Genomic DNA, 144179 nt, shown 5'->3' on the forward strand with positions numbered 1-144179 from the left:
TAGGTTTTTAAAAATAGATTATTGGTCTTTATTCATATTTTAAATCTTTTTCTTTTACCTTATTAAAAATACATTCTGCGCTTGAAAATTGAGATGTCTGAAACCTTTGCAGGTCTGATTGTTTCTGCTAGTTCACGTTTGTGATGCCTGTTTCCTTGTATGTTTGTTTTTTATTTGTGACAGCAAGCATATTCCTATGTAAACTTATCTATGGAAATCCTTTGAAGGCTGGGTTGAAAGTGGGTTCCTCCAAAGAGGATTTGATTTACTTCTGGAAATCCTTTGAAGGCTGGGTTGAAAGTGGGTTCCTCCAAAGAGGATTTGATTTACTTCTGCCAGGGCTTGAGAGCACTACCAATGTAAATTGAATTCTTGCTGAGGGTTTTATAGATTCTAGATAGTGTATTCAGGACCAGGTTGTGGTTCTGACTTCTCAAGGAAGATCTTCACACCAACAAAAGATTGAGATAGGCAGTTTTACTTGCAGTATTCCAGTTGCATGTTACTTTTCCCTGTTACTCTTATATTGAGAATATAACTCTTGGTGAGATTGATTTTATTCAGGAAATGGCGCTGGAAGTGTTTTTTTTTTACACTTTGATTACTGGGCTGTATGTCCTGACTGCTAAACCCCTTGTGGCCATGAAAACTGAAGAAAAATTTCACTAGGTTTGGTGAGTGACATTAAGTTAAAAAGCCAATTTCAGGGCTTCCCTTATTTTTCTTATCCCTTAGTTTTTGCTTCTGAGTGTTCCTTAATTTCTGATCAGATCTCTGCATTAAAAGAAATGTTTCTATGTAGTCTAATGTAAGTGTAATTATAGATCCATAAGGAAAAGAGAGGAAAATATTTGAAGAAATATGGCCACAAATTTTCCAACTAGAAACCACAGCTCAATGAACTCTAAGCATAATAAACCTGCAAGAACATATATGCGCAAATATGCTCACACACACCACAGAGGCATATCATAATCAAATTACTGAAAATCAGAGATAAATAGCAAATCTTAAAAGCAGCCAGAAAAAAGATACATTATACAGAGAAGAAAACGACAGCAGACTTCTCACCAAAAAAACCATGTAGGACAGAAGACAAGAAATGACATTTTTAGTGTGCTGAAAGGAGAAAAAAACCTGTCAAACTAAATTTCTATATCGAGCCAAAAGATGACCTAAATGGAAAGCCATACAGTATTCATGCATTAGAAAACAGTACTGTTTATATTTCCATTTCCTCCAAATTGATGTTTGTTCAATGTAATTCCAATAAAAGCCCGTTTTTGTTTGTGAAAACTAAGATGGTTTTAAAATTAGAAATGCAAAATTATGGACATAGAGTAGCCAAAAATTTGAGAAAAACAAACTTAGAGAACTTACACTACCTAATTTCAAGACTTCTTATAAAGCTACAGTAGTAAGTCAGATACTGATATAAGACTAGACATAAAAATTAGTGGAACAAAATGGAGATTCCATACATAGATACACACATACATGGCTTATTCATTTCCACAAAGGTGACCTGATAATTTAATAGAGGATAGTCTTTTCAACAAGTGATTCTGGCTAGATTTCTGTATGGGAAGAAAATAAATTTTGATCCTTAGACTCCGCAACATACAAAAAAAAAAACCCTCAAAATTAATGATAGACCTAAATGTAAATGCTATAAAACTATAAAAACCTCTGAAAGAAAACAGGAAGAAAAAAAAAAACCTCAATGACCTTGGCATAGGCAGATTCTTAGGATATAAAATACTAAGCATAAAAAAAAAAATAACATCTTTGAAACAAATGAAAACGCAAAGCACAGATCAGGAAAAAATATTTGCAATAACTATGTATGACAAAGATCATCCAGAATATAAAAAGTCTTACTAAATTGTTTAGGATATATTTCTAGAAATTGAATTAGTCAAAGAATATGAACTATCGTGAAAAACCTTGGTACACATTGCCAAACTACAGTTGGTACCAATTTTCATGCATCTTTTTTAGTAGAAAATGGAAGTGCTGGTGGGGAGTGGAATGGAAGGGGGCTCTTTTCAGAAACCCTTATTCTTAAATTTGAGCAAAAATTCTTTTTGAAAAGCTTTTCCATTAGTTTAAAATCGATTGTAGCTCATATCACTGAATTCAGTGCACTTTAAATTGTTTATTTTTATCACATTAATCAATGAATATGACTTACCTATTAACTGACTTGAAAAGGAATAGCTAGGTATTTATCTGCATTATATATATACTTAGTTGAAACTTTTCTGAAATACACTACAGGAATATTCCATTGTAATAATAAGCATTGACAGTTACTTGTACAATTGATTATTCATTGACTTCCATTTTTAATTCTCTTTGTAAATCTTCTTTTGAAAGATGTAGTTAACATTTGATAAAATGTACATACTAAAAACATCCTCGGATTCGGGACAATTCTCTCATTTTGCAGATAGAAAAATGAGGAATAGAGGGGGTTAAACAGCATCAGCATGTTTGTGCATCATGTTTCCAAATGTCATAGTAATACTCTCTCTTTGCTTCATTATACCATCCAAATACTGTCTGTGAAAGAATTTTCAGCTAAAGCACAAAAGTGCTCTACTGTATTAAAATGACTGCTAGTACTTATAAGAAAAAAAACTGAACTATACAATGTTATATAAGCTGAGTTTCTGAATCCTGACAATCCCTTAAAAGGTAAAGGAGTTTTTTTACATGAAAATCTAAGAATGACCACTTACCCTACCAGAAAGTTTCAAAATCACTTAAATTAAGAAATAGAAATTTCTTTGGTTAGAAAACATTACATCCTGAAATATGCCTTACTTTTCTAGCTAGTACCAGAAATTATACTCGAATACAATCGAATTCAATGATGGGACCACAAAAAAGGGTTATTAGAAATTAATCTATTGAACACCTGTATAATCAAAATTTGATAATTGGCGGAATATAAAGATCAGAAGGAGAAAAAGGGCAATCGTGATAGAATCCAAGGTAAAGTTGAAAATTATGTAATTCAAAAAGCTATTTGAAATATTTTTATAGCTTAAACCCCATTATTCTATCTATGTCTTAAACATTTTGGGGGGATGTGGAGATAGTGAGAGTGAGGGAATGGAAAGAGGAGAAAATATAAAATTGAAGATACCTAGAATGGTGGAAGTGACACTGGGACAACTCCACATCTAAGATCCACTATGAAGGCTCTTTAGATTCTGCCTCCTTAGCTAAAGTGGGGAAAATTACAAAAAGAGTATATGGCCAGGACATGTTAGAAAAGAATGTTTGTTAAGCAAAGAAACATAGAATCAAGTATGGGTTCTGGCAGATAGTGTTTAAAATTCTGCCTTAGAAATAGATTTTTAAAATGTCAGAACATTGAAAAGCAAGCAAAAGACACCTCATCACTGAGTTGTATGTTTGAGGAGAATCTTACTACTTTTTTCCCTGTGCCTTTCCTTTCTCCAACATGGATACATATATGGTGCCTTACATTTACGTAGCACTTGTCATTAAAGCATTTCCATGATCACTACTTCATTTGATAGACTAACCCATATTCCCCTTGTAGGAAAATACTGAATAGCAACTGTGAGGCAACAGGTGAAAGAGCAATAGAGATGGAAGAACTCTAAATGTCCGTGTCCAGTCTCACGTAAAGTGAGGTTTAACACAAATGGTGAATACTACTGCTGCGAATTGATATAGCACTTTGTATTTTTCAAAGCCTTTCCTGATGTCATCTGATCAACAAATGGCCTTAAAAGCGCTGCTATATTCTGGGTGATATAGTTCATTACAGGTGAGAATTTCCAGCAAACTAACAATATTGATATTATTTATTTTAAATTAGTCACATGTGGTTTGCTAGACCTATTTATCAGGGAAAACTACACATAAGTCTTAATGCAATATTATGTGAACTCTTGTACTGAAACTTTATGTTGTGATTAGTTTTCAAAATAACCAAATCAATAGCTTTCTGTAAATTGTTGGCTCAAATGTTCTGTTATGCATATTTCTGAATCTGGGCAGATCAAATGAACTGATAATTAAAAATCTTCTAATATATGAATCAAAGTCATTTGTAGGCATAGGATTCCTCTGTTCCTTAATAGGAAATGAGCCAGCCAGAGACACCAGTAATTTTGAGGAAAAAACCAGACATGAAAAGATAGCAAATGTTAAAGTAACAAAAGTTGTACAGCAAGAACAAGAAATGCTGGCTCTTCCAGGCAAGGAGACTGGGGCAACCATGTTTTACAGTGAAATAATGAAATCTAGACCCAATTATTTCTTTAACAGATGAAGAATGAGCTGTTTATATTAAAGTTGAGCAATAAGCCAGAAACATGACAGTCTAATTTTAAATATGAGGATGTTCTCTACATATTAGGTAGATACAACTAAGAAATAGTAGAACACAGCTGCACTGTAAGAAAAATGGTCTCAAGTTTAACAATCTCTGTCTAGTTATGTCATTATTTTTTATCTTTTTTTTTTAACATCTAAAATTGTCAAATAAGGCACAATTCTGGAATTCTAAAGCATAAATGAGTATGTCAATTTAATGAAAATGCAATTCAAGATCATATGCAGGATATACATTTATTAACAGCGAAAGACCATTTATCCAAAGTGAATGTTACAAAATACAAAGAATATCTGCACAGTCTGGTGAGCTCATTATTTTAGGCATTATCTCAACCTGTGTAGGGTTCTCTCTCACCTATTTTGACCTTTTCTCCCTCTCTTATCTCCAATAAAATTTTTTACTTACAAATTAAGACAAATGGAAATATTTAATGCCTAACCTTTTAGCAATAGCTTCTAGGGGAAAACATGAAAAGTTATCTGCTCTCAAGTCCTAGGTAATTTTAAAACAATTTAGCTTTAAAATATAAAACAGACATTATAGCAGCTATTAACATAAGTCAAATAAGCAAGTTTGGTAAGGTTCATAGGTACTATAGTAATAACCAGAAGTACAACTCTTTCACAGTATCAATCTTTAATATGCATGCAGAGAGAGAGTTGTAATATGTAAGGCTTGACTTGAGTACCAAAATGAGGTTTCCCCTCTTCCTGTACAATCCAGAAAACAAATATAGAACTGGAATAGACATAAAATGTAACTTATTATTTCAGTTTCCCTGAAGTCAGACTAGCTGGATAAGAATTCTTCATTCTGGAATTAAAAGTTGGAGATATATGTCACATAATTTACATGTGTAGCAATATACCTGTCCCGCGACTTACGTGGTCATTTTTTTAATGCAAGTTTTTTATATACAGTAAATATCCCCCTGTTTGCGCAGGCTTTTTATATGTGGTTTCCATTTACGTAGTCTCATTTTATGTGGTTCTTTTTCATTTCCATTATTGGTGATTACTCTTTTTTAAAAAAAAATAGCTTAACTCAGCAACATACAAAAAACTAATACTAACACAATTATTAATGATCTTCCCGTTTATTGTATGGCAAATAAAAAAGCATGGGTGACTACTGATGTTTTTCAAGATTGGTTTTACAAATGTTTTTGCTGTAGGCTGAAAATTATATGAAGGAAAAATGTCTTCCTTTTAAAATACTTTTAGATAACACACTTGGTCATCCATACAATTTAGAACATCCAAATACAAAAGTTGTATATTTGCCACCAAATACAACTTCCTTGATCCAACCTTTAGATGAAGGCATTATTTCCACCTTTAAGATTAACCTACATTAAACGGTTTAATTAATATTTTTAATAAATTTGAAGATAATGAATCACTTTACAGTTACAGAAGCCTGGAATAAACGCACAATTTTAAGTTGTATCAAGAATATTGCGTTAGCTTTGAGTGATATAAAGCCATCAACTTTAAGTGCTTGCTGGAAAACAATATGGCCAGAAGTGGTTGTACCAGGGAATATGGTTCCAACAACTGAAGTGAGATTAACTGCCATTATTAACTTACTAAATAAATTTCAAGAAGGCTCAGACAATTAGAATACAAATGATATTAACAAATCACTGGTTGATCACGAATTAACTGATAATGAATTAATTCACTTAATACCTGAGTCCAAACCTGCCAATGAATACAGTAGTGACCTTGAACCAGTTTCGTTCACTGCAGAATATATTAAAAAGCTCTTCGATTGGCCACAAAACTGGAAACTGCAATTCTAGATATTGATCCAAACATCCGACAAACAAAAAGATTTTTTTAAATGTTGCTGTGAATATTGAAGAATTTATGAAAACTTAGCAACTTAGATGGGGTTAGAAAAGACCATCTAAAAACATTAACATAAATAACAAAACCGTAGTAGTACTTCCAAATATTTGAGCAATGAAGATAGTGACTTTGCGTCAATTAAAAAGAGGTTGATTGCTTTAGATGACAGTACAGATACCAACAGCAAAAATTTATTTTGGTTTTTCTGAATTTTCATTAGCATTTTTTTGTGAAAATGTAAAATATGTTTATGACTTATACTGGCCTATTTTTTTTGCACTGGAGGACTCTTTATGTGGTTCTCTTCCACGTAAAAAAGAAGAAGATGCGTGGAATGGATGATCCACGTAAATCGAGGGATGGGTGTACAGCAGATGTCATCATAGGGAAATGCCCATATAATACTCCCTAATTGGACATTACAGTTTTACACTGAAGTATCAGACAGGTAAGAAATTTTAAAAGCATCCCAACCAAATTCTTTTCTTATAGGTATTTTGGTCAACTATTAACAAATTTAAAAGATACTTAAGATAATTCTTTATATTTTATTCAAGGAAGAATCTGAAGGTTGACTTAACTGTTAACTGGCTCTGTGAAGCCTTACTGGGCATATGTTAAGTTGGGATCTAAAGGTAAAATACCTTTTAAAAGCTGACTTAGTGATGAAGAAGTCACATAGATTTCCATTACTCAATACTTTATCTGCAAACTGCTTTCTCTCACTACATGCAAAGCAATTACTATGCTCTGGTCTTAAGCTATTATCTTTAAAGGTACATCTGTCCAAAGGCATACAGAACCTTAACGTTCTGGTACATAAATTCGGCACTATTAACCCCTACTTGAAAGAGCTCAGTTTTTCATTTAAAATTAATCACAATGTTACTTGTCTGTGCAGGAATACTCTCTAATTATATAAAACTTTTAAAATTTTTAGATGTAGGCAACAGAGATAGGAACTGAAATTCTAGAAAATATTTATCTAATAATTATGTAAGTTCTAGATACTAAGGAAATGTGTTCTAAACTTACCCAATTTGAATAGAGTATGAATATATATTCTATAATTACTTCACAGAGATCCTGAAAACCTTTAAAATCTGCCCTATTCTTGCACAGGAATAAGACTAAAAGAACATTAGACCCAACAGCAGTTAACATTGGCAAATTGTGGAAACCTGGCCTAATGCTGGGCTTTGTAATAAATAGTGTATTATTTCTCTAACTCTAGATCACCGCTCTTCTTTGAACTGCCTAATTATATAGAATTGTGACTTATGGTACAGGATTCAACATAATTCCCAAAAAAGATATTTTACAGATAAATCCAAACTTTATTTAAAACTACATTTTAAATTCAATGTTACCAAACATCACAATGGGGAAAAAAAATCGAGACCAAAAAAAGAAAAGAAAAATAACTCCACAGTGTAACAAGGCTTGAATCTGTTCAGAATTTAGTTTCTGATGTTTTAAACTGCCATGGGCAGGAATTAGCATACCTATCAAAAATGCCGTGTCAAACTAATTTACATTTTTATACAGATCAAAACGGATGTTTATTTAGAACCATTTTCAGATATGCACTGACTATGTGAAGAGAGAGTTAGATGAGCCTCTGAAGACAGCTCATGTGCTTTGGGCTCCCACTGTTTCTGAAAAACAAAATAATAATTAATGCCTTATAAATTACTTACCAGAATTTACTTTAATATTGTTGACTTCCATTAGTACTTTCACTTGTAATATAAAGTTATTACAGAAGAAATACTAATTTAGTTTCCTGCAATAATTCCCAGATAACACACCAGAGTTTAAAAAGAATAGGTGTGAGTTTGTTTTAAGACGGCGGACTGAGCAGATACTTCCTCTCGAAAATACCCCACTAGAAAAAAAAAAAGAACTATAAAAATGAAGAAATCCAGACCAACAAAAGAGTGGTTCTGAGAGAACAGAGAGGCGATATTAACAAATTCCCAAACTGCTGAAAGCAGAGGGAGGCACAGTGAGAGTGGAGGAAGCTGTAGCCTAGACACACTTTGAGATGGGTCCGCTGAGATTCTAACAAGCAGAACTGAGCTGAAGACTGGAAAATTAATTGAAGGTTTGATATTTGGTGCACCCGTCTCTTTGCTCCATTTCCAGGAAAAAACAAAATAATTTTAATCAATTAATGAATTGATAGAAAATAACAAAAAGAAAATCTTTTGACTTGGATGCAAGAAATAATCTCCTCTGAGTGGCGCAGGGGTTGTGCTATTAGACTCACAAAAAAGAAATCTGGGACTATCCCCTGGCTCTGTAATCAATCATTTATATAGAATCTTCAGAAAAATATAAATTTAATGATTATAATTACAAAAATAAAATGTGTGTTTAGTTTAATAATCTTATTAATGTTAAGACTATGACTAAAACTGAACAGAGGGAAGAGGAAGAGGGAAGGAACAGTTGGGAAAGACCCAAATGACAAAGGTAACAAATGAAAACAAAAAACATGAACACTTAAGGAGAGATAGGTCTAAATACCCACTTTTCATTTTGGAGAGAAGAAACATTATCCGAATTTTTAAGATTAAGAAAAATTATAAGTATAATTTTGAGCTATAGAGGATCTCCTCCAAAAGGAAAACCAATAATTAAAAGCAATGGGTTTTTACCAATTATTAGTAACTATTTTGTACCTTCCTTTCTTAAACCATGTGCATCTATTACTTTGCTAGACCTGAAGATTTTAAAAATAGAAAAAATCTGAAAATATCATTTTATAAATTAGGAAGCTGTACTACAGTTTTTAGGAAATTATGTCTCATTTTCAATATTTGGCTTAAATCCTCCAGGTACTACTAATGCATTTAAAAAACAAAAAATAATAGTATTATGATTAATTTTTCAATACAGTATGGTTAAAATTGATAACTTATACCAGGTTCTTTTAGTGTTTGAGAATTCCCAGCTAATTCTTCAGTCTGCATTTCACATAATATTTCACCAGATAAATGGTTTTTCTGTTCTTCTTCTACCATTTTCTTCCTTAGATCTGCCTTTGAAATGACAAAAAAATACAAAATCATTTTCATCTTAACAGTATTTATAATACAAAGGTAAGTTTAACTAAAGAGAGCCAAGTACCTCTGAATATATTGTCAGTTTAAGTGGTAAATCTTCAACTTTCACAAAGTCTTCCTCATCAGATTTTTGACTTATGTTACCAGATTCTGCTTCCTGTAAGATAAACACATTATATTTAATGAAGGCAAGCTAGTCTATCTCTGGATCTAAACCAGGTGTGGGGCATATTGTTGTGTTTTGTTTCATTTTATATAACAAAGAGCCAGTTTATACAGGTTAAAGGAAGAAATAATAGTAGTTATGCTGAGGGCTAAAATAATTAGAACAACAACTCTTGTTTCTTGATATGTTTACAGAATACAACAGAGCTGTATCCAGCAGACTGTAAGTAAACGTTTACAGACTTTCAATATCAACTCTGTGGAGGTTCAAATAGAAAGATGAGGTATGAAATTAAAACTCACTTTTGTAATCACCACACACTGTACTTTTCCGAAACTTGATTTCCTTTATTCTCCTTGTTTTTCTTTCTAATTTTTAATCGTATCATCATTCTACCAATTATCTGAGGGGAACCTTTAGGTTTTCCTTTTTCTCACAACATTTTCCACCCATCTCTCTCTCATCTGAATCATATTTTGTATTTATATGATAATGGAGCCTCTTAACATTGCTTCCTTGACAATATATCTTACACACTCATCAGATTCATATTCAAAAACCAAGACTTTGAACATTTCACTTTCTGGTGCAAAAACCTTCAGTAGCATCCCCTGTCTAAAACTCAAATCCAAGATTCTCTATAATCTATTTTCAATTCAGTGCTTCCTATTTCAACTCTATACACTCATCAAATGATAAGAATAAATCTTAACAGGTAACTTGCAGAGTTTTAAATGCATATTTTACTGGTAGTGAAGCAAACAGAACAGAGTTAAGAGTTATTCTTTCTACTAATGTTTTTAAAACATTATCAGCCCCCTTTCTGAGAAATTATGAAATCATAATATACCTTTAGGAAGAAAATCTGTATTAAAGAAATGTGAAACACATTGCCTCAGACCTAAAAGTACACTGTTATAAATCCCTTCATTTTTTTCTGATAAGACAAAATACATTAAACATATACAACCCAAGGATCCAAAAAATAAACTACTTGCTATAAAATTAAATTGATACAAAGGTCCAGAGTAAAACTAAACTTACCTACTTACATCATAAGTACAATTTGCTAGCATATTTCTTTGTTATTCACTATATAGAGATCTCTACTGCTGTCAAATTGTTTCATTTCCTATTCCAAATGTAAACTTACATTTATAATAGGTTTATCAAAGATTTACACAGTATTCTAAATAGTTGAGAAGTCATGAATGAGTAAGTTAAGAGACTAACGATTCGAGAATCATTATGCCTTCAGAGCTGAACTTTAAATGAACTCTCTCAAGGTTGCCACCTAAAAGTCATCTCTTTGGTTCTCAAAATTATAAAAAGGATAGCTTTTAGGTTTTGCGATGGTCGTCTTAATTTATTATCACCTTTCAAGTTTAAAATAAGTTCGAATAAGAAATAAAAATATTCCAACGGTTTCTAAACCTAAACACAAAGTGAGGTTGTGTTTACATGCTGAAAATATAACCTGAAAATAAAGAAATGCAAACAGAAATCAATGCAGAAATACTTAGAAATAAAAATGATACATACATAGTCATTTACTAACACTGGAGATTCAGTATCAGGACTTCCAGCCAGAGAGCTTTCAGGAGTTTCCTGAGCAGATTTAACTTCTTTGACTTTAGGCACCAAGGTTTCAATTTCAGTTAAAGGTAAAGGCAAAGTGTTAGGCTGTTCAGATGAATCAATGGTAGTAAGCAAGTCCTTTTGGACAGTACTGTTTAGAGGTTGCTCATTTTCCAAGATATTGAGGTAACACGGTTTCACAGGAGTGCTATCTTGGTTATCTGTCATCAAAAGAAAGTCTTAACATTAGTGTAATGCAATAACTGTTAAATTTTACTATTATTCCAAATAAAGACAATGTGTATGAATCTAGAGTAACCAAGACATCTAGAATAACTAGAGTAACTAAGACCCAAAAGAAGAGGCAACTACAAATTTTCCTTATCAACAGTTCTCAAATTTAGCATATTCATCTAGAGATTTTTTAAAAATTAAATTCCTGAAATCCGCCCAATTTCTAATGAAGCAAGATTTTTAGGAGTAAGGCCCATGAATGGGTATTTAAAACAAAACAAAAAACACACATTTGTATCTAAAGATGTCTTCTTCGCAGAATTTTTCTGTGCATTTAAGTATGTCAACTTTTAATGGTGTTTGCAGAAACAAAGCCCTCTTGTTTTCTACAATGTTTTTAGGGGGAGAAAAAGGACATATGTTAGGTCCAAAATACTGTCAAACTTCCATTAGCTAACGACTTAAATTTTTTTAGTTTTTAAGCACATAAAAGGTACTTTACATAATCTTAAAATTAAATACTTATTTAGATTTCTTACCTTTATTAGTAGGGGGTTCTTGTTCTGATGGGACAGTTTTGCTTTCTGCTGATTTTTCAAAGTCCTGTTGTAGAGCCTAGAAGAATAAAGAAATGTCTTAATAACAGGACCTAAAATATACCATGCCACTATACAGGAGATGCCTACTAGTATGTGGCTTTTGTCCAATATGAGACCATCACACAAAAGAATTTAAAAATACCTTCTAAAAGTGTTTCAAAGAGGCTACAGTTGCAATTTCAAGATGACTGAATAAAAAGGTTTCTTCTTCTTAACCTCAAAATAATACGGAGAATTGGAATATTATAGATTCCACTATTTTTTATTTTCAGCAGGTCTAAAAGCCAAACCTAGAATAGGGCAGGAAAGGGGAGTGCTCTAGAAAAGGACAAAACCAACAAATTGGTTCATGGAGAAAATTTCACTGAAAGGTTTATACAGCTTTTGGCAGGCATAGCAAAGACTTGGGTATATGTTCAAAGAAAATTAAGTGAATAAAAAATTGAGACAATTATTAAACTCAGGTGAAAAAATGTATAACACTAACGATAAACAGTAATATTGGTCAGTAATATTTACATATCTGGTTAAATCTAAACGTTTGATTACATATAGAATTAACCAAAAGTTATAATTAAATGAGGAGTCATGAATGACCTAAAAATCTTACCTACTATAATAGGAAATTGATAGATAACATCTAATATACAAATGAATAAATATATGCACAGATACATATTATTCAGAAATACAGAGGTAAATAAAAAAAAAAAAAAAACAACATACAAAGCAATGCCTCTGAGGCAGGATGAAGCAGAGGTAGAAAAGGGAATGATTTTATTCTGTTGCATATTATTTCCATGTAAGGCTAGGAAAAATATAAATTAAAAATCCAGATAGTCTGAAGGACTTGCTACAAAAAAAGATTACAGTGCTTTCAATTTAAACACTGCTAAATACAAAATTAAACTAGTGTTTCAGATTTCAATAAAAATATGCAAAAGGTTTGTATTCATGAAAATGAGAATAGGGAGCTGTAAATTTTTACATCTTTAAAAAGGATCTGCTTTTAGTAGTTAAAAGAAAATTGGTGGAAGGTGTGTTAGTCTACACTGGAATACCTGATCATCGTGTTCATTTTCTTCCGTAGTTTCAGTGTTAGCCTGAAGTGAAGTCTGGACATCTACCGGTCCCTCTTCAAATTCTTCTATTTCTTCATCTTCATTCTCATCTTCTCCACTTCCATAATTATTCAAAGCCTGAGTTTCCGCTTTCGACAAATCTAAGTTGATTAACACAATTTTTAGTAATTTTTCAGCAGTTAATAATAGCTACAATTTATTGAATTACTGTATTGTTCAAGCGCTTTACATGCAACATCTGAAATCTTCAAAACAGTAAATACTAGAAAAAACTGTGGTGCAGAAAGGACAAATAATTTAGTCAGGGTCACACTGGAATTCAAATTCAGAGTTGTCTGACATCTAATTTTACATTCATTATACTCCAACAAACTTTCAATAAAAGACCTATTAAGGACCTATGTATAAACCTAGCATGGAGCCTTTAAACTTACTAATGGACACTGGACATTCTTCACTTTCTTCATCTTCCTCTTGATCAGAAACATCAGATTTCACATATTTGGGACCATCACCATCATATTCCTCAGATGTTTGAGTCTGCTTAACTGTTTCAGTCTCATCTTTGTCCTAGCCACAAATAAATGAGTAACTAAAGTACACTTAAAAAAAGTATACAGTAATTCTACCACAAAAATTAATAACCATCATTACCCAATTAAAAAAAAGAATCATTTTTGACAATTTAGTTTTGTTTTTAAGAGAAAGGTCATTTGATGATATACTTTAAAGTAAGATCTGTTAAAATCATTTAATCTTCCATTTCAAAACCATTATTTTTAGGCACAAATTAACTAGCACGTACTTTGTCTTTGCAATCAATTTCTCTATCAGGTGAGCTATGATCTCCTTCAAGAATCCTTTTGGCCTATAAGCAAATCAATTAAGCAGAATTTAGGGGTAAACTTTCAGCATTACACTTAGGTATTCAGAAAGCTTTAACAAACAATGCTTTTTTTAACCATTATCCAAATAGCTGAATGCTTTCTTAGAAATGTCAATTAAACTCTTTTATTTAAATCTTTTAAATTCACAAAACCAAAGCCACTGACATCCCTTAGATATATAAGTGGTATCTCAAATTTACTAAGTCCAAAACAAAATTCTTTATTTCCTTCCTTCCAAAATGCCATCCTCCTTTAGTCTTCCCAATCTCAATTAACGGCCCTTCATTCTCCCAAATGCACAAATCAGAAAACTAGGAACCATCTTGTGCTTTATTTTTATTATCCACATCTAAATCACTAGAACACCTTATTGATTCAATCATCAAAGTGTATCTGTTGCGGCTCACTCATAGATGAGACACATCATTTCCTACCTGGACTACTGCAACAGCCTTAAAACTGATTTCTCTGCTTCTACCTCTACTCTCCTACAATTCCTGTTCAATACGGTATCCAGATAATAATTTTAAATTGTACATGAGATTACATCATTCCTCTATTTCAAACTTTCCCATGGGTTTCCATCCTGCTTAGAATAAAATAAAACAGTAGATCTTTACCATGGTTTCCAAGGCCCGTAACTTGGCTTCACCTACCTCTGTGACTTCATCTCTTATACCTGCACCTCATTTAATGTGTTCCTGCCTCCCTAGACTTCTCTCTTCTCCAAACTGCTCAATCCTGCCTTAGCGTCTTCATACTTACAATCCTCTCCTCCTGAAATGCTCTTCTTCTTCATCTTCATTATAAACTCCTAGTCTTTCATGCCTTAGCTCATATTTCACCCCTTTAAAGAACCTAGTGAGAGTGCCTATATAAAGTAGCCCTTCTATTATCCTGTTTTATTTTCTTCAAGCTGTAAGCAATGACTGACATAATCTGAAACTTAAATTTATGTCTAGAATAAACACATTATAAAAAGTGCAAAAGAGATGGCTTGACTTTACTCCAGATTTAAGGAAGGGTTATGTCTTGTTCTGGATTTTGATTCACTTTCCCTTTCATCATTAGAATCAAGAAAAAGGTTCATGTCTAGGGAAAAAGCCTTCTGGTATGGCTCAAATTGAGGGGAAAAAAAAAACATTCAATTTCACATGTGACTGAGACTAATTTAACAGAGTATATAAGTGGCTAGAGGGATGTGCAACCGAAATCCCACTGGTAAAAAAGCATGTGTGTTGGCTGAGGTGATATACATATTACGGGTTGGCTGGCAATAGATGTGGCAGTCAGCTGGTCAAGAACCAGATCCCTGTCATCCTCTCTTCTCTGGAACTCTGAATAAGGACAATAATGTGAATTGGATATCTGACAATGTACATTTAGCATCAAGTCCTCTCTGCATTCCTTTTCTGCAGTTACTGCTGTTACCACTGAGATTCAGTATAATCTGATTAACAGGTATTACTGTAAAACCACTTTTCTGAGGTCAAGTATAATTTTAGTTATTAATAATAATCAAGACCTGTACTTATGTGTTAATTATAATTACTTCTAAAATCAAAATGAATGTCATTTACCTCTTTGGCATAAGACTGTATCACTCCAGCTGCTTCCATTTTCCTTTTGCATCTCTGTTTAGCAGTCATACTATTATTATCCAAATCTTGCATGAGCTTAAAGAAAGCCAACTCATTAAACAATACTTCAGATATCTCTACAAGAAGATCTTCTCCACAGTCTTTCAATTTTCTGCCAGCAAATTTTGCCAGTGAATCCTATTCAAAGATAATCAAATCACTTTAAGATTATAGTAAACTTCAACTGTGGATAGAGCCATTCAGATGATTAATAAGTTTCAATTGTAATACCTAGTGAAAAACAATTTTATTACTCTTTACTTATTGAAATACAGCATCAAGTGAGCACTTGTCTGCTATATTTGAGCTTTTTTATAAAACTGATTTTTTTTCTTTCTTCCTAAAAACATGGACTATGCTATTTAGCAAACAGGCAAATAACTATGATGTCTGGTGTCCCCCTCCCTTCCAAAAGACTACCTTCTATAGCACAATTATGAGAAGTGCAAATGCTGGATGCCTTGTGGGAAAAAAAGTCATTAAACAGGTTTCATAGGAAAAAGAGTAGAAATAATTTAAGCTCTAGCTCATAAAAAAATTTTAATACTCTGGTCAAGATTTAACATACACAACTTTTATTCTTCATGTAGGTCCCCTTGTGGAAAAAAAATCAGGAATGGGTGAAAGAAAAGCAGTCTAATTTTCTGAGACTTAGAAAGAATCTGACTTCCAAACTAACACTTTTTGAGATTTGCCCACAATTATAACAGTAGGCAAAACCGAGGAAGAACTGCATGGCTCTTGGTAAACAAAAAGTATTTAAATTATACACAATTTCTCTTTCATCTTGATTCTAAAATGGACTTATTTCTTTCTGTAGAAATAAGCTAGATAAATTTATAAAATACATTTATCTAAAAATTATTCTAAATATTTTTTAAACAATGCACAATACCACTCATGTCTTATAGTCCTTATAAATTTTATGTTAGTTCTATTAGATTAAAAAGAATCGGGACGATTTAATGACTATATATAACTTATACGTCAGTCTTAAAATAAAATGGAAAATTATAATAATGGAAATTTGCATCAAGCATAGGTTTTTAAAAAATTAACAAAGTGATAATATTGTCTCTAAAATCAATTTAAACATAGTAATAGAAAGGAAAAGTTTTGTAGGATTTTGTAATAATGACTAAAAGCACATGTATTTTCTAGTTTAGAGTAACAATACACATTACTGAACTATCTTAATGAGAAAATATATGGGTGAATTTAACTGTAAAGATGTTTATGACATGGTTAGTAAGTAAGGTATGCTTATTTAACATAGGGTTTCTCAACCCTGGCACTATTAACATCTCACTAGACGCTAGATGCATCCCTGTGTGTTGGCAAACAAAATGTCTACAGACATTGCAAAATATCTCCTGGGAATTCCCAATTCCCAGCTGAGAATCACTACTTCGAGGTTAGTGTTACAGCCTAAGAGGTCCCCACAATCAATAGCTGCTTTCTTGCTTCTAAAACTTCTCAGATTGGTAAAAAATCATTTTATAAAATATGGCAGAATATTTTCTTAAACATTTCAACCTTGAAATGTTCTTATTAGATAGGAGAAAAATCAAAACAAAATTAGAATTGGGATAGGCCTCAGGGATGATCAAATTAAATGAAGACATAGGCCCTAGTAATTTTTTAACCAGTTAAAGAAATAACCTATAAAGTATTAAAATGTCACCCTAAATAGATGCTAGAATGGATAGCTGCTTGAATAAATGGTGTAATGCCAGAAAATGGCAGAAAAGCACATCCTAACCAGATGGCACATATTGATGTCATACAAGTATAAACTCTTACCTGTAATATACTTCCAAGTTGTTTATGAAAGAACTTTACAAACTCTTTACTCTCATCATTTTGCTGGGTCAGGGTCAACACCATGCGTCTTACTGAAGTTAGAAGCTGAGAAGAACATACTTCATCCATGTGTTCCTGAGAGAAATCCTAGCTGGTTAGGATATAAACTTACCTACTGTTCAAAAATTATTGATCTACATAATATGAGGTTTTATTTTTCTTGCATAGGTACTTCTCAACTTTCAGATATACATTTAAAATTATTCATTCATTCCTAAGAATAGCCAAACTCCTGCTCTACACACATTAAGAGGTTTGCAAACTTTGACTTACCACAGCAAATAACGGCCAGTAGAAGAAACCGACTAATTCAATATTTTTCATCACTTTCTTTCTGTACTTTAAGGAGAATTACTCATTCCACAGTTTCCAAATTATCTGTCTTCCTATTTGCAGTTCAGTTCATTTCAACTGCTCTTAGGATCATACTCAAGCTTTCTCAACATTGGCACTACTGACACCTTGGGCATTGTAGGATATTTAGCAGCACTCTGGTCTACATGCTAGATGCCAGTAGTATACTCCACCCTCCCAAGTCTTGATAACTAAAAATGCATCTAGACGTTACAAAATGTTTTCAGGGTCAAAATCACCCTCAGTTGAGAACCACTGGTCTAACCTTCTTAACAAGCCACTTGGGCAAGTCTCTTCTTAATCTTCCTAAAGAAGCATGTTCAAACTACATAATAATCTTATTCATGGTTTGCTTTCTGAGGTAAGTCCATAAAACACCCATATCAAGTAACCTCAAGGTTCTAATCTCTTTTCTGCCACTAAACTCGTTTGGGCAGGTCCACTAACCTTTAGTTGGGTAAATCTGTGGGGTTTTCTTTTTTCTGTACAAATGTATAAAATCAGGTGGCCAAACCAGATGATGTCTAAGGACCTTAAATCTAAGGATTTAAGTTCATTTAAAAAAAATTCACATGTTGTCTACAGCCATGCCACCCTGAACAAGGCTGATCCCATCTGATCTCGGAAGCTAAGCAGGGTTGGGCCTGGTTAGTACTTGGATGGGAGACCACTTAGGAAGACCAGGAGCTGTATGCATAAAAAATAAAAAATAAGGGATTGTAAGCTAAGGTCCTTGCAATCTCTGAGGTCAACCAAGGTTTGCCTCACCTAATTAAAAAAAAAAAATTCTCATGTCAAGGCAGGCAATTAAAAAAAAATGTTGACAACAGATACGTGAATCACTACAAACTATGCACTATACAGTAAACAATAATTTTTAACTGCAGGGACTATTTCTTATTTATCACCTAGCACAGTGGCTAGCTCACAGGGTACTCTAATTACTTGCTGAATAAATAAACATCATAAAAGCACAAGCTGCTATAAAGAGCTGTGGTAGCACAAGAAAAGCAACAACAAATACCTCTGATAGAGGGTAAGAGAGAGTCAAGAAATCTAGCTTACGTGACTGTGTGTAATGCTGACATAAAAAGTTTCTATAATCTTACCAAAAAAGAATGAAATGAAATAAGACATAACAAAATAGTTAAAGTCAAATCATTAGTCCTACTCATTTTGTTGCTCTCAGAAATTTTCTGAAATGTTAAATTCAGTAAGGGAATCCTTATGAAAGAATATTACTTAAATCAAAAACAAAATGGTATATGCAGTAAAATTTTCTGAGGATGGTTGTATCCCCTAAGCATAAAGCTAAATTATTATTTTTTAACCTTAGAAAATAACTACATTTCAAATAAATATTACTACCAATCAACCTAATTTAACCAAAAGACATGTTTTAAGTATTTATTGAATTACTCACAAAAAACAAAATTACAGAAAGGCAACACAGTTCTCCATGTCTAAGATGGAAGCAAGCAATAACTTAAATAGTTCAAGTCAATTCACTTGAGAGAATGGTTTCAAACTCTTAAATACTTATCTATATTTAAGAATATATGCATATTCTTATAATTTATAGGAATATAATAAGTATTCTTTTTTGGGAGGAATACATATTTTACAAATAACAAGAGATAAATTCACAGAATAACTTGTGAAACATGGAAATAACTGATATTTTGTTGTAAGTACTATGATAAAGGCATGTACCAAATATTCCAAAAGTGAAGAGAAGGAATTCTGCCTGTCAGAACATGCAAAAATATTTGGGCTGTGTCTTGAAGCAGAAAACCAACAGAGGTAGGCTGGAAGAACATTCTAGGCGAAGGAATAACATGGGCAATGTGCCTTTCTAAATGTCAAGTAGGATACAAGGTATATGGGAAGGGAAGAGTTAAGAGGCTGGAACCAAGCTGTAAAGATTCTATTAGTGATGCTCTATGGGCCAGTTGTTTTCAAACTATACTTCTTAGAGCCTAAAGAGCTTGAGAAGTTTGAAAACCACAGCTAAGGTTTGAAGGTTCCATTCATTTATTAATTCAATAAGTATTTACTGAATGCCTATTACATGGAGCTACGGATCTTGGCACTGGTGATAAGACAGCGACCATAACAGATTTACATCTCTGACTTTATGGAGCTTATGTTTTAACTGGGGGAGAGAGACAAAATAAGAAAAGATTAAATTGGTTAGAAGGTGACGAGCACTACAGACATAAAGAAAAGTAGGTAAGGAGTAGGGAGAGATCTGCTCATCAAAAAGATAATGACTGAAGACTCAAAAACTAAGACTACTTGACTAAAGTAGTTCAAGGGAAAAACCATTGCAGGTATTGAAGGCAGAGCACTTCAGGCAGAAGCACCAGCAAGTGCCCAGGCCTGATGCAGCTAACAATGCCAGCAGGAGAGTGAAAAATTAGAAGGGGAAGCAAACAGACCTCAAGACAACCCCTGAGGAGCTGTTGTAGTTACACAGGAAAAGGCTAACTGATTCAATTTTTATATACAGTAATTTGAGCCTAGCCAGATGATTCTCTCTTCTTTTGGCTATAAAATAAAGTCATCGGAGAGAGCCATTTCTAGAACTGCCTTCTCAAAGATTTCTGTTCTCTCAAAACATTCCAATGAAAGCAATACTTCCACCAACGGAATAAGTATGTGTATGGAAACAGCTCTCTGTTGTCAACATCTTACACACTGACCAGTAAAAGTAGGTTGTAAGAAAGGAGCCTAATGACAACATATTTTGTAGTTTCCCATATTTTAATGAAAAGACTGTCTTTTCATTTCTAATTTTTAAAATTTACATTTTAAATTAGAATGTAAGTATGCCATCTCAAGTAAAAGTCTTGTCTTCATGTTCCATTGCTTGCACACTTCTCTGCCCTGTTCATTATTATTAAACAGTACCACTTATCAGTCTCGTATACTCACTGTTGGTAGGAATAGAAATTGTTAAACCTTTCTGAGAGACGATTTAACATAACATCTCAAAAGCCTTAAAAATATTCACACTCTTAGAGCTAGAAATTCTACGTCTAAGAATTATGTCTAAGGAAATAAAAATAGGATATATATTTAAATTTAGCTAAACCATTTAAGATTTATTTATAATAATGAAATAGAAACCAGAATAAATAGATATTTAACAATAGGAACTGATAAAATAATTAATAGAAAATTCTATTCTATTAATACTCAACCCTCACAGTTGCAATCAACATAGCTCATTACTGGCAGTACTACTTAGTCCCAACTCTGGCTCATCTTCTTTCACACTTCTAAATGTTGGGTCCCCTGGGCCCCAGTTCTAGGGCCCTTTCTTTGATCTAGTGTCATGCTTTAAGTGCATTAATAGGACGTGTTGATTTCCAAAATATATGCCAGTTGTCTACTTCTCCTCATCTCTAGTACCACACCCTTGTTTAAGCCACTACCATTTCTCATCTGATCTCATTGCATTCCTGACTCTCTATAATCAATTATCTACAAAGAAGACTGTTTCTCTCTTGCTTAAAACCTTCTTGGAAGTTTCCCCTTGAAACTTCAAACAAAGTCCAAACTCCTAAAAATGGCCTATAATGTCCTACATAACTGACCCCTGCCCTCTCCAATTTCATTTCATACAAGTTTCCTACAACCATATGGATCTTCCTCCAGTTCCTTCAACATGCCAACCTAGTGCCTAATCTTAAGGTATTTCACTCTGTCTGGAATGATCTTGGTTTAAGCTGATTCCTTATTCACATACCTGCTTCAATATTCCCTCTTCAGAAGCCTTCCCTGACCATCCAGTCTAAAAGACACCATTGTATCACCATATTTTAATTCTCTGCATGGCACATATCACTACCTGATATACATTTCCATGTTTTATATTTACTTATTTCTCTTTTTTGATCCATAGTCTCATCCTAACATTTAAGCTCCACAACAGCAAACAAAGGCCTTGACTTGTTTCACTTCTATGTCTACAAAACTTGGCCTAAAGTAGGAATTCTATGAATATTTTTGAATGAATAATGAATATTGTGTAACCATTAAAAAATATGCAACAGAGTGATCTAGAAAGATCACATACATAGATATGCATAAAGTATTACAGAAAGGTTCACAAGATGTTGATAGGGGCTATCTCTGAGTCACCAAACATGGGTTATTTATAGTTTTTTTCTTTTGTTTATGTGTATTTTCTGAATTTATTACAATGGAGTCCTTTGTATGAATTAAAAAACAAAATAAAGTTTATTTTTAAAATTTATTGCTTACCTTCAAAAAGGGAATGACTTCTTTCATAATTGCTTTAATTTGCCGGTCCAGCTGCTGAGTATCAATTCTAGGACATGGGACAGTAGAAATTTCACTTATAGGTTGTTGTGAACTATGATTTTCAACAATAGGAGTTTCTATTAAAAAAAAAAAGACATTAGCAAAAAAAGTCTATGACATTATATATATGCATTTATGCAAAATTTTAAGTATTAAATTATGACTTATGCTAAAATAATACAAAGGAACATCTATGCAGTTTTAGCACCCCTAATAATTTCAAGTGGTTGAAAGTTCAGTTATACATCAGGTGGGGCTTTTTAATTTTTTATATATGGAACTATGGTTTTTACTATTAATTCAGGAACACACGCACCTTCTAAATTTTTAACAGCAGTTGTGGCAGCAGCAGCATCTTCATCAAGAATCCTGCAGGTACATCTTACATTTGTGTTATTTTCAGCCTCAGTCTTTATACGCTCATATTCCCTCATTCTGGCTAATGCTTGATCTAAGTGAATCACAGTGTTACCTGCATAAGGAACAGAAATATTTCTAGAATCTATAAAACCAAACTTTTTCAGGTAGTCCTCAAAATTAATTAAAAAAAATTCTGAACATAGGGAAGCAAAACTAGCTTTGTGGAGTTCCAGATACTAGTTGGGTACTTGGCAAACATTACTACATTTATTTAATCCTTAAAATAATCCTATAAAGTAAGATAACACCCTCATTTTCAGAGAGCTTAAGTAACCTGTCCAAGGTTTCATAGCCAAGTTAAATGTTAGAGCAGGGATTTGAATTCAGGTCTCCTAGATTCTGAAGTTCGTATTTATTTCAATATATTATGTTGCTTCACTTAGAGTATAACAAAAATAAATCCCAAAATGTCATGCAAATTCCTTTGCATACAATCCAACCTAACACAGTTAAGGTAAAGAGAAAATCTAAGAATGAGATTTCCCAGTCTTCCTTTGTCCACTTCAAACAAAACTAGGTGAATGATTGTGAGGAAAAAAAATCAGTAAATGAAACAGGACTCAAAGTCACTTGGCAATTCAGAAAGTGGAGACAACTAAAGGGGTAACACTGGTCACAAAGTGACTTTTCTGTTTTTGGAATGAGCTCAGACTTGAAGGGAACGGGGCTTAGGGTCAACAATAACCAAAGAAAAAGAATTTTTTCTTTGCTAAAAGGTAGATACCTAAAGATGGGGTGAGGTGTGCCCTTTTCTTTGTAGTGAAAAAATGCCTTTGAAATCATCTAAATCTTGTTCCTATGTTATTAACAAACACTAGAATAACGGGACATCAGATTACCATATGAACTAAGTGCCCTTGAGGTCTGAATGATTGAATACTCTGGTGTCTTTTGATAGGCCACAGTCTGGAAAATTAATCAGGTTCCTATATATTTTCTTTTCCCTAATCTCCTTTCCAAATTTTCATTCAGGGTGTTTTTCTCTTCCTTTGAGTTATACAACCCTCTAAGCTTTTTTGGTTTTACTGATGAAAAAATGCAATGTGCCATGCCTTAGAATTACCTGGTTTCTAACTAAAGATTATTTATGCTAAGAAATTTTAGTTCTTACTTCAAATTACAAAGTTAATATTGTTATTGAAAATGTAACTTAATGGGGCATTGCTACTTCTTAATTCTCCTCATTGATTAACTGGAATACCTGAAAGGATGACCTTCTCCCTTAAAGAAATTAATATCATCTGAACTTCTATTATGTATATTAGAAAGTTCTATGTAGTTTTCACAAGAACACAGCAAGGTAATTAAGACCTCCATTTCCTTATTCTATCCAGAGTCAGAAAGGTTAGATGCTTTTGCCCAAGGACAAAGAGTTAAAAGTCAGGAGATTCTTTAATTTAGAAGGATGGATAAACTTTTAAGTCCCTGTTCTATCACAACTTGCCTTTCTAGACTTTTGTTTCCTTATCAATTCAAAGATTATATTAAGATCGTGTTCTAAGATGATAAAAATTTCTGCTTACCTAGATCATCTGTAGCAAAAGGCTCAAAATTTGAAGATACAGACAGCACGCTAGCATTATCAGCATCATTTTGCTCACTTATTTTATGTGTTTCTCTCTCAAAGTTCTTCTCAAAAGTTTCCTAAGTTATAGTTTTAAAAACAAATAAAAATCACTAATATTTCTTTTAAAAAGTTTATGACTGTATTAAAATTTTAACAATATCTGCATAAAACTATACACTTAAAATTGTGATATAACCAGTTATAAATGTTGAATACAGAATCACAGAAAACATTAAAATATTTAGTAATCTTGCAGAACACTTGTCATTAGATAAAAATACACAGAACCAGCTACTGATTAAATTCTAACTTAGAAAAGTTAATATTTTAAATTATTTCTACACCTGGAGGGAAATTCTATCTCTAAACCCTAATATAATGCCTAGTAACCTTACTATAATATCCAGTTGTTTCATATCATAAGAAAAACATGACAGCATCATTGATATTTTTTTAAAACCAACTTTATTGAAATAATTTACATACAACAATACACCCATTAAGTGTACAATTTGATGAGTTTTGAAAAATATATGCATCATGTAACCACCTGGGAAGAATACATGGTGCATCCATCATGTAAAGACCATTTCCATCAACTCAGAATTGCTACTCCAATCATATGATTTCTATCACCACAAATTTTTTTTGGCTCTAGAATTTCATATAAATGGAACCATTCAGTATATACTCTTCAGAGTCTGGCTTCTTTTGCTCGTAATATTTCTGAAATTAAGCCATGTGTTTTTTAATGGCTGAATAGTATTCCATCGTACAAATATACCAATTTGTTTATCCATTTATATGTTGATGTTCCAATTTGAAGTTAACATAACTAAAGTTGCTATGAACATTAGTGTAAAGTATTTTGTGGAGATGTTTTCATTTCTCTTGGATGAATACCTAAAAGAGAAATTGCTGGGTCACATGCCACTTTATGTTTAACTTTATAAGAAACTGCCAAACTACATTCTAAAGTGGTTGTACAATTTTACAATCTCACCAGCAGCGAGAGTTCCAATTGCTCCAATATTCACACTAACACTTACTATGAAGCTTTAATTTCAGCCTTTCTGGTGGACTCTGGTGAGGTTTTAATTTGCATACTGGCCATTTATATATCTTTTTCCATGAAGCATCTGTCCAAATCTCTTGCCCATTTTTTCACTAAATTGTTAGCCCTACAAATGACTTATAAAAGTTCTTCATATAGTCTGGATTTGTCATTTATATAGTTATTTGTCAGATATATGTACTGAAATTATTTTCTTCTAATGGTTATCTTTTGAAAAGCAGAATGTATCAATTTTTTCTTTTACAGCTAGGTATTTCTGTGTCTTAAGAAATCTTTGCTATGTCAAATCATGAAGATTTTGTTTTCTTCTAGAAGTTTTATAGTTTTAGCTTTTTCAGGACTTTAAGTAATTTCATATTAATTTTTGTATGTAGTGTGACTGGGGGACAGAGGGGGAGTCTCACTTGTATTTTGACTGAAACTCATTTCCAATTCTTTCTCCTAGCTATTGATCTTTAAACATTTTCTCTTAAATTATGAAATGAAAGGCTTGTCCCTGATTAAAGTAAATTCAGACATTAGGGAACATGTTTTAGGAAATAAACCAATTTTGTTGCTCCTTCAAGTAACACTTGCCAGTAAATGCCCTTTTACCATTTTTATAAGACCCAGAGTAGAAATAGCAATATGTTTTCTTCCTCTTCTTAAATCTCAACTACTCATCCTCCTTCACTTATAACTCCCAGATGCCTACTTTTACTTCTTTTTCCTGGGCATGACGACTCCTTTACATGCTCTGAAATGTCTATGTAAAAGCTCCAAAAATTAAGCTCAAAGGACCTTGACGTAGAAACATAGGAATGAGACTATCTGTCCAACACAGTAACAACTAGCCGTGTAGCTATTCGAATTAAATAAAATTTTAAATTCAGTTCCTCAATCCCACAAGCCATATCTCAAGAGTGCTCAACAGCCACATGAAGCTAATGGCTACTATATTAGATGATGCTGCTATAAAATATTTCCATCACTGTAGAAAGTTCTACTGGATAGCACTGATCTAGACCTATGGGTAAGAACACTAGACATTGTGCTGCTGATGATAATTAAATGGCATTAAAAAAGGGTAGAATTTAACATGAATGCTGTCGATAACATGAAGATGTGGACAATGAATTTAAGTTTTGGATAAAAAATTAAAGAACTGACTTAGTCATTTAAAAGTATAGTTATTTATGCCAAGTCCCCACAATTATGGACTGAATCTTTGTGAACAACCCTCCATCTCAAATTTATATGTTGAAACCTTAACTCCCAATGTGATAAGTATTAGGAGGTGGGACATTTGGGAGGTAATCAGGTTTAGATGAGGTCATGACGGCATTAGTGCCCTTACAAAAAGAGGAATAGACATTAAAGCTTCCTCTTACATCCATGTAAGGACACAGAGAGAAGGTGACCATCTGTAGGCCAAGAAGAGAGACCTCACCAAGAAGCAAATCTGCTGACACCAAGACCCTGGACTTCCTAGACTCTAGAACCATGAGAATTAAATGTCTGTTTTCTAGGCCACCTACAATATTTTGTTTACCACCCTTATTAAGAAGTACAGTATCTTTAAACTTTGAAACCTTGTCAGGTTAACTTTATCAAATTATATCTCAATTTTCAAAATATGCTTTTGATGGTATAAACCCACTGATCAGATCTTTTAGAAGAACTGGAAGTAATGTTACCTATATAAAATATGGATAAAAAGGGAGGCACTGGAATTAAGAATATAAAATTACTAAAAAAGGTTTCTAAGAACACAAACTCTTTATGCTCTCAGTTATTTTGATGCCTAATAGACTTTAATATAACCCAATGTCTCCTATTTTTTATATATACACCTGGACCACTTTTCATTTCCCCTGAAAAGGAGTACACAGTTTTCAATCAGTCATAATAACAACTAATCCCAAGTAGCATTTACTTAATTTATATCTGATATTATAAAGTCAATTAAAACCATGTTGCTTTTAGACACAGGTTTATGTTCATAGTAGTACAGGAGTTGGAGCCTGGTGAAGAAAGGTTTTAAGCAAAAGAGATGACTTGGAGAAGTATGGTTTTCAATATGAGTATAAGTTAAAAAGCAAAAATCCAGAAAAAGTCTTCAAGAGTTGTAAAAAAATTACTACAGATGAAGAGACAACACGATCTTTTGAAAAAATACTATCTTTTCAGGAAAAATTACCATTTAACATATCAACAATGGGCAGAAACACAGTACTATGCTTTCAACCCTATAGCAGGTATTTGTTAATCAATTATGGTATTCTTATTCATGGATATCCAAGTGCTACAGCAGGCATAAGATAGAACATATTTGCTATCCCAAGACCATATATATTATCTTTTATAACAGAATTAGAGTCTGAACTTTTAAATAAGTGATTTCTAAATATCTAGCATGTTATCTCCTCAGTACCCTAGTCGTTTGCCATTTAGTCATTTAATAGCACCTACCTAGTGCATGGGTCCTGCATGCTAGATTCGAGCTATCTGGAGGACACAGTTTATTGAAAATATACCATTTTCTTCACAACTCTTTTCCATTTCTAGGTCCTTTTTACTTTATTCAAAATTTTCTTCATCAATTTTACTACGTTAAATTACATTTTTGCCCTGGATGATTTTTTTGTCTAGGCTTTTCTTCTACCCCAAAGACCCAACTTATCTTGTATTTATTTATACAAGGGTTCTTACTGTGATCTGACTGCTGTCTGGTTTAGTGAATGTCTTGATTAAATGCAAGCAATTTTACTCAATGTCTGTTATGAATCAACTCCTATACTGGCAACGAGATATAAATATGGTTATTTTAGACCTTATAATCTATCATTATACATAACATTTGTTGTTTGCTGCCACATTTTGATCAAGTTTTATACCTCACCTCAAAATAAAGTCATGGATTACACCCAGCTTTTTTAAAAAGCTGAAAACCAAATATATTAGGTATACTCACAATTTATAATAACCTATTTTAACTTTTGTTTACTGCATAGTGAAATTACGTCTAGGTTTCATTAATCATTATCAGCTTACATCATCAGTAGTAACAAGGCTTTCGCTGGGAGTAAGTTCTGAGTTTGATGCTATCCAAGTACCAGAATTCACTGACTTTACATTTTCCCCTTCTTTTTCATGGTTCTCAGAAATATGTCTGGATACTATGTCCTAAATAAGGAAATAGATATTTATGTAAAGCATGTATGTTTAATCACAATTTAAAAGCAGAAACAGACAGAAGAATAAATGTTAACACTCCTCACTTCACAGGTTAACTGTGAGAAAGAAATAACACGAAAGATAAAACACTGAAAAACTGTTCAGTAAAAGACTATCTAAAAGCTTCTTGAACTATAGAAGAAGTTTTAAAATGGTAAGAAAGCACATAGTAAACAGATCAAAATACATATGAAACAGGGGCAAATGCATCAGTCTAAGAAAGCAACCAGATAAAATTGTGAAGAACAGTGATACCAGAGAGGATAAGCAAAAGAGATTAGGTACCAGATACCTGCAATGCATATAAAGCCCTCTGTCTTAAGTAGTCTGTATTAAGTAGCTGAAGCTCGTGGAAAAGTTCAATAAGAAAATGTGGACGAGATTCATTTTGAGAAATTAACATAGCTACTTCAGAATAAATAGTATCCCGCAAAGCTTCGAACATGGAAAAATCACTCCCAGTTTCTGGAAGACATAAAAAAGCAGGAAATTAAATCTGATAAAATACTTTCCTCATAATTTCTATTAACTTGTATATTATACTCAGCTTTAAATTACTTAAAAATCAGAGCATACTTAATTCTACTTCAGGGCTTTTAAAGAAGATTATTTTTACTAAGATAAAAATAATCTTAAAAATATCAAGATATATACTGTATATTAGAGAAATATTTAAATGTATCAATAACATTACGTAGCATTACTTAGACCATACTTCTCAGTAATAAACATCTGGAAGATGTTATACATTTACAGGAATAATCAGTGGAAATCTTTCAGCACTTGAATGATATTAGCTAAGTGCAAATAATTTTCTTTTTCTGCTCATATGAACTTGTTATAAAAAAGGAAATTTGTTAATACTGACAATAAACTGAATGCCGCCCATGAGCGCTACCATTTTAAAGGCTTTCTAGGTATGTCTACTAATTCTCAAATCTCAGTGATCATAACTGTAGTGATGAAAATCTGAATTTGTAACTATAACATAAACATAAAAGGTTACTCTTACTACATAGTGTATTACTGACATACTCAGTTGGAGCAGGCAGTGCAAGTTCTCAGTTTCATAGAACCTAGGCAAGTTCTGTTTCATAGAACCTCATTATTTAGCAACAATTCTGCTATATGTATTTGTTAATACAGAATTATCACCTTGACAGGTATACAGTCATACCTTTTTTTAAGAGTACAAATTAGGAACTATTCCTATTTTGAGTTCTCTATGGAAAAAAAAAAATCTAAGTGGCTCTTCTAGTTAAGAAATTCTGTAAACTTTCTAGAGTAATAGGAGATCCACAAGTAGATAAGGATTCAAATTCTACAAAAATCAATATTAACTTTGTAAGAAAGAAAATTTGAAATGTTGAGTTTTTTAATACATTGTTTTCAAATAAATATGCAAAGATAAAGATTGAATTCACTTTTTGCAAGAGAAGGATAACAAAATGCAAAGCAAATAGAGTTTAATGAAAAAACTTTGCACTAATTTCCTAAGTTAACATATTCAGGTCTTGATTTCCACAAGTATAATATAATAATGATAAACTGAAATTTCCCTATCTTGCCTCAAACATTTATGAGTATAAAATGAAAAAGATCTTTTAGTTTTAAAATGTCCAAATGTGATATATTACTACAAAAACAATATTTATTGTAAGAAGGAACCAAAACTATCTCTGTAGGAAATATCTACTTATAGGAAAAATAATCCAGAAAAGATATAATTTAATATGCAAACTTTCAATTTATATATTATAGTTTGACATAACTGTTTAACTTAAAAAATATTTACTATTTCAAAGATATAACAAGCATATTTAATATTTTTATGCCTCTGTGTGATAAAATTATCACTCTAAATTATATATCATTAAAGATTAAATTATTCTTAAACAACAACTATGTCAAACACATGATTCATCCCTCCTGCCTGCAACAGAGAGGTGAAAGTTTTTGTATTCCTCCTCCTGGACTAAAATGCATTAGTTTAGGCTAGAAAAATCCTTAATCTCAGCCAGGTGTCTCTGATTCTATTTTGTTTTTATCCTATTTTAAAAAAGATTCTTTCTTTACAAAGTGACACATATTTAACTCTGTGCTAAGTCCTTGTTTTTCTTCCTTAGATCTCCCTAAAGGTTTATAACAGGCTTTTATTTTTGAGCCATGTGTAGTACAATAGGTATTAAAGAATATTTAGAATTCTAAATCACATGTAACTATACTTAATGAAAATACATACTTTAAAGACAAAACCAACACTTTGGAATCCATAATTTTCCATGATCTTTATTTATCATGGTCTTTGCATTTCGCAGTTGTTTTTATTTAATGGTTTATTCTTTATAGGTGTTGATGGGTAATGAAAAATAAGCAACTACAACAGAAGTCATATATAATACTTAACACCGCAAATCAGAGCTAGGAATGAAAATAACTGCATTTATGTTTTCAAAAAATACTAATGCGCGTAAGCATTTAAGAAATACAATATAAATAACTTCACTAAAACACTAAATTATAAAAAGGTTTCATATTACCCATATGAATGTGTTGGTTATGTTACATACACTAACAGAAAATGAAAATAAGAAAAGCAGCCAATTTTACCAAGTAAAGAATTATAAAAAAAAAAAGCTTTGGAATTTTATGAGTATGAATTTCATTTCACTTTTATAAGCTAAATAACATATATACATTAAGCTAAATCTTAAAAAAAAAAAAAACAGAGCAATAAAACTAAAGAATTTTAGGACCAATGGAAAAAAAATTAACGAAAAGAACAAAAAGTGGACACCAAAACTAAACATACTGTTACCTGGCGCTTCATTGCATGCATTTCTGTTAGACTGCTGTAGTATTCTCCTAGCATGTGCTGTAGGAAAGGGCAGACATAAGGATGAACATAAAATGTGTATGAATAGTAATGACAGGGTCTATAATATGTGAATGAAAAAAAGAAAGAAGTAAATTTCTTTAAAATTGTTTGCCTGAACTGAAATGTTATCACAAGGTATGGTTTATGTTCTATCTAAAAATAATCTCATTTAAAAAAATACCAAAAAATTTGCTATAAACTTATATTGTGACTGATAATAACTGTCATAATAAAACATAAACCATTCACTCTTAGAACCATATGCAGCAAGGTGAACCTCTCAGAACTCTTGAAGCAGAAGTGGACTGTATAATTCAATAATAGCAGTCACATATGTTACATTCTAATAATCATATAACAAAAACTAGTATTACAGGCTATAAAAAATGTTTAGGTTAGTGGTTAAAACTAAGTCTTTTTAGAAAGTATGTAAATACAAAGGTATATTTTCCAGTACATTTTTCAGTTCACCAAAATTCAATCATTTTATTATTCTAAGTGACAGTAATAAGGTCTGAAGTATCAAAACCAACTATCAATTACTTAGGTCATTATTTACTGCCTTTCCCCAACCTCCAGCCAAATGTTTACTCTTTCAAGACATCACTATTTGATAAAGATAGTGAAATGAGATGAAAATTATAGTAAAATGTCAGGGTCAAGACAATAAAACTGATATATTTGCCAAAAGGATCCTAGACTTAACAAGAGATCATGATTCAAACTTAAACTCTACACTTCCCAACAATATGACCTTCAGGAAGACATTTCAAAATACCAAGGGAAAAAAAAAAAAGATTATTTTTCTGATTACAAAATACTCACTATAAAAATTTTAGAAAACATAAAAGAGTTTAAAGATGATAACAGCACTATTAACATTTTGATGCATTTTCTTCCAGTCTTTTTTCATTCAGACTTTTATTTAAACATAGTTGGAATCAGATGGTTCAGAAAACACTAAATCTCAATTTTTTTTTTCACTTTTGTTTTCCTAGGATGAATGCCTACAGCAAAAGTTATTAAAGGCATTACTTTTGAAAAAGCTTTCCAGAAAAATTGTACCAGTTTATAATATTACTGGCCCTTCATGAGTGCCGTAAAAAATCAGGTACCCTCTCTGACCACGTATCCTCATGTGTAAATGGAAATAAAACCAGTTCACAGGATAATGAAGCTCAAGTGAGATGAGTAATTTGTTTAATTTGAAAACAATGAAGTATAATACAAATGGTCATTGCTATTATCACCAAGGATCTTACTGACTACTGAGAACTGAGTCTATATATTTCTTCGAAATGTACTTATTCTTTAAAAATTAAGAAAGTACTAGTACTTATTTAAATTAAAACAATGGCAAATACCTATGACTCCATTTAATAACACTGAGTAACTATCACATGTCAGGTATCATGCTAACATTTAAGATACAAATATGAAAAGGTATTATCTGCTGCCAAGGGACTCAAAAAGGTGATATAAGACACTTAGTAGGTAAATACTATAAAAGGTGATACAGGCAATGAAAGAGGCTACAGCAAAACAAAAACATGGGGAAAGAGAAACCTATCCCAACTCGGATTTGGATGTAATTTCAGAGTTGCAGAATTAAGACTTTATTTGAGTCTAGCAGAGAAAAGGGCTTAAAAGAGCACAAAGGACTTGAGGCAAAAAAAGATAACTGCTGAGGCGAGAAACAGAGTGAAAGCTATGAGAAAAATTCAGTTCAATGCCACTATAAGAGTAAAGTTCAAGGCAGAGGGCGATAAGAAATGAGTCTGAAGAGGCAGGAAGGAACCAAATCTCTGCTGCTCAGATAAGTCATTACATTAAGTCATTTGGACTTTCTCCTATAGGCACAGTGAAAGCCAAAGGTTTTAAGCAAGAGAATGATATGACTGTTTACTGAATCCTTATGCGGAAAGGATTTTCAGAATTTTAAATTATATGTTCCAAGTTAATGTTAATTATACTTTTTTGTTTAGAATTTTATCAAAATGTGCTAAAAGCTTTATCACAATAAAAATATTTCCAGTTTACATTTCTTGATATAAATGTGTACTGTTATCTCTACGAAATCTTGCACGTTAATAGAAAAGTATGATAGACCAATTTTAAAACTTCTTTTAATATAGCTTTAGCTTTTCAAATCTAAGATGAAGTTCTTAAATTAAAGCAAACCAAAAAGGAACATACCTGAAGATATTTCTGTAGACCTACTACATTTTATTATTTTTTCCAGCTGCTCATGATTCTTTCTGCTGAATACTTTTGCTTGAACAGGCTCTTCAGTTTGGGCTGAATGTCTGTTCCTACTTTTGCAAGGTTCACATGTGCTAGACAAACTGGCACTTTCATACCCTTGAGTAAAAAAAGTGACAACTATTATCAGTTGTAACTAACTCAAAATGAAAGGGAAATTGATTCTCATACTGAAATAGGAGAGGTAACTCAATTTAGAATGAAGGCCTGGTATAAACAGACTACATAACAGTAAATGGTATGTCTTGGAGATATCATTGCAATAGCCTTTGAAAGAATAGGGTAACTAATAAATTCTATCGCTTCATTGTCTTTTGATATCTGTCATAATGAGCATATCCCAATTCAAATTATATGGCAGACTTTACATGATCCGAATTCTCTACTAGACTCCAAGTTAACAATTTTTCAATATTAGGAAACATGAGAAAAAAATCACATCCAATCTATATAAGATGTCCATAAAGAGAGAAGAGTAATGGGCATTAGTCAAATGTCTCCCTTCTTATTACACCTTTTATGTAATATGATTTGGTTAAAAAGGTCTTACCCACCCACAGGTTATATAAATATATATATTTAGCAGAATATATGTATATATACATATATATTCTACTAAACTTTTCTTCTAAATTTCATTTTTTAATATTTATTTTGGTATGAAGCACAGTAAGAATTCAATTTTATTTTGTTCCAAATGGGTAGCTGGTTATACTTACTCTTTTTCCCATTAATTTAAAACACAAACTTGGTCAATATATTAAATCTCCATTTTTATTGAATTTTATTTCTGGGCCTTCTGTTTAACTTATCTATCTCAATGCCATTTTCATTATTTTAGCCACATAAGTTTTATAGTATGTTTTAACACCTGGTAAGCCAAGTCCTACCACCTAGCTTTTCTTGGTTATTCTTGACTATTTCTCCTTCCAGGTAAACTGTAAGATATTTTTCCCAATTTCAATAACCATCAATGGGGATTTGATATTTAATAATTTTATGCATTCTCATCTAAGAACATGGTTATGTTTTTTACATTTGTTCATTTTTGTTTCATGTTCTCCAAAAATATTTTATAGTGTTTTTACAGAACTAGGACTTTCCTTGTTAAATTTAAATTTATTCCTAAGGGCTTCCCCCGCCCCCAAAAGGTTTGGATACTACTATGAGAATATTTCCTCCCACTTCCGTTTCTATAATAAACCCTATTGACATGTCTAATATTCTTTTTGACATGTTACAGATTAAATTTCCTATTTTACTTTAAATTTTGAATTTGTATTAACTGATTGAGCTACTATTTACTTTACTGAACTGTTAACCTCCCCTTTTCACCTTCCCCTATATAAAGATCTAAATTCTGATTCAAATGTTGTTTCTGTAGTTTTCCTCAAATAGAATACATCAATATCTTTTCACCTTGACAGGTGAAGGGTCTCTAATTTGAGTACAGGATTCTTCAGTTGCAGTCCTTTTTCGTCTGCATATGAATGTTATTCCATTTTCTTCTATTTCTAAGATTGTCTGATTTTAATTTGGTTCTTTTTCATTGTATATAACTTGTTCTTTCAGTCTGTAACCTTAGATTTTTACTATTTTCTTAGAATTCTGGAATTTTATCAGAATATCATAGGGTGTGTGTGTGTGCACAGGAGCTTTCCCTCCTTGCCTCCTGGCTAGACAGCCGCTAACTGTTTTGATCCTCAGCCCTCAGTCTCTCTTCATTAAAGAGTCCTCTTTATTATTTAATTATTGTCTCTCCACCTATTTTTTCTCTCCTTTAGAACTCCTCGCCTATCAGATCTCCAAGATTTGTCCTTAAGCCTCTAATCATTTTTCTCTTGATCCTATCTCTGAGTACCTTTTGCTCTGTGTAATAATGTAAGTCTTCCTCTCAACTTTCTAGGCTACTAGTTGGGACTTAATAATATTCATCCCCTTTTCCAAATAATCTAAACATTGTATGTGAAAATAATTCTTTCTAGTTCTAAATTTGTTATAATTCAATCCGCTAAAGTGTTATTATTTTGTTCACGGAGTATTTCCTTCAATAATTCTGTATTCACTAGATTTTGCCTGTTCTAGTGGTCTGTTTCAATGTCTTCTCTCTGGTTGCTGGTCTCTTTTATATGCATTGTTATATTCACTAGGCTAATCACAACTCTTACCTACCACTGAGGCTGGAATCCACTGCTAGGTAGCTTTAATGGCAGCAGCTGACAGTGCTTAGAAGTCTCACTTCTACAGTGAAGCAATATTCTGGCTAGCAAGTTGTTGGTCTCCCATTGAGACAATAAAAAGAAGTCTGTCTCCTCAGCTGCAAAGGTAAATGCTAGCCGAGGTTCAGGGTAGGGAGGATGCCACATACTTGTTTCACAACATCCTTGCCCATTAGTACCTTGAAGTGGCAAAAGACTGCTACTCTTGGAAGGGAGGGGGATGCCAAGAATAGAAGGGGTGTGATCTCCTCAACCAAGTTAAGTGTGGTTCTCCAGAACCACAGAGATCTGATCCTTGTCCCAGACACTCTCTGAAAGAGCCAGTGGATATGAAACCTTGCTGCTTACATACTTCATATCATAGCAACTACTCTGCTAATAACATATTCTCAATATACTATCAGTTTATTCTCTGTGATAGAATATCTGGAGTTAACTTTCCCTTTCTATTTCTAAAGCCATCATTCAAGTCAGGATTTCATTATCTCACTTTAGGTTCCCGGTTTCTTCATTGATCTCTCAGACTAAACTCTAGCCACTCTCATTTACTCTGCACAAACTTTACTGAAAAAAAGAGTTCTCTTGGTTATTTTTGACCTTCATATAAAACAGGTCCAGCAATAAAGAGTATGATTGCTAAAATATGAAATATGAAATTGGTAGTACTATTGTTCATTTACTAGCAAACAAAGCTCTGATGAAAAGTATGTTATTCTCACAAAAATTAAGCTTGTTATTGAATCATGTGAAAAATACTGAATGAATTCTAATCAAAATTAAAACACAGATTTTGTGGCATACACAAAATTCTCTTTGAGAAGCACCAACAGGAACTTCAGAGATAAACATACCCTCCAAAACAGCTGAAACTGTGAAAAAAACCATGCTACAATCATTTAATGCTACAAAAAAGTTTTAAAAACTATGGTTTTATGAGTTCCAAATTAAAAACATCAAGGGCTAGATTTCCAAAGATAAGGTGCTAGTGTGTGACTGAATTATTTCTCTTTGGAGCACTTTAATAGTAATCCTCCAGGGAGAGTAGGAGACTTAATGAGGTTAATAATAACTCAAGAGTAACACTTGCTGGGCCAGCCAGAACAACAACACATGACATTCATTATTGTAAAGGTGTTATCCTCTATCCCATTTCATCACATCTTGCCTTATCCTCATCATTTTCCTCAGAATGAGTGGCTGACATAGCTAGAAGAAACAGGTCTTCTAGTCGTGTCTCCATTATAGGGAAACAGCTCAACCACGGCACCCTGCATGTATCCACATATGGCACACAGGCAAGTACTAAACTGTAGCTCAATCTAAGCCTTTACAGAAGGCCTTATGATGAACCTCCTGGAACATGGAACACAAGAACATGGGAGGTTTGTGAAGAGTTGCTATGTGGTCATGTTTACTTGCCTCCCCATCTCCCCTGGAAAGCTGTCATGAAGTTTTTCATTTCTCTGGTTCTAATGACATGAGACCTTTCTGTCTCATCCTGAGGACACATCTCTATTCTAAAAAGTGGCTTAGCTATAGCACAGTATTGGTTCCTCAGCAACAGATGTCCCACCACTCATGTTACAACTGCCATCTGGCCCCTTTTGTTTGTGTTGCCCTTACGATGTATAGAATAAGAGATACAGGAAGCTGGCACCTTTAGGTACTCTTCCTTTCTCTCCCTATGTAAGTAATAAACTCTGGATCTAAAAAGGGCTGTTTTTTTACTGTCCACATTCTTTAGAACTTCCTTGCCTAATGCTTAGCATCTATTTAATCTCAATCTCCATTAGTGAGCAACAGGAAGTGGAAAAGAAATGAAAAGATTTAGGGATGGGAAGAATCCCGAAGTCAGTACATTAATAATTCTAGGCAAGTTTCCAAGAAAAAAATGAGGAAGATCTAGACTATATGCTCCTACTCCTCTTAATAATATCAAGAAGGAATGGACCTGGTAGCTTGTGGCTAAATTATGCATCTGGTAACCAAATTATAGGCAAAAAATCATATTCACATCAGAATAAAATGAAGTTTAAAAGATGACTATCACATAATTTGTAAAATCTAACTTCGCATACAATAACATGTATCTTTACATGAGACTTTCTAAAGATTAAAATACATTACTATCATGGGAAAAAATGCTAAATGAAGATTTAGCATGCCACTTCTGAAACACTGTCAATAGTGTAATGCACACAGTTCAGTCTAGTAAGTTTTGGACACTATACCTGGCTGTGCACTAAGTCTCTCAAGACAGCAACCTAAGTCGCTCTATGCTGGTGTATTTGTCATAACCTATTTCCTTCCCTAGTTCCTCTCATTTTTCCTTCCTGCCTTGTCCTGACTCCATATTTTTTTGTTACTACAATTTGGAATGCTCCATACACCTCCATTACCACTTCCTTTACAACAAAGTATACATCTTTTCTTCTAAGAAATCAGGGCTATTTCTATGCCATAAAGAGAACGAAAGCAACATAAATTAGTGGTTTGGCTTAGTGTTGCTCAGACTTTAATGTGCACCTATTCATATTAAAACACCTGGAATCTTGTTAAAATGTATGTTTAAAAACAATGGAAAGACATTCAAGTAGATTGGGCCCCAAAATGTACATTTCTAATAAGCTCCCAGATGATGTCAATGCTGCCTGTTCATGGCTCACATTTTGAAAAGCAAGGATTTAAGCTGACTAATTTGACTTTGCTACATATTAGTTTGTGCTATCAAGTCTTTTTTGTGTGTATGTGTGTGCCCTACAGATGGTTTCAAATGCCTACTGATCAAATGTGAAATATATGTTTTGGGCAGGTATTTTTATATTCAAGTATAAGAGAACACATAGATCAGAATGTCAGTCTTTGCCTTGAATACAGCTGCTTTGTACATATATAGAAAAGTAACTCCTCAAAATAAAGGGGTTTCAAAAATACAAATATACCAGTATTTCTAGGTTTAGGTAGACATGACCATAACTTGACTAAGAGCCCTCTCAGACCCTGCTCCTCAAAGTATAGCCCACAGACCAATACCGGCAATACATGGGAGCTTGTTAGAAACACAGACTCTAAGGTCCCTCCCCAGACTGCCTGAATCAGAATCTGCCATTAAACAAAATTCCCAAGGAGATTTGTATGAAACATTAAAATTTAAGAAGCATGGCCCTAGCACACTCAAATTAACTAAGTGAATAAAAGAATGCTGGGATAACAAATGTTAGTTTTTCTTCATTTACTCATGACAGAAAGCATTTGGGCAGGGCAGGAGGGGAAGTATTAGCGAATAAAAAGTTCAATGAGTTAACTCAAAAGGCCTCTCTCAAAATGGCTATTATCTACTTAAATGTTCTCTGGTGGCACCAAGAGTAATCTTGGAGAAAGCATAGTAGTTGTATTTTCATTTGAATGGTTTCAGATCATTGACTAATTTACTAATAAATCAGCTCCTCCCAAACCCATTAACTGAAAAATTATTTAGAATATGACAATGTGTAGAAATGTTAGAAAATGTTACCTCTGTTCAAATTTGTTTAACCATCTTCACGTGGGGTAGGAGTAGGAGCCAAGGACTTCAATGGTACATTAAACATCAAAATGAAAAAAAATGTACATATCCTTGTGTACACCTATAGTTTGTCAGATTTTTCAAGGATTCCATTACTAAAAAATGATGAATGCTGCCAGAGTTTACAAGTGGATTTTTTACTACAGGATTTCTCAGGACCTTTACTTACATATATGGTGAGCTTCCAAGAGAGGGAGCTTGCAATATGCAGTGATTTTTCAAACTTTTCTGATTATAAGCCTAGAATACTTTGTCCTTAAGCATAAAATACTATCTCCTTGAATTCAGAACAAGCACTCAAAGACACAGCCAAAAAGTAATCTATGCAAACTTGAAAAGGCATCCTTTAGCTAATATTCTAGATTTCAGTTAGTAAAACTATTTTTAACATATGGTTAACACTGCAGAGAAATTTGATATGATGTTCAACAGCAAGATTCAAAAAAATATGGGTTAATATCATACCTTATTAACTAAGATTCAGTTCCTGCAGGGCTAAGAGCAAACTTGTTTTAAAAGTGGTTTCATCTATATAATATTCAAAGACTGCAATATAAAGGCCCACATTTCTTCAAATTAATCAGTCAAGAATCTAACCAGAAGTCATGACTAAAATGTTGCATGTAGGACAAGATATAATACTAAAAGTGAGAGAATAGTAAAACTTGGGCATTCTAGCAATTTTTTAAGTAACTTACAAGATTTGCAAAAAAACTTGACTTCACAAGTAGCCACATATACAGGAAATACAAGAAGCTCTAAGACTCACAAAAAAGAATAAATGCCATGTTTAAAAATATCTACAATATCAAACTCTATTTGATAAATTTCATAAAAAAATAAAATGTGTAATGGTAACTAAAAATGACTTTGTTCAAGTAGGTGTAGAACAGTGTCCACCCATCTAGCCATACTGAAATTAAATATGTCAATATGCCAGAGTAAGGTTAATCAACATTTATAACCAATAGATATTCAACACCTTCAATACTTACCAATATTTTTAACTCTGCTTTTCAGCTGAGAAGAATGCCTCTTCTTACTCTTTGATTTAGGAGTTTTATCTTTAGATGCCAGGCTGGCCTGTGCAGATGCTTTTCTTGTCTTGAATGTTTTAGTTACTGTTGTTGGATCTACTGGATCAGGCATACTGCTAAAGCTTTCTAATGACTCGTCATCAAAATGGCGTCTTCTGTTGGTATCTAACTGATTTTTGCGATTACTATTTGTAGTTTTCTCTACAGACACTGTAAATCCAGTCTTGATAAATGGTTTTTCTACTTCACCTTCTTGGGCATATAACCATGGTGTCCTACTGTTTTCCACTTCCTCTTCAGACTGTTTCTGATTCCTTACCAATGAAAATAAGTTTTTATATAGATTACAATGATAGATTTCTGTTTACTGAAAACTCCAGATATAGTGCTTAATTTATATTTACTAGTAGATTTAGGTAAATAAAATCGTCAACATGCTAAATATTTTCACAAAAATATGCATTAAATATGTAAATATTATATAGACTAGTGTACTAAATTATCTTAAATTTTAATACTGAACTCTTCTCACTAGATCATTTCATTGGCAAAAGTCCCAAACCAAAGATCTAGCATTCTTAATAGAAGAGTAGGAAAGAAAAATCAAGGAAGAATGGGACATACAAGGAAAACACAACAACAAAACAACTTGAAGAAAGAGCTAAGATCTGTAGCAGAGGGTCTGAAACATACATGGATTTGTATCCCCTGAAGCAGTTCAACTAGAATCAAAATTTGGTGAAAACAATGGCCATGCAACTAGTAATTTATTTCTCTTGGTGTTTTCTAGTTTAGTTCTGTTGGTAGTGTCATTTTCCAAATTTTATCTGCTAAACATTGGCATCCCTTAATACCTTAAAAGATATATTTACTGGTTATCTAAATTTGGGAAAAACAGTCAAAACAAAGTTAAACAGGTCTGTAGAATTTCTCAGAACTTTTAATATGCCAATGTACTTTACAAAATGTCTTAGAAGGAAACATAGAAAGATGTCCAAAACCTTTTATCACAGAACTTGACATAGGCAACAGTGCACTTAAGAACATAATTTGGAAGACAATGAACTACAGAGTTTAACTTAAGACAAAGATTAGCAAATTTACACTTTGCAGGCCAAAACTCAGCCTGCTGCCTGTTTTTGTACGGCCTGACAGTGAAAATAATGTTTATATTCTTACATGGTTGGGGGGCGGGAGGGAAGGAGTGGAGGGGAATCGAAGGAAAAAAATATGTGACACAATTATATGAAACTCAATTTCAGCCAATAAATAAGGCATTATTGAAACACAAACACTCATTTGTTTACATATTGTTTATGGTTGCTTTTGTACAAAAATGGCAGACATAAAAGGGAATGACAGGCACTGTAGGGCCAGCAATATTTACTATCTAAGCCCTTCACAGGAAAAGTTTTCTGACCCTGGCTCAAGACAACACTGTTCATCTGACCTCTCATCTCCATCCTAAATCAGGGAACCTATACTAGTTGAGATTTTCTGGAAGGGCTGAGGTCTAATTTAAAGTAGGTCAAATATCTGAAACAATATTAGATACCTATAGCTATCCTTTCTTACTATCAATTATGTATAAAATAGAGATAATAATGAAGTAGGGACCTTCCAGTAGGAAGGCTATTCATTAAAACTTTGAAAAATGTTTATTGCTTATGATAGAGATTCATTCAACCATCATTTCTGAATGGCAACTATACACTATAAACACTGTTGGTTCTGACAATATAATACTTTTATAAAGTAATATGAGATTTAGTAGGGAAAAATGGTTAGTACAGCTTAGAAAAACTCAGGGAGGTCAATCATAGGACTCCTAGAGGCAAATACAAAGTTGAAGTCTACAAGTTTTTGGTTAATCACATAAAAAAAATTCATGATTTAACAATTAAATAGTGTCAAATTGCTAATTTAATCCCATAATTAAAGATAAAAATATGAATTATATATTTGTAAAAGGCTAGGAAAGATAAAATCACAGAGATACTTCTGACAAACAAATATTAAGCTCAACTGACCTCTAATCTTCATCCTCCTAAAAAGATTTTTCTGAAGCAAGAATAAAAAGACTAATATTTTCACCAGCTTGCTAACAAAATCATTTTCTGGATTAAGACAATCATTAAAAACATTATTTTCCAGCTATAAAAATGCTTACAGAATGATCAATCTGACCTGCTATAACTAGTGTTTAACACTATTTGAGTCAAAATTATATTTAGGAAGATTATTATATTAAAAAAATAATATATGATGAGAAACAGAGAAAAAGAAATCTATGATTGGTACCATATATCACTAAAACTTCCTTGGCTAAAGTTGTTTTTATAATCTAACAGTACTCGACATTACATTTGGATAAGTGTTACAAACTCATTCTGATCAGGAGCTCTCAATCAAATAAGGGAGACATCGCTTTGTAACAACTGACCTCTGGTAGTTAATATTAGTTCTTAGTCCTAAATCAGTGAACTTAAAGACGGATATCACATTAAAGCCAAAACACAGTCAATGGATCATGTCTTACCCTTCTAAAATAAATCTCACAGGACACCCTGATCAAAACTCTGAACTGCTATATAGGGTTGATAGTAGGTTTGGCAGCAGGTGTATGCCTGAGCAACATCTAGTGTGATGTCCAAGTTTCATATTCCCAACACCACCAGGCCAAACAATCACAAACACCCTCCTTGTGTTTTCAAATTACATGTAATTAGATGTAATCACAAAAGTGATGTTTAAGCAAATTCTAGATTATGTTTGCAATCGAGTACCTTTGTTTTTCTGGTCCAATAGAAGAACTGCTTTCAAAAGGTTTTGGAAAAGCCATATATTCTGTTTTTCCTGAAGAATGCTGGGCTAATGGTTGCTGCTGTTCAGTGGGTGTAGAAATATTCTGAGAAAAATCTCCAAAGTTAGAAGGAAATAAAGGGCTGAAATTCATACCTAATAAAGTAATGGATAAGACAATAGAGCTTCTTTAGCCTTACTATGAAATTAAAAGACAGTTCTAATTAAATGTGGCATTCATATGCACCAAAACAAAAATCTGTTAATTAAATGAACACTCATTTATTAAATCACTGTTTACAGCTCAGCCCACTATGTTTTCAGCATTTGTGACACGAAGATAAATAAAGATTTTATCCACTTAAAAGCTGAGTTAGAAATAATAGTACCTAACATCAAATTATTATGGGATGCCAGACTCTACTGTAGGCACTATACATATTATTTCATTTAATGCTCAAAATGACGCTATGAAGTAGGTGTTCTATTCGTTTTACCAGAAATGAATAGGCTTAGAGATGAAACGTCTAGTAAATGGAAGAGCAGATGAGATGTTGGGTCTGCATGGCTCCAAAGCTTAACATGCTTTAAGCTCTACTTTAATTGAAAAAGTAAAATATAATTAAATACTTGCCATACAGTGCCATAGTGCCATATCAGAAGTATTTGCAAGGGGCTACTAACAAACAACCTGGGGGATAAAGGGTTCTGGGATGACGTCACAAAATTTGAAGTGGTTTGTGAAGAATGAACAGTCTTTGTACAAGGCTGGCACTGGTATGAAGCACACTGCAGTGAAAAGGAACTGCATGTGCAATTTCTTATATTATTTGTTACTTAAAAGCCTACTCAAAAAAAGGTTTGCTGCCAATGCTAATTGATACCCAAGAGCTAAAAAGCTTGTTAAATTTTTCTAACACCATTGTTTCTATAATCCTATTAAGAAAATACACTGTGGTATTTTTATTCATTTATATTTATATTCACAAAGCCCTTCCAAATCTCTTTCTCCCTGGAAAACACCTTCTTGAGTCACTTCATCTAACTGCTCACTTAACTTATTCCACCTCTAGAATGTCTTTTGAATTATTACTTTTCCTTTACACCTACCACCAATGCCTTAAGTGAGCTCTAATTTTTTCCCCTGCTATTAAGGCAACAGTTTTCTATTTTCTTTACGCCAGCTATATTCTTGGCTCCTTCTCTCCTATCTAACCTCAACACTATCACCAGTGTAAACTTTCTTAAATATATATCTCATGCTATCTCCGTGCTCAGAATCCTTCAAGGGCCCCTCTCATTTGCAACAGAAAGTCTCAGTTGCTCTGCAAAGCACAAAAGGCCTCTGCTGCTCTCCAGCCACATCAATTATTCTTAACCTGCCATGTCCCTAAAAACTAGCCACACTTATGACCTTCAAATTCTCTATGTGATATACTGTTTCATTGCTTTGTAACTCTGAGTGGTTCCATTGATTAGAAAGCCCTTTCCCTTATAATCTCCCTGGAAATAAATTCTATTCATTTTTTGCTTAAATAACACTTTTTCTGGAGAAAATTTGTAGATGATCTCTTGCCCCAAAGAAGAACAGGCCACTACCTCCCTTTGCACTCATGGCACTGCACTAAGCATTTATTAACATTCTTAGCTTTCTCACTAGACTCTAAATTCCTTAAAGCATTGGTCTTACCTTTGAATCCTGTCATTTATATAGTGTCTAGCACATAATGGGTGCAGGAAAAAAGTCTGAATAAAAGCCTAAGTACACACCTTTAGTCTAGTAACAAATCTCCCTACCAAGACATGAAGCTTCTCTAGAAGAACATTATCTTATTCATCCTTATTCTCCTAATATTTACATAATGCATGGTGTACAGGAGGCTTTGGATAGGTTACTTCCCTTTCTCCTTAATAAAGCTGCTAAATAATTCAAAGGTATAAGATTTAGCAATCATTCATAAATAGTTTAATTAATTCCATTACCAACCATATTAAGGTTAAGTTTTCACTATAAACACAGAAAAGTTTGTAACTTTCCTTACAAACATTTCCTACCACTCCAAAGAGACTGATAAAAATCCATGCAATAGACATTTAATATTCTCAAATACTTTATACTTGTTTATTTTCCCTTTCAGTTTTCAGTCACTTACCTGGTGCAAATGATGAAAAATTAGTAAACCCAGGTAGGTTAAATAGATTTACAGGCTGTGTTGGAAAGGTGAAAGGACAAAATAAACTGGGAGAAGAAGGATGTGATGCGTTACTGCCTCTTTCCTTGCTTCCAGGTTTTTCTGGATGCTGATTTTGTTGGCGTGTAAGTTCACTTAGCATTTGTTTCAACCTATAAAAATTTAAGAAGTCAGTAATCTAAGAATCAGTTATATTACCATCTATTTAAAGTTCATTCAACCTCAAAGGCAAGGGAAGTAAAAGCAAAAGTAAATGAATGGGACTATATCAAACTAAAAAGCTTCTGCTCAGCAAAAGAAATCGTCAACAAGGTAAAGAGACAATCATCCAAATGGGAAAATATATTTGCAAGCAACACCTCCAATAAGGGCCTAATATCCAAAATATACAAAGAACTCATACGACTCAACAACAACAACAAAAATGACCCAATAAAAAAATGAGCAGAGGACCTGAACAGACACTTCTCCCTAGAGGACATACACATGGCCAACGAACATATGAAAAGTTGCTCAACATTGCTAGCTATTAGGGAAATGCAAATCAAAACCACAATGAGATACTATCTTACACCTGTTAGAATGGCTATAATCAACAGGACAAGCAATAACAAATGTTAGAGAGGATGTGGAGAAATAGGAACATTCATACACTGCTGGTGGGACTGTAAACTGGTACAGCCAGTGTGGAAAACAGTATGGAGGTTCCTCAAAAAACTAAGAATTGATCTACCATATGAGCCAGCAATCCCTACACTGGGTATTTACCCCAAAGACTTGAAAACTCATATCCGAAAAGATATTTGCACACCAATGTTCATAGCAGCATTATTCACCATGGCCAGGATATGTAAGCAACCAAAGTGCCCTACGATAGATGACTGGCTAAAGAAGCTGTGGTACACATATACAATGGAATATTATTCAGCCATAAGAAGAGATGAAATACTGCCATTTGCGACAACATGGATGGAACTTGAGATAATCATGCTAAACGAAATAAGCCAGACAGAAAAAGTTAAAAATCACATGATATCACTTATATGTGGGAAATAAACCTAAAAGCAACAAATGAGCAGGACAAACAAACAGAGACTCATAAACATGGACTATAGGCTAGTGGTTACCAGAGGACTATAGATTAGTGGTTACTAGTGGGATAGGGGAAGAGGGGGAAATAGACAGGGTAAAGGGGGTCAAATATGGGGGGGGTAGGGGAGGGTGAAGTGGGTAAACGTGATCAAATATATAGTAGCTGAAGGAAACTGGACTTTGGGTGGTGAACACACAATATACAGATGCCAAATGATAATATACATCTGAAAATTATATGACTGTATTAATCAATGTTACCAATAAACTTAATTAAAAAAATAAATAAAATAAAGTACATTCAGAAAGAATATATGCAAGAAGTGATTCAAAAGCATGCAAAACAGGCTGACTGCTCTGATATTTACTACAACAAATATGTGCTTGTCCTGCAGGCTTAATTCAGTAACTTAGCCTTTTGAACAAGAACTGCTCTTTGCACGTCTATCAGATAGTTAAGTATAACTGTATGAAGCTCATTTTTTTGTGTGTGCAGCTTTACTGAAATAAGTTACACACCATATAATCCACCTAATGTAAGTGTGTAGTTGAATACTATAAATTTTTAAAAACAAAGGTCAAGTCCACAATATTAAAGAACACTGGGCAAATCATGGCTTATAAAATTCTCAGGTGACAGAAGACTTAAACATGCAATTTGGCTCTGTCCTTTTGCCCCAGAAGATAACTGTAAAATCCCCTGCTCAGTTTTTGCCCTTATTATATAGTCTCACTACTTCTAAGAAACAGATTACCTCTGTACATTATTCTGTTGCCATGTTAGCTGTGCATAGCACTGATTCAACTGGTGCATTATAAGGTGTACTTGAGGAGAGCCAACATTGCTGGGCATAACACTGTAAGGACCCGTGAGAAGAGTTTGGAGCAGACAAGATAGAGTCTATGGAAAGAAAAAAATTCATAATAGTTACTGATAACTTGAGAAAAATGTAGGACACTTCAACAACAAGATTTAAAAAATTTACTTTCATAGTAAACTTTACCTGCTGGTCTTGCATCAAAGTCTGACAAATACTGACACTGAAATCAAGTTGTTTCTTTAGTTGACTGATTTGTTCTTGCCATTGCTCTTTCTCTTCTACATAAGAGAGTTCTGATACCCAGCGAAGGTTTTCCTGACGTTGCATGCTGATATTCTGTTGTCTTGTCTTGGCTAAAGGACGATAATTTCCATCTGCTGAAAAAGGGCGACTATTCTTCCACCTAATGAAAGATTTAAAGCATTAAGTCATCATATATAATTGTTCGGTTTTTAAAATCTAGCAGTAAACCCTGACATCCTGGTGCATAGAGCAGTATTCTCTTTTTAAGTTTGAAAGACCCAAAAAATACAGAAAACAAAGGGGAACAAACATTCCAGGCTTTTAACCTTATACAATTATCATTTTTTACTCTTTTCCAGTGTTTTTCATTTATGTCTTAAAAACAGAAGTATACACACAATTCTGTATTCTGCAAAATAAAAATATTTATTATATCACGAGCATTTTTTTCATTCTTCATGCTTTAAGCTTAGCCATATTACATCATCAACTGGAATTACTTAGCCATTTTTTAATCGTGAAACATTTTTCACTCTTAGAACAATGTAATGAATATCTTTAAAAAAGCTTTTTCACTATTTACGATTTTTTAATTTTTGCTAAACTCCCCAAAACAGAAGCAAAGATCAAAGCTTATAAATCCTGATCCTGTCTAGCTGGGATGTATCTCAGCAACACTTGTGATATAATACAAAATTTATTTGGTCTTTGTCCCAGATTTCAAACAGTGCTCCTCCAACTCTTGGCATCCCTGAGTATCTTTTGTTATTCATAATAAGCCCCTTTAAACCACACAAGTGTTTATGTTAATAACTCTTGGCAGGCCCCAGACAGCTTCATTTTAGGGGCTGGTCACCAAAAAAACCAACCAGGTGATTATAAAGGAGTTGGCACGTTCAGCTCCATTCCTCTAACTCCAAGGAGCGTAGTAGGGTAGGGAATGGAGATTATTTAATCACTTATAGCCAGTGATTTAATCAACTGTGTGTATGTAATGGAACTGCCACCAAACTGCTGAACTAGGCAGTGGTTAGGAGAGCTTCTGGGTTGATGAACACACTTGGGAGAGTAGTATGCCCAGAGAGAGCATCAAAGTTCTGTTCCCCTTCTTCTACCCAAACCTATACATCTCTTCCATTTGGCTGTTCCTTTATAATAAACCAGTAAACACAAGCATTTTCCTGCATTCTGTGAATTGTTTTAGCAAATTATGGGACCTGAAGAGGTGTTGTGGGAACCCCCAAATTTATAGCCATGTCAGACAAAAGTGTGGGGACCCTGGGGACTGGGGACTTATGACTGGCATCTGAAGTGAGGGCAGCTTTGTGGGACTGAGCCCTTAACTTGTGAGGTCTGCCCTAACGCCAAGTATTCATCTAAATTGTAGGACACCCAGTTGGTTCGGAGAATCAAAGAAATGCTTGGTGTTAGAAAGACCAGAGACTCTTTAAATCAAGCAAAAATTTAAACCAGTGAAACTAACCTATTTTTAGTTTCCTTTAAACGGTAAGAGTTATGATTCATGCTGTTAGGAGGATACATAGAAAAGTTATCATTTGAACTGGCATCTTGCTCCTCTTCTTCCTCCTCTTCATCTGTCCGAACGACTCCTTCAGAAAGGTAACCATCTTCATCTCCTTCTTCATCTAGTGCACACTGGGTAGAACCTCCCCAAGTTGCCATTGTTCTAAAGGGTAAAAGACAAAAACCAAGTGATCATTCTGGAGATGAGCTAAATACTTTACCACCTACTATGTGCCAGACATATGTATATCAAATATATACATATATGTGCATGTACGTGTATATAAATTTTCACTGAATCATAGTAACTACAAGATGAGTAGTACTTTCCCCACTGTTGTTATAGAGAATATGTTTACTCTGCCTTCCACAAAACAATTCTTCAAATAAGCTAAAATTTTTTTCCTAAACCCCCTTCGACTTTTAACTTTTCCTTGAGTAACAGTTTTATAGATCACAGCTGTCCATAGAACTTTCCACAATAGCAGTGATGATCTATATCTGTATTGTGCAATATAGTAGCTGCTAGGTATGTATGACTAACGAGCACTTAAAATGTGGCTAGTGTGACCGAGAAAATGAATTTTTAGCTTTAACTTAGTCACCTGTATCTAGTGGCTACCATATTGGAAAGCACAATTCTATACCCACGGTTCTCAAACCTAGATGCTTATCAAAATTATCCAAAAAACTTTGTTAAAGTACAACTGTGTGGTACTCAGAAAAGAACAAAATACTATAGATGTACTTTAATAAATGCATACGGGGACACCAAGAATGGGAAAAGTTCTTCTACGAGGAAGAAAAAGAGTGAAGCTTGGTGCAGTGTTCCAGAAATGCCATCTGAGAATATCAAAATATAAAGTCACGAGAAATATGGATTCAAATTTTTAGACCTGAATACTACTATATCGATAATAAACAATCTCACAGATTACTAACTCTTACAGAAATATTCTTGATATGAAAATTTCAAAATTAAATCTTAAAAACTAAATGTCTTAAATAATAAAATATTTTAAGGTTGTTAGAAACTTTACGAACAGCAGATGTTCAATTTAAGTGAAAAAAGTGCTTATTTCTGGCCTGATGAAAAGCACCACAAAGTATCAAGCATTTCTCCTTTTTACAAGTTTAAACCTTAAGAAAATAAGGTTTATCTATTCAAGAAAATCTATACTACCATTTGATAAAGTGCCTTAGTAATTAAAAAAGAGAAAGTTGATACTAGGGAAATTGTGAACAGAAAGTAGCTCAATTTAGTGAAACTGAGTCACAAAGGTGATGCTTAAACATGACCCTCACTGAAAGAGATTTGTGCTGTGATGTAGAGGCAACAAGGCTGTCTATCCTACAGGCCTCAAGTAGATGATGTTAACAAAAATGACTGAAACAATTCTTACTTTTCTGTTCTACTTTGTTGAGGAGTACACAGGTTTTCAGATCCCTCACTTCTCAGTGAAACAGCCACTGGAGATGCAGTTTCAGCTAGACCTTGCCTCCTCTGATGTTCAGCCATCAGAGCTTCAAGCTGCTTTCTTCTCTGGCGCAGCTCTTCCCTTAACATTTCATGTCTTTGCATTTCTGACCACAGCTATTTAAAAATCAGAGTCAAGTTAGTGTAAACATCCGGATTTGTTTTCGTCTTAAAGAATAACAGGCTAATACTACTGTCAATACCAACAAAGATTTATATTCTCATTCTATCCTTTTTATACTGAGATATCCAAGTAGGCTAAAATATTTTAGTGATAAATAATAAAAAGTTAGGCAATCATTAATTCTTGATAAAAACAATACATTTCATCAACTATTAAGAGAAAGTTAATAATGTTTCCTATAAATCACAAATAAAATGCCAAAAAATAGGTTTTTCTAACTGAAATGATTACTATTTGTTGCAACTATCCTTTACATATAATTCTACCAAATATTTGCTAATAAAAGTCAATCAAGACTATTTTGAAATGACCCTAATTACTTTTTGGAAAAAAATTATTTTTTCCGCCAACTAAAAGACACAGAACAGGCTACATTTAAAAACATGTTTCACAGATATTTCTTACAACATGACATATATAGCATAAGGAATATGGTTAATATTGTATTAACATTGTATGGCATCAGAGAGGTATTATTAGACTTATCAGGTAATCACTTTGAAAGGAGTATAAATGTCTAATCACTATGTTGTACATCTTCAACTATTAAAATATTGTATGTCAACTGTAATTAAAAAATAAATTTTAAAAAATTTATAACTTAAGACTTAAGAACTTAAGACTCAAGGGTACAATATACAGTACCTCGTTATCTACTATTGAAGGATCTTCCGGCTCAAAAACAGATTTGCTTGCATTGGTTACATTTTCATTAACAGTTGGGGTTGAAGTAACAGCTGGCATATATATTTTTGTGGGACAATTACCCGCACTAGTGGCTGACAGCTAAAAAAGGATTTGTGAAAATTATTATGAGGAATTAAAGCAATATTGTTAATTCCATAAAAGCAGTTATTGTACTACTTTTCTAGGGTTCTAGTAACATATTTAATGTTATTAGAAGACCTCAATTGCCATCATAATCCAAAGAAAATCTGACATAATAAAGATGAGAACACAGGCTAAAGTTGATGAGTAGTAATCAACTTTCAGGAACAACAGAGAAAACAGGAATAAAATGTTATTGTAAAAAATTTCATATATTCAACCCAACTCTAGCATATATTCCTCTGGACATTGTATAGACTGGGAATAAGAAAAAAGGATTAGATAAAGTAGAAAAGGTAAGAGTCTAGAAAATAAAGTTATATTAAAAATATTGATGTATTTTCCATTCCTTGAAAACAAAACCCGACTAAAGAATAAAGCTCACCCGTAAAGTTCAGGAAAAAAAATCTCAAAAAGAATTCCCTTTCCATATCAACTCCACTCCTGATTACCTGACATGGTCAAAGACTGTTCATTCTCTGTTCAAAGACTATGTATAGGGTACTATTAATAAGCAAAGGTATATACAGTTAATATTCAAATTACAAATAAAATATTTCAATTAATCTCCCTAGATAACCCATGATGGTTTAAAAGCTTTATTATATAATCTTAGTCCCTTAATTGCTATGTTCAAACCAGAGTATTTTAATAGTTATAAATACCCATGTTCTGAATCTACAGCTAGCTACAGATTTCTAACAACTAAAAGAATGGAAATAATCAGTCAATTCCTATGTGCTAGCTTTCACAGTATAAATATATATCCCTAACCCATTTCATTACTTCATCCGTTTCATTAATCATAAAATTAGCAGGTATGTCTGTTGTCTCAGTACTAGAAAAAGAGTACTTTCAGTTGACATTGAGTTTTAAACATCTTTTCAAAGAAAGAAATTTCCTAATTACCTGTAGGTCAGGACATGCCTTTTGCAATGCTTGAATTTTCTCTTGAATCTTAATCAGTTTCTTTCTTTCTTCCTGCAATTGTTTGAGCTCTCTCTGTTGCTGCTGTAGTTTAGCCTCATAAAATTTCTCTCTATAATTAAATTAACATATTTGTGGGCTCTAGTAAATCTGATAGCATTAAGCATGATATAATACAGTACACTTAGCCAAGTAGTTTCTCTATTACAGACACTAAATTTTTATTAAATGAAGGCTATGAGCTTAACATACCTTGCCTTTTCATTTACTCCAGCATCTTTCTGTATTTTATTGGCATTTCCTCTAGTGTTATTTGCATTTTGTTTAGTGTCTTCTTCTGCTGGGTAGAAATCATCCACATTTGAAGTACTGGCAGAAATAACTCCTTGATCTGCTACATCATCATCCTAAAACCACATCATTATGTTAAAATAATCTTGATATATCCATTTTATATCTTAGTAAATACCATTAATCCATCAAATTTACATAGAATAAAAATTAAAGAAGCAGAGAAAGTACATTTTTTGAGAACACTGAAGTTACTCCTTTACCAATGGCAGAAAATGAGTATTAAAACTAAACAGTACATTTAAAACTTGAGCTGCCTATTACACAGCAATGACAAATATTAAGTTGCTTTTTTTTATCTTGACCAGATACTGAGCTATTAAAGAAAGCTTTCTAGAAAATATAAAGATTAAAAAAACATACTATTGGAGCTGGGAACTCTTAAGATTTAACTATGATATTAACGATTTCATAGAATCAATGTCCATTGTCGCTTACTTAAAATGTTCCATTTCCTCACTTTGTCTTTAGTTTGCCAAACAAGTGCCAATGGCTCACAATAGAAAAACTAATGAGAATTTACCACATCAAATCTATAATAAGTACTGTAAAAACAACTAAAGTTCCTATCTTCCTAACGGTAGATCCACATCTTCTCTTGAAATCAATATACCTATTAAAATGGGAGTTTGGAGTGAACTACTACACTTTCTTAAAAACATTTAATTCTACATATTTTACACTTATTTACTTATGCTTTCTCTGAGGTCCTCAACTGAAACGTTAACCTTTGGAAATATCATTCTAATAAAACCTTAAAGAGTTAGAGCTGACTGTTAATTATAAAACTATCTAATTGATTTTAAGTTTGTAGACAGTGTTATTTTGGTCTGCAATCTAAAAACCAACCTAATTCCTTATTAGTATGGATAGGATTACAAAGTAACTAGGTTGGGACTCAAGAAAAAAGCTAGATCATGAGGTATTTTCACATAATAAAAAGTAGAAAAAATATGATACAAGATATATAAAACAACAGTGCATGACATTTCAGAGGGCAATATGAATAAACAAGTGAAATGACATAATCTCCAACACTAAATACTAAGTAATTGACTAAAGAATTATTGTACTGATACGTGTTGCATAACAGACTAAGGAACTAAGAGATGGCCATCTGGAGACTTCTAAGACACATAAAGTTTCATAAGGACAATGTAAGTTGTCCAAGCTAATCTAATCATTAAGAGTAATAACAGCTTTATATAATCATGATAACTATACATATGTCTAGACATTCTCCTGAGTCTCTTGGCAAAGGATATATGCAAAGATACAATAAAAAAAGACTACCCTTAGTAAAATGAGTAAAACTCATTGATCATTTTTTCAATAGCTCTCTTTCAGGAGGAGACCCCTTAATTAATCCCTCTAGGTTGCAGTTTCCTCATTTCTCACATATATTTCAGGTCTTAGAACACTCTCTAAAGCAAAAGATCTCCACTCAATACAGGCCTAATATTAAGCTGATTCATCTGTAAACTACCAAGTTATTCATCATTTCTGATTATTAATACTTTGGGTAATAAATGTGAAGAAAGGAATCTTTTAAAAAATGGGGAAGTCACAAGATAGCACAAGCTATTATTGTTTTAGAAGCTGTCTTAATATTCTCAAAAGGTTATACTATTATGATCAAAGTTCAAAAAGTAAAAAAGACATTTAAAAAGTAAGTCTTCTTTCCATCCCTGTCCCCTAGATCATTTCATTCTCCATAGGTAACCAATGTTATTGGTTTATATATTTATAGATATACTTTGAATATATGAGCAAAAACACGTATATATTACATACACAACTATGTGTGTTTGTATTCATGTGTTTATACAAAAGCCCTTGCTATAAGAGAGAAAACCTGGAAAAAGCCAAAAGCCAATTCCAGTACTGGTTAAACAAGCTGTAGTATATCAATATAATAAAATGCAATCAAGGGTATAGGAAAATGGACTCATATACCACTGAGATACCAATTAATAGAGTCATTCTGGAGAGCAATTAAGCAGTGTCCATTAAAATTAAAATGTGCATAAACTCTGACATAGCAATTCCACTTCTTTTCTGCTCTTGAAAAATACAAATGCAAAGAGGCTTGTACAAGAATGTTCACTGGAGCATTCAATAGGATCACAAATTAACTAAAGCCCAGTGACACTACAGAAAACTATGCTGCAGCTAAAAAGACTTGTATTTAATACATACGCACACGTGCATATGCACTATTATTTATATCCTATAGTTACTTTTTATATAATATTTCATAATTATTCATCTATAAAATTATACAGAGCTACATATACTGATATAAAAACTTCTCTAAGACATTGTGGAGTGGGGAAAAATAGCAAGCTGTGTAATAATATATAATTTTTAAAATCAAAACTTCTATGTATTTTTTAATAAGTGTATACTGATGTACATAAAAGCACAGAAAAAGGGTCTGAGAAAATAGAATTTATAACTTCTGTGAAGGATAATGGGATTATAAATGGAGGTCCAGAGGGAGTTTACAAGCCACGTTTCCCTTTTCTAACAATGGGAGCATTCATCTGTTACTTGAGTTATTCAAAATTAAGTAGCATTTTAAAGAAGTTTTGAATAAAATTTGAAATTTTTTTCATGCATGATAAAAACTGTTTTTCTATAATTTATTAATGTGCTTAATTTTAATGTTTTACACTTCATTTTTTCCAACTATAACATCTACTGATATTATCTATGTTATAGTCCTCTAAATGAAGTTTTTTGGCTTCCAAAAATGATACAAATTTCAATACTTTAGGGTCCCAACGTTATTTGGCACCAGGGATCTGTGTGTTTCTATGAAATCTAATGCCTGACGATCTGAGGTGGAGCTGAGGCGGTGATGCTAGCACTGGGGAGCGGCTGCAAATAAAAATGAAGTCTCACTAGCTTGCCCACTGCTCACCTCCTGCTGTGCAGCCCGGTTCCTAACAGGCCACGGGCTGGTACCAGGCTGTGGCCCAGGAGTTAGAAACTCCTGCTTTAGAAAGTCACTCTAAAAAATATTTCTAGTGATTACATTACTGAGAAGTAGCAACACCTAATAGATGAAAAAGAATGAATAAAAGTTCAATTATTTTTGTTGCTTTAGAAAGATTACAACTAGTCTAACAAACTGCAAAAAGCTAAATAAGTTAGTCAATACAGAAATGTTAATAGTTATGTAACTTCATACTTATGTACAATGGCTTTTTAAAATTTATGACTAATAGTTCCAACTTTACTAATTTGGTCTTACTGAACAAGACAATATGTATATGGTTAATAGTCTCAATTCTGACTCTGATTACAATATAACCTTGGTCAATTAATCTGTTTAATATCTACCTCACTGACATTTTACAAGTAACTGATACAAAACTGGTGATTTTGCTTATATGTAGAATCCAAAACACAAAATAAATGGGCAAACAGAACAGAAACAAACTTATAGATACAGAGAACAAATTGGTCACCAGATGGAAGAGAGGTTGCAGGGATAGGTAAAAAATGGTGAAAGGGATTAAAAAGTACAAATTTCCAGTTACGAAAATAGTCACGGAAATATAAAGTACAGCATAGGAAATATAATTAATGATAACAATGTATGGTGTTAGATGGGTACTAGACTTATCAAGGGGATCACTCTGTAAGGTATATAAATGTTTAATCACTATGTTGTATACCTGAGACCAATATAATATTGTATGTCAATTGTAACTGAAAAACAAATTTTAAAAAATAAAATAAAGACTAGGGTCTCCTGCAAAAAAAACAAACACATCTGTTTTTGTAATAAAGTTATTATGTTGGAACCCAGCCATATACATTTGTTTGCATCTCAAATATGGCTGCTTCTGCACTGAGTAGTGACTGTACAATCCACAAAGCCTACAATATTTACTATCTCACCCTTAATAAAAAAGTATGCTCATCTCTGATATATGGCATGTAAAGTGCTCAGCACTTAAACCTCACATACAGTAAGAACTCAATAAACAAATATTAGTATAATTATACCAACAAAATTATCAAACAAATTTTACCATTAGAGTATACTATTTGACAGTTTTTTAAAAAATCAAGCAGTTATCTACCTGTACCATAGCAACAAGATCTTGTAACTGTCTAAGTTTCTGTTTTGCAGCCATAAGTCTATTGATCTTCTGTTCAAATTCAGCATCTTCTGGAGCCTCGTCAACCACACTGCTCCTATGACTAGATAATGAAGCTCCACTGACTCCCTCATCTTCTGCTTCTTCCTCCTCTTCCTCCTCATCTTCACCTTGTGCAACATGAATCCCCTGTTCTCCTTCTCTATTATATCGACAATCTGCTGGAAACATGTATTATTAAAACAGTAATTTAATAAACTTAAGAGTACTAATCAAAGAAAATCCAATTCCCAAGACTATAACAAAAATTTCTGTGAATAGTCATATTCATATTATCATACCTAAAGGAGGTACATTTAAAGCCCTTATGTTGGCAGCAGATCTGTTGTTAATTTCACAATTAGAATTAACTGATCTGCCATCTCTATTATTAGAAACACACTGTGCATTAGAATTACTATTGACTTCATTCCAGGTGGCAGCTACTTGTGGATTTCTAAAAGAAAGAAAACAGCCTGAAGTTATTTAAGGTAAAAAAATAAAAACAACATTAAAAATCAAAATTTTAGAACTGTTGATAAAATAATTCCATAAGAACATCATTGGCTACTTCCCCATTTATATTCATACTATGAATAAATGGCTTGTGCTTTTCATTAACTTCTGCTATTTGGAAATTTAATAAGAAAAACATCTGAAAAATCAAAATTATATCTAAAAATAGAGAGGTAAGAAAATGCTAAGTTAGATACTTCTTGTGATTTACTTGCACTTGATCTAACAAACAGCAAATTTACTAAACTACTTTTATCAATACTTTTCTATTTTTTTCCTTTACAGAGCAAGTAAGATTACACGGAACAAAACAGCAGACTTAACAGGAGAAAAGTTTAACTAAAAGGCAAATAGCATTCAATTGAAGTTTCTTTGATTCTATATTAAAAGTATTAAGTTAGAATAAATATGTTCGAAAAACAAAGAAAGTTCTTACCGAATGTTAGTAACAGGTTCAGAATTTTCATGCTCAGAGTCATATTCTGACTCTTCAGTTTCTTCATCTTTTGTATTCTCATTTACAGCATCTGTCATCATATCTGATGTTTGCTCATAATAATGAACTAATTCTCTTAGTTCATTCAATCTTTTTCGAACTTCATTTAACTTCCTGAAAAACAATATATATATATATGTATATATTAATATCCATTTCAGCAAAGTAAAGCATGCATTGTTTTCATGATAGCAGCCAGCACAAAATTTAAACCTAGTTAAATATCTAGGCAGTGTGACTATAGAGATTTAATTTCAAGTCCAGCTTACTCAAAATCTCATCGCTTTATTTTATGTTGTTAGGGACAAAAGCCTAAGAAAACCAGTTTCAAGTGCTCACTTTAAGCAGATAGCTTAAAATTCAATGTCAAAATATATTTGATAGCTTAGAATTCAATGTCAAAAATATTTCTAGGTTTCTTAATACATATCAAAAATGAGAAGTACAAAAATACTCAATTTGAGTACCAGCTCTCAGACAAGTCAGGTATGCGGGCATTATTGAGCATTTACAGGTTCCTGATTTGTCTGTAACAGAGATCTTGATTTGTCTGTAACATACAGAGATCTATAACACAGAGTGTTTACCAAAAATAACAAGTCTGTTGAGTTTTTAGTTAAGTGCCAAGAGTTATGCCAATGTTTTTAAATCCTTAAAATACCTTTATGAACAGGTATATTATTATCCCTATTTTACAGAGGCTAAGTGAGGGTAAGTTATAAGCCCACAGTCACACAGCCTTGAGAGCTATAATTTCAGAGTTATCTGACTCTATAAAGCCTGGCTGAGATCTAAACTATTTGAATATAGAAATCTTATAACTTTAGTCCAGCTATTTCTAATCTTTTATTTGAAAATGGAAATACATTACCTAACAGAAATTACCTGTATTACAAAGTCACATATCACTTGGACAACTCAAAGATTGGCCATATAACACACACACATTTCTATCACCATATCACTTAAGAATGTTTATATTATAGTTTTTCCAGTATTAGCGATAATCAAAAAAAAAGAAAAATCCCAGAATTTATTCCCACTATTCAATTCTGATCTTTGTAACAATATTTGTAAAAGTGTTTTACTGGAGTTTTTCAGTTGGATTTAGATGGCCTTCATTTTCACTCTCATTCTGAGAAACTAGAGAAGCAGCAGGATAAGGAACCGATGATGTGAGGCCACTGGATTCTCCATTGACAACTGGTGCTAAGCCTACAGAAGCCGAGGGAGCTGAAGTAATACTTCTTTGATCCATACTCCTTTGTGGAGAGGCTGAAGAAGGCACAACTACCAACAAACAAACAAACAAAACAAAACAAAAAAAACACAAGTTACCATAAACAAATATGGCATTAAACAATGATTATTCATAGTCTGCTTAGATGTAGGAAAAAAAAAAGTAATCATTAACATCTTAAATTCTGCAGATTTAAATTTCAGAAACTTAAGGATATAACATTCAGGTCACTTATTAACATGTCCCTCAACCAAACGCAGAGTTAAAACAGAAAAGAAAGAACACACACAAGATGGAAATTGGTAAGAATTATGATATTTTACCTTTAAAAAGTAACTAGAGTATTCTTTGATAAACTTGGTTCTAGGTTCAGTTAAACAAGGCCACTGTGAATGATGTGCAGTACACCAATCTACAGATCCTTACAGGGCAGCCTTACCATGTTATATCTCTAAGTGCTCATAGGAAATTATATTTGGGCTCCAAGATGAAACTTTTCCTTGTTCCAAAAAAAAAAATCCATACCATGAAATACTGCTCAGCAATAAAATGTACTAATTAGATGATGGCTAATCCTCTTTAGACCTTGAACTACATTTTAATTACTTTTCTGTCCACACAGATCATACAAAGAATATCTTATGCTTTCAAGAGTAACAGAGATTAAGAATCTTTGCACTTCTCTCTTACGACTTTAAAACTAGTCATTTATCTCTTTCTCATAGCAACAACCATAATTTTTTGTTGCCAACAATATCAATTGCTACAGATGGTTTCCAGTAGTCTCTTCACTCTATTCCTTGACTGTTCTACTTTTTGCTGCTTCTTTCACAGTTTCCCAGTGGGAAGAAAATGACTTTTTGGCATCATCGACAGGCAGAGTGCTGCTTTCTTTATATGTATAAAACTGATCACAAGGCCTTGAGTACAACTTTCGAATTTTAAGGTTTTCTTAGTTGTCTTAATCTGTTTAGGAAGGATAAGCACTGGGATTAGATTATATTCTAGATCAGGAAGAGATTAGCAGAGGTCAGGGAAAAGAAGAGAGCATGTTTCAGGGCCAAATCTTTTGGAGGTAGCAGAGAAATAAGAGATGAGTGAAGGATAAGGAACAGGGACTCCAGAAATGCTTCTACCCCTTGTTTTTTCTTTAATAAGATAGCAGCTGGCTGTTGGAGAATAATGACCAGTTGGGGCTGATCCTACTGACTCCGTTTCCAATGCTTTAGCTCCTACTACTAACTGTTTGGGTAAGAGGCAAGAACCAGTCGTGAGAAGGTATAAGGACAACAAATGAGAACCAGCAACTAGATATGAATTAGAGGCAAATAAAACATCTGTGGAACAGAAAAGATAGTTCCTATAGTATAAGTAGGATGACTACTGACTTTCCTATTTAACTAGTATAACCATATAACTAGTATAACTAGGATGACTATGCCTTTCCTATTCCCACCTGAGATGACTATTTATATATTTTTAAAAAGGATGTAAGTTATAGAATTTCTGAGCTAGACTATTTATACTATATAAGTATCTCATAACTTTTTTATAAGTACTTTCTAAATCTAATAGTTTTTAAATCAAAGTACTAATTTGAGTTATATTTAAGGAAAAATTTTGAAAATTCTAAAAAATGCAGTATTATTATGTCTAAGCAACTAAAAGCTACCACCTTCTCTTCTACTTTTCCCTTATTAAATAAAATCCTACCAATTTTCAAGGCTCAACTTTATTCTTTCCCTTTTCTGAATTATGAAACAGATCCACCATCTATTTGGCTTTTATCATACACTGCCTTGTTATTTAAAAACTTCACATGCAGGTCCTATTTCTCCACAAAACTTATAATTTTCTTGAAAACCTGTTCATTCATTCACCAAGTATTCACTAATTATCATGTGCCACCATAATACTATGTGTCCTACATCTTACATGGCTAAGCCAGATTTACTTACATGATGAATTGTTCAGATGCTGATCTCGAAGTGTATGAAGTTCCCCAAGCAGTTTGTCCATTTTTTGTTTCTTTTCTTGTAACACTCTCATTTTGCTAAAAAGTTGGACTTTCTCATCAGGTAAATGTTCTGAAACTGATGAATTCCTGCTCTGAGAAACCTCCCTAGTTAATGAAAGACTTTCTGCTTGTCTCCTATTATCTGGAACAGCTGGAGACTATTATAAAAAAAAAAGGAAAAGAAAAATAACGACTAAGGAATTAAAGGTTGCATTCTCATTTTGAAAGTGCATAAAAATTCTTAATAAAAAGCGATAAATAATTTGCCGAAGTTGTATTGGTGGGTAAATGTATGTCTTTCCTATTCCTAAATTGCATAGTGCTTCCTGGTGTGCCACTATAACACACATATACATATGCTTTTACAGACACACATTAACTACACGGTGGTCTTGGATTCACTGGATATTATTATCTGGATATAAATCAAGTAATTCTAAATTAATCCAGAAATGCCACACTTCATACAAAATAAACCTTCAAAGATATTTTCTTTTACTATCTTCTTAGAACTACCACCATAAACTCTAACTTCTTAGCCTACCAGTTTTTCCTACCACTCCTTTCTTATGTTCTTCTATTTAAAATATATATATATGTGGAACATTTAGAAAATTCACTAAGGCTTTAGGGAATCATATAATGAATAAAAAGCACTGATCTCAGTCCAATTTTAACATTTTGCTACATTTGCATCAATTTTTTTTAAGAGAAATGTAACATTAAAGATATAGCTAAAGCTCTAAATGTACCAGTCCCCAATCCTATTACTCTATCCAGAGGTAATCATAATATAAAATTAGATATCTACCATTCTTATATATGCTTTTATTTCATAATGCCTATTATGTATGTTCTTTATATATTTTAAATATAAACTAAGTGGTATTCTTCTTAAACTTGCATTTTTTGTTCATTAGCTCTGGTTCGGTTACTGCAACTGGTTACAGGATTTCACCCTAAAGTATATCATAATTTATTAGTCCATTTCCCTGTTCATGGACATTTGTTTCTGACTTTTTGCTATTATCACAATGCTGCCATGAACATTCTTGCACATATCTCTTTGTGAACATGAGTGTTTCTCTAAGGTGGGCCGCTGTATGGTTACTAGGAAAAATTTACTATATATTGTTAAATAACTCCCTAAAGTGGTTGGGCTATATTCTTATTTTCATTTGGTTGGCAGATAGGAGAGTGAGTCTTCAATCATACTTATTTCCAGTGGAGAGGTATCAATTCACCCTTTATTACTCTAGGCCCACAACAGACTGAAAATTTTGCATTTGTATCATTATTTTAAAAGGTTAACAAATTATAAACTTATTAACTCCAAAATTAAACTTAAGAGTTTTCTTAAAATTGTTAGTAAAATAATGCAAGATGATGATAGATTCAAACACAACTTAAAAGTTGTAACCATTAATCTTTGAGAGGAAAAAAGAACACGTCATCTAGTAGCATACAAAGGGAAAATTTCACTATTCAATTCAAAGTAGATTTTCCTCTAATTTAGTGTTTCTCAACATACAGTCCCAGCACAGACTACCAGCACTGGAATCACACAGGGAAGCCCATCCCAAATGTATGAATCATAATTTTTGAAAGAAGGGAGATTCTACTAACCAGAAATTTACATTTTTTTTAACAATCATGCCAGGTGATACTTATGCTCAGTAAAGTTTGAGCACCACTGTTACAATTAATGTGATTTTAAACTCGACTATATTAAATTGTTACCTGAGAATCACGAAGCTGATTATGAAAACGTTGAATTAAATCATTCAATTCTTCATTTAATTCAGATGTGATACTGACTCCAGATAGGCTACCTGAAGTTTCTGCTACAGCTGAAAAAAATTAACAACCATTCATTAAAGCAAACAAATAAGTACAATATCTTTTCAATTTCTAAGAAGATAAAATTAAATTTTGGGGGAGGGGGGGAAGGAACTAAAAAAAAAAAACCTCACCTAATTTGAAACTAGTTAACCCTCAGATTTATCTGCCAACCTATCATTTAAGTTTCCATCTAACCTGAAAATAAAGGGAAACTCAGAAATCATCTTTCTCTGTTCCACCATTCGAGGGACACATATGACCCAATTAAGAAGTAAATGAATGGAGTGAAGGTGGGGGTGGGTATTTCAGGCTGCGTTAGGGGAAAGGCAGGAAAAGTGGTTAGCCTGAAAAATAGCAGCTGATTCTGACAGGTCTCAATCCCCACCTCTCCCAACATGAACGAGAGAATCAATGCTCTCGTTAAGGAGCTGGCAAATTTTACTTAAAGATTCAGATAATAAATATGCTGGGTTTTGTGGAAATATAATTTTTGTCTCAACTACCCAACCTTGCCACTACAAGGCAAAAGCAACAGACAGTACATAAACAAATGAGCAGGGCTGTGTTCCAGAAAACTTTATTAGAGGCAGTGGGCCAAATCCAGCTGGCCGTAGTTTGCTGACCCCTGCAATAGAACAGATAATTTATTGAACTGCTTGTGACACAAGTCATACTAAAAGACCGTAGTTTTTATCCTAAGGCAGTATTCTGATGGAAATTTTGATAACAGTTACTGGTCTGCTACCCAACCACCCCGTGCTTATCCTCTCCAGCTCTGAAAGAGGCACTGGCTATAAACTGCTTGTTTTAAAGGAAAATACTAGATTTCCCCACTGAGAAATTAGAATTTTGGGGCTAGAAAGAATTCCTCATATCTAGTTCAAATCTGTTTTGAAAAGAAAGAAACTACCGTCTCGATAACTAATACAACTTTCTAGTTAAATGATGAAAGGAGTACTTGCTCCCATGACAATTTATGTTGCCTCTCATACACCAGAAGATTATTCGGCTTTTCATCAGTATTCCCGTTAAATCTCATAAATACAAAAATCTATTTTAAAATTGCTAACCTAAAATTCTTTGAAATAGATAAATTTAAACTTATTCATTCTACCAGTGGCAATACTACACATTAAAAAAAAGGAGACTACCTGCTTACTTAAAAATAAAAGTTCATATTCATAAATAAAGACCATTGACCTAGACTCAAGAAATCTGATTCTATTAAAATTCCGTAGAAGCGTAGGTAGGCAAGCCACAAATTCTATATTAGAGTTCCTTCTCTATAAAATAAGAATAAGAAAAAAAGCTCCAGCAACTAACAGTTTTCTTATGATCCAAGGAGATCATGTAAATGTAATTACATGAAATAACATAACTATCACAGCAAAGTCTTACATCTGATACTCCAAACATTAAAAATATTTAAAAATATTTAGTACTGGTCACTGGTAAAATGTTTTTTCCCCCAGATATATCTGTAATAGCTAATGATACTTTTGGATTTTATAAGGAAAAAGTGGAGATAAAAATCTGTATAATTATTAATATATATCATGCTATATACAAAACTATATAATTATTACAAGAGTAAGGTACATGCATGTCATAAAGTTCCTCATGAAAATGCAAAATTAAGTTATCCATAACAGTGATCAGAGGGCTGAGACAGTGGGGCTAGGTGCAGACTGCATAATAAACTGAGTAACAACAAGCTAACCTCAGTGAGGACTGAAAGTAGAGAGCCTACAAGAGATAAATTATTATTAGACTGGGATGATGGACTAGAAAATATACCTTCATTTTACTGAGTTTAAGTAAGTAATCATTTGTTTTCAACTTAATGAGAAATTAAACACGTTGAAGGTGGTGAGTCAAACTATAAAATTGTACTCAATATTAAAGAATTCAATAAAATTTCCACCTAAATGATACATGGCTATGCAAGAAGGAAGAAGAAAGAATATTTCTGAGTCTCAGGAAGATTGTACAGGATATATAGTTCAAAAAAACTAGTGTACCTAACTGGATACCTAATTAGAACTACTACTAACCTTAGAAGCTAAAGAAGCTCTATAAATTTAATCGCTGTCTCACTTAAGGTTTTAACCCTTAGGAGGCAAGCAAACTATGGCAATCCTTATTGAATAAAGTACTAAAGGTGGAAATAAAAGCATCAAGAGCTCTATCAGTCTGAGGTACAAAAATAGAACTACAGCCTATCCCTTTTACCTCTTAAGGGTACTCTCTGATGAAAAGGAGAGCGAGCTGGCTGTCTGCACGGTACAGTATGATGGCCAGGAGTTGTCCCTGCAATCTTTTCTGCATAACCAGAGAAAAGCACATGATAGGGTAAGCCTCACATGTAAGTTTCTAAGCTAGTCAACAATCAAGATCTAACTATACAATAACCAGAATCCACCTTGCAATTCCATTATTTATTGAGCCTTGCTTATAAAAGCAACATTCTAAGTCTGTGGCATACCTGAATCATCCATCACAGCAATAGCTTGCTCTGCTTTATGTTGCAGAGCCAGAAGAGCAGCCTGTCGTCCCTGCAGAGCTCGCAGTTGCTCCTGCTGCTGTAACATCCTTTTTAATAAATCGTGTTGTTTCTTCAAATTTTCTATCTCTTCCATAGGCTCCTGCTGAGGATCTCTGGCCTGGAAAATAAAACCAACAATACTTATATCTAATAAAATTCATGTTCCTGTTTCAACTAGCAATGGCAAAGTACATACGCAGGTAATAAAAGAGTATTAAATATACCATCCTAGATATAGTTTTAGTAGACTGAAAGGAAAAGAAAAAAATGATAATACAGAGATAGCTTGTCATATTAAGGATTAGGCAGTTAGACAATTTCACAGTGAAAAATCATAAACAATGGCATGGCTTAGCACAGAAAGGAATTAATAAAAGGAAAGTAAAGAAAAGGCAGACAAAAAAAAAAAAAAAAAAAAAAAAATAGGGAGGCCAAGAGGGCAAAAGGAGCCCCTACCCTCCCGCTCCCACACACCAGGGATCCAGGCCTTACAGAAAAGAAGGAATAGATCACACCAGGCTAATGCCTAAAAGTATCCTTGAAAAAGACCAGACTAAAAAACATTCTGCCTTACTCCTATAAGTGATGTTTAAAAAATCAACAAAACAAAAACAAACCCACTATTTTCTAACCAAGGACAGAAATTTTAAAAATACATTTTTATTTGACAGTTTGACGTGTATTTAACAGTTTGATGTGAAAGGCTTTAATTTACTTGCATCACCTTATACAAGCAAATGATAAAGCAAAAATTTTATATTTTTTCTTTTAAAATATGTTCATTTAGCTGATCTTGAAGACATTAAGTGCTTTGAAATTCCCTCCAAAATCTAGCATTTTGCTTAAAAGTAGCAGATCAGATTATTTTAAAAACTAAGTTTTAAAAAACTACTCAAATGTAACAACTAGAAAAAGTAAGTTGCTTAAGCAAAAAAAAATTTAAATATAACAATAAATTAGCCAAATTATGCACAAAATGTTTACCATAATGGTATTTTTCATCATTGATTTGCCTTATTAAAAATCCTATTTTAAAAGTTTAATGATTTTACCTACTATTTACAAAAAATACTTCTATTAACTTAGACGTGAATATTATATTCTTTCTTATCCTAACTCATCTTCTTAGTTCTGGCTTTTCAAGACTGTTTATATCTTGGGGAGGGAGGGGGGGAAACAATTAGAAGGGGAGAAGGATAACTATCAATAGCTCACTTCTCAGATTTGATTCAAAATAATTCCATCAAAGTCATTTGTAAAATGTTAAACCAGATCCAAATAAGTACAGATCTCAACATAGTAAGAGAAATCTCTCCAGATTGATATTAAATACTTCCGCAAAGTATCAATGGTAATTAATTAGGAGAAGAAACATTACACAAATAAGGCAAAAAAAACCATCTAGGAAAAAAGAAAACCTTCAAGAATGTTTATCGCCATCTAATTTATAATCTTCCCATCTATCAAAAATAATTTAGACCTCAAAGTAACCTGAAAGCTATCTAATTTTAAAAATTTAATATTATGGACTTTTACACTTCAAACAAATTAACTTTTAAAAAGAACTTTAATTCTCATTAGTCAAAGAATTTAAAGAAACAGTTCATTAGTCAATGAACTATTTATTATAGTAAATACAATTACCTTCAGATTTTTCACTAATCCAAAAAGGAATTCTCAACAATTTCTGAAATTAGTGAGACTTTATTACTGCAATAACTTTTGCATCCATAAAATATTTCAAAATAATATTTTTAAAAACAGCTGAAGGAGATGGGTGGGGACTATTATCAAACATAAAAAAAGCAAAGATGAGAAAATGAAAATAAAAATATTTAAGAACAAGAAGATGGTGCATGGAACAGAAATCCAAAATGGAAGCTAGAACTATGTAAACCATACAAACACTTATTTTTATTTAAACTTTTTGAGTCACTTTTAACAAGCACCTTTTTAGTTTATAGATTAAAAAAATAATAACTTGGGCATGAAATCCTGAGTTACATATAGGTAACAGGTCCAATTTCAGAAAACCCTTATTCCTCCTTTTGCTCTACTCAACTGAGGTTCTTCCAGTAATTCTTCATGGATCAAATATATTTTCATAGCTAAAAGGTACTACAGATAATATGTACTCCCATTTTTTTTTTCATGTGAAAGGTGAGGATTTATAAGCCCAGAGATAAAGCTGTGATTTATCTAATATCACAAGTAGGGGAAGCCAGAATCCTAGGTTCTGATTTAGTGTTTTTCACATCATGCTGTCTGCCCCAAAATTATGCACTTAGATAACTCTATATACAGAAGTCTAAGACACGATCACTGAAGCAGCATAGTGTGATTTGGAAGACAAGGCTAGCCCACATGAAATTAAGTGGAAAATGATAATAGAGTGTAGACAGTATTTAAAAAAGAAGCTTATAAATTCTGTAAGAGCTAAGATTAAGTGAAGGGGGTAAGATGAGTATGGAAAAACAAAAAACCATGGCTATTTGTGGAAGGTTTCTTTTTAAAAATTATGTGAAATATCGTTTATAAAATAGGCTCTGCCCTTGTAGGAAGCTTGAGAAAACTGATCATTGCCTATTCAGCTGAAACTTACAAGACTGATTTAAGCTCTGAATCTCAGTTAAGACCTTAACCTTTTTTCCCACTCCTCTAACAGAATACATTTTATAAGGATGTTAAGGGGGGATGGAGGTGAGGTAGGGAGAATGACAGATTCTACACAGCAGAGAAAGAATGAAGTCAGTCAGTGGGAATTAGGAATTTTTTTCTAAGAAATTAAAATCATTTTATGAACAGAGTACTGATAGAACTACCCTAGGATGGCCCTAAGAATCAAAAAATTAAAGAGATTCGAATTAGAATAAACTCCAAGAAGCAAGTTCAAGAGAGAATATTCACTTTTAAGGATGTTATTTAAAGTAACTTAAAAGCAGAGAAGTAGTTTTCAAAAGTAAATAAAAAAAGTAAAGCTGGCAGATACTATGAGACTGTGCTGTAGTAACTGTCAACTCTTAGGTTCTGTCTGTCACTATTCAGAAGACTTAAAGAGAATAGTAAGTTCCAAAGGATATCTACTGTGCTTCACATTCACTTTTTCTTCTCCAAAGAAAATAGTTTTAAAAATAATCAGGAACTTTATTTCCTCTTCCGCTGAAGAGGGGTACCTTTGCTTAATACTTCACAGTAACATCACCAGAGGTGATTTCAAACTGTATCCTCAAACTCTTAGCCAGGAAAAACAAAAAAGCCAAAATGCCTAGAAGTTAAGTTTTGTCATTTTTAAATAGACACAAAAAAAGTACAAAATATGTACATCACAGAAAAGAAAGACTAATCCTAGGTATTAAGCTAGTAATAAAACATGAAATTAGTCTTATCTATACTTGATTATTAAAATAGTACTTTATTCTTGCCAAATGGAAATGAGAACTTTATAAATGCTAGTTAAACTGTTTAAGTAGAACTACACAAATAGCTAGCTGTCTTTAAACCTTTCCAGAGTGCATTCATGCAAATCATAAAAAATTAAAAGACTATCTAGAGTAAACAATGGAGGAAAAATCAGCAAAAACATTAGCAAAGAAGTCACTGGATAATTAAGAATTTTTTTTTAAAAAGAATGACAGGGGTTTCCAACAGGAGCAAAAACATAATCCAAAAAAACGCTATAAAAAATTTCATTCTTACAAACACAGGAAAGCTACTAGCTTGCTCTATTTTTTTTTTTTCTTTAATGAATAACTACAGGAAATAAGACAAAACTTAAAAGTACCTTCATCTTAAAAAAAGCACATTTGGAACTTAATCCATGAACACGACTATCAAAAACAAAAGGCAACTAACAGTCAAGGCAAATATTTTATTATATTGAGTTCTCAATAGCAAAAAAAAAAAAGGGATTAAGTTTCAAGTCCTTTGTTAAAGCAAATTAAAAACAGCTGCCAAATGTAATCTATGGAGAAGAGTAAAAGAAAGCAGAAAAGAAAAAAAACACTAAAGGAGAGCATTTTACTAATGCAAATTACAGTACAATTAACCATGTTAATAACTTAAATATTTAAGAGCAATAACAACAACAGAAAAACAAATAAGGAAGAGGAAATATGAACAAAAGAGTTGCTCATTTAGAGACTTCCCAAGTTAATATCATGAAGTATACCTTTGAGGGAAATCCACGTTTTCGGCTATATTTCCTATTAGGCCTCAGTTCCCTGTCATTCTGAGGAGGTCTGTCAACTTTCCCTTTTGGACTTGTAGTAACGTCAATGTCTGAAACCTGTTCTTGTGAAGCTGAATTCCCTAGTTTGTCCTCAATGCACGGCCGAATTCTCAGACTAAAAGATGCCTCCTTTATTAAATAGTGTAGCATATTAATTTCTTAACACAAACTCCTGTTTAACATACAAGCCAGCCTTGTAAATAAATACAAAAAATATACCAAAGTCCATTTTTTAAAAAAAATCAATCCACCCTCCCCCGCAAGTGGAAATAAACTTAAGACTTTTAAATTTCTATACACTAGACTACTGCTTATTGTAATTAAGTATCTTATCCTAGGCAATTTCTAAGCTATATAACAACTGCTAAATCATATTTTAGGTTATTTTGCTATTATTTATCAACTTTCATATAATTGTTATGAAAAAATTCTCTTCATGAACACTATATATGCTAGTACATAAATTTTAATAAACAACTATATCATTTCCCACCCCTCCCCAACAAAATTCCTTTACCACACACCCCCAACCCTTCCATTTCTGCTGAAATTAAATGAGGAAGAAATTATTCCCAACACCACTATAAATAGAAAACCAATTTCCCCACAGTAGAATCCTTTTCTCCAGCAACTGTTTGGGACAAGCCCTCTTTGAGTATCTCCTGGTGAAAATAATGTAGAGAAGAAAAATTCAAATTTCCTCTTCAAATTAAGAAGGGCAGGGAAGAGAAAAGAGGCAGGTAAGAAACAATGCAGGTCATTACTAAAAGGAAACAAATCCTCAAATTCCTAATGCTGAATAGTATTTGGAAAATATCTTAGTAACAAAAGAAATATGCATCATTATCCTTCCATAAGAAAAGCTTTACTGCTAACAGGTTTTCAAGTATACAAGCTTACTATAGTGCACAGTTATAGGTGCATCTGTTAAAATAAAAATATTTAAAAGCAAACTTGTTTCAAAGCGACTACTTTCTATGAACTAAGTTTATTTTAAAATTTCTTCAAAATTCTGTAAATTCCTAATATTTCAAAAGACATATTTTTAAAATAAATTTTATTTTGCAATCAGAAATTATAGTGTTCTTCTCTGTGAATAAATCACAAAGAAAATGCTACCTTGTCCCATTTTCATCTCAATTTTTCAGTCACCTGATCTGTTAGTTCAAGGCTAGCCTGGGAAATGAAAAATCCTAAAAGCCTTAACATGAGTCCTCAATGGCAAATGAACTTTTCCAACAGACAATATGCTAAGTAATGATACTCTACTCTTACAGCTCTCATATCCACAATGAATCTGAATTTTCTCAGTGCTCCTTAAAATGAGTAAAGCTGTGCTTAATGAAACCAACTAGAAAAACCATATTTCTGTAAGCTGAAGATCAGAAATTACACTTTAAATCACTCATTAAAACAATTTTTAATGTTAATAAACTTTTAAACTTCCAAGTTTAAAAAGAATATCTCAGCATTAACAATTTGAGGGTTTCTTCCCTGAAATACAATTTGCATTAAGGAATGCCTATAAAAATATCATCTTGAAAAATGGGGGGAAAGTTTAAATCTTCATTCTAGCACTTTAATTACCAAAAAGCCGCTTACCGTGGTATCTGAAGCTTCAGACTGCACATCTATGTTTAGCGATGTGCTCTCAGCTACAGAACCAGATCCCACAGCTGAATCTATAGTCCGAACATCCTCCTCCTCATTTTCTCTAGCCTGAAATATTTTAGTGGTATAAATCATACAACTATTAAAAAGGGCAATAAAATGTTATCATGGATGGCACGATTTTCTGAAAATATATCAACTCCTCTGAGGTGGTATCAGAATGTCATCAGTACACGTACACTGATATACTACAAAAAATAGTACATTATTCAAAAGTTCTAAAACTTACAAGAATTTTTTGGAGAAATTTCATATACGACTTTTCTTGTTCTTTAAGGTGATCTATTAGATGAGTAAGACGCTCAACATTAGCGGATCTTTCATTTTTCTCTACAAGATCTTCCCTCATGGAACTAGCTTTAGTAATATAGTCACGAATCTGAACAAGCCTGCTTACAATCTGCAGGGGAAATATTTTTTAAAAAAAGGCATGATAGTAAACAATATGTAAAAGTGACCATAATTCATGCAACAGCAACAATTTTGCAGATTTTTAATTTCGGATATAACAAAATACTTCTAATTTTTGTGTAAATTCAAATATGCAAAAGATCTGAATCATATTAAGAATTTAATCAAAAGATAATTGATAATACTAACTTCTCCAATTACTGTTAATTTTAAAATTTCAAAATTAGTCTTAATCTATATTACCTGAAAAATTATATTTACAGAACTGCATACCAAGATATTTACATAGATACTTCTAATGTTTATATTTACTTATAAATCAATTTCAAGTAGTATAAATATTTTCAAAAGCAGTTTTCAAAATAATTTTACCACCATTTAAAAAAACTCTTACAACAATCTATTAATCACTTTGCTCCCAACCAATCCCTCTTCACTAAAAGTGAACAATATAGCACTTGTCAGATAAACAGAAGCCTTGATTTACTCATATGTGCCATTTCTACAATCATCTTGAATAAAAAAAAAAATTTACATTATTTTGAATAAATCTGATGGAATAAGGAGTGTCAGGGAAGTACTTAAATTCTACCTAACTAAAATTCTTATGTGCATAACCTAATTTTTTTTTAATGTTAATGTTTATACTTTGAAGTTTGTGAAAGCAAAGAGCAAAAGAAACAAATTTTATCACCTGGCTGCTTTCCATTGCAGGCTCTCCTCTCCCATCTTCTTCAGAGACTTGACAGTTTTGCAAAAGGTCATTACTTAAAGCAGAAGCAAACAACTCTTTACATTGTGCTGATCCAATGACTCCTCTCTTTTGAGGACCTGCAGCAGCATCTTTGCTCTTGTTAGTATTAATCTGCATAGGCAAAAAGTTGAAGGACTTTCGGTTCTCACTAAGCTGACGTTTGTTGTTAGCAGCTGTTGCTCTACCTTGAGAATCACTGCCAATGCTTCTCTGTATATGAAAAAGAAACCAAATCCACAAACATTAATCGTTCAACAACTTTTTAAAAAATTCCAATGTTCTTAGATTCACCATCAGATATTGATTCAGGTGTGCATTAAAAGCTTGCAGTCAGATTTGAAACGGCTTCAGATCTATGAAGTTCTACTAAAATATCAAAATTTGATTAGCGCTTTCTACTAATTTTGTCAGACAATTCAACTGATGAATATGAGCAAGATTAGTCTAAATGAAGTACTAGGACTATGGACCATATTTTAACCCATAGTGCTAGTCTTACTTGTTCACAGAATTTTACATAGGCTTTGGTCCCGATGAATCAATGTTAATTAATATGAACATCAGCATATAAAGATGTGTCTTTGTGAAGTACTGTCTGAAAAAGTACTCAATTCAGTGCCTGGCACACAGTCAGTATTCAATAATTAGTAAATAGATGACTAAATGATGTATGATCATCACCATCACCATACAAGACTTGACCTTTATGCATATTTGGAAAACTGTTTATCTCTGTGAAATCCAGATGTGATAATAAATTATGTTAAGAGTTTATTATCATTTCTACTTCCTCTTAGTTCTAAACTTTCTTTCAGTGATTATAAATACAAACCATAGTTTTATTCTGAATTTGAGGTTATCCAGCACGTTCTACACTGAGCCAATAAATATTCTACACTGGATCTTCCCTTTTCCTTAATAACAATCTTATTCAGTACTAATATGCAAAAATTAGATTCATAATGGAATCATTTAAATTATTAGTCACAGTATGGCAACAAAGCACAGAAAGACTGTCCTTAGCAAGTGTAGAAATATGACTTTGTTGACCTTCAAAGAACATAGCACCATCACCACTGATTAAAATTCTTTCCATATGCACAGAAACTAAGAAAAAGGAAATAAACAGCTCAATTTTTTAAGATAAATTATTTAAGCATTTCAAATATTTCCCATTGTCATAACTTGATTTTTAAAAATAATTCACAAACCTGATCTAAATCACTGAAGTTTATCCGTTGTTTAAGTTTCTCTAATTCTGCCTGCTCTGGAACAGACATCTGAGTCATATATCTACTATGTGGAAACGTATGTGGAGTCTTTGTCCTTCGCCTTCCAACTCCTGGTGATGACTCCGGAGAAATGTCATTAGTTACTCTCTTATCACTTTCTACACCAAACTTTTTCTTATTCTTTTCTGATGATCTGTTTGCCTTCTTCTGCTGGCCACCCCAATCCTTTAAAAAAGTAAAGGTAAGAGTTAACATAGCCTCTATCAAACCAGGAAAATATTTTGACATGCTGAAAAAACGTTCATCAATCTTAAAAATGATAAAACACTTTTCACATATAGTCTTAGAGACAATTATTTACTTCTACTAAGCTATTTCCCCCACATTATGTCTAGTCTAAATTTCATAGATTATCCTTTAAAAAATATATTACTTTCCTTTTCACAGATCATTAACAAATGTAAATCCCAAAACTCCAACCTTAGAGTCAGTCTAAATATTTTCAAAAGCATTTTTAAAAATGGCTCTTTACTCCTTGTAAATTAAATAATGAAGTAAATTATAGATACCTTTACTGGCCTCCTCTAAAACCAGTATGTATGATAAAACAACAGATCTGGAATCAACCTGGGTTCTAAAGTAATTTCTGTTTTCTGAAAAAAATGCTCCACTACATGACCCTAGGCAATTTGTTTAACTTCCCATAGTCTGTTTCATAATCTCTAAAATAGCATTGCATTTAAAACACGATTAAAAACGACATACATAAAATATCTAGCATAGTGCCTAGTATATAATAAACATCTTATTATTTTTTATAGGTAACAATATACTACATAAGATCTGATATGACAAAAATCTTTATGTTTTAACCAGAATACATTTTTTCTTACTTAGTTATAGCCATATAACCTAACTTATCCAACAAAAAAGTCTATAAATCCCACCATATCCAGATTAGCAGAATCTTTTTGTTTTTGATAGTAAAACCTCTGGGATAGTTTCCTCATTTATAACAAAACTCCTTTCTCTACAAACTGTTCCACCACCCCAATCCATGTGTGGGTGTTTCTGTCAACCATCTGTTCTATTACCCACCCGATCCTGGCCACAGATGACTGAAAAAGAGATGCATATCTAATCCAAATTGCGATAATCATATTTTAAAATTTCAAATTGTAAGTAAAAGATAACTAGTATGTATATAATTGCAGCCATAGCTGAACATTTTAGAATAAAAGGGCAGCTATAGTACACCATGTGGACCAGAGAAAAGAGAAAGCTGATCTGTGAAGAAAAAGTGTTAAGCAGAGACACTCAGAAGCAGAGTTAGGGTATTAAAAAGTAATTTTTGACAACTTTCTAGTTCCTTTTCCTAGTCCCTTCCAAAATCTAGCTTTATTTCTTTAAGTTGTTTTCCACAAAACATCTTTCTATCCTTACAAAAAAAATTTTTTGGCTTAAGCTAATTCAAGTTGATATTCATTACCTGCAAACAAAAATGTCTTCAACTAATACAGCAAATAGCCCAGCGTCATTTAATATTTTGGCCAGCAAAAAAAAAAGTGTTTACTTCACAAAGAGTTTTAGTGAAATGACTGGCTAAGTCAAAGGAAAGTTAAATTTTAATACTAACGGTCAACAACACACTATCAATAAGATAGCATACCATATTGTTGAGTCGGTCATCAACACTCTCATTGCTCCAGTTTGGTAAATCCTGATCATTCATGCCTTCTTCAAAAGGACCTCCTCCCGTGGCCATACTGGCTTTAACAATAACTTTCTGTAAAACAAGTGAAAACTAACCTTTTAAAAACATGTAGAAACAATTTTTAAATCATTCCATGAAGCTTAGCAATATAAAGGAACCTTGGAAAAGTTTATTTTATAAGTTAAAAAGAGGTACTGGCAACCACTCAACACAAATTGATTTATCTGTTGTAGGCATATTATGACTAACATGAATTAAGCAGCTAGAGTGATGGAGAGGGGAAGAAAAAAAGTCTCAGATATCTACTATGTGTACTGGCCTGCAAGCTTTAAGGTTATTTAATTTATTCAACACAGTCCTAAAAGGTAATGAGGTAGGAAAAAGTTATTAATAGCTAAAGCCAAAGTACTCTCAGAAAAGAAACTAAATACCCTCCAAAGACCTGGGCATTAGTTTGTCAAAGATTCAGAGGGCAGAACTGCTCTGCATGAAACATGGAGAAAGGTTTGATTTTAGTAAATAAGGTAATGGTAAACAAGATGAGAAGGCAGGAAGAAAGAAGCAGGACTAGGTAAGTGAATGGCCAGTAAAAGGCAAAAAATACAATGGCTAAAAACACTTTAAAAATATTGGTGCCTACAGCCCTATTTTAAATTGTATTGCTGGGCATTTTGTGAAAATCAAGGGAGGGACTGAATTTCATACCTGGGTCAGAGAGATGAGACTCAGAAGCAGCAGTGGTAGAAGCAGAGTTTCAGAAGCAGAGATGATCGTGAGAAAATAAGATTTCTACATATCTCATGGAAGATGGGATTTCCACTGGGTGTGGAACTGCGCAGGTTGGAGGACTGAGTGAAAGAGGAGATGGTGAGATAACTTTATCTATAATTCAAGGGGGAAGGGAAGGCCATTAGACATCAGGGTTACAGTAGGTTTCTCATTTTACAAACAATAGTAACATTATTCAAAAAAGTTATATCATTTTGCCAAGGTCATTCAGCTAAAAATGCCAAAGAATACAAATCCCAGGTGCTTTGATTCTAAGATCCTAATTTATCCTATTCACTAGAACATAATATTAAAGGGATTGTCATCCATGAAAAAGTAGTATTTATCCCATGGCTAGGACATCTATTAGATTATATAAGAAGCTAAATTTTATCATCTCAAAATAAAAAGTAATGTGATAAAATTCAACACTTCAAATATGAAAAAAATCTTAAAAAGTACAAATTCATTGACACTCATAGTTTACATGTATCTTTATACCGTTTGTTTTTTTCAAGGAGCATATTACTTCGATAAATTTCTATAGTTGAAAGAAGTATGTTTTAAACCAATACCCAATAATTTTAAAATAAAACATGAAGAACATCTGTATTAAAATAAAGACCAAAACAAGAATGCCACTTATCAGTATTTAGCCTTTGAAAGCTTTAGTTTTAGTTTTGAAAGTTCTAAAAAACAGAAAAATATAAAACAAATATTTATAAAGAGAAAAGATAGTTTTCTTAAAGATGCATTAAAAACCTAAAGAACTTCAAAATGTCACCAATAGTCTTTAGAAAATTATTGGAGGAAAATAATGACACTTATAATAGTAACAAAAACTTAAAATATCTGGGAATAATAAATATAATTTTGCCCTATGTGAAGCACTATTAAACTCTATAAAACAATATAAGAGAAAATTTTAATAAGTAAAAAAACAACTTTTCCTGGTGGGAAGACAAATATTATAAACATAGCATTTTTTCTAAATGTATTTGCTTAATGAAATTCCAAGAAGAATCCTTGTGATATTCTTCTTGAAATTTGACAAAACAAGTCAAAATAAACATTTTAATATCTGAAAAAATAAAACAAAAAGTAGCAATAGAGGTTGGGGAAGTGGAAAATTAGTCCCAAGATATTCAACCACATTGAATGCCTATATGGTTCAATTAGTATCAGCACCCCCACCTCCCAAAATCCTCAAATATACCCAATTAGAAAAAAGTAATGAGAAAAATCAATTATAGTACCACGTATATCTTGGTGTTTACTATATATATGCCGAGCACCGTGCTAAATATTTTATGTGCATTTTATCATTTAATCTTTACAACAACTCTGTAATGTAGGATTATTCAATCGATGGGACAATTTGCTAACAATTTTGAAAAAGATTTATTTAGAGGTTTAATAGCCTTTCTTTAACTAGGGTTCTTTTTCTGGAACACGGAAAAGTGATTTAAGTGACTATTTTCTCAACTCTTCCAAAAGTGGTATGTATCCAAGACCACTCCAGAAACAAGAGGAATTAAACAATGGATGCCTGAGAGCATTACAGTTTAATTCTCTCCAGTTGAAAAAGGCTGCCTTATAACATCAAGATAATTAGATTAAAAATAGATAAACAAGATTTAAAAAATCAGTCAGACAAATAAGAAAACAGAATGTACTTTAAAGAGATCTTACTAATTTGGAATACAAAGTAAGAAAAATTTCGACACATTTTATTCACATGAAAAGTGAATCCTAAGTATGCTGACAATAAACAGTAAATGACAAATTGAGGAAAAAACTGAAAGATTTTTAGGTATACAGTTAATATCTTTACTATATGAAGAATTTGCCAAAAAAACACAAAACACAAACAAAACCACTAAAAAACAAAAAAGAAATCAGTATATCAGGCAATTTACAAATAAGTAAATATAAAATGATAAAAAAAATAATAAAGTCCAGCTGAAAATTAAAAGGGACTATTAAATATGCTTAATTACATAAATTACCTAATCCTAATGGCAGCAAAGCAAAACCAAACTCTCAGTCAGTATGGTGAGACTAAAGACTTGTTTAACCTTTCCGGAAGGCATTTTGGCAATGCTGTATCAAGAACTAAAGTTGAGTTTTGATCCAGTAATTCTTCTACCTCACCACAGTTCATCTAAGAAAACAATCTTCAATATGGTGGAGGACATGATAATGAAAGGAAATTATTATACCATAATTGTGATAAATTAAACTAAATATCAAATGACAGGCTCAATGCTATTAGGCAAGAGTATCCTTTAAAACATATAATTATGGAGTCTGAGCAATACTGCCTGTGTTTATAATATCATATACTATAAGAGAGGAAAAAATTAATATGCAAATTATATACAGATTTCAAGAAAATATACTAAAATGCTTGCATGAAAGCAACTTTTCGTTACACAGGTAAGACTGTGATGGTTTTTCCTCTTTGTCTTAATCAATTTTCAGCAATACTTTACATTGTTTTTTTATACTAAAAATATACTTAAGACCTTTACAAAATTGATACCCATAGAGAAGTTTGTCCAGTGAACTGAAATGGCCCACTTAAACTAAACATTTTGCAACTATTATTTTCTAGATATACTGATATGATTTGTAAGTATTAAAGACTAGGAGCTCAAAAAAATACATATAGAGAGGCAATACCATATTTAAAAGTACTAAAAGCAAATTGTCTAAATACAAATTAGAATGAAAAATGAATCCCAGATTTGTAGCTTGAACGATACAATGATACATTCAAAGTGATCTAAAATGGGGTTTTTGTTGTAAAGACAAGAAATGTTGAGTTTGAGATGCCTATGGTACACTCAATTAAATGTGTCTAGTAGACAAACATCAATCTCTCAGAAGTGAGACTGATTAGCTATAGACAGGCAGAGAAACATCTCTTCATTGAAACAAAAGTGTGGAATTGGATAAGGCTAGTTAGCTGATTTTGTGGTAGGGAGGGAGTTCAGGGAGTTTGTAAGTGATGTGAAGTAGAAAGAACTTTTCATTAAATGTAAGAAGGTGAGATGGTAGTGTCTGAAAGATTTGAGATGAGTAGGAAACAGAAGAATGACTGGGCAACACTAAGAATCCAGTTAAGAGCAGAGAACATTCACTGATATCACTAATCTTCAGTGCGAATTTTTTTCCCCAGCTATGCTCATCATCAGCCTTGGTATAAACACTCCATTGAATCCATCAAAGGTTGGGACTTTGGCAGGCAGGTTTAAAAGAGAGACAATGAGATAGACAAGCTGAAGCCATTGGAAAACAATTGGTGCAAGTGATGGATGTTGGTATGCGAAGCTTAATGGAGATAAAAGAAAAATTATATTTTAAACGAGCACTTCTAAGCATTCTGTAACCTACTGAACTATGTTGAAAATATTACTTATAAGTATCATTTAGCTATTTTTGCAGCTTTATTTGGTTCTCTTGCAAAGAAATGAAAGGTAAAAATACTAAGACAATTTATAAGCTACTTTCACAAACTGGACTTGAAGAAAATCCTGTTGCACAATTCACTATAGAGAAGTATACATATCTAAGTAGACTATCACGGCATTAACTACCACAAAATATCTATAACTAAAGTTTACTTTTAAAATAAGAATACAAAAAAAAAATACAGAAAATTCAAAGAAATTAAATAATCAAAGAAAAAAGATTATTTTCCTAAAATCTTTAAAGTTCAGATATTATTTCTCAAATGGCACTAAATTATTCATAACCATCTCTGGAAATACCTTACTTGTCAACTGATCACAGTAAATCAAGGTTTTGGAAATATTCATCCAAATAAAATAAAGTATAAAGTAGTTTTTTTCTAAACATTTACTTCTAGTCAAACAAAGCTGGCATTTTATACATCGGTAACGAATTTTTTAAAGGTTGCATTTTTGAGGGTATTTCTTGTACTAACCATAAAAAGGAAATACTGCATACACTGTTTTGAAAGTTTTAATACAGTGTATAACCAAGTGCTTTTAATGGAAACTGAGAAGAAAATGCATTATTTGATATTATATACACTCTCCACCTGTTCCCAAACATTCCTCCCATTCTTTGGCTTCAATAAAATTCCAAATCCCTCTGAAAGCACTATTTCCTCGGAAATCCTTTCTAAAAGATGTTACTCTTCTAGTCTTCCAGATTCACGGGGAAAGGATACCATTTGCAGACCCTTCTTAACTAATGCTTAACCTTCTTCTTTTGAACAAATTAGTCATCAAAAATGACTGAATGGTACCCTATCTCTCCAAGAGATTTTGCACTTTTTGTGATAACGACTGGTTCATGGTTTCACTCTCCACTTTATTCCTGCTTGCATGACCTGAATATCTGCAATTTTTCTAAAACTCGGCCTCAATTCCAACATCTTCATCATGTGTAGTTCAATACTGTTTTCACTTTGAACTGGTAATTTGTTCAAGATCCTGAACTTCTAAAGTCCCTCCTTCTGGTAAGTTCTTACATTCTAGCTCTTACTTTCTCATTCCTACTGACCCTGCTGAATACTTCTAGTCCAGGTCATTTCTCTCTCCAGGAATCCATTAATTCCTTGTTTCCTTATTCAACCCTAAACATAAACCCAAGTAAACTATTCCAAAAATGTTGTTAGTATCCCCTGACTCCCTACCTATTTGCCTATTCTGTCAACTCAATCAATCCTGGATAAACCCCACTACCAGCTTTCTCTACTTCTACTCTCAAACTGTCAAGCAGTGGGGAAAGTTATAAAATGGCATTGACTGTGTCCACTATTAAGGTATATTATGCTACACTGTATGCACACACGAACATTTTCAAAATATAAGTTTACTCCATGAGGTTAAGCACCCAGTCTGTTTTGCTCACTGCCCATATCTACAGTACTTTACAGTCATTAAGTACCACATGCAGGCACTCAATTAAATTTGTAAGATGAATGTACTGCTATGTATCCTTTGTTGGCTTCTTACTTAATTTCCTAGCATTAAAATTCCAAACCCTTTATATTTTTTTCTAAGTCTCAAATACACTTGTCTCCTTTACAAATGGCCAACTCTCCTATTGAGAAAACCAAGATCTTCTAATATGAGTTAACTCAATAGCACTGTTTTTGTGTCATCTTAACCATCTTCCCTCACATGTTAAAAGAAATTATTTTAAAAATCATTTTATAATTCATCTTATTTTACCAAATGCCTACTTAATACTCTAGTGTTAAGAACTCTAATGTACACACTCACATTTGACCTTTCCCGAGTTCCATTTTTCTTATCTTATTGTATTACAGTTTTCCAATTAAAATACTACTGATAATTATAATTAAGACATAAATCAACTGTCAATCTCTACTTTCTCATGAGGATGAGTTTATTTCATAAAGGAGCTGAAGATCTGCTTTCCTAGAAAGCAAAAACATTCAAAAATTTTTGAAAATAGACCATCTTAAAATTTTAACAATTAAATTCAAACTCATTCTGAGATTTTCTTTAAAGATCAATTATTTCTAAAATACTTTTAACAAAAATTTCTTCTAATCCTCATCCTTTAGTCATTTAATTTCTAAAATGTCCTTAGCAAATCTAAGTTTTTCTGTATGAACTTACATTGACTTTTTTCTGTTGCTCAGAGAATCTTTATATAACCAGCATTTGATAATGCACTATGCATAGAAACTACTGTTTAATTTTAGACAGCTAAAAGAAAAAAACTTCAGTCAATAGTATACATAACAAGCTCAAAAAATGAAGTTTGTGAATAAAAAATAAGAACAGCTAAGTAATAGAAAAGTTGTAGAAGATGACTTAAGATCAAACTGATTTAGCTATCCAAATAGCTGTTACAGGACAAATCCAAATAGGCTAAAGAAGTTCTATGAAGACAAAGACATTTCAGAAGGTAATACATAAACTATTCATGGCTCTTTTCTAATAAAAGTATAAAAGCAGACCAAAAACCAGGGCAGCAAACCAGAAGGTTTGTTTACTAAGTGGAGAGGGCCCTCAACCATGCACTGATATTTTGAAAGTCTCCATCATAAAGTCTTCTTCAACTATAATATGAAGGACAATACATATATAAAGACGTCAAATTACCTGTTTAGAAACCAGTTTTTGCAGCTCAGAATCAGCTCTTTTCCTGCTTCACACGTCAAAGCTGTTGCCTGCTTTTGATTAAAAAAAAAAAAAACCTTCAGGAAATTACACTATGAAGTATAGAATAACAAATACTATATGTATAACCTAAAAAGTTTATAAAAATCAACAGAAAAGAAAAAACCCAATTTATCAACATTTTAAACTCAAGTTTCTTTAATTCTTTTGGAAAACAATGTGATACACGTAAATGTTTAAATCCTTCAAACTTTTAAGATCCTACCAAACAACGTGACACCTTCTTTGAAATATAAGGCCAATGGTTAACCCCAATTATCATAAAGATCCATGCCGAAGTTTACTCTTCAGGTTGATCAAGTCATTAACTTCCCATCATTCAAACTGTTCAAGAACTTTGTCTATCCAAAGGGGGTGGATGGGTTAAGGGGGTAAGGTTTATTTATTTAAAAGCTAAGCACTTCAAAAGAAAATAACCTGGTCACTACATAAACCTAGGTTTACCTTCAATTCATTAACTCGATTTTAGCGGTTTCCAAGGGCTCTCACTAGGAAGGTGATAGGGAAAGAAAGGAGCAGGTGCACCCAGAGCTCTACAACACCCACTCCGGTAACTAGAGAATACCAGTAGGCGGAGTCTGGAAAGCAGTTATGGGGCGGGGGGTAGATGGGGCGCCCAGAAAGCCCGCTTCTTTCAGCGCGAAAACACGATCCGTCATCCGTAAGAAATACGACACAGACCTCAAACTAGTCCAAAAAAAAAAAAATTTTTCGCAGACAAGAATAGGTCCCGGGGAGTGGACCGCCGGATGAAAAAGTTTGGAGGGCCCGCCTCCCTAGCGGGGCCTATACCTAATCCCCAAACACCAGTTTCTGCAAAGCAAACAACGTTTCCCAAATTCCATTTGGCGTTTTGTTTTCCCTATGTAGGCCCATTCCAACTGGACGTGCAGTAAAGGATGGAGAAGGGGAGCAAAGGGAGCGGGGAGCTGAGAGGTATTAAATTAACATTCCACTCGCAAAATATAAAGCACCTCTTAGCCAAAGTCAGGAACGCCTTCCGCGGCCCTTCTGCTCTAAGAATACCCGAGACAGCAGATATCCTGGTGCTTACAGCCCAGCCCGAAAAGTCGCGTCGCTCCTCACCCGCCCTTCTCCACCCGAAATTCTGGACGGGAGCCTCACAGAGTGGAATCTGGGGTGGGGAGAAGGGGCGCCATGACGGAGACTATGACCACTAAGGCCCCTTGCTATGGGAAACTAAACCCCCGCCTCCGGCAACCAAACCACAGCCCCCGCTCCGCTTCCTCCACTCACAAGGGACATTCCTGGAGCACCCGGGATGCAGGGCGGCCTCCTCCTCGGGGCCAGAAAAAAGGAGGGGAGGCAAGAAGGGGGATCTGCAGTCGCTGACGGGTCCCTAGATGCTCACCCGGAAACCACGTCGGTCAGTCCGCGGGAGGGGGCGGACTGTCTGCCTCGCAGACGTGAAGCGGACAGCAAGAAGACCCAAGGGCCCACAGAGAGGCGCGGGCCGGAGGCCAGGCCCTCCACGGTCAAGTGTCCCAGAGCCGTTGCTCTCCCGCCCCTGCGCACCGCGCTGCCCTCGGTTGCCAAGGGCTGAGGACGCGCAGGAATTACCTGTAAACGAAGCAGCCGCTCCTCCAAGGGCGGAGTAGCGGTCAGCCCCCACAACCAGACACCGACAGCAGCCTTCCTTAGAGACCGCAGCAGGGAGCGTCCACAAGTTCCCTGGCTGCCTAGGGCCCAATGGCCGCCTTCTCTACCTTGGCTAGTCAGCCCCAACCGCCGCAGCCACCGCCATCTTAGGATCTCATTGTGGTGGGAGAGGAGGGGCGGGGGGAACTGCAGAGGGGGCAACGCGCGGGGAGACGTGCGCCGTCTCCTCAGCAACGGCGGCGCGCAAGCGAGAACTCTCCCGGGCGGGAGCCGCAGTGCGATCGAGGATCTAGACTGGAATCATGTGACTCGTCGAAGTCTGTGGTATCACCTCTGGCTCTTCAGCCGGAGGCCGATTACACCAACGAATGACCAGAGACTACATATCCCAGAATTCCAACTCCCTTCCCCCCCCCACCCCAACCCCGCGACAAGGGGAATGAATACAAATCCCAGCATGCTGTGCACTGTCCGGCGCTGCTCGTGGGAGGCTTGAGGCCTGTGCGGAAGTGGGTTGACATTCCTGTCCCCCAACCTTGGCGGCTACTAAAACTGCGGAGGCGCGTTCTTTTATTCTGTGGGGGTGTCGGCTTCGGAGGATGCCGGAAGGAGGAGAGTTAACCTAAGCCAGGGATCACTCTTCGAGTCACTCCTCACCCACATCTCCTGGTCACGAAGGGATGGAAACAAAGGGCCTTTAAAATCTAGCTATAGGTTTGCACGTGAGGAGATAAATCCACGTGATTTAATTGGCCGAAAGTTATATAGTTAGTGGGAGAATGATAAATGTCATCTTGGATTCATGTCCTACTTTTTCCTTAGAAGAACCAGGTGATTTACCTCAGAATTTAATATCAAGAAATTTTCTCTAAAACTGTTCTTTACGCTCTTCTCAGCAGCAGTTTTTCAAGTTTACTAAATTGACAGGGTGGTAAAACAAACCAAAGAAAAAAATGCGACAAAAAGATAATGCTTTCAGTGTGCCTACCTGAAAAGTGAAAACATCGGTCAATTTTACTTCCGTGCAAGGGCATTCTATTTTTAGACAGTTTGTAGTTGTGGCTACAAAATTTGTTTTAAGTATAATAAGGTAGGGGAAATGACATCTGAGTTCCAACAACAAATTGTTCTCAATCACCAACATTGTTCATGAAACCAATTAATAGAACTCATGTCTACGTAATTTAGATAAATTAAGCTCTTCCAGTCTACTGTAATTTGCAACTATATCCAGATTCAGTCAATGCAATGATCTTTGACACTTTTTTTGTCATACATTTTTTAGTACTTTGTGTTTAGTATTGCTAATTATTTAGGTAACAAAATCATACTCCCTGCTATTGAAGAGATCATATTTAGTGAATGGAGAAATAGTGTGTTTTGTAAGAAAGTGCTACGAGAATTCAGAGCACTAAAGATTAGGTGTTTATTGTAGTCCAGAATGCCCTAGACCCCATTTTAATCTCACCACTCAGTAGCTCTTAATATCTTGGGCGAGTTATTTAACCTTTTCAAGCCTCAATTGCACCATCTATAAAATGGGAGAGGGATAATAAGATTGCCTACCTTGGAGGGATTTTTTTTTTTTAGTAGTATATATTTTGTACAAGGCACCAGCTTAAGCATTTCATCTGTTGTGGTTTTCTCAATTCTCTATCCTGAAGAAATTGATTCTGCATTACAAATGGCGGTTAAATAAATCAACGAAGCTCTGACTCCAAGTAGTAGAGCCTAGGATAAACTGAGGTCTACTAACTCTGTGGAGGAATTTTTTTATAATTAAATAAGTATGAGCATATGATAAGGCCCCAAAATATTATCATCATTATCACCATTTTGTTTTATATATGGGAATGCAAAAAATAATTTCTCCCACCTTCTAAGTTCTTCTAGCTGGGATAATAATCATGTTAACGTGTGATGAATTAACAGGAGATAATGTCCAAAATTTATTACAGATGTATATGCGGGGAGGTATCATAATGAGAGTATCATAATATAAAACCCAAGGAAGCATTGGGCAATTGAGACTCACAAGCCATTCAGGACAAAGAAGGAGGAGGCAGAGGTCTGGTATTTCAAAAGGAAAGCAAGAAGTGTATGGGCAGATAGAGCAAATATGTGATAAATTATTTTGGAGCCACACAGAATGGTACACGGAAGGAAGTTCAGTATACAGGCTTTGCTAGTTTTCTTCCAGTCTGCCACATTTAGTTTATATTATGATGCTAAGTTGAGCCTCCCTTCCTTTAAGCAGCTTTTTCAATCTGAATTCCTTTAGGCAGCTAAGGGGGAGGATCAAAGGTTCTTTCTGAGTCTTTTGTTTCTTAATAACCTAAAATCAATATCACAAAAGGCAATTTGAGTGTGGTAAAACTTTGGTTCCTTTCATATACATATATAAAATTATTTTGAAGTATGTAGAAGCTATTGTCATTAAAACCGTTCAGATTAATTCAAAAGCATTACTGAAATCAATATGGTTATTATGTTTTTTGAATTTATGGACCATGAAAAATGTCAATACTATTGTCTCTTTGGTGGAGGGAGGAGTCAGAAATTTTTACATAAAAAAGCAGTCCTCAAACTCAAATATGGGCATTACCCATCTTAGCAGGAGACAGAGGAAAGGGAAAAAAACCAAAATTACAAAATTATCCTGGACTTCCAAAAACAACATCTAGTTTAGAAAACAAACTTAGAACCAGTTTAGTATCAGTAGTGTATGAAAATGGCAAATAAATGATACAGACCATAAGTGCTTTAGGAATTCAGGGAAAGAGTATTGCTAAATTGTCTCAAAAGATAATGATGGTTTCGGGATTCTATGTAAGATGAAATTGGGGGCAATTGGTGGAAATGCAGATGGAGAACATTAGTGGCCCCTAAGAGATACACATTGAAACTACATCTGTTTTCCACATTTAAGAACAACACATATATTAAAGATGGAGGAGGAAGCCTAAATGAAAAAATAATGTTCAAGGAAAATGTGCACACCTTGAACACAGATAATACATTCAGAATAAGCAACGGATAATGAAGAAACCAGACAGGGTGAAGTAGAGGATCCATATAGGGTGGGGAGTGGGAAGGCAGGAGAAGAAAGCAAGATCGATGAACAAGTTGGGGCCAAATTGTAGAAAATCTTAAAGACTGATTTGAAGAGTTTGGGTTTTGTTCTGTAGATAGTGTGAAACCAATTGAGGTTTGGGAGGTGGCAATGATATAGTGAAGGAGCTATTTTAAGACTCTAATCTAAAAAAAAAAAAGCTAATCCAGCAGCAATGTTTAGAACAAACTAGGGATAACAGAAGAGATGGAAAAAACAAGGAAAACGGGTGGTAACTGGTGTGAAGTAACTAAGGCCTGGCCTAAGGTAGTGGCAGAATGAATGAAGGAGTTGGATTCTGATGGTAAACTAAATCAGTTTGTCATGCTGTGTAAAAATATCATTTGTGTCTGTTATTTAATATTAAGTATGACACTGACACAAGGCACTTAAGATACAAAATTTTCTGCTATATTATTTATCTCTTTTATGTGTTCCATGTGTACTCTATCCACAGATGGACTTTAATTTAAGCATGGCTAGAGCAGAAACCCTGCCTTTTGTACTTCTTTATATCCAGAATGTTTTGCAGAGTTCGTTTATCTTGATGTTCATTAATTTGCTCTTTAAGAAAATAGTTTTTGCACTACCTAATTTTAACCTGCAGGTGGTGATAGGATTCAAAGGAAAAATCTTCAGTAACCACTATTCTTAGTTGAATTTTATGATTTTTTTATTATGTGATTTTTGATACACCAAAAGAATATGACATTTATGTAAATTATAAAGTACAATAATTTTACTCAAAACCCTACTACCTAACGAAAACAAAATATAATCAATAAATTTAAGAGCCTCTGTGCTTTTCTCCAAATCCATTCTCCTTCTTTGCAAACATAAATACAATCCTGAATGATATCAATTTTACTATTCTTTAATTTTCCTCATTAACTATATGTATAGATCCCTAAATAATATATTGTTTATTTTTGCTTGTTTTCCAATGTTATATAAACTAAATATATTCCTGCTTGACTTGCTTTTTCATTCAACATTATGTTTCTGAGATTCATCCATGTTGATGGTTAGAAATACAAAGTCTATTAAGAGCAGAATGTAAAATTAATTTTGGATTATTACTATAATTGAACACAACTGATTATATCTTTACTCTTCATATTAGCTTTGTGGGTAATTTAATGAAAGAAGAGATTGATCATGTCAAACAAGGGACTAGTTAGAGACCTCTGACTTAGTTCTTAGACGTTTTGCTTAAATTTAAGCACTTCTCTGCCCTAAGCTAGCTCAGAATTTCTCAGTCTTGGTGCAATTGGCATTTGGGGCTGGATGGTTCTTTATTGTAGAGGGCTGTCCTGTGCAATGCAGGATGAGTGGCCTCATCCCACTACATATTTGTAGCACACTGTCTCCCCAGTTGTGACATCCAAAAATGTCTCCTAATATTGTGAAATATCCCCCAGAGTGGGGGTAAGGGCAAAATCACTCCCAATTTGAGAAACACTGATCTAGTCTTTTCATTGAAAAAAACCATATTATGATTTTCCTTATATACCTCTTTTGCTCAAAAACCTAAACTTATAATTAAATAATTAATTACTATATATAATTACATCAACTAATTATATCAAATCCACATGCATAAGTAATGTTCCAATGCTCTTCTTACCTTCCTGTTTGCCCCATATCTAATACTGTGACATCTCTCATTACTACCTAGTTCAGACTTTTTATTACAAGATTCCAAAATTGCTGCTCTTAACATACAACACTAATGTTTATAACAGTTTAAACTTCCTTTTCCTTCATGACCAAAATGTGTCCTTTTTTCAAAAATCACTCTTTCAATAAATATAACTCTGAAATTCTGACAATTCTATTCATATTTGCATTTCATCGGTTTTTATATAGTTTTATATCTGTAGAGTGGTAATTACTATATACTTATTCCTATATTTCCTTGTATATATTCTTGCAGAGTCTATGTTTTTACCCCACCTTTTCTATTCATTGAAAACCTGATGAGAGCTGCAATAGTGTAGTCCTGTATGGATGCTTGCTTCCAGGACATATTGAGTTGGAGGGTTTAAACAAAAGAATGGTATAACAATAAAAAACTACAAAGAAAAAAATCTATATCTTTTTCCTAGCATTCCACCACCACTACAGCAGAAAAGTATTAAATATAGGTAGATGTAGGTTGTTAATTAAGCAGCAAAATCAGATAATTAGGTGAGAGGGTTCCAAAAATATGGAAAACCTCCATATATAGATTTTCATTAATATGAAAAATAATAGAAATGTATGAAAATTAATCTTCAGCTTTTATTTTAAAAACTCTGTCATCAAAAATAAATTTATATGCAACGAGGACTCAATGATTACCACAGTTATAGGGGAGTAATCTGGAGCGACTTTATAAAAGACAAACTCTGAGCCAGAAAAGTGTCTTTTCTCAAATAAGGAGATCTGCTGGTGACACTTAGATTTGGTATATGCATGGCCTAGTGAAGGAGTGTTCATCATGATTGGGATTATATTGGTCTGTATTAAATCCATGACATTATGTAGAGAAGCTACAGCTGTATCTGCTGTATTTTTTACTCTTTTACCATAAAAAGACTTCCCACACTACAACTCTCCTTCCATAGGAAAGATTCTCAGGTTAGGGGAAAACCGACAAAACATGTATAAACTCAGATTATCCAAGTTAGAGAAGTTAGAATGTTCTTTCTCTACCAGACGAGTACTAAATTGTTTTCAAGGTTAGAAACTGGGGGATATTGGATGGCAGGATGGACTATCTAATCTACGTAAGGAAAAAAGTAAATCCCTGAGAATAGATGCAACAGAATGGTGTAGGACAGGGGTTCACAAACTTCTTCTGTAAAATGTCATTTATTAAATATTTTAGGTATTATGGGCCATACAGTCTCTGTCCCAGCTATTCAACTGTAAAATTGTAGAGTGAAAGTAGACAATACGTAATGAATGAACATGGCTGTGTCCCAATAAAATACTATTATTGGAACAAATTTAAATTTTATATAATTTTCATATGTCACAAAATATTAATCATCTTCAAAATATTAATCATCTTCGACCAGTTAGAAATATTAAAAGTCACTTTGTACCATTTTCTTATATTTGTTTTCACCCATTCAAACTAGTTGTAGACATACATTGCCTCCATGAGGGATTGTCACAGCCTATAATACTAGAAACAAAAGTTTAAAAAATTCAAGACTTAAAAGATTAAAATCAGTCAGAGCAGTTCCCACCCTTCACAATTTGCCTGGGTGGAAAGGGGAAGAATTGGTGAAAAGTCAACAGAACCTGATGCTTTTCCCTGCATCTCTGAAAAAGAAGAGGAGGGAGGTGCCATCTGTGTAGATTGATGACTGAGGAGAACTTAGAGAGCTCAGTAATTACAGCAGGAATAGATGAGTATAGGGGCACTATGCAAACCTCGCCCACCGCAAGCCCTGAAAGTCAAATGCAATTGCAGGATGGAGAGAGACTACAAATTGTCTGATATAATAATGAACTGAGTAAGATTAGATTTCTCCAAGCCTGTAAAATATAGTCTTGAAATCCAGTTAGAAAAACAAGAGTACATTACCTTTCACATGTAAGTTTGTGGCATAAGAAACTTTATATACATAGTTCAAATATCAGCAGCTACCTGAATGTTCCCAAGCCCTTGAAGCTGTTGGTAACCAGATCTCCATCATGTGTACAGCGGGAAACCTAATCTCACTTGCAGGAGTCTTCTAGGATTCTTAGATTTCATGTTTTCCTATAATTTTTTGCTTTTGCAAAATTCTTGATTTCTTCCAAATCTGGCCTCTTTTTGCTGTTCTTTTTCTCTGTCCGACATTATTCTCAAGGCAGAACACAGCCTCTTCTCCTTTATTGGACACAAGGTACCTCTGTGTAGTAGTTTTAGGGTTAACAATAAAAGATAGGAAGAGGAGGAATTTACATTGCAACAAACATCTTAAAACTGAATATTTGACACCCTGTTTTTAAAAGATCTTTGGCCATAGCCTGGAACTGACTGCCTCTTCTCCACTCCCTGTCATCATGAAGGATTCTTTCTTTACATTCTTCTCATTCCTTTCTCATTCACCCCTACCTATTCACCCTCTTCCTCTTGGTTTACCCGTGGAAACTCGAAATTCTTTAACAGAACAATTTTTCCCCCTTGTTCTCTCTTCCAGGCTATCCTAGCTACAGCCACTATTTAAATAAACAATGTTCTTTCTCTGCTCCACTAATTAGTTTGACCCATTTACTGAGCATGGAGGTTTAAGAAAGTTATGTCTTCTTTGATTACTAAAATTAATTGCATAAGACTCTTTACTATCCCGAATAACAGATATTGTAAGAAAAAAACATTTCCTTTTCCCTGATGTCTCTGCCCTGGTTATTTAGGAATGGGGGCGGGGAGGGCGGGATGGCTAACTCAGTTCTTAGGGGCCAGTCTTTAGTCCAAACTCATAGAAGAGAGAGGAATAGAGCCTATCTAGTTTTCTAGATAGGTCTCTCTTTTTGTTCTTTGTTATATTCCCACACATGTCATTTTAAAAATATTTTTATGTGCTCTGGGATGATCATTATCCTCTGTAGCAATGATTCCACTTCTAGCCTCTCAGAAGATTCTCATGGAGTGTGTGTGTGGTGGGTGGGCGGGGGGACTAGGGGAGGCAGATGGAGAGGGAAGTTGTAGGGCACTGGGAAGATATAAAAGCAAGGATTCTCCTTATAATGTTATGCTCCAGCTTTAGGCTGCCCTTAGCCACCACTGGCTCAGGCTTCTACTCTTTGCCTCTGATTAGTGTACATCCTGCACAGGCTGTAATCATGTTCTAACGCTGAGCAACCCCACTGCTTCTGCTTACAGCTAGCGAAGCACTACAGCAATTGAATAAGAACATGCTTCTGGAGCAGACTACTTCAAGTCAAATCCTGGCATATGTGACCTTGAGCAAGTTACTTGCCCTCTTTATGTCTCAGTTACCTCACTGACAAAATAGAGATAAAAATAACTATATATATTTTAAAGGGCTTCTATGAGGATTAATACACAGAAAGTGTTTCAATATTACGTGGCTCATGGTATGTGTTGTATAAATTTTTACACTTATCAAGCATACAAATAAAGCTCTGTGATGATATTGACTCGGGTCTCCAAGTTTTCAGTATCCATTCCCACACTCACATTTTAACATAGATTTCAAAGCATTGACACCATACCAGGATGGCTGGGTCACGATGGCTTTAACTATAGGGACTACGGGACTAACTCTGGATACTAACACTGAAGCTAGATCACCACATGAAAGAAATTGGATTTTATATTGTTGATTATGGAGCACCACCAAATGTTTTTAAGTAGAGGACTGATGTGGTCACATTTGTTTTTATAAAGATAACTTTTGTTTTTCTGCCTAGGAGATGGTCTGCATGGGAAAGAAACTCAAAGTAGATTGAGTAAGAGGTACCAATGGATTATGCTAAGATGGCGAGGACATAAATTAAGGTGGCAGTAGCACTGAGGTTGTGGCAATGGGTCTGATGAAGAGAGTGACATTTAGGAGGTAGAATCCATAGGACTTACTCACTAAAGAAATGAAGGATGAGGGAGAGAAATGATGTGTGATAATGCTAAGATTTTGAACTGGATAAGTGAATAAATAGTGGTCTTACCTGCTTATATGTTCTCTCTTTTGTCAGATAGCTAACAACTCTGGGGATTCTGTTTTTAGATGTGGTTATGAAAGTATGAATCATCATTTTTTTTTTCCGATTAGTTAAATAACATTTAAAAACAAGATAATATTTTTTAGAATCTAAAAACTGGAGAGAAAAAAGCACACATATAGATTAAGTTTAGGTATCTGAATGAAAAAGATTTATAACAAATTTATCAAAGAAAGCAGAGAATACTGAGGTCTAGAATGAAAGCAGATATCTTACGTTATCGCCCATCTTCCTTATATCTAAAGTCATATTTTAAAATGTGGTTTTACTTAAAATGAGCTCTTGTTTTCTTTTTCTCCACATATTTTTACACAATATAGCCAAATTTCTTCTTCATATGTTTAATGTAAAAATCTGTTCTCCATTAGTATTTAATATTTATTTGCTTGAAATTATTTTTTTTAATGACATGAACTTATGGGGACATTATTCCTTAACAAGAAAGATGTTATTGTTCGGAAGCATAAAATATATGCAATTCTGAAGTCCTTGCATAGACATAGAAAGAAACACAAACATTATTTGACCAGAGTTCTTTTTATTTTTTGCAGGGAAAAAATTTGAATAAGAAAATATCTAGTGGTCTGGAAAATATATGTCAGGTGGCCTGGATAATGGATGTCAGGTAGTCTGAACATGTGAACATTCTTTCCTATTCTTCATTCTTCAGAGGGTTATCTATAGAATATGTATATATACGTATCTTCAAGCACTAATTCACAACAGAAAAGTTCAAAAGTTTAAGTCAAGCTAGTGCAAGTAAAATAAAATCTATTTCTCATGCTTTAGCCCATTTGGTCTGAGCCAGCTTTGTCAGCTTGACTACACAGACTCCATTTTAAGTTTTATCTTTATCTTGTTTTTTTCACTCATTCCTCAGTGAGAAACCTCTAAAAAGAAGAATAGTGAATAAGAATTTTATCTAACTGGGATACAAGGGAAGATACTGGTATGTAAGGGAAGAAGGCTTTGTGGAACTTGAAGCTCTACATTTTGGAGGATCTGACAAATGTCTGTCAATATTACATTTTACATGCTTCATGTAGCAGGCCAAGTTGGGAAGTGGTCCAGATTTGAGCGAAAGAACAGAGGACTCTGGTAGGGAGGCCTCCAAGAAACAATAGCACATTTGAAAAATTCTTTCTCAGGCATTCAACTTTCCTGTTTGGGCTCCTGTTTGTAAAAGAGTTCAATCAGAGAAGCAGAGCCTTTAGAATAAATAAGGGATGAACTTATGAAATTGTGGGAGCTGATTAAGCAGTCTCTGAAAGGCTTTTCTTCACATATGATGCTGGAGCTACAAGTATGCAGGACAGATAAGTGAAAATGGTAGATGACTGCAATGGAAGCAGGAGCTGGAGACCATGAGGATAAACTGAAACCCGTGGCAGTTCTTACTGCTACTGACCTTGGTGATGTAGATGTCCTAGTAGGAGTCAAACCCTTTGTCATGTGGTGAAGGAAGATCCAGGTGAGACTGGGCAGTGGCAGGCCTGGTCACTATCTTAGGCCAAGATTAGTCAACAGAAAGACAACAACATGTGAGAGCTACAAAGGCTGCCTCTTCATTTCTGCCCTCTAAATCCTATAAGAATGCAACCTGTGGTAGAACATAACAGAAACAAAGGAAAGAGAATTCTGGGAAATGTAGTTTAGCATAGCCAAATTGCCATATGACTAAGCCCCCACTTTTTCTTGTTTCTTTTTCCTTGTGTTCCTCTTTATTGATCTTCACCCTTATTTTTTTAGATTGCATTGTCAGACTTTTTCTTAGAAAAACAAGTTGAACATAGATTGTTTTGCTGTCGTTCTTGCATATCTAAAATGTCTTTATTCTATCTTCACACTTAATTGCTAGTTTGGCTATGTAGAGTCTTGATTTGTAAAATATAAATTCTCTCAGAATTTAAGACATTCTTTCTGTGGAGAAGCAGAATGCCATTCTGAGTCTCAGTCCTTTTTATGTGATTTCACTCATTCTGCAAGCTTTTTGCAACTTTTCACTATCACTGTTCAAAATTTCATCATGATATGCCCAAGGGGTTGGTGTTTTTTGTCTTGTTTTGAAATTTCTTTGTGCTGGGCACTAAATAACCTCTTTCGACTTCATCTCCTTCAGTATTGGGAATTATTTTTCTACTGTTTCTTTGATAATATGCTCTCCACTGTTTCCTGTGTCCTTTTTGAAAGTTCTATTAGGTGCATTCTTGACTTCCTATGTTAAAACTCAAATTTTCTTATCTTTTCTCTCTTATTTTTCACATCAGGTATTTGTATTCTGTTTTCTGGGAGGTTTTCTTGAATATATATTCTGATCCATTCAGTGAAGATTTTTAAAAAATGACTTCAACTATTTTATTTAATTTCTTTGAATTCTTTCTGCTTTGGGCTAATGTACCTTTATAAAAAATAATAACAGAATTCTATTATTGTTTCCTATTTCTCTGATGATATTAAATATATTTGGGGGAGAGTTTTCTTCTGCAAAGTTATTCCATCTTAATAAAACAAAACAAAATCTTTTCTTTACCCCACTTTCCCTTTTAGCAATGGTATCCCTATTGTTCAGTCTCTCTTTTTTAGCTATTTTCAATTTTTCTCTTCTTGTTTTCTTTTAAATCCACTCGAATCACATTTTCACCCCACTATACCACTGAAACTGACCTCGTCATTCTCCAATGAACTTCGCATTGCATAATTCAAGAATCAGTGATCCTATTACCTTACCTCCTAGATACAAAAATTACTTCCTTCTCCTTGAAACATCTTCTCTTCTAGTTTCTAGGATATCACTCACTCCTGGTTTTCCTCCTACCTCATTGACCACTCCTTTCTACTTTCCTTTGCTCTTTGTTCCTCATCTCCCCAACTTCTTAACATTGGATTATCCCAGGACTCAGATTTTGTATCCTTCCTCTTCTGAATCTACACTCACTTCCTTGGTATCCTTGTCCATCTTTATGGTATTGATGTCAAAATATGTATTTTCCTCTGAACTCTGGGATGTAAACCAACTTCTTTTGTTTTGATATTTTTTTCTTGCATGTTTAATAGCCATCTCAAACTTGCCATTTCCAAATACAGTTCTCGATCTCCCCTTCCTTCATTTTTCCCCATCTCAGTTTAATAGCATATCCATTCTTCTAATTGCTAAGACCAAAAACTTTGAAGACATTTTTCTCTCATAACTCATATTCAGTTTGCCGGGAAATCATCCTCCATTTTCAAATTATATCCAGAATCTAACATCTCTCTTCATCTCTATTTTTATATCCTGTTCTCAGCTGCCAGTATTTCTTGCCTGAAGTATTCCTCTAGTGCCTTAACTGGCCTCTCTACTTTCACGTTTGTGCCCCCGAAATATGTCTTTTCTTTTAAATGTACATTACATCATATTCTTCCTTGGTTCAAAAATACCTCAGTGGCTTATCCCATCACTCTTCTAATTTATTTTTTTCTTCACATTATATAGCTCACATCACTTTCTAATATATTGTATAATCTATTTATTTATTTATTTTGTTAATGTTTACTTCCCCATCTGTGCTAGAATGTAAGGCTATGAGGCCAGAGACTTTTGTCTGTTTTCTTCATTGCAATTTCCTCAGTATCTAGAACACTGTATGGCACTCAGTACTCCGTGTTCCCTGGGTTCTTTGCTTTCTCTTTCCCTTTTTTTCATCTTTGTTTTTCACCCTGGAGACATTCTTCAAATGTCTGGTGATCCTTGATTATCTCTACATGAGGCACCAATGTACTGAAAGCTAGCTTTTTGTGTGTGGGTGGAGTGTGTGGATTGGTGAGCTTCAGTGTGATTAAGTGATGAACTGGTATATCTGTGGAGGAACCACTATATTTTAGTATCATTAATTTTTCTTCTATGGGGCCATTCCACTTCTTCCAAGAAGAATCCTCATCTCCTGCCAGGAAATATAAGCCTACCTAACAGCAATCTGGTTGAAAGAGGTATCTGTTGCACTCTTTCTATGCATATTTTCACTTAATTTCTCTCTTTATGACTCTTATCTTCCAATATTCCTGATATCCCCAAATGAAAATACTTTCCAGATCAAATTCTCTCAGTAATAAAAGATAGGCAAGAGGTAGTGGTATATGAATAAGGAGGGTAGGAGTTACATGGGGACGGGGAGGGGCTATAGGATCCAGCTATATTTTATATGTCGTTTCGCCAGTCCCTCTATTTTCAGCCTTGAAAGTCACTCTTGAATTTTGTGGTGTTTCCAGAAACTTTTCCAATAATTTGTTTTTATCTCTTATCTCCTTATGTGTCACTCTTGTTTGCTTTGACATTACAGGTTTATGCCTTTTTATTTATTTGCTGTCATTTTAAAAGGGTTTGAGGAGGGAGCACAGATAAAAGTATGTGCTCATTTCACCATATTTAACAAGAAGATTTTGATAATGATTTTCTGTTTAGGTAGGGGCAGAACCATATTCATCTGTGGGAAAAACTTTTCTTTTTCTTGGTGGGTGACAATTTAATGAACTTTTATAATACCAAAGTACAGCCCAGATTATATTCTGAAATGGAAACTTTGTGGCAATAAAAGCAAAGTTTTTCTGCGTAATGGTTCATTCTATTGAAGGCATAGCTATATTATTAGTGCTTATTACTTTGTTCACTGGGGAGATAGAAATTTCTTTTTCCTTTATGAAGCAAGAGAGGAGTTAGGGATAGGACATGATTAAGGACATTTTTTTTTTTCAGGACTTTGCCTACGATGATATCCAAACCAACACTTTAGGAAGTTTATTACCTCTACCTGAAGAGACTCTGTTAGTTGCCCAGAATGAAGATTATTCTTAATGACCTATTTCCTTGATATTTACAATATATTTCATTCTAAATATTTTAATAAAAGGCACATTTTAAGTTAAAATATTATCATCACATTCAGAGCACAGAATTTTATAAGTCCTGTAACTGGGAGTCAAGGCTAGTAGAATATACTGTAGGATGTAAAATCAGTTGTCTGAGTCTAGTTCATGATGGGGCTCAGAACAGACATGTTCACCGCTGCAGCCATGAGTGGACTGGAGATGGAGAAACCTGGAATTGAACCTTCCCACTGAAACTGGGTCAGGTATCAGATAATGGGCAGGTGTTCAATCTAGCAGACACAATACAGAGTCCAGAGGGTTTGGATGACAATTGTGCTATAACTGATGTATTAATTGAGAGAGTCCTTTGAATAAGGTCTTCCAAAAGAAGAAGAAAAGGACTTGTCAGTTCTCATCTGATCCTGTCAGATGACAGGAGTCAGCGTGACCTGATCCTGCTGCAACTGAACCTGTTGTCCAACAGAAATATTCTCAGGCTAGAGAAAAGTATATTTAATTGTATTACTTTGAGGGAAAAAAAGCCTCTAAGACTACCTAATACCCTTTATTCACATTCTTTGTTCATCAAAACTCCTTTTACTTGATTTGCTCTCTGGGCTGATTTTGCCCACCATGAGGAAGTCTTCTGATAAATAACTAAATGGGTTATTTTACCAAGCAATTTTCTAAATTAATGTGTTAGCTTTTCTGTTTTATATATCCTTTGAGAAACTGTTAGGTGTAAGTTAGTTCCCCCAGAAACTAATCATTCTTAGAGTAATTGCATAAAATCCAACTTCTAGGCAAGCTAATCTAAGATGTAATCTAAGCCTTAATGAGCTCACTATTCTGTTCTATGAAGCCTCTTTAAGAAGTTGTGCCTTAAAAGTATACATCCCAACCCTCCTGTTTCTGGTCTACCTCCTCAAACACCAGATCCAACCTGCTCCTCTTATATCATTCTTTTTTCAGGCTTCTTTCCAGCAGTGATCTCAGGTCTCATTCTCATTTCATAGCTCTGGTACAATCATACAAGGTCACAAATTTGACCTTTCCTGACAACAGTTCTTCCACCGTGTTCTGACAGTGCATCCATGGACTAAAGGAAGAACACTCTTCCCAGCAAGTTCGGTCTTGGGCATGCCTTCCCAGAACACCAACCTTGATTCTGTCCTTCTATTAGCTTTTTTCAGGTTTCTCCTGAGGCAATGATGCTGGCCAAGTCCTTAATAGAGAGCATTGTTTATCTTTAATGGTGAAGAACACAGATTCTGGCCACCTCTTGCTAGCTGTGTGACCTTGGGCAAGCTACTTAAACCTCTGTGCCTCAATTTCTTCATTTGTAAAATGGAAGTAGTAGCAACACCTGTTCATAGAGCTATTGTGGCTGAATCGTTTAATATATTTACCATGACTGGCACATATGTTAGCTACTGTTATATTATTGTCCCTCCTTGGAAGAAGTGAGCATAGTACTTATTAAATGCTTGAATAGGGAGAAGACAAAAGCAACACGAGGAGGAAAAATAGTTTGTATTTCAAAATATTTCTTTTTACCACAAAGGTAATTATCAAATCAACCAAATAATTCCATACCTCTGTTTCTGAAATGTAAGGTCAGCAGCAGCTTGAATTCACTATAATTATGAATGTATAATTTCTAACATCTCCTGTGGATATAAATCACTACAACCTAACTGACTTTTTTCTTTCCAGTAAATCATCAGAATCACCTTTACCTTAATAAACTTCAAAATTTCTGCGTGAATGACGGGAAAATGTTTAATGGGAAGGCTGAACACCAGCAGTACTTGAGTCCAGAAAACAACAGAGAACAGGAAAAAAAACATCACTTCAGTGTTTTACTGGAATCCAAGTTAAGAAATAGGAATCACAGGACAAATAGCAAACAAGAACTTGAGTTACATCAGAATGAAAAAAGAAATGATGAACCTGGATTCACAGTCTGAAACTATTATGCAATATGATTAATGGAGCTAACAAGTCATATCTTACACATTAGAAAATCCTCTACAGTTTAAAATAAAAGGAATAACTCATTCAGAGGATAATTGATGCTTACAGATAAATTTCACAATTTTATACCTCGGGGAATCCTGCTTTTCTTAAAGATCAAATAAACTGTTTCATCTTGGAAATTAATGACTGGCCCCATTATTTTATAACTAAGAAAAGTTTAGTTTTCTTCCACATTGTAGTTTGAAACGATATTTCAATTTACATCTTATAGGTAAAATTTTATTAGTAGTACTATATAGCAAAGCTTCAACTGATCTTTGTTTAATCTTTAAGTGACTATGACTAAAGTTAATCAATGTACAAAAATTCTTTGAATGAGCACAATAATAATAAGTTAAAAATCAGAGATGTATTTTTGTAAAGCTATATTATTAGATCTTTCATAAAGATCCATACAAATAGAGGAAAAAACAAAAATATCAGGGTATTGGGATTTCTCCCTGAATCGTCTCTTTTAATTTTCCTTCCAGTTAAACTGATTTGCTCACATATTTGTTTTTGGATTAAAGCCAGAATCAACACTGTTTCTATTTCTAATCAAATAATGGAGAAACCACTGTAAATTCTAAGTGCAGTTTAAAGGATCCTGGCAGGCCGAGTGGCTGGACCAAGCCTGAGCTGTGTCTCTCTCTGACTTGTTTCTGACTTTAGGCAAGGTATTTAACATCTTTGCACTTTTGACATAATTTTAAGAATGCTAATTTATTTCATAGGGTTGATAGCAAAATTCAATAAATAACCATTGACTATCAAGGAAGGTCAGGTTGGTAAGAGAGAAGGCTTCTTTTGCAGCTTGTAAAAGAGATTTAGAATTACAATTCTTTTCCATTCCTGGTATAGTTTGAAAACATTGGATGGGAATTTGATGTAAATAATAGGATTTGCAGTTTCATTATACAAAGTGGAAAATAAAATGGGCCATGTTATAATTTCCACTTCTAAAGTAAAACTTCAGAAATATTTTTCTGTATTTTTGTCTTTGGGGATCAAATTCATTTAGTACATATTTTTGAGATAAATAACAAAGATACTGTTAATTTCCATTTTCAGAAATAGGAAAAATGTCAACAGAAAATAGCATAAAAAGAGTCTCTAAGTTTGTGTTCATGGGTAAATTTTTAACTAACCGTCCTACATTAAGGGTATAGTCCATTTGTGAATGCTAACTTACTAACATGCTTTCTTCAATAACTTTTTCTTCCTTTTTTATTTCTTTTATCTTGTATTCTTTCATCATGGCTCACTTAAAACTTTGAAATTTTATATGCTACTAATGTATTTTTGTTTTGTAATTGTATTTTTAAAAATTATGTATCAGCTGTAGAACTTTTTAAGTTCCAAACTTAATATTTTTGTCTTTAAATTTAATTCACTATAATCAACTAAAAAATTTTTAGTGGGGAAGAAATTAAACTTTATAGTCTTAGAATAATTTATATTAAATAATATAGTACATGGAAAACTATTTTAATTTTACAATAACTAAAAGTTTCGAAACCGCCCAAAGCAAAAACATTGTAAAAGAAATACAACTACTTGTATAGTGAGGAACTAAATAACCTGATATAACTTTACCACAAGCAAGATTTGCAGAATAATAACAGTTTACTCTGATGAATGATGGAGACCAGATTTCCAAAGCAAGTTTCTTAACGCGTAAACATTTCTTTAATACTGTAGAAGATGATTAGAATTACAAATGAGGGCACTAGGGAATTTTAGAGGACTTGAGATAGTGTTGTAGCCGCTAGCCCCCGTAAACACATGAACCACCAGAAACTAGTGGAAACACACTCTTTATTCAGCCAGCTGGGTCTGCCAGGGGTACGCAGACCCCAAATTAAGCAGCCCCGAAATGTAGAGGTACAGGGTTTTTAAGCCCTAAACCCCATTCCTCATCCTGTTTGAACACACAAGTCTATTTTTCTTCTTTTAACTAACTGTCAACCCACAGGTCGGTTGTGCAAGTGAGGGGTACAGAAGCAGAAAGCTTATTGTTAGAGCGTTATGTTCCCATGGGCAATAGCCAAACAGTAATTTTCCAGCCAGTACATTCCCCACTGGCCTTAGCGGAAAATCAAATCCTTGATTCTTTATGTGAAATTAATTCTTTTCCTTATATATCTAAACAAGAGATTGAGGAAACATAGGCCAAAAGTTAATAAGAGGAAGAGGATTAAAGGTCCAGCTATAGCAAATAGGAGGGTTGTTAGAACATCCTATGAAACCAGTTATCTGATTCTAATCTTTGTTTTTCCCTGGCATCTAAATTTCTCTGTACTAGTGGTAAACTTTCTCTAATTATTCCAGAGTTATTGGCATAGAAGCAACAGATTTCACCTAGAGCCATACATAATCCGTCTTATTCTAAAAACAATAAATCTAAACCTCTTCTATTTTGGAGGACTACTTCTGCTAGTGAATCGACTTGAAGTTCTAGCCTGCTGAGCTCAGTTAAGTTTAGGGGAGTTCCTACCCCGACATAGTAAGGGGGTTTTGGGTTTAGGCACAACTAGCAATCTTGTCCTATGTCTGGGGTGGTCTTATTTAAGACCTTGTGTATTGTCATTAGCAAAGTTATTAATGCTCCTTCTGGTTTTGGTTGTGGCTGGTCGAATGCTTAGGCTAAAGAGGGAAAAAGGAAGAAACAGAGGGTTAGATTTTACATATATGCTTGAGTTTTAGTCTTAGGGGCCTGTCTTCCTGAGCTGTCCACTCTCGTGCTGCCTTCATGTGGGAGTAATGAATCCATGATGGGATGTCGTCTACTTTAACTGCAGTGGGCATCGTCAGGTAGACAGTGAAGGGTCCTTTCCATTTGGTTTCTAGTCCCTTGGAAGTGAACTTCCGGATCCACATAGAGTCCCCAGGCTGAAACTGATGGCGAAGTCCGTCCCCTGGGGCTGAGTGGGCAGCACGAACCCAGGACTAAATCTCCTTCTGTACACTTTGAAGGGCCTGTAAAGACTTACCTAAGACAAGGTTACATAGTTCTGCCTTTTTCTCATCTTCTATTCTAGGTATTAAAGGTGGGGGTTTTCCAAAGAAAATTTCCAGTGGGGTGAAAAACCTGGCTCAGAGAAGAGCAAAGGAGAGAAGTTCTACCCAGGTCCCGCCAGTTTCTAATCCTAATTTGACTAATGTTTCTTTTAGGGTCCGATTCATTCGTTCTACTTGGCCTGAACTTTGGTGCCAGTAGGCGCAGTGGAGTTTCTGTCACAAATTTAGGTAGCTAGTCAATTGTTATGACACCTTTGCTACGAAGGCTGGCCTGCTATCCGACCCTAAAGTTCTAGGGAGAACAAATCAAGGGAGGATTTCTTGTAGTAGTTTCTTAGTAACTACTAAGGCAGTCTCTTTCCTAGTAGGGAAGACCTCTACCAATCCTGGAAAGGTGTCTATAAAGACAAGTAAATATTCGTAACCCCCCACAGTTGGAGTTACCTCAGGGAAATCTACTTCCTAGTGGTCCCCCGGATAAGTTCCTCTTTCTCTATGCCTAGGTTCTTCTATCTTCCCCTTCTTTGGATTAACTTGGGCACAAGCCGGGCATCGTTCTTCTCCCTTTTAACAAGTGAAAGTAAGGGTCTAAAGCTTGGAGCATCTTAGTTCACCTTAGGTGTGTGGTCTGGTGTAGTTGGTGGAGGAGACTCCTTCCAAGGGCTGTGAGAGCCCGATTTTTCCATCTGGGGTCGTCCGCTACCCCTGTTGGTTCCTAGTGGCTCCCTTATCTTGAAAATATATGTTCTCTTCCGCCGTATAGGTTGGAGACGGAGGCAGTTCTGGATAAGGGACAGCAGTCAGTAGATGTGGTGGGGCCGCTGTTCTTGTCTCTGCATTGGCTCATCGGGTTTCCCTCAGCCTCAGGACTATTCCCTTTTTGATGCCCTTTACAAAGAACAATAGCAAGAGCCTTAGGCATCTATATGACTTCAAGTAAGGCTAGGATCTCCCCCTTGTTCTTGATGTCCTTCCCAGATGAAGTCAGAAGCCCTCTTTCCTTGTAGATGGCTCCGTGTACATGTGCAGTGGCAAAGGTGTATCGGCTGTCAGTGTATATTGTGACTGCCTTATCCTTTCCCCATCTTAGTGCCTCAGTGAGGGTGATGAGTTCTGCCTTTTGAGGAGAAGTCCTTGTGACCAGATGGTGCCAGTTAGAGTTACGACCGCTGCCCCAGCATACCTCCTTCCTTCCTGCATGCAGCTGCTCCCGTCCGTGAACAGAACTTCATTGGCCTCAGGCAGAGGGGAGTCTTTGAGGTCTGGCCGCGAGGAACACACAGCATCAGTGAAATCTATGCAGTCATGAAAAGGGGTCTTGGGGTCTGTGTCTGGCAACAGATTGGCTAGGTCGATGACAGTAGCTTTGGATTTTAGCCATACGTTTGGGGTCATCTGGTGCCTCCCTGTTGTTGAACACCTTCTGGGCTATCTCAACAAGTTGGAACAGGTTCATTCCTGCAAAACCTTCTGATTTTTGCAATTTATGCCGGATATCAGGGGCTGCCTGAGTAGCAAAGGCTATATTAATTGCCCGCTGGTTCTCAGGGGCCTCAGGATCAATGGGGGTGTATACCCCATATGCCTTGTTCAAGAAACGCTCCAGGGGATTCCTGAGGTCCCTGTTACCTTAGAAAGGTTAGGTGGCTGACGAGCAGCCATCCTAATTCCCCCAATTAGAATCTGGTGGTACCGATCTAATGCTGTTCTCCCTGCCTGAGAATTGTGTCCCCAGTCTGGGCGGGTGGAGGGAAATTCCTCCTCAATCTGTTCTCCTGCTTCTTCAACTCTCCTCCCTCCCACAGCTATCTTTTGTGTTTCAGTACAAATGCGTCCACGTTCTTCCTCGGTGAAGGGGGTAATTAAAAGCTGTTGGCAATCGTCCCAGGTGGGGCAGTGAGTCTGAAAGACACGTTCTAAGAGTCCCATTAATGCCTGGGGTTTCTCAGAGAAAGGCGGATTCTGTGCCTTCCAATTGTACAGGTCGCTAGTCAAGAAAGGCACATAAACCATAAAGGGCCTGTCTGTGAGATGTCCCTGGGGTGGTGCTTCTCGCAAGGGGAGAATGGCCGGGGTGGTGGTACCGGCTGGTGCCCCATCCGGAGCGGGAGCAGGAGGCCCATAGGGGTTACCTGCTTGCGTCCAAGGAGGTGAGGTGGTGCTGTTTGGCCTCTGTTGTCCTGGATTATAGGGTGGGGGACTGTCACTGTCCTCTGGTGGAGATCGGAGGACTGAGGGACTGGGCTGTCTTGGAGATTCAGTTGCTGTATGTTTCAGGGTGCCCACAACTAAGACTTGTGCCCCTAGAGAAAGGGCACACCGGCGGAGCCAAGGAGGGGGGTTCTGAACAAGGTTTAACCATTGATCAATGTAGGGAAACTGATCGAGATGTCCCGGGTCTCCCGTGACAATCTTCCAAACATTCCTCACTAAACCCCTGTCAAAAGAACCCTCCGGAGACCAGTTTACATCAAAAGACAGCCACTCAACTTCACACAATGTTCTTAGTCTGCCTGGAGAAAACTTTATGCCATAGTCAACTCCCTCTACAAACCCTTCTTTGAAATGTTGCAGAAGACACAAGTGTGTCTTCTGTGAACTTGGGCCTCCTCTCATCGCTTGCATGGAAAACACAAGACAGACACTCAGACAAGAACAATTACTGGGGTGTAGGTGGACCTGGAGAGGTCCGCCACCTACAAACTAGACAATAGACAGAACCCGATAACAGGGCACAGGAGGTGGCGTCCCATGGCCTGGCCACGGTCAGGGAGATATGACTGCATCCAGTCTCTCCATGGACCCCCAATGACCGGTCAACAGAAGCAGAAAGGTACCTTTTTATCCAGACGTCGAGGCCACGGAGATTCCCGTGGAACCAGGAACAAAGAGTGTGTACTCAAGGTTGAGTCCTTGACGATTGCATTGACCCCGTTACGGCATTCAAGGGCCCTGGAACGTCTTAGGTTGGCCACCCCTTTGAGTCCGTAACCGGGACAGCAACAGCTTCGGAGGCAGTTCTGGTCTTAGATCTCAGGGCCACTCTCTAAGATGTCGCTGGGGCCTCCAAATGTTGTAGCCGCCAGCCTCCGATAGATACATAGACCACCAGAAACTAGTGAGTTATAGGAAACACACTCTTTATTCAGCCAGCTGGGTCTGCCAGAGGTACCAGACCCCAAATTAAGCAGCCCCGAAATGTAGAGGTACAGGGTTTTTAAGCTCTAAACCCCATTCTTCATCCTGTTTGAACAGACAAGTTTATTTTTTTTCTTTTAACTAACTGTCAACCCACAGGTCGGTTGTGCAAGCAGGGAGTACAGAAGCAGAAAGCTTATTGTTAGAGCGTTATGTTCCCATGGGCGATAGCCAAACAGTAATTTTCCAGCCAGCACAATAGTCTCAAGAATTATTCTAAAGATGATCAAATTAATATAATGACTTTCAAAATATGTATAATGACATTTTGAAATGCTTTATTGTTTAAGGATCAGACTAGAGGCTGTCTCCTTTCTCTGGGAAAGATCAGATTTGATTATTTTAATGGAAATGAGATAGACACTAAGATAGAGACTTCTATCAAAGCACTTTTTTGGCCCTTTATTTTATACCAAATCTAATATAGAGTAATATGTATATATATTATATAATTTCCCAGCATCTCCCAGAGCACTTTCAACATACACTGTCACTTATGCAAGAGCCAGAATCAGACATAGATATAGAAACATAATTTTTTAAAAGAGCATAATTCTTTAAGTTAATTCATTTATTTTTTAACTAAAGTACTTGACCTCACAAGTAGATAAGGGAACTTGATTAACCAAACAAAAATATACAAAAATATTTCAACAGACAACATTAAAGCAAAGTCTGGAACACACAAAAATTTCATGAGTTTAAATTCTTGACTCCTGAATGAATATTTTATTTGATAGCTGGAAGTGGATTAAAATAATAAAGATCTGTTTGCTATCACATAAGAAAAATGAGATTATTTTTACCACTTGAAAGAAAAAAGAGAAATCTCAATCAATAACCATTAAAATAAGTTGCTTCTTTTTAATTAGAATAATTTAAATTAGAGTCACAAATAAATAGTATTATATCAAATTTTATACTAATCTCCCAGACTAATGTGTATATACCTAGTAAAAGTCGTCTATTTTATTTCTTAGCAAATTATTATTTTCCCTCTCTGAGCTTTGTTTCCTCAAGTGTTGATAATGTTTGGATGATCTCACTTCCTCTAATTATATTTTGACCCTGTGTTCTACCCTTTGAGATAACACTTTCTACTTCTAAAATCTCTTCTTATGTTTTTAAAAAGTATTTTGTATTTTTCACCTTTGTTTTCTTTCGCTTGTTTATAATAAAACAATTATTCTTGCTTCTTATTTTCTGTAACATTAAAACAGTTTATTATTTATCTTTATGACTAATTGATTACATTTTAGGAAATCTCCATTGTATGAAGGATTTTGTTTTGTTTTGTTTTTTACTTTTTACTACAAGAACTCCATGATAAATTTTAAAATTAAATAACAAATGACCATTATGGTACAAATGAGATTTTTTAAAAAATAGCAGCATAACTGTTGTAATTTTGCTCAAGAAATATATTTATTTCTTGAATATATTCAATGAAAACATGAGTCAAATTAATAATTTATTATGAGATAGTTATGATAATGGCTTTAGCTCATTAAGACAGCCAAATTTTAAATATTTTAGGAATTATGTTTTCAGTTATTTATTTTCTTTTGAGATTTTATGAATCCAAATATCTCTTTTTTATTTTTAAAACCAATATAAGCTATCACATACCACAATGTCAGATTTGCAAATCAATAAAAACTTTACAAATGGTATGGTTTATCAAGTATTCTTAGTCATTGCCGGGAGAGGGGAGATAATAAAAGGAATCTGATAGGGACATCTAATAAATTCAGCAGACACAAAAGAATTTGGTCTCTAGTAAACAATTATAAAATTGCAACAACAGATGCTGGGAAGTTCTAAAATTCTAACTTAGGTTTAAGGGTTTTTTTCCCTCATCAATTCAACAAATATTTTGTTGAGTACCTGTACTGGGTTGAATTGTGCCCCCCAAAATAATATGTTTAATTCTAACTTCTGTTACCTGTGAGCATAACTTTATTTGGAAATGGGGTCTTTGTAGATATAATCACGTTAAAATAAGGCAAGGAAGGATTCTTCCTTAGAGCCTTTCGGAGGGTATATGGCCCTGCTGACACCTTGATTTCAGATTTCTATCCCTCAGAAATGTGAGACAATAAATTTCTGTTGTTTAAGCCACCCAGTTTATGGTAATTTGTTACAGCAGCACTATGAAACTAATACAGTACCTAACTATCTACCAAGTACTGGTATACAGCAGTAACTAAAATAGGTTAAGTCCCTCACCTCATGGAACTTACATTATAGATGGTAGTGAAGATGGGTAGACAATAAATACATATATAATATTTTGTTATATTTTAATATATTATATGAATATATAACATATTCATAATTAATCCATTGCAATAGAGGTATGAGCATGCGGGAGATGGTTGCTTTTTATATACGGTAGCCAGAAAAGTGTCTGTCTTTGGGAAGATAATATTTAAACAGACCTGAAGGATATAAGGGAGCAAGCCATGGAGATTTTCAAAAGAAGAGAATTCCAGGTAGGGGAATCAGCAAGTGTAATTGTCCTCGAAAGTAAATGTGTTTTGTTGTGTTCAAGGAATATCGAAGAGGCCAATGTGGCCAGAGAAAAGGAGATGGAGATAGTGGAGGGAGAGGAGTTGTGGGGCAGTGGGATTTTGCAGATTATGTAATGCCTTATAGGTAGGTGACCACATACCCTGGTTCGCCCTGGTAAGGCTCAGTTTGTCCCAGTGTCATTCTCAAAAATGTTCTGGTTTGGAACATTGGAATTTCCAGTGGTGGCTTAGAGCAGATGGTAGCAACAAAGGTGATAAGAGGTGGTTAAATGTTGTATAAATTTTGAATGTAGAGCCTTTCCTTGGAAAAGTTATTTTGCTTTCCTATTCCAATTTCTTTTAGTTAAAAGTGACTATTGTAACTTCTCTTCATATTGGCTTATGACAGAACCACAAGATAAGTAAATTTTTTTTTACATATTTTGATTAGCGTTAATGTATATTAATGTATTAACATTGGAGGCAGCATTTACATAAAAACAGGTCATTGCTAAATTGTCTTCTTTCTTATTAAATAAGCTACAAATATTTTATTTTTAACCTTTGTCTTTTGGCTCTCCATTTAGTATAAAAGGTTACAATAATTTCAAGTATGTTCTTTCTATCTAACCAGTATTTATTATTTTGAATCCTATGAAATTGCCTATTTTGTAGGTCAAAAATGTTCAAACATATGCCATTTCTTATATTTCAACCTAATGTATTAAGAAATAAACATCTAGACACTAAAGAAAGAGGCTCAGGAGACATATGGAGGCCCTGAATAGGGGGTTTTGTGAGAAAGGAAAAATAAATTCACGTGTTCAATCCAACCGAAAATTTCTAACTCCTTCTTAACACTTATTTTCAAAAATGCACTTAGTCCATTGTTCTCCCCTTGACCAGAATAAGCATAGAGAAGGAAGTAGTTTTATGGCAAGGAAATCACATTTTCCCCTCTGAGGAAGATTTTCCCTCCTGGGGAATATTTCTGCAGAGGCAACAACTCAACTTTTAGCAGGGTCACCAGAGTAAGTTAGATGCTGGAGATGCAACAATTAGCAAGGTGTGGCTTTTGCCTTCACAAATCTTATTCTAAGCAAATTAGCATGGGTAAAGAGAAAGAAAGAAAATAAAAAACTGACTAAATGATAATTCCAGCACCTGGCGCAGTGCCCAGAACATAGCAGGAGTGCATACAATGTTTATTGAGTGAATAATTGCTATATTGGTCTATAAACATAATGTGGAATCACACTGGAGAAAGTCATTAATTTTGTCTTGAGGGGTGGTCTGGGAGAGTTTTGTTTTTATATTTAATTACACATGGTTTCATGTATACTTAATTTATATTGTCTTTAATTTCCACTTTAATATTTATTTTCATTTCTTCCTCTTAACATTGCCTTGCTGAGGCAGCTATGTTTTATTCTCTCCCAGTGTTTAGCATAGATAGCATTGAGCAGATTGAGCAGATAACTGATGATCAATAAATGCTTGCCTATGCTACCATTCTCTAGGACTGCTTCTGCGTTGGTGCAGCTGTCTCCTCTCCTGCCGAGTTAACATAATGTTCCTTTGGAGAAGCAAGTAACTCAAGGAGTGAGAGTGATGTTCAGTGGAGAAGGCCAAGAAGGAGAGTCTCTAGACTTCTCTACAACCAGTTTCCCTGTAGATAGCAGGGATATGTATATATAGAGAGGAAGGCCATGTAAGCACAGGTTGGGGGACATGAGCCGGCAAGGTGAAAATCTCTGTTATTTGGTCTTCCATACACCAGTTGTGTGATTTTAGGGAGGTGACTTAACCTCTCTGATCTCTTATTCATTTGTATTATGAGAATAATAGTACTTGCCTTGTATAGTTATCTGAGGATTAAATAAGATACTTATAAAATACATAGCACAGTTCTGGGTATGTAGTTATAAAAATGTCAGCCAGAAGTAAAAATGCGTGAAGTAACATTATACAGTTATATCTAGCAGATTCTTTACTACTCTCTGTAATGCACAAATTTCACATATTCTACAAATTCACATTATATGTTACAAGCTTCCCAAGGTAGCCAGGCATGTTCTTTGTCATTGAATTTAAGGAATGTGTCTCCTATTTTGTAACTGTTTTTCTTGGCCCCAGGACTGAGAACTACCTACTTTATTAACATAAACTAAAAACATTTTGTCTGTTAAGTTCTTAAATCAGTCATTGTTTCCCAATCTTTGCTGAACATTGGAATCAGCTGGGAGCCTAACAAATCGCTAGGCCTGGCTGCCACCTTTAGACATTTGATTCAATCTCTGGGTCTGGAGATTTTTTAAAAGCTTCTCAAGAGATACTAATAGACAGCAAAATTTGGGAACCATTTTTCTAATTACATAATAATTGAAAAAGAGACATACGAAAAGGACCTAGTGATCATAGGTTCTAAAATAATAAAAATAGACTAACAAATTAATAATTCAGTTGATTCTAGTCTTTTTTTTCTTTTTAGCAGAAACCATAGGTATAAAATTTGTTTGAAGATTATGCAGATATTTCTGTCCTTCTAGGCTCTGTAGCTTCTAAAATTTATGAAAATTCACTACTGGCAGTGCACAGATTTTTGAGGATGAGCAAAACTTTTCATCAAGACTAATGACTTAAAGATTGATTTTTAAAAGTAAAAGGAATTTTTCTTCACATCTTTAAATAGGACTTAAAGTTTTTATATTATCTTGGTAGCTTGCCTATACATTAAGATATTAATAAAAGCCGTCTTTCATATACAAAAGGAGTTACTATTCATTTAGCACTTATATTACATCAAAATTGCTACAGTCCTATAAGGTAGGAATTAACATTTCCATTTCACCAATTGGGAGCATTTTAGTAAGTTGCCTATGGCCACACAACTAGGAAGTGGCTCAGCTAAAATACGACCCCAGGTCTTGGTTTATATAGAGTCTGTGCCTTTGCCACACCTAAGTACAAGCAGCACATTCAGGCCACCCGAAGATCCAGAGTCTCTCCTTTATTTTTGCAACTGAACAGGTTCAATTGTGCTGAAGGTAACAGTGGGCATTCTGTGTAGGGGAAGCCTGGGAAAGTCTCAGAGAATTTCCCAGTGACTCTCAGCCCGGAACTGCATTTGACCTCCTGGATTGCCTTGAGTCTGAACATAACTAACCTCATGAAAAATTCACCATAAATAAGTGTATGAAATTGTTTTTTTTTTTTTTTTTTTGTCCTTGCAGTTCTTTCAATGGGAAAAATGGTGAAGATGTTCAGTTTCGTCCTTGTCACCACTGCTCTGCTAACAGGAAGGGAAAGCTGGGTAAGCTCATTACAAAAACTGTTGTATTCGTAATGCCTGCTTTGACCTAAACTTTCTTTTGTTTTGCAGCAAACCTATAGCAAATTGTCACTGAAAAAAATTCAACTAAGGGGGGGAAATGAAAAAGTTTTGTGGAACACCTGACACAAAATAAGAACTTACCAAGTGCTTTAAAATTTTTTAAAAGTAAAAATCAGTATTCACAAAAAATAAGTAAAAAAAACTTTTTTAATTTGCTGGGGTAATTTGAGTGGTTACATAATATTAGGAGTTCAAAATTATCCATTAAAATTGACCTCGGGCTTTCCAATATTGGACACTATTAGTGTAAACGTAACAGATTATTTGAAAGTAATTACAATGAACTTGTGCCTTCTTCCACTCATGAGTAAAAAGGTAAAAATACTCATTTATTTAGTTCTCAGAGAAAGAAAAATCTTAGGTTTTAAATAAGCTTACTAACACAGTATATCGTGTCTCATAAATTTTGAACATACTTGCCTTGTAATTCCTTCAGTTATTTTTAAATTGCATAGTCCACTGTGTTTAATGATATCATAATCAATTTCCCACTATTGGAAAGCAACACAGGATTCCAGACACAGTAAAATATATTTGCTGTTCATTTTTTAGACAGTTGTGACTCAGGGTGCTAAGCAAAGAACTCATTCAGGGAGGATAAATCAAAGGGTGATGAGGAGAGAATGCCAAGAGCAAATAAAAAATAGTTAGAAATAGCTGGGAGAGATTCAGTGACTTGTACGAGAATATGGGAGGAAGGAGGCCTCTTATCACCACTCTCCATTCTCTTGCTATATGACTTTCAGTTTTGAGGATATTTACATTGTAGTCCTTTATAAGAAAGGAGTGTGCCTCTTTCCTTTGTCCCAAATTGGTTATCTAATTGTGCTGTTCTAACTGCATAGCAGAGTGCCTAGAAGGCAGTAGGTCCTTGTATCTATGGAATGAGTACAAGGTAATACATTAAGATAGGAACAGAAAGTTATACAAATACAAATTGAGAAACATATCTGCCTATAATCAAATGCCTTTTTAGAAAATAATGTATGTAAAAGTAGTGTGAGGCACTTACACATTAAAATTGATAATTTCTCTGAAGTGAACATTTATATTTATAGATAACAGGAGATCATGGCATGGGCTGCAAATAGAGATGACAAGGTAAAATAGATAAATGGCAAAAATTTGTTCTCTGTCCTTGTGTTTCACCACCCCTAGTAATTCTCCCAACACTGAGCATTCGAAAGCTTTTATTTAAGCTTCTTGGCCTCAGGACCTCTTCCCAGAAGACCCACCTCTGCAACTCTCCTTCTCAATTCACCAGTCACATTTGCTTTTTCTTTGGAGGGCTCTGCTCTGCTCAGTCAGATACCACTTTAAAGAGGAGCTGATAAACTCTCTCATGTGCAATATTCTTGGGTTATTTGCCCCTTTTAGAGAAGATAAATGACTTAACTGGAAGACTCAGTTTCCTCCCATCTGTTTTTAAAGTGATTGAGGAAGAAACAATAAATAAGCAAAACGTTAAAATGACTCAAGAAGAATTTTCAGCAACATGTAAATGGGTGAGGTATTCAGGGATATGAGGGCCTAAGCTAGCATCCCTTATAAAGGTGACCACATGTCATCAGATTATAAGCATTCAATCATATTTTTTAAAACATGTTAATACCAAAAAGTCATTCAAAAGCTTCATTTATTTTACTGTTAAGAAAGCACTTAGGCAGTGTCATGTAGAGATTGAGAACAGAAACCTTGAAGTCAGTGTAAATCCTGACTCCTTTTGCCCACTGGCAATTCTTGAGCAAGTTTCCTCATCAGGACTGAGCCCTTTCCTACCTCATGGAATCATTATGAAGATCAATTGAGACAACAACTCTAAACTTCTAAGTGTAGTCATTCAGATTATTTAATACTATATCTTTTTTTTTTTTTAGTTTAAGCAATTTAGCATAAGCCATAATTTCTTATCCTTCAAATAATAAATAAAATTAGAACTTTCAAACTACTTTCCAGTTGGAAAAATGTTCTGAAATGGGAGTCAGGGGCAAATTTGTATTATTAATTTATTCAACTTACTAGGAGCATTTACTTTCCATGAAAATAAGATGCATGTTACTCTGTAGGCTCTCGAGAACTGTCTCCAGGAGCAGGCGCGTCTCAGAGCCCAGGTACACCTGCTTGAGATCCGGGTCAAACGGCAACAGGTCAAGATCGCGCAGCTTTTACAAGAGAAGGAAATCCAGTTTCTGGATAAAGGAGAGGAGGATAGTGTCATTGACCTTGGAGGCAAGAGGCAATATGCAGGTCAGGATCTATTTTTTTAAAGTGTTTCAATAATATATATCCATGTGCAATGATGGTGCTAGCTTTTTGATGAGTTCACATTTTGCTAAAAAGCTTTTTCTATTTTAGTAACAAGCAACATGAAGCATTATAGCAAATTTAAATTTCTTTAATCATATTTTATCTTTTTCTTCTATTATCATGTACAGGGGACATTTTCTGTCAGTGTTCAATATCTGATAATTTCTATAGTTTAATAAGAGATTAAGAAACTAGATTGTTTAAATATCGGTATGCAAATGGCAGATTACGTTTGTGAAATTTTAAAGTTGAGCTTTGTTATATTTGTATTTTATTTCTTGTTACATTTATACAGCTTTTCCTTCTGAAAATCTAATATGCCTTAGGGTAATAAATAAGGTAATCGAATAAAAGTTTAGAGAAGGAAAAAAATGAGAATTATTTAGGAAAATTAAAGTTATTTTTAAGTGTATATTTCCCGATTTGATAATTTTCCTTTTCATTAGATCAGTACTTTTCCCCAGAAACTAAATGATCTTCAACTACCAACACATGTACATATCATTACATATATCATTATTCCCTATAGAAAACTACATATATCATTATTTCCTATTCACCTGACTTCCTCTAGACATATTTTAAAGTAGACAAACGATAGTTATCAGAAACAATGAGAATGCCACCTAGAGCATTCCATTGATATGTCTACTCCATCCACTGCTATGATATGTTATTTCTCTGTTTATGAGCTTATCTGGGTCAATTAGCTGGGCACTTTGTAAGGTCTGAGATGACATTTAACGCAGTCTTCCCTCCTTATTGCCTATCAGAGTGCCTACAACATTTGATCCTCATATTTATGAATTAAAGCAAGGTAATATATAGAGATAGGAACAGCAAGATAAGCAAATATAAATTGGGAAATATATTTGACTATAAATGAAAACCTGTAAAGGCTAAAGAGGTGCCAAGCTAATGAGAACAAACACATTTTTATTTTGTGTTTCCAAATATACTCACCAGTATTGACATGAGTTGTTGGGATCTTAGAACCTATGCTTCAATAAAATTCTCCCTTTTTCTCTCTTTATCAAGATCCTAATCTCTTTTTGCTCAGACCTGCTGTTGTCCAGCAGCTTGATCCTTTATCCTCCATCCTCGAAGTTAAACTGCCCTTCCCCACATTAGGGATCAGAAAGAAGCCAGAGCCACTGGGAATGAATATGAGGTGAAGATGGCCTGCGGCTCTGGAGCACACATCAAAGAGGAACCAAAGACAGTTCCACTAACAGGCTTGGAGAACAAAGACTGTCTGAATCAGTCACAGGGCAAAGAATCAGAAATTGACACCTAAAAAGAGAACTAGTACAATGAAGATTAGGCAAGACTATGAAAGGAGACTCAGGAAAGGAATCGAACCAAAGCAGAATCAGTAGTGATTCCTTTAAAACAATGATTCTCGGCCATTAGTATCACCTGGTAACCTTTTAAAATGCTGATGCCTATAAAGAACTGTAAGGGGTGGGCCAACAAGTTAGCCCACCATGGTTTCAGGAACCCTGGCAGAAGATAAGAGACTTCTGGGTCACAGATGTGACCTTTATGTTTGCACCAATATTCCTTGCCACAAATACTAAGGAAGCAGTGTGGGATAATTCAGATGGAAAATGTGCAGGCAGTGGGCTTTGTTACAGCTGAGGAGCCCTGAGCTTAGGAAACTTCAGTCTTTTATAATGGGTGATAAATCTGCCCAAACTTTGCCCCAGCGGGAGATGTTATCTTTATGATAGTGGACAGCAAACAAGCCTGCCATCTCCACTAGGGGGAGATACCATCTCTATCATCCAAGGCTGTTCACTATACAAACATCCTTGAAAAACTATTCTAGAACATAAGCCCTGCTTGAAAAATGTGCAGAAATGCAAGTGACCCATGGGAAATTGTTCATAAACAGTGCCCACTTTCCACTCCAGACCAATTAAATGAGAACCCCTACAGGGTTGAAAAGGATTCGTGCTTTCACAGTTGGCTGTGGATTAGGTTGTTCAAGACCAGAACCAGGTCAGGCTTGTCATCAAATTCCCACAGGCTGAGAAGTGCCAAAGTTTCCTGGAGTCACCTAGTAGAAGGCTTTTACTTCTTTTTGGTAAGGAGATAGTGTCCTGTGGCAGTTCGGTACCCTTTTCATTGGATGAAGTTTGAGGCCTTGTTGTAATATAGTCAGGTATCCACCCACTAGTCTTTAGCTACCTATTCAGAGACTGTGGGAAATTACAAAAGCACACAGGTTGGAGGGTAAGATCTCACTGAGTTAATTGGGTCAATCATTGTGGATGATAGAAATGATTCACGGAGGAAGGGGTCTTCAGAATCATCAGAAGGCCATTTGATTGATGACCCTGCCTGATGGGCTGAATTCTGTCCTCCACTCCTTCCCCCATAACATATGTTGAAGACCTACAAAACCTGCTGACACCTTAATCTTGGACTTCTATGCTCCAGAAGTGTGAGAAAATAAATTTCTGTTGTTTGAGCTACCCTACCTAGGGTATTTTATTATGACAGCCCAAGCAAGCTAATACACTTTGCATTGCCTTAGGTATCAGCTTCTGGCCAGGAAGGTAGTACTTTTATAAAGAAAGGTAAATAAAAGTGTCCTTCGGTCAGGGCTCTCCAGAGCTCAGGGAGTGTGAAACCCAACAGGCAACCCATAAAAATAAAACGTTTTTACATCATCGACTCTAATGAAGAAAGTTTAGAAGGATCTTTGTGGCCAGTGAATTTTTCTGGAGGAACAGCAGAGGCTGTGATAGTGACAGTGAAGAGAATACACACTGACTCTGGGCTCGCAATGGCCTGGATCTGCCCCTCTCTGGATGTCTCTTCTCTTAGTCACCCAAATACATATTAACAATATTTTTAAACTAAGATTGTCTTGCCTATTGTTTTGAGAATGGATCTCAGCATTACTAGCAGTGTTTCCTCAAGCAAGCTATTTATCTTTTGTATGCTTTAATTTTCTCAATTGTAAAATGTGGATTATAATGGTATCTAGTTAATAAGATTGTTGTGACGATTAAATGAATGAATACATGTAAAGCGTTTAGAACTGTGCCTGGAGCACAGTAAGTACTTGTTAGTATAGCTATCACTTTTTTTTAATGTTTCTAAGATAAATTGTGTTACGCAAGAGACTGGATACAAAACTGGAAGTGATCCAGACAAAAATGAACAGATTTATCTATCATATCTATTTTGCTCCCACTCCAATTTCCTTGGGGAATATGGTTATAAAGTCATTGCCATTTAAATTTGACACAACTTCCCACATGACCTTGGATTTGCTTCTGTCACCCTGAACCTTTGTTGCTCTGTCTTTAGCCCCCTAGGTCAGAAAGAGGGTCAGGGCTGGGAGAGGGAAGATCAGAGGAAGCAAAGATGAAAACCCCTAAGTGCATGATTAATGCTAGAGAAAAGAGAAAAGTTGGGGTCGTACAAGAAAAGGCGAGAGAAGAGAATGTAAGAAAAGCATGAAGGAGAGCCTGATCCCAAGGATGGGCCCCTCTTCTAGACCAAAGAGGCTCAAAGTGGAACCATAAGGAGGTGAAAGTGTGTTTGGTGATGGAGGCAACTGCTCTGGCAGAGAGGTTGCTAATATTATGTATGTATTGGCTTTGTGGAGGCAGCACAGATATGGTGTCAGTAATATATGGCAGAACCAGAGTTTGGACATTGTCAGTTGTCATGTGTCTCCTTTGCATGTTACATTCTGAGTAAAATAAATTAGTTTCATTTTCTCAACAACACCCTTCTCTCTTGAGCCCTCAGAACTTTGCATTAGCCCCTTTCTCTCTCTAGAATGTCTTCTCTATTCAACCCTGTCCTCCTGGACTGACTTCTGCTATTCGCTGTCAGATCCCAGTTTATCTCTTCAAGAAACTTTTCCTGACCCTGAAGTTTGAATTAGGCACCACTTCTCTGCACTCCAAAAGCACCCTCTACTCTTCTATCTTAATATTTATCCTAGAGTATTGTCACTGTATGCTTAATCATCTATCTCCCCTGCTAAACCGTCTAATTGCTTATATTTTCAGTACCTAACCTGGTGACTCGCATATAATAAATGTTCAACACATATTTTTAAAATTTAATTGGTGGAACAGATCAGGTAAAAGAAAGTGAGGGCAAACACTTCAAACAGACCCTTGGGGTAAAACAAGATAGTTATTTGAATAACAGCTTGAGAGGGAGGCAACAGGTTGGTTATTCAAGGGATGAGCATACAGATATGTGAATCCAAAGCTGGGTACAAAACTGACTTCAAGGGTAAGGAATTTATATATGCAGTAGAAGTACCATTATTCCAAATTCCAAACCAAGCTCATGATCCAGGGTATCTATTCAGACACAATGTGAGAAGGTTGTCAATACAGATTCTAGTATCCGATAATGGCAGGAGGAAGGCATTTGGATTTTTGTTACTGGATTTGTGCCACCAGTCACAAGAAAACTGAAGTTTAAGAGCTAAAAATCCGATGCCTGTGTTGAGAGTGCTGGGAGCAGACCTTAGGAAACAAGAGGTCACCAAGAAGTAAAGCAAGAAATCAGTTACTAAGAAATTAAACTATCAAGGTCAGAGCAAAACTGACTGTATAAGCAGGAATTGGTTAGAAGAGTCATATGAACAGGATCTAGATAAACTACTATATTGTGTGTGTGTTTCTTATAACATAACACATGTAATGATAGAAGATAGACATTCTAGATGACTGTTTCTGGATATAACAGCTAAAAAAAAAAATCCAGAAGTCAGCAGATCTGTGTTTAATATTCTTTGTATATGGTGTAAACATGAAGGAAGAGAAGGAAGAATAAACTATAAAATATAAATACAGTTCAATTGAACTTTATTTTTCAACATATAGGCAATAGTACTAGAGAGCCTACCAAGGGCAATCACTCATTAAATAAAATTTATAATAACACATAAATTCTAATAAAATATATAATATGTTATAGCATATATGTTGTATATAATTGTATATAATATATATTATATATAATATGTAAGAACTTGTTCACATCAAAATTTATGGTTTTGGTGTCCTTAAATTTAAAAAATTAAATATTCATGTATGTGCTCTATAAAAACATAAATTTCTTTGCTCTTATTTACAAGTTACTATATTATTATGAAATTATTTTCTGACTTCTAATTCATCTTACGGTAGAAAACACCTAATTACATACAACCTAGCAATTTATGCAAATAATGCACAAATCGCATGATTTTTATGGAACATATAATTAAATGCATTTTTTAAGCTTTTGGGTGCTATTGACTTATGTGCCTAAAATAAAAGGTTATAGTACCAAATTTGCATTATTGGTGACAATCACAGCAGCCTGTGGCATTACAACATCTATTCAGTGAATAAGACTGTTGGCTTAACCATGTCCGCTTCTGCAGGAGCCCCAATCTTTATGGGACAGTCTCCTGAGGCAGTCTGTGTTATGGTGAAGGAGTGGACTCTGAAGCCTGGTTTCAAAGTCCATCTGCTCATCTTGCCAGCTTTTGGAAAATTATTTACCTCTATGTACCTCATTCCTCATCTGTATAATAGGAATGATAAGAATACCTGTTGCTTTGTTATAAAGATTAAATGAGTTATTGTACATATACGTGACTACAAAAGCATTTAGCATTTAGCTCAATGAAGGTCAGCTATCTATCTATGTTATCACAGTAGTCCCTCCTTATCCACAGCAAATACGTTCCAAGACCCCCAGTGGATGCCAAACCATATATATCATATGTTTTTTTTCCCTATACATACATAGCTTTTCACTTTAAGGAAGCAGTTTATGGCTTCTCTTTGGCATATCTGAATGGCTAGGAACACTATTTGAGCTTTGGGGCCATTATTAAGTAAAACAAGGGTGACGTGAACACAAGTACAACACTACTAAGACAGTCCATCTGATCACTGAGAAGGCTCCTAAGTGACTAACGGGTGAGTATCTACAGGGTGCGGATGCTGGACAAAGGGATGATTCATGTCAGAGTGGGAAGGAGAGGGACTTGCAAGATTTCATCACACCACTCAGAAAAGAGCACAACTTAAAACTTACAAATTCTTTATTTCTGTAATTTTCCATTTTCAGATTGCAGTTAACCACATGGTAAATCAGTGTAAAGCAAACCACGGATTAGGAGGGCTACTGTATATCCTCTCTCCCTGGTTTTCAAAGAAGAGAGCCACTCACCCCACCCTACAAGAATACTGCTCTCTCCAAAAAACCAACTTCTTTTCTCCTCTTATGTTTCCTTCTTATGTCTTCTAGAGGTTGAGAATGGTGGCAGGGCCAGTGCTGGCATTTCCCAACATGCTCTCTGGAGGGGTGGCTGACTTCTTGCTGGTCTTTCTCTGAGTTTAGAGTGTGGGGTGATTAGAGTCTTTAGTTCTCAACTTTGAGCTCAGCCACCATTCTGGGACAAGAAAGGAAAAAGCCCATTTGGCAGGTTGTCATGTTACTTTATGAAGCTTAAACATTCAGCCTTCCAACATGGCTTGTTTTCTGCATGATCAGAGAAAGTATTCAACTCACAATTTAACACAATGTTTGTCAAACCGGGCATGAAGCCCTGACCTCACTCTGGTATTATGTAAGTATCTAAAAATCTTTTTCTTTTAAGTCTCATGAACACAGAGCTCTTTAACCTTTTTCCTCTCTTGCCTATTTTCCAGGGGGTTGAGGGTGTCAGAACATTTTGAAAATTATTGTTTTAAGTATCTAGTTAATATTTAAAACCCTACATTGTTTCAACTTCCTGCTCTTACAGTATAAGTTACATTTTTCCAAGGCAGACTCCTTAACTATTCGCTATAAGCAGTTTTGCTACAGGCGCTTATTTGATTTTTATTTATTTGTTGGTTTTTTTCCAGTTGAAAGCTTTCTTCTGAATTTTAAGTTGTGTTTGACACAACTTTCTTCTGGGAAGAAAAAAATGTTTAAAAAACACAAACTCATATTTGGCATAAAATAAAAAAAAAAATAGAAAATGTTGGCTGAAAACTCCATATTCACGAAGTTTTCCAGAAGCAAACATTATAGCTAATTATTTCCATATTTGCCTGGGAAATAGTCTGAACCTTATGAGCCTTTACTATTCAGCATTTTGGTAGGAGTTTAAATATAAATAAAGTGAACTCCTTTCATAACAAGGAAAGTTAAAATCTGCCTACTTTAATGAAAAGTGGCATACAACATACTTGACCACAAGATGTAAGCTTTTGAATAACCCTGAACTAATTTTAGGTAAATCATTTCTCATTTTTTTCTTCATGTTTAATTGCCACAACTGAATCTTTTTTTTTTTTAATTCAGCATATATGAAGAACACTTTGGCTTCTGCATTGCAAAAATAATATATGAATAAAACTTAAATCATTACAAAGACGAACCTCTCACTAAAGTAGTAGTGTATGATGATCTCAACCTGGGGAAGACTTTAGAAAGTGACTAAGATTCTTTCTTTGCTTTTCTCTCCTGATTCTTATTGCCTACTCAATCTATTTAATGTAGAGTATACTTTACTTGTAATAAAACAGAGTGGTAGACAATTTGGCATCAAAACAATGAAAATTAGGAAAGATCGTAAAAATATGCCGAAAGAATGGAATTATTCAGTCAGGAAGAAAAAACATTTAAAAAAGATAGAAAATTAACAAAATGATAAAGGTAAAATTTGAAAGTTAGGGATGCATATTATAGTATTTTTATTCAATACTGTGACTGGGTAGCCTTGAAAATATCTCTGTATAGTGGCCACTACTTCAACCACCTGAAAACACAGCTTCCTGGGCATCTAAATAATAGCGAAGTTCCTACTTGCCATATTCTCTAAGTCGTACAGATCAGTCTAGATGAGACCCAATGATATTAATTTATCTCACCCTCAAGTGGTTTAAGAAATAGATTTTACTTTTTGGCAACAAATTGGTGGCTATGTTTGCTTCAATAAGAAATATCATGGCAAAAAAGAATGCTGGATTAAAAGGAGTAGTAGAAACTTGCAGTTTTAGCAGAAATATCTAAGATTGTTACATGGACTGTTAGAAATTTCAGTTGGTTAGTAAAAAATCTGGTGAGAGCGAGAGGTTGTAAGAATCTAACAAGATGATTACTATTTTGAGTTCATTTCCAGATGTTCTAAATGATTTATAATGCTCTAAGTCAAGATAACCCATATTAAATTATTTGTTGTTATATTTCTACTTTCATTTTAGCTTTATAAAAGAAATAATTTCCACTATTCTGTCTGATAAAGCTGTAAGTTCCATTTATATATACTGTTATTAACTGAAAGCATATAATTTAAAAAATTGTTTTCCACAGAAATTATAAATGAGAAGCCACATTCCTAGTTCACTTTTTCCATGATCATAGCAAGGAGTCAGATGATAATTAAATACTAGGAAAAGAAATAAGACTTTCTTACTATGCATTGGAAGATGTACAAGATGTAATTCTAAAACGCTGATTATCTACATCATGTGTTTATCTGTCTCCATTAGTACTAAGTAATCTAATTCAGAGGCTCCCTTTATTTAAAAAGAAGGCACATAACAAATGTTACATTACTTTGTTTTGCAAACAGATTGTTCAGAGATTTTTAATGATGGGTATAAGCAGAGTGGATTTTACAAAATCAAACCTCTCCAGAGCCCAGCAGAATTCTCTGTCTATTGTGACATGTCTGATGGAGGAGGATGGACTGTAATTCAGAGACGAACTGATGGCAGTGAGAACTTTAGCAGGTGTGCTAATTACGACATAAGATTTTATTTGGAGTAGCAAATGTGAGATTTATAATAAGTAAACCTTTTTGTTCTATCCTGAAATCTATTAGTTAGACAGAATTTCACTCTCTCTAAATAAGAATACTGAAAGTACATTAACTAAATATTGGAGGAAAATATTGGGGTTGGGAGCCAGGCACAGCAGCAGGGGATTGTGGGCATCTTGGGTACTCTAAAGGTCTATTTGAATTTTGTTAAAATCAGCTTTTGCTTTAATTTTTTAGGGGCTGGAATGACTATGAAAATGGCTTTGGAAATTTTGTCCATAAAAATGGTGAATATTGGCTGGGTAATAAAAATCTTCACTTATTAACCATACAAGGTAAGATTTGCCTAATATTAAATTCATTTGAAATGCAATGAAAATAACTAAAATGTTTTTCACTAAATGATAGGCAATAGAACTAATTAGTAACTACAATGATTTACAGATTACAATGATCCCTTTTGGGCAATAATCCCTTTTCTGAATGCGACTGCTTAAAACTAAGAATAGAGGAAAAGAAATGACCTGGATTGGGGGTGGGGAATTTCTCATATATTTTCTATTTCTGGGAAAGAAATGTAATGTCATCATCATTCTTTTATTAAAACCTTTAGTCCCTCAAAATATATTAATGCGCAGTTATCTATTGCCACGATAATACTGTAAAGCGAGCCACTTCAAAATTTAGTGGCTTAAAACCACAACCATTTCTTATTTCTCACAGATCTACAAGTTGGCTGGGTGGTTTTGTTGATGAGGGCTGTACTCTACTGATCTTGGCTGGATTTACTCAAGGTTCTGTGATCAACTTTCTGGTCAACTGGAGGCTGGCTCTTCTAGGTTGGCCTCAGATGGGACAATTCAGCTCTGCTCCACACAGTCTTTTGTCTTCCAGCTAGCTAGCCTGGACTTGTAGCAAAGGCAGAGTTCCAAGGGAGAGTGGAAGTCTCATAAGTCTCTTGAGTCCTAAACTCAGACTGGCACACTGCTTCTATTGGTGAAAGCAAGTCACAGGACCAGCTCAAATGTAAAGGGAAAGAAAACAGACTTAATAGGAGGCGTTACAAAGTAGTATTGCTAAGGGAGAGGCGAAGAATTGGGGGAATTGAGGTTGTTTTTGCACTGAAATACCATAATATACTAAATGTTCTCGTTTCCATCCCCTTCCAAATTTTATTTTGAAAATTTCAAAGATACAACAAAGCTGACAGATGTTTTAACCTATCACTTAGATTCTACACTGACATTTTATGATGCTTGTTCTTATCCCGTATCTCTCCATCTATCTCTCCATCAATTCATTTTATTTTTTTGACACATTTCAAAATAAACTGCAGACATCTATAAAATTTCCCGTATATACTTTTACATGGATACCTTTAACTAAGAGTTCAATATCTGTCTAAAATGCCAATAGTTTGATAACAAATCATCCACACTTCTCTTTCCCATGTTCTATCGCTTCAATCCATTGCTTTCCTTACCTCATCTGCGGTCTGAGATTGCAGTCAGTTCCAATCAGGTCTGATTCTGAATGTCTCATAAAAGGCAACACAATTGCTCAAGAACACATGTTAAGTTACACTGACAATACATGAAATATAAAAGCAAGGGTTTAGTTGTTACATCTAAGTTAAGGAAAATGGTTGATGTTTCTATAGTCATAATAGTAGGAATATAATTATAGGGATCTTTGAGACACCAGAATAATAGTTTAGAGAATATGGATAATCCTAGAAGTCTAATACTTTCTTTGTTTGTCCTTCCTGTGCCCAATGCTGTCTAAATTTCAATGTACTTATTATCCTACTTTTAGGTGTTTTATGATAGATATATAATGTTTATCATACCAGCTCTGTTTCTTTCACACATTAATATATATCTGGTTTCTTATTGAAACTATGAAAACCCGAAAAAGTAATCCTTGGCTCCTTCTAAGTACACAAATTCGTACTTGTTATTTTTCAAATTATTATTCAGTGCTTATTTGCCCAGATGTACATTGCCAACATATTTGCTTCCCCTCATGATTTGATTAGTGTTCAGTCTGGCTACTCTCATGGCAGCAAAAATGTATTTATCAGTTCCAGGCTTCACAACTACATATCACATCATCCCAAGGAAAAATAGTTCCTCTGTTCCTGCGTTCTTCAATTACATGAGCACTTATGGCTAAGCAATTGCCTCTGAAAATTGCTTTATCTTCATTGCACAAATTTTGATTGGAAGTATTTGCAATAAAGTTAATTTAGAAATGATCTATATAATTGCATTTTTATTTACTTAATGGCCAAAGAGTTATTTACTGAAAGGTCAATGAGATATTTAGATGGCTACCCAAAAAATTAAAACTGACTTTGTATCTCTTCTACAACACAAAATATTTTCTAGGAGAGTTAACAGCCTGCCTTACTGCTCCCGTCCACCTCACAGTCCTGGTTCACATCGCCTTTACTGCCTTTTGATCAGGTTAGAAAGGCTTTTCCTTAAAACCCCATTTTAGAGAGCTCTATGGGACAAGCAATCTGTGGGACCAAAGTGCCAAGGCCAAGAGAAGTCCACACCCCTCCTAGATTCACTCCTCTCGTGGGGAATCCAGCATTCCGAACATCCAGGACCCATTCAGGCCTCTTCATCTGTCCTCCTGTAGGAAGGGTGTGCCGCTGGCGTGTGTACGCCTGAGCCCGAGGAGATGTGAAAGAGCAGCTTTTATTGTGGATGTAAACAGAGCTTGAATGTTCAGTTGGAAAAGTACACAAGTGTGAATAAGGCCCTTTCTTGTGTCTGATGGAGATAGTGATGGAAAGAGAAGGGAGGCAGACCAAAGATCAGGTCTGTGTAATGTGGCCTGGGGGCTCTCTCTCCTGGGCCTCCATGTTCTGGCTTGGAACTCTGAGGACTCTAAGACTCTAAATTCAAACCTGGTCTTGCAGGTCATTATGAAATTTTGTCAAAGTAGAAGGATAGAACATGCACTATTTAACATTTAGTTTGATTTATAACTTTCAAATGTTCCTGACAGTAGTTCTATTTCTGAAAAAGTAAGTCTTTGTTATCGCAAATGATGGGACAATGAGGAAAAGATAATTACTTGAACATACAAACTATTCGGTCATTATTTATATTTAAGATCAACATTCTTATAAAAATTAAGAAAAAGAGGGTAAATATTTAAACTTATAAAAATTTCCCTTCTATTGTTAGATATCTTAACCTATTAACTGAATAATGACTTATTTTCCGTTGTTCTTTGCCAAGCAAATTGCACTAGCTTTTACCTATGATAGATCTAATAGAAATTTTCTACCTCTAATAATGTGTCCTTTTTTCAAGTCAAATACACAATAAAACTTTCATGTTGTAAACATAATGGAGTCACTGTTTATTCTTTGGAAAACTGACTCATATCAGAAGGAAATAGTCTAAGTAAAATAGAGCCATGAATTTTTTTAAACCCCAGTAAGCCAATGTCATCTTGCACATTAAAAAAAAATTCATTGTTGTTGTTATTTTCTTTTCCAGGAGACTATGCTTTAAAAATTGACCTTGCAGATTTTGGAAAAAACAGCCGTTATGCCCACTATAAAAATTTCAAAGTTGGCGATGAAAAGGTACTGACATTTTCAAATAAGTACCACAAATTATGCGTAAACCATACAATATAAGCCCTGAAGTCAGTGGAAACAAAAACATACAATAGAACTTATTCTTTTGTTTATTAAATAAGCCGATAATTTAAAGAGTGACAACTGAGTGAAAGTTGCCTCCGTTCTTTTAGAATTTCTACGAGTTGGATATTGGAGAATATTCTGGAACAGCTGGAGACGCCCTTGCGGTGAATTTTCATCCTGAAGTACAATGGTGGGGTAGTCACCAAAGAATGAAATTCAGCACATGGGACAGAGATAATGACAACTATGAAGGGAATTGTGCGGAAGAAGAGCAGTCTGGCTGGTGGTTTAACAGGTTTGATGTTTTATAAACGTAGTTGTAATGGCGTTGATGATATATCACTGATGGGCATTAATTATAATACGCATATGAGGAAACATTGGTCTTCTTTGTAATACTGGTATTATTAAGCAATCACCCTTATTAGAATTCTTCAGTGATGAAGTGTGTTTTTGAAGATTTGTTCATTGTGTACATTAGTAAAGCTTGAAAGGTATGTCACAGAAATAAATCATATTACTACTTTTACAAAGATTGTTTACAAACTGAATTATGAGTGAGTTATCATAAAGATAGGCCACAAATTAATATGAAAAAATACAGAGCATTTACATATAGGAAAAATATTTTCAGCATTCTAATAATCAAGTAGTTCTTCACCTTCTCCTATCATACAAAATGGCCATGTTTTTGTTGTAAATTTTTCAATGTAATACTTTTCAATTACTACGATTTTCATTAAATCATTGAATCCAAGTTCCCTCCGATGCAGAAATTTCCTCTACAATATTCCTGAAACCTCTTTCCACCCTCTGATTGAATATTTCTTTTTTTATTGAATATTTCAATGCTACTTTATCAGCAAGCCCATTCTACTGTTGATTATACTAAGATTTTTCTTTCATTAACCTGAAATCTGCCGCCAGTTTTTTCCTCAGTAGCTATGGAGGAATTGTAATTCCTTTTCAATCTACGTCTTTGGGTCCTGGATGAGAAGATATTTATTGTATTTCTCAATAGTTTCCCTTCTCTAGGCCAGATATTTCTGATTTCTCTAACTTTCCTTCACCCATTGGTTTTCATATGGCTCCCATTGTTGTAATTACAAATTTAAGGCAGGACTGGAAGCTTCATATAATCTTCTTAAAAATAACCTGATGGGCCCGCTGTGTCTGCAAAGCAGATGTGTTCAAGCTGTACGTGAGCTTTGAACAACTTTTCTCTTTAGAAGACAGGGGCCACTTCAAAATATCTAGACAGGTAAACTTTCCTTTCCAGAATTTTTAGTAAGTGAATATTTCTGAAATGTCGGGTTTTCCATATAATTGAAGACTATCTGTTTAAGTTCTACGATCCAAATTTTAACATTTTGTGTTATGTAAGCAGTTTTAAAGCATTTAAGAATCCTCTATCTTATTAAGTGAAGGTGTACCAGACATATGTTAATTTTCCCTAAAATAATGAGAGTCTTCATTATGAACATCAGTAATTGCGAAGTGTTGATTTTAGAATTGTAGATTCCATGGAGATACAACTAGTTGTAGGTAGTGTCAAATCGAATCTAAGTAGTTGTAAAAACAGTATTTTCTCTGGATTTTGCTTTTCTAAAAGTTTGAGTCCATTTAATTTTTGGTCATTTGTAAGGCAATTGGAGCACATACAGCAGTGAGAGGGGACAGAGAAACGAAGTTATCTTTCCCACTTAGCAAATCAAGAGTAATGATAGTCTTTCCCCCACTGGTGTTCTTATTCTTTTAGAAACCATCTTTGTCACCTTCTCTTTCTCTTCCTTTTTCTTCCTCTGTTCTTCTAAGTTAGCATTATGTAAAAATTATCAGTATTATGTAAGACTTGCCTATAATTCACAAAGTTGGCAAGTATCCCTTAATGTTTGATTTTGAACAGAGTTCCATATGCAGAAATAACAATCACATCAGTTAATATTACCATAAGATCAAAATCATATACCTGCTCAGTTGATCATCTTGTATAATGCCTGAATGACAACTGGATACATATTAACCTCGGAAAATCAATGATTTACTTGACTTTAAAGATAGAGGTGCAGAGAGGACAAAGGCAATTCAGTAGCTGGAGCCACCTGAGGAGACTGCATTATCCTTGGAGTCAGAGGAGATGATAAAGCTGTGTAGGTGGCAAATCAGAAGAGCTGGAGAAAACGTCTGTTGTTCCAGAAGCATGGTGTTACTTCTATCATGCCTGCTACTACTATAGTTTAACTTTATCATCCTCTTCCTCCTTAATAGTTTTCCTGTCCCATAGTTTTCCTAATTTACATGAAACATTGACACTTAATTATTACCCACTTACAAGGCAATCTTTCTCCAAATAGCAAACCAATCATTGAGGGTTGATGTCTTGTCTGCTTTACAAAGCATCTCATGTGAGTGCTCACAGCTACTTCTTTGCCAAAGGAGCTCCAACCATCTCCCAATCTAGTTTCAGGTCCAGGCTGTTTTAGAAACAGAAAGATGATAGAAATTGGTCTCAGAATAGCTAAAGTTTCGTATGTTCAAATAAAGTCAATTGCTAATGATATTCAAATCTCAAAACAAATAAAAAAATATGTGTAGTAGATATCTCTAGGAAGTCAGAGATACCAAAATATATATTCCGGAGGCTCAATTCAGAGTATTTTCTTTTTTGACATTACTTTCCATGTAGTTTTAAAAACACAGTATGCTCTTGACACTTGCAGATTTAGCATACATGGTTTCAGTTAGTTACATTTAAGTTAGAAGGACCGTCAGGATGGTTAGCAGTCTCTTAGCTGGTAAGAGATCCAAGCCAACCACTCCTCTTTTATGGGTAAATTATATGTTTTTTTGATTTAATAATTTGGTACTTTCCATAGATTTTCAGAATTATCCTTTGTGAAGGTTCTCTGTGAAGGTTCTAATGCCTTACATCTTTTTATTGGTTATATCAATAAAGAAATATGTAGCAATTCATTTCATAACAAAGCACAGAAAAGGATCATATACTGTTAGTTTATCAATATCTGGGACAAAATTTACAGATTTTAAAGGAGGAAGAGAGACATTTTAAAATTTATGATAACCTAACTTATCTTGATTGGAGCAATATATTAAAGTAAAAAATTAACTCAGCAACTCAGACAAATGATTACTGGTTCATGGCTGAGAAAACTTTAAATGATAGGTTTAAGCTTTGTTTCTTACCTTTGAAGTTAAAATAATTGATATGCTAATCATTTTAAAAAGGGAAAGAGGAAAGTTTGAATTACAAAAGCTAAGTTTTGGCAGCAGATGGATGAATGTATAAGTGCAAATTGTTCAGAAAAGCTGGCAGTAAAGCACCATGACACACCTTGCTTTGTTAATCCATAGAGCTCTTTTTAAGGCTAAGCATTGCAAGATTATGTTTTTATGTGTGTGTGTTTTTCACTTGTTTATTTAAAAGCTATTAAGAACAGAGATGCTTCTTTATCAATAAGCTGCAAATGGCCTGCTTGTATCCTCAGATTTGTTATGGCACTAAAATTCACCAGTTAAAAGCAAAACAAAACAAAACAGAAAAAACTTATCTGTCATAGAAATAGCTTGGCTTCTGAAAACTAATAAATATTTCCTTATCTGAAAAATGGCAGAATTCATAGTTAAAATGTTTTTTATCATTTGCTAGCAAAATAAAAGAGTATCAGAAGGTTATTTTTCTGGTCTGATTGTTCTGTGTTTATTTTTTCTCCCACTAGATGTCACTCTGCAAACCTGAATGGTTTATACTACCCTGGTTCCTACAGTGCTAAAACCGACAATGGGATTGTCTGGCACACCTGGCATGGATGGTGGTATTCTTTGAAATCCGTGGTTATGAAAATTAGGCCAAATGATTTTATTCCAAATATTGTTTAATTGTCCTTCTTGGGCTTTTATTGCTGCAGTTCATCTTGGTTTAAAGCAATTTGAAAAATAGCAATTCTGAACATACACATATATAATAATGGTAATTGTTATATGTAGTACTTTTCATTCTTGCTTGCCTTTATTACTTAATGTAGTTTCAGTATAGCATATATAATATTCACCAAATAAATGTTAATTATGTTAATATTGATTGAATTCCTATGTTCAGAGTGCTATGATAAGAGCTTATGTTGAACAAAAAATAAAAAGCATAGAATATATACCACAACTTGGGAGACAACACAAGCACAGATGCATAATAAATTAAGTATGAATGCAGTTAAAAAAAAAACACAGGAAAAATTCCAGCAAATAATGGATTGCCAAATCAACTGCATGGACAATAAATATTATAAATAGTGATTTGAACTCAGGTCTCTAACTATGGAGCTAAAAGTTTTTTAAACCAGCATTTCAATCACTATAAAATACTATCTCATATTTTTTAGGATGTTTATGTAGGTTATACTCTTTTTTCTGAAGCCTCATTTATACCAATCTTATAAAGAATTATTGTCCCCATTTAACAGAGCTTAGAATTTATGGATCTGAGATTTTGTGACTGCTCAAAGTTACCAAGCTAATAAGTAGGGGAACAAGGACTAAAATCTAAGTCTTCTGATGCTAAATGAAATGTTTTGCCACCATGCTACCGATTCTTCTAGATAGAACTTTGATAGGTGAGATAGAGAGAAAACCTCTCAAGTGAGAGTAAAATTCTGACTAAAGGCAAGATATTCCTCCAAACATTTGCATGCCAACAAATGTCAGGCACAAAGGCCACAGTTCAAGCCCACGTGAAGCTCATTTTTTTTTTTTTAAATAAAGACATACACTAATCATAGAGTCAAAAAATTGAAATAAATTTGAAATCTGATAAGTATGAAGAAAAATACATGCCTGAGGAATGTATTGTGGGGTACCTGACCTGGGTTGGTGGTGAATAGAGGATCAGAAAACCTTCCTGGAAGAACTAATGTTTTGAGCTGAGATCATTAGATGTATATGAGAGATTGTTACAGGCAGAGGGAAACCCTTGTTAAAGTACACAAAGCAGGAAAAGTATATGGGAACCAAAAAAAGGTTAGAGAGGCATTATCACTTAGTGGTCCTTATATCCTTAAACCAAGGATTCTGTTACTTAATAGCTGTGTGACCTCAGGTAGACTACTTAACTTCTCTGAACTTCATCTATCTCATTTGTAGGATGAAGATTGAAATAGTACCTGCCTCATAGGACTAGGTGAGAATTGCACGAGTAAAGTACTTAGAATAATGCTCTGCACAAAGTAAGCAGTCCATAAGAACTAGCTGTGATTATTAGCGAGGTAGACATTAGGGGACAATAATAATAGATGTCTTAAAATAATGGATCACATAAAGATGTTAAGATTAGTTGCACTTTATTCTTTAACCAATATTTCCCAAAGCAGTGCTTCTCAAACTTTAATGTCATGCGAATCACCTGGGTATCTTGTTTAAATGTAGATTCCAAGTCTGGACTGGAGCCTAAGAGTCTGGTTTTTTAACAAGTTTCCAGATGATGCAGATGTTGCTGCTCTAAAGATCACACTTTGAAAAACACGGATGTAGGAAACTGTACTTCTGTGGGATCCTGGATCAAATACATTTAGGAGATGATATATTAAACAAAATTCTACAGATTTCTTCTCTTGAACATTTTTCAGTTCCTTTAATATCCTAATGCGCGTTCTGAGGTTCCAAGAGGGACGTATAGTGTGTTGCATTTTTATATCTATTTAGAAGTGTGTTCAGCTGCAAGGTATAAGTCACCTGATTTTGAAAGTTAAAGCAAATAGGAATTTGTTCATCTTGTGTAACAAGAACTCGGGAGGCAGCTTTCTGGCCTAGGCTCAATGGTCTGCAGTGTGCAAGCTGCTATCTCTGCAATTCACTTTGCCCTTCCTTCAAAACCACAAGTTGTCTACTGCAGTTCCTGCTTCCAGGCCATGTTAAAAGCAGGAAGAAGGGTGAAGGGTCGACAGACCTCAATTTCTGTCTTATTGGCCAGAATTGTGTCATCTGGTCACTCCATCTAGAAGTAAGATTGTGAAAGAGAATATTTAGTTTTACAGTCTCTAGAACGTGGAAGGCAAGAGAAGTGTTTGCCATGGTTCCTGAACATTCATTTTTTTTTAGTGCAGTCTTGTGGGAATAATGTTTCATAGATCACACTTTGGGAAGGTATAAATAATGCACACCAATGACAATTTTAAATACAGATATTATTTGCTCAAGTAGTAGCCTGAAGAACTCATACAATTAGAAGATCAAAAGAAGAAAATTAAAGGTAAAAAACTGTGATTCCGTAGAGAAGAGGGAGGGGAGCTAAGTAAGTGTAGTGTTACATAAATCTCAGTATAATAGTTTTTCAATGCAGAAAGAATGATAAAAAATATATAATTGCCATAAAAAGATGGAAGAGAATGGATTCTAATGAAAGATCATCGGATTTAACAATAATGTCATTTATGTCTTTAAGTCCATTTCAATGGACTAGTGGAGAGAATAGCCAGAGGCCAGGAAATAAAAGCAGTTGGCAAAAATAGATAGGTCATTTGAGAAGTCTAGGTGTAAAAGAGGGAAATCAACTACTTTACCTGAAGCGAAAATATTAGGAAGACTTCAGACTAAAATAATTTCCTCTGAAATTTCATCATTAGAGAATTACTTGTTAGGCTTTATCATTTTTTAAAATGCAAATATACTTTTAATCTATAACAGTTGATTACACATTAGGACCAACAAGTTCATGAGTGGTTTTTTGTTTTTGTTTTTCAATAGAGTTAAGTATAGAGAAAATGTAAGAATGCTGATTGCTTGACATGGACAGAGGGGTTTCCATGAAGAGACAAAAAAGAAAAGGGGAGGTGTTTCTGAAAGTGCCAACTTCACAAATTTGCCCAAGACTTACAGTTTCAAAAAGGCTGTGAATCATAAAATCATAATTTATTGTTTGGCCAATATAAAATTAGTGAGAGAGAAAGGCAAATCAACATATATAGGCAGTTACTCTACACTGAGTGATGAACAAGATGGTTTAGTTTTTAGCTATTACCCAAGGTTACAGTCACACTGTTTGGGGGTTAGATTTTATCCTTGCCATTTTTTAGGTGGCAAATTACATCTCTGTGCTGAGTGTTCTCATCTCTAAAATATAAATAATAATATAGCTATCCCACAGTAGTGTTACAAGGATTAAATGAGAGAATGTGGCAACAATGAATTACAGTGCTATGTGACCTTCACCAAGAGCTGAAGGTGAAAAGAGAGATGTTCAGACAAGACAGCATATAAGATGAATTGTGAGTGGGTAAACTAATCTTCCTTAAGGGCTCAGCAGTTCAGGTTCTTAATATTAGTGGAATTTTAAGTACTCAAAAATTAGAAGTTGAAATCTGGCTTAGAGATTATCTGGTCCAATGGTCTCTAAATCGGGCTCAGGGGAGCCTTGATTTGACATGCTCTAGGGTCACTGCAGGAAACAGGAAGACATTCCCCCTTTTCCTTTCATTCTACATAGCCCAGTTCTTATTTATTTTATGCATTTAGATTCCATACAACACTTCATGATTTTTAAAAATTTGTTTGTTTGGAAATTAAAAGGAAAGTTTTTCTTCTTTAAAAGATGGTTTAGGATCTACGTCCATGCCACCCTGAATAAGCCTGATCCCATCTGATCTTGGAAGCTAAGCAGGGTTGGGCCTGGTTAGTACTTGGATGGGAGACCACTTAGGAAGACCAGGTGCTATAGGTATACAAAATAAAAAACTAAGGGATTGTAAGCTGACAAGGTTCTTGCAATCTGTGAGGTCAACCAAGGGTCGCCTCGCCTAAAACAAACAAACAAACAAACAAACAAACAAACAAATAAATAAATAAAATAAAAGAAGGCTTAGACCTCTCCCTTCATTTCACAGATAAAGAAATTTTCTGCGTTTTTCAGATGACAGCTATTTCTGGTGAAGGACTTATTCCCTTGACTCAGATGAATTAACAAGCATCGTAAACTCAAGACTGTACCCTGTGTACCCTGTGTTCTAATGAATATCGGCATTTCATTTAGAACACTGCCTTAAAAGCAGCTATACCTAGTAAAAACTATGCTTCATGATGGGCAAGTCCAAGACAAGCTGCAACCTCTCAGAGAGGATAAAAGAGGGAATTAGGCATTCAGTCATAACAAGCCGACTTCTTCTCAGGGAGAAAAATGACACAGGGTATTGTCTCCTTAACTTGACTCCTGGGGCGTTGGCACCATTTGTAGTTTCTAGGCCTTTCTAATTATAGATGTGTGTATAACATTGCCTCCACCTGCACCTATAACAAAAACAATATTCAGGACTTAATATTATCAAAGACCTTTCCAGCTTGAACTAATTAATTCATACAGTTCCAACCATCTGGGACAGATAGTATTATTAACCAGGTTTTATAGACACAGAAAACTTCAAAAAAGTTTTCTCCAAGGTCATATAGCAATTAGAATGGGGCCAAGAGTATACCTTAAAAGTACTAGATTTCTAAGTTTATCAGAAGACGGCAACCTTACGCAGTTTTGATTTAGAGATCATTTGACTTTTTTCTTCAGGATGCTATACAGATACCCCTTTGTTGGACGGTAGCTCATTCGTTGGTTTCTGCTGTGGCCTCTTTCCCAGAAGAAATGATTATACCCTTTGGAATTATCACGCACACCACAATTCTTTGGAATACCAGGTAGTTCGGGAGCTCTTAAAGGTGGCTAACATATATGCTAGCTGTTTCATCTCTTTGACTCTCCTGCTTTGGACACCTACAGTGTCTCTTTTCAGTTGAGTGATATTAGAACACAGGGCTCTTGAAATGTAAAATGAAACCTCAGAAAAGTCAGCTGGTTATAAAAGCTTCTCTGTCCTTTTCTGGTGACCAACTAACTAATTGAGATTCTTAGGACTCACTCCTCAAAGAAGGTCCTTTTGAGATAATACTAGCTTTTTAACCACTAGTTTAAAAGAAAAAGTTTAAAAATAGCTCGTGTTTCTCTAGTATGAAAAAGTTAAATGTGAAGTGATACTAAGTAGCTCATTGGTGGAAAATAACCATTTCTCCTGAAATTTGTGTCCTATTCTAATAGTTGGGGTGAAAGAATATTATACCCTTGTGTATTTACTCATGCTGAAGAGGCAGTAAATCGTATATTTTAAAAAAAATATATCTTTTTAAAAGTCAAAAGCTGATAGATTTTTATATACACAATGATTGTGCAAAATAAAGCAGCATTAAGTTAAAATAAAATCTTAACAAGAATTCCATGTTCACTCAGAGACCCGTAGGGCCAGAGAAAGAATAATTCTGAAAACTTTCAGAATATGTAAGGAATTTGGTGAAAACGATTAAGAACTTTTTATAAATAGGGATTTTCTGAAACCTAGGTTCAAAGAACATCTGCATATTGTTTACATGTGAGTCAGCATGTAGTAGGATGTGTAACTCAGAGGAGCTAGGAATTTGGAAGGACAATGCATTTTACTCTCAAAGCTGTTTTTAATATCAAGTTGTAGCCTGGGCCGCTTAAGTTTTAACAAGTTCTGTAAATATATCTGATTCAGCCCAAAGTTTAAAGATACTTGGCGTCATTCCTCAACACTCTTCTCATTTGAAGAAGCTGAGCAGTTTGACATATTTGTTTAAGTTCAAGGACAATCTTCCAGGATGAACTTAAATGTCATAAAATTCAGTGTGGAAAGTTCAGATTTACATTCTCATATATTTTTTAGAAACAGAGCAAAAGAAAAGCAATTCAACGATGATTACAGCATGCAGATGGCTGTCGGGTGTGCTCCCCAAATTCTTCAGCAATACCTTGAGGATCAGATACCTGAGCCAGAATGCTTAGACAGCTGGTGAGCTCTCTACACTCATTCCTTCAGTCAGGAAGCCTGGCTGGTACTACCTGCCGAGGCAGCATGCATGCCAGCTGTCCTGCTCCTTGTTTCATAATTTAATAAAAGACTAATTTCTGGGGTTCATTGATCACTTTAGATTTTCACAGGACAGTATTCATCGAAGCTAAACTGGTAGGGTGACTAACTCTCTTTATAGCATCTTCATCATCATCCAAAACTTCCTCAAAGAGTCTGTTTAGAGACTAAAACTTTTCCATGCTGGAAACAGGCCCAGAGGAAAAAAGAGGTTTTTTGTTTTTTGTTTTTTGGTTTTTTTTGTAAAGTGTGGGGTAGTCTACTTAGCCATTTTCATTTACTCCTTTTTTCCTATAACCATAAATAAAATCTGCCAAAACAGTCTTCCACTCCAAGATGTGACTGACTAGTCTTTAACAAAGAATATCTTCTGAGACAGAGAGTGCTTTAACATATAAATATTTAAACAGCTTAAAATCAATGTTTGTATATTTTACCTGAAAAAGATTTTGTTCAAATTTCCTAAATTAAAAAAAAAAGAGAGAGAGAGATTTTCTTCTGCCTTAGGAGGGGATTTTGTGGTAGATGGAAAGAAATTCCAGCAGTGGTGGGATACGAAGACACTCTTGTTAGTTTTTCCTAGCACGGGTATTTATGAGTTTGGCAGGAAAGGGAGTACCAGACCTGAGGCTCTTCACTGAGTGCCTTTGACTTGGGTTATGTCATCTCAGTAAGACACTGTGACCACTGTTTGCAGAATCAGCTGCAGTTTAGGCCTTGTCTATTTCCCCGCCTGCACAATGTGGGTTCTAACAGAGCAACAGCCTCCCTCTATCTGTTGCTTACAAGCAGCTTTGTGGGTCTGCTCCTGCTGCTTTCCAGGTGGAATTGTGCTGTGAATTCATAATGCGACGTTGCTCACTCTACAGAGTTATAGTGGCAAAGGACAACTTTGTCACTGCTCAAATTTTAGATAAATCTGGGCTTTTCCCTTTCCTGTTTTTAGTCCCTCCTCCTTAAGAGGCTGGCCCAGTGAACTCCCTAGACATTGGCCTGAGGCCGTCATGCCTCATGACTGTTTGGTATTCTCTGTCTCAGGCTGCTCAGGAGCTTCTTGACCCTCAGAGACCTCATGTCTGGACCTGGGGACAAGGTCAGTCCCTGGGAATTGACTGTTAGGGAATTGGTCCCTCAGGTACATTCTCTCTTGTACCTTCTCAGATGTTGATTCATTGATGCCTCCTAAGGTGCTAAGAAGGGGCTGGAATGTCTCCCCTTCCTTCTTAGGTAATGGAAAAGCATAAGCTCTATTCGTTTTGGTTCTGACTTTACTGATGGGAATTTCTGGACAGAAAGGAAGGGAGCTGTGACCAGATGCACCCTATAAACCAGATCAATGACATGGACACCTACTTGTTCAGTGTTCCCAATCTCCTCAGTGCACACAGGACGTCATTGTCAGGAGAACTTGTTTCAACATTTTCTATTTATTATGACTCGAAAGTATTCAAAGCTAACTTGGAAATTGAATATCAAGTTTGCAAAATCCAGTAGAATTTAGAATTTAACGTCTTGAGGTAGCTATTCCTCTGTGTTCAATATAGCAACTATTACCAAAGAATATTTATTAACCAAAAAGAAATTAAGAAAGGATACCTAGTACATGTAAAAATACAAACGATGTAAATAGAACCATAATCTTCTAGGCCTCTCATGTTTAGTTTAAGTCAGATTCATTGCAGTCTCCTGAAAGGCATGCTTGTTCTCTAAATAAGTTTTTTTTTGGTCCAGACCTTTGGAGGACATGTAACTGCCAAGGCAGCAGAATTCACTGAAAGTTTCCAGCATCAGGTTTCCTTGGAACAGGTTTGCATATGCTTTCAGTTCTTCTACAGCTGATTGCTTTGCCATGCTGGGTGCCAAATCTGCACAGTAATCCATCCATACCGTTATATAATATTTCTGATGGTTGTACAGTCAGAGGCATACATAGGGCATATGCTTGACTAAGCTATTAGATTTAATAATCTCTTTTCCTGATATTCATGAGAACCGAGTTCTACAACTCTTCAGCTAGATGGTTTAGGATAAGCAGGCCTCTAGGAAAGGAGATGGGCTTATTAATCTTTCTGGGCCTCTTCTATCAAAATTTTCATATGACATATGGTACAATGGCATTTGTTAACTAGTTACCTTTAAAAAGCATTGTAAAGGACTTCAACATTTATTTGATAGACATGTTTTATTCACTAAAATAAGTCATTGTTTATTATTATTCACTAAAATAAAATGTAAGAACACAATACAATAATTAGACAAATTAGAATTAGAATCGAAAAAATAAAATAATTTGAATACCTTTGCGCTTTGCCATACAATAGCAGTCTGTACAAAATGCTATGTAACTTCCGAAGAATAAGCTGTTAATAGATCCGAATTGGGATAGTCATTTGGTCAGCGTTAATACAATACTATTCACAAAGATGATGTAGCTACCAAAACTAAGCCAATATTATCTTGAAGGTCATTAATAGAGGAATAACGTCTAGAATCTAGAATAGCAAATATAGGTAGTAACTACTTTGGACTTATCCAACTATACATGGACTATGGGGTTCAATTCGGGACAAAAACTAAAAGGATATTAATAAACCATAAGCTCGTTCAGAAGGGACCATCTATGATGGTAATGATGAGTAATCTTTAGCTCAGCTGGCATAGCCAGAGATTAACTCCAGGAGAAACATGTTAGTTGTTAGCAAATATCTGAAGGAAAGATGTATTATATTTATTCCACAAGACCTCCAGAATAAAATTAATAAATCAGTTAAAATACCTGATGGATGGAAACTGCAAGTATGCTAATTTTGACTAAAGTTAGAAAGAACTTCCCAAGAGTCACAGCTACCTAAAAGATCAAACAAACTGCCTCTTGAGTGGACAAGATTATCATCACAAGTTTTACTTAACTGAACCTAGATCTTTTGTAGAGAATATTGCAAATGCACTGTGGATAGTTAAACTAAGCACTCTTTTTGGTCTATCTCAAATCTTAAATTTTATGATTTGGAGTTGTGGTTTTATTATTACACATTATTTCCAAAACATAACAAAATAGATGAGTATCCCTTTAATCTGTGCCTTTCGATTGTCTTATGACCAATGCACAACAGTTGTGGATAATAAATGAATCACTTAGCATGTGACCATCTTAACACTTTACCAAAGTCATGGTAGTTAATAATAAAGGCCACTCTCTACCACGGAGAGACTCTTATGATTCAGAATTGTGGAGGAAAATATATACTAAGAAACAATGAAATCAGCATGTTGATGTAGAGGGAAGGCTAGAGTTACGACTGAGAGACAGCAACAGAAAGAAGCAAATTGTGGAGGTGAAAGGTACAAGAGAATCCCTCAGCAAGAACAGGAATACCGCTGACACTTAACGTAAGTGCCTATGAGCTAGGTTTTATAAAAATCATCTCCTTTTGGTGAATGAAGAAGATAGGCACAGAGTTTAAGTAATAATGCCTAAGGTCACACAGCCTGTAGACAATGAGCTGACATTTGAACCCAAGTATCCTAGCTCTAGTATCCACACACTTAACACTTTGTAAAATGTCTCTAAGCTGAAGAGAAAGAAGGGCAAGTGTAAAGGAAATCATTAAGGAAAAATGAACTAGCAATTCCAATTCTCTAATTCCACTTTAAAAAGAAAGGTAAATAACCATTAAACATAAATGTTTTATTTGAAATCAGGATAAATAGATGCTCTTAATACAATTCTAATTCTTCTCCGTTAGAATAATTTTAACAAATTCTCTTGGGATGGTTTTTAGCCACTTGGTATTTGTGCCTCAGGGGTCTGACCTCACACCCCAGTGAGGAAAGCATGAAAAGATACTTTTACAGTCTTCTACAGGGACAAAGGTAAGGAAGCACCTCTTTCGATCATTGTCTCTGTACTAAAGCCCAAACCTGGTCAGTATGAATAAGGATTCAGGTACCCTTAGGTACAGAGCAATTAGAAAAGAATATGTTTTTCACCTGGCTGTTGGTGGTGAGCAGTGGAAGAATATTTACAGTCTCAAATTGATGCTCTACCAAGTTAGCATCCAACATAATATAAAGCTCAGTCCTTTCTCTGTATCCTAGACATTTCTCTCCCCATAATGAGGTATAGTCAGTGTTGAGTGGGGGAAGAGCTTGCAAGTATTTTTTACTATTTCTAATGTGCTGGCCTCGTGGAAGCTGTAAGCAATGCTGATATGTAGAAATTCCAGCGTGTCCCTTCTGCCTACCTGGCAGGATGTATTGTGACACCTGAGGGTAAGAGCTGACTGAATTCTTCCTTTACCAGTTGTATTTAACATGTTCTAGGTTAGTTATACAGAATGCAGCACATAGGATAGCAAAGTGTTGTTAATATTCCTAGAGACATCCTCAAAATTGTACTCTGGTAGATGTGATCCTTCAAAAATTTCTAAAAGTTTCTTAATTGAAATCCTGTGGGCTGTGCCTTAATCAAACCTCACCTAGAGCCACTGCAACAATAGGCAAATGAAAGTCTAAAGTAAAAATCCAATTGTTGCCTGCTAATTCAAATCCAAATGGCCAATCTGTGTTATATTATGAATGAATGGGGCCGAAGCCGGTAGAGGGAAGGTAGAGAACTGATCCCCAGGGCCATCCAGGAACCATCTGAAGGCAGCTGCGGGCCTTAAGCATGTGCCATTTATTTATACAACTTGTATTTTAGAATGTGGAAAACCATAAAATCTGGTAGAAAACTTCTAATAAGAGTCGAAGCCAAGAATTTGTGGTCAGTCGGGGCGCCGCGTGGGAGAAGAGGGAGGGTATGTTTCCACTCCCTCCTCTTCCAGGTTCTGACTCACACATTTAAGCAGTCAGAGGCAAGCATTACTCAACAGAAAGCGTATTCACTGTATATTGGTTATTCATTTTTCTTCCTCAAAAGTTCCACTGGTGCATTGCACGTAATTTAATGGGCAAAGTGTAATTTTACCATGTCAATTACATACTTAGCAAAGTCAGCTGTGGATCCTCTCAACCAGATTAATATTCAATACTTTTTCAGTCTTTTAACCTTTCTAGAGCTGAAAATGATTTAGCACTGGAATATATATTTCGTAATATTAATCAGAGAGTTTGGCTTTGTTTTCCTTTTTATTGAGGTGTAATATATATACAGTAAAAAGCATAAATCTTAACTGTGCAGTTCGATACATTTTCATATGTATTCACCTGTATAACAACCACCTAAATCAAGATACAGAACATTCTAGCACCCCAAATGCTTTGTCACACCTCTTCCAGTCAATTGCCACTCCCTACCCTCTAATATTCAAGCTCAATCATTACTCTATCACTGTAGTTTTGCCTGTTCTTGAACTTTATAAACATATACACATACATACATATATACACACACATAATACATACATACATATAGAGAAAGAGAGAGAGAGAAAGAGAGAGAGATAGAGAGAGAGATAGAGAAAGAGAAACAATAGAATAGGTACCCTTGTGCCTGGCTCTTTTATTAAATGTTTTATCAGGGAGACTCACCCATTTTGTTGCAGGCAATGACAGTTCATTCCTTCTTATTGCTTGTAGTATATTCTACTGTTTGAATATACCACAGCTTACTTACCTATTTTACTAAAATGAGCACTTGGGTTGCTTTCAGTTTGGGCTTATCATGAATATAGCTGCTGTCAACATTCTTCAGACATTGTTGAGTACGCCTTTTGGAGGACAAAAGCATTAATTTTTCTGGTGTATGTACCTGATTCATAGGGTAGGCATGTTTCTTTTTAGTAAATTTTGCCAAGCAGTTTTTCAAAGTGGTGTTCCAATTTAAACCTTCATAAGCAATGTATGAGAGTTCTAGTTGCTCCAAATGATCTCCAATGAATGGCATTGTTAGATGTTTTGTTTTGTTTTGTTTGTTTTTACCTTTAGCCATTCTGATAGGTATGTAGGGTATCTCAATGTGGTTTTTCTTTTCCCCTCTTTAATTCCCTACCCCTGTCCGCACTCCCCCCCGCCCCCGTCCCGCCTGTCCTATGGATGTTGCTGTTTCCCTTTTTTTAAGAACTGGATCTCTGAAGGTGAGGCGTCTCCTCCCACATGCTCGCTGCACGCACCCAGGGCCTGGCACGCCTGGAGTATGGTCCGTAGCTCCACCTGGGGCACAAATTCAGGATCTTCTGAGTGTAAAGCAGACATGCTAACCACTTACGCTATGGAGCCACCCATCAATGTGGTTTTAATAGCCATTTTCCTGATGACTAAGGCTGAGCACTGTTTTCATATACTTATACCATTTTGATCGGTTGGATATCTTTTTTTAAAGAAGTGCCTATTCAAGTCTTTTGCCCATTTTTTAACTCAGATGTTTGTCTTTTTCCTAAGGATTTCTTTATATATTCTAGATATAAGATATAAGTTCTGAAAATATTTTCTCCCAGTCTGTGACTTGCTTTCTCACTCTTAGTGGTATTTTTTGATGGTTAGTTTTAAATTTAATGAGACCAATTATCAGTCTTGTTTCTGTGGTTAGTGTTTTGTTGTTGTTGCTGTTGTTTTTTGGTGACCAGTTTAAGAAATCCTTATCTATGCTCAGATGACGATGAATTTCTGATTAAGCACAAAATTTGTGAAAGCTCATTCTATCATTCTGTTATAGTGCTTGGTAGATTGTTTAGTGGTTGTATTCTGGATTTTCCTTACATTTATAAGAACTTATATTGTGGCAATATAGTAAAAAAATAAAAAGAACAGAAGACAATTATATGTCTTAGTAATGGTGGGTAAGAAAGATTTACCTTCACCTGCAACTTTTAAGAGAGGCAGCATAACATGGCCATTTCCAGAAGAGCACAGGTACTCAAATCCTGGCTCTGTCACTTACTGACTATGTATACTTGGACCAGTTTCTCAGTCTCTTTGGGCTTCAGTTTACTCATCTGGAAATGGGGATAGTAATATGACATATGTCATAGGGCTATTGTGGAAAGTAAACAAATGAATGCATGTAAAACACTTACAATTCAATAAATGTCTAGTACATGATAAGTGTTCAGTAAATATTAGATATAATTATTACCATCATGGACCACTAAATTTGGGGTATTTATAATTATACCTGATTTTGTTTTTAATAGCATTTTTAAAATTAAATGTATTGAGGTGACATTGGTTAATAAAATTATATAGGTTTCAAGTGTACAGTTCAATAATACATCATCTGTATATTGCATTGTATGTTTACTACCCAAAGTCAAATATTCTTCTGTCACCATATAGTTGATCCCTTTTACTCTTATCTACCTCTCTCTCTCTCTCCTTTCTTTCCCTCTGATAAAAACTAAAATCACGCTAAGCAAAATAAACCAGACTGAAAAAGTTGAGAACCATATGATTTCACTCATATGTGGGATATAAAACTGAAGGCAACAAATGAACAAGACAAACAAACAAAAATTCATAGACACAGACAACAGTTCAGTGGTTAATTATAACCAGTTTTAGTTGAGGAAACTGTATGAGAGAAATTAAGCTTATA

At 34.5% G+C, this 144179-nt stretch overlaps 2 protein-coding genes and 2 pseudogenes across 38 annotated transcripts; 3 read left to right on the plus strand and 1 right to left on the minus strand.

Moving 5' to 3' along the window:
* Positions 1-4595: 4595 nt before the first annotated feature.
* Positions 4596-84466, minus strand: PCM1 (pericentriolar material 1). Of its 36 annotated transcripts, none has more exons than XM_039839250.1 (44): positions 84081-84464; positions 82422-82489; positions 76246-76388; positions 75496-75612; positions 73806-74051; positions 72535-72804; positions 71659-71829; positions 71361-71477; positions 69699-69887; positions 65471-65648; positions 65218-65307; positions 62884-62993; positions 61085-61301; positions 58975-59176; positions 57827-58000; positions 57177-57331; positions 56818-57056; positions 52622-52776; positions 52352-52481; positions 51260-51400; positions 50357-50547; positions 48913-49116; positions 47370-47589; positions 47121-47266; positions 45235-45425; positions 43066-43237; positions 40238-40593; positions 33393-33557; positions 31137-31193; positions 28611-28783; positions 28136-28267; positions 23984-24104; positions 22357-22512; positions 21981-22117; positions 17295-17429; positions 15432-15629; positions 13770-13832; positions 13399-13534; positions 12944-13104; positions 11823-11898; positions 11014-11270; positions 9370-9462; positions 9164-9281; positions 4596-7892 (listed from the first exon to the last, which is right to left on the minus strand). In XM_039839250.1, the coding sequence occupies exons 4-44, from the start codon at positions 75589-75591 to the stop codon at positions 7867-7869; spliced, it is 6564 nt and encodes a 2187-aa protein (XP_039695184.1). In that variant the 5' UTR covers positions 75592-75612; positions 76246-76388; positions 82422-82489; positions 84081-84464; the 3' UTR covers positions 4596-7866. The 36 variants fall into 36 exon arrangements, with proteins under 36 accessions (XP_039695184.1, XP_039695188.1, XP_039695182.1 ...); XM_039839254.1 differs by having other exon boundaries at positions 76246-76422; XM_039839248.1 differs by having other exon boundaries at positions 82422-82492.
* Positions 18286-18404, plus strand: LOC120583916 (uncharacterized; annotated as a pseudogene).
* A 15936-nt stretch (positions 84467-100402) lies between the features above and the next one.
* Positions 100403-130907, plus strand: FGL1 (fibrinogen like 1). Of its 2 annotated transcripts, none has more exons than XM_039839289.1 (8): positions 100403-100493; positions 111782-111861; positions 114009-114189; positions 122855-123014; positions 123281-123378; positions 126565-126653; positions 126821-127008; positions 130451-130907. In XM_039839289.1, exons 2-8 carry the CDS (start codon positions 111790-111792, stop codon positions 130608-130610), a joined length of 948 nt encoding a protein of 315 aa, XP_039695223.1. In that variant the 5' UTR covers positions 100403-100493; positions 111782-111789; the 3' UTR covers positions 130611-130907. The 2 variants fall into 2 exon arrangements, with proteins under 2 accessions (XP_039695223.1, XP_039695222.1); XM_039839288.1 differs by lacking the exon at positions 100403-100493 and adding an exon at positions 110812-111176 and having other exon boundaries at positions 111780-111861.
* A 3413-nt stretch (positions 130908-134320) lies between these two features.
* Positions 134321-134439, plus strand: LOC120583919 (uncharacterized; annotated as a pseudogene).
* Positions 134440-144179: the final 9740 nt, after the last annotated feature.

This window comes from Pteropus medius, unplaced genomic scaffold (genome assembly GCF_902729225.1).
Source record: "Pteropus medius unplaced genomic scaffold, Ma_sr-lr_union100, whole genome shotgun sequence".
NCBI lineage: Eukaryota > Metazoa > Chordata > Mammalia > Chiroptera > Pteropodidae > Pteropus > Pteropus medius.

Coding starts and splice junctions, on each gene's coding strand:
- PCM1 (XM_039839256.1), bottom strand. CDS start 75,591: ATGGCCACGGGAGGAGGTCCTTTTGAAGAAGGCATGAATGATCAGGAT. Junction 69,888..71,360: donor CTGAAGCTTCAGATACCACG/GTAAGCGGCTTT, acceptor TATTTAATAAAG/GAGGCATCTTTTAGTCTGAG. Junction 7,893..9,163: donor TCAAACACTAAAAGAACCTG/GTATAAGTTATC, acceptor TTTGTTTTTCAG/AAACAGTGGGAGCCCAAAGC.
- FGL1 (XM_039839288.1), top strand. CDS start 111,157: ATGAGCAAAACTTTTCATCA. Junction 111,862..114,008: donor TAACAGGAAGGGAAAGCTGG/GTAAGCTCATTA, acceptor GTTACTCTGTAG/GCTCTCGAGAACTGTCTCCA. Junction 123,015..123,280: donor GGCAGTGAGAACTTTAGCAG/GTGTGCTAATTA, acceptor TTAATTTTTTAG/GGGCTGGAATGACTATGAAA.